Source organism: Oryctolagus cuniculus, chromosome X, assembly GCF_051225735.1.
Source record: "Oryctolagus cuniculus isolate XC-2025 breed Fujian yellow rabbit chromosome X, ASM5122573v1, whole genome shotgun sequence".
NCBI classification, from domain to species: Eukaryota; Metazoa; Chordata; class Mammalia; order Lagomorpha; family Leporidae; genus Oryctolagus; species Oryctolagus cuniculus.
Genome location: NC_142888.1, coordinates 32621517 through 32728394, shown reverse-complemented (window position 1 = coordinate 32728394; position 106878 = coordinate 32621517). Strand labels below are relative to the sequence as shown.

The window sequence follows — 106878 nt, the reverse complement described above, 5'->3', positions numbered from 1 at the left end:
CTGAGAAAGGAGTGAATAGTGTGCAACTGTTAGTGCCAGGCTGGACTAGCAGCTGACGTCCCGGAAGCAGCGTACGTGTGAGAAGCGAGCATGACCCAGACCCAGTAGATGGCTGAGACCCAAGGCACAGGAATCGTGTTGTGTGTGTGTGTAGGATGGTTCATGAAAGGCTGAAGGCTGGGAAACCGAGAACGAGCGGCCGTGATAGGGAGAGTGTAAGAGGTAGTCTTGTGTGACCCTGAGACTAGTGGTAACTGGATGGACAGTTCCTGCTACAGTCTGCCTCAGGATCTGGTAAGACTGAGTGACTGAAAGGGTGTGAGAGAGGACATGAACCACTGGGCAGGGACTAGAAGCACTATCTGGAAGTCAGTGACTGGGGAGGGAAATTTGAGAACTGAGCAGCGTTGGAGAATGTGTGTGTGAGTGAAACATTTCCTAGAACTAAATCAGGAAGTTTGAGAAAATGAGAGTGAATGAGACGCTGAGCACCCATGTGATGAGGCTATGTGAGAGCCAGATGAGGCTGGAATTGTGCACATGTATATGAGGGGACTTCAGAAAGTTTAGGCCGGCGCCGCGGCTCACTAGGCTAATCCTCCACCTGCGGCGCCGGCACACCGGGTTCTAGTCCTGGTCGGGGCGCCGGATTCTGTCCCGGTTGCCCCTCTTCCAGGCCAGCCCTCTGCTGTGGCCAGGGAGTGCAGTGGAGGATGGCCCAGGTGCTTGGACCCTGCACCCCATGGGAGACCAGGAGGAAGCATCTGGCTCCTGGCTTCAGATCAGCGCAACGCGCTGGCTGTGGCAACTATTTGGGGGGTAAACCAATGGAAGGAAGACCTTTCTCTCTGTCTCTCTCACTAACTCCACCTGTCAAAAAAAAAAGTTTTATAGAGGGGTGGGCATTTGGCACAGTGGTTAGAGCACTGCTTGTGGCACCTAGGTTTCAGTCCTGGCTCTGCATACGATTCCAGCTTCCTGCTAACACATGCCCTGGGAGGCAGCATGTGCTTGGGTCCTGCCACCCTCGAAACAGACCTCAATGGAGTTCTTAGCCCCTGGCTTTGGCCTGGTCCAGCTCCAGCTGTTGGCGGGCATTTGGCAAGTAAACTCGCAGATGGAAGCTCTCGGGCTCACTCACTCTTGCTCCTCCCTCCCTCGACCTCAGTCTCTTAAATACATAAAAATAAAATTAGAAAATGTTTGAAATCCACACACACGAGTATGAGATAGAGTGTGAGAGTGTGAGGAAAAAGATGGTGTGCACAACTTGACTGTGTGAGTCTTACCAAGAGCCTGGTGATAATTTTGAACTTGGGATTGCATCCAACAGGAGCAGACTGAGGGAGAATGCTGGTGAGACCAGGTGGTTGACTGCGCCAGCATCAGAGAACATGATGGTGTGCGTGTGTGTAAGACGGTGCAGGAGACCTTAATATCCGAGTCCCTAAGTCAGCACCAGCTGTGTTCAGAGCCGACCGAGAAGAACTGGGAGACGACGTGAGGAAGATGGAGTCTGATATACCATGTGGTGGTTTCCACAGGTGAAACTCATGGGAGACTAGGAGTCAACCCCAGGGGCTGTGAGGTGTGAAAAAAACGGCTTGAGTGAGAAGGGTTGGTAGAGAAGATGTCCGTGTGTGTGTGTGTGTGTGTGTGTGTGTGAGAGAGAGAGAGAGAGAGAGAGAAGAGAAACTTCATGAGAAATGAGCGGGGACTGTACATCAGTGACTGTTGGCACAGGTGAGGTCATGGTCATGGCTGTGACATGTTATGAGCTGGTATCACTCCGTGAGAGGAACTGGTGAGAAAATACTGGCGGGGCTGGCCAAATGAGACAGGCTGTAAGACAGGATTGCACCTTTGAAACTGCTCGGGGAGACGGCAGTGGGCCCGGGGCTCAGTGACAGAAAATGACTCTGAGGAGTGAGCGACCGACCGACCGAATATCTGAGAGGCTGGGTGATTGAGTGCGGGTGTGAGGCTGTTCCTAAAAAGACTCCAGTAGAGGCTACAAATCCACTGCGTGTGTGTGTAGAGCTAAAAAGAGAACTTGAAGCAAAAGAAGACCAGGTGGGACAGTGTGTAAGAGACCACGGATAGAGTGTCACAGACCTGGGACAAAAACCCTCTTCTGTTTGTCCTCTTCCTCCACAGGCCCCTCCTGCCCAGTCCCCTGGGCTAGCTCCTCCCAGTTCTCCAAGGCTTGAAACACTGGAGTTCCCCAGAACTTGAAGTACTTCTTATTCCCCGGGTCTTGCCCAAATTTTTACCTCCAACTCCAGACCTTTCTTAGCACTTACCAGCATCTCTATCCTTAACCTCTATCTCTCCTATCCCTTCTCACTCAAGCCACCTTTTCACACCCCATTTTATTTATTTCACATATTGTTCCATTCTGCACATGTTTTCTTGAGCTCCTACTATTTGCTAGTCCCCATCTAATACCCTGAAGACGTAGCAGTTAATAAACCAAGCACAAATCCCTGTTTTTATGGAGCTGGTATTTAATGAGACCGACAAGAAAATACATCACATCAGCCAGTGACTTGGTAACAGGAATCAGACTCTCCCACTCTTTGGTTAAATAAGGGATCCCATAGTTATTTTATTGCCCAGCCACTCAGTCCTCTTCCATAGGGGATCCCATGAATATACAGTTGAGGAACGGAGGAAATACTGCCTCTAACATTATTATGACCAGGGCAACAAGCGATTATATAAGGCAGCCAGCCAGCATTGCAGGTTTCCTGGGCAGTTTTGTTTTCACAGGCTAACATGGCACTCACACCTGAAGTCTTAGACTCTTAACAAGACCCTGTTGTTCAAAGCACACTCTGAAAGACAGGCTTAGATGACGAGAGAACAGAGTACAGCTGCAATGAATACGAATGTTAACACACACCTTATCACCTGTAAAACAAGAGCAGGATTCTTGAGGGATTTGCTTTACTGCTTGACCAGTTTCTTTTATCTTGTTTTAATTTGTATTCCTTTCTCTGTGAATATCAAAGAAATGAGGCATTGCCTCCCTAACTTTCTTAGGCTCTTTTTGTTGTTGTTGTTGTTAATTAAAAAGATTTCTGTTTTTAAAGCCATCTCTGGAATTTTACTCATAAGGGCTTATTTAAAAAAAAAAAAAGCAACAGCAGCTAGCAGATGTGTGAATCTCAGCTTTACCTGCATGGAAGATGGGCTGAAGAGGAACTAATTATTGACAGTAAAATAAGGGGCATGGAAAATTATTTGCTGTAGTGAGACTCACAGAAAAATAGAGGTCAGTATTAAGACTAGTGGTTCTCAAAGTGTGGTCCTGGACAGTAGTGTCAATCTCACCTAGGAGCTTGTTAGAAATACACATTTAAAAAAATGTATTTATTTGAAAGGCAGAGTTACGGAGAGTGAGCGAGAGTAAGACATCTCCCATCTGCTGGTGCACTCCCAAAATGGCCACAATGGGTGGGGCTAGGGGAACCAAGAGCCCCATCTGCATCTCCCATATGGGTGCCAGGGCCCTAAGGACTGGGCCATCCTCTGCTGCCCTCCCAGGCACATTAGCAGGAAACTGGATCGGAAGCAGGGCAGCTGGTGGCACTCTGATATGGGATGCTGGCCTCAGGCAGCGGCTATGGGACACTGTGCCACAATACCAGCACCACAAATAGAGTCTGGATCCCTGCTCCACACCTACTGAATGGAAAATAGGTGGGGCTCAGCAGGCTGCATTTTTCAACTAGCCCTTTGGATGATCGTGATGTAAAGTAAGGTTTGAGAGTCACTGGGCTGGAGAGTGACAGGGATGCTACCGGGGCAGCGGGGAAGGCCTCTTGAGGGAGGTGACATTTTATTATCTGTCTCCTCTTTTAAGTGTAGAAGTCACTCAGGAGCCAGAAATTTTGCCCTGTTCTTTCTTCCATCTAATGCCTAGAAGTGCATGTGGCATCCAGTAGGTATTCAATAAATGTTGAACACATGAATTTAATAAACACAGAGCACCTACTGTACACTAGGCATTGTCCCAAGGACTTAAAAAAATCTTCATGCAGGTGCAGTCCCTGTGCGCATTTTATAGGGGAGGCAGCAGGTTCAGGGGAGGGGGTGTGAGCTGCCTGAGGGTACTCAGCTGGAGCCTCCTAACCACTCCTGCCTCAAGCCCCGAAAGTTTCCCCAGCTATACCTCCTGGACCCCAAGGGCAGTAGATATCCCCCAGGCTCCCCCATTCTAAACCCTTCCCCACCAACCTACCACTTCCCCTTCTCACTTCCCCTGTGCCGACCGCAGGGAACCTCACTTGTGCGGAAGGCAAAGCAATCACCTCGGGGCCACCTCCCCATGAAGAGAGGCACGACCAGTGGGCACCCTCCTTTCAGCCCCGGTCAGCACTCCCTAGGGGTGGACCTAGTGTGGTGCTAGGGGTTGTGCATTTTACAGGTAAGGAAACAGACTTAGGTTTGAGTGCCCAAGGTCACGGGGTTCATCCTGCTCCAAACTCGTGCTCTGGCTCCCCTCTGAGAATTTGTCCAGGGAGCCCTGATTGGACCCTATAAGGTTTCTAGGCAGAGCAAGAGGTGCTGGGGATATGGTGACAAACAAAACAGGACCAAGGGTGAGGCAGGAAGTGGGGTGGGAAAAGAAGAGGAGGAAGCAGAGGAGGTCAACGCGGCAGAGGCTCCCTTCCTCCACTTCACCCTCCCAGTTCCTCCTGCCGCAGATTCCTCTTTGCCGCCTGACTCCAGGGTGCATACAGCCAGACCTCCACTCTGCCAAGGGCGCAGGCGTGTGCTGCTCAACATGCCCGCCCAGGCGCAGCCCCCTCTACCGCTGCTGCTGCTGCCGCTGCTGCTCACCCTGCCAGCCACCGGTGAGTGGATGAGGGCCCAGCTGTCCCCCCGGGGTGCCCAGGCCCACCACGTCCCTGACTGTGTCACCTGCCCTGTTGACAGGTGCGGATCCTGTAGTCTGCTTCACCGAGTATGACGAACCCAGCGGCAAGTGCAAGGGCCTCCTAGGGGGAGGTGTCAGTGTGGAACACTGCTGTCTCAATGCTGCCTATGCCTTCCAGGAGCCTGGCAGTGGGCTCTGCCATGCATGCAGGTTCGGGGGAGCCTGGGGGCAGGGGTGGGCAAAAGGGTTGGCTGGGGGTGACCCAGAACTGGGTTCTTTCGGATTTTGAAGGCTGGGCCCGGCAGCCTGATCATGACCATAACTCAGGATTTCTCAACCTTGGCACTAATGACATTTTCGACTAGAAAATTCTTTGTTTGCGGAGATGAGGTTTCGGGGTGGGGGCGGGGGGCAGGAGACTGCTGATCAGTAGTACATTGTGAGATGTTTTGTAACATCCCTGGTCGGTCTTCTGCTAGATGCCAGTAGCAATTCCCCTCACCAGTTGTGACAACCGAAAATGGCCCCAGACGTTGCCAGGTGTCCCCTGGGTGGGAGGCAGGGAGCAAAATCTCCCCTGGTTTAGAATCACTGCCATAGCTCACATATATTGAGCATTTCCTGCATGCTGGAAGCCCGGTGGGGGTTGGGGAATGAGGTACAACCTGAATATTTCTGAAGGCAGCTGTGCTCTCCCAGTTGGGTTGGCAGGTTATATTTATTGAGTGGTTATTGTAAATGAACACATTATAGGGGTGAAAGAATTTGGAGAATTCTGAGAGCGGCTCTGGTCCCTAATTAGGATGCCACTTCATGTTCATTGAGCACCTCCTGCATTCTAGATGGCTTGCAGGGGCGAGGAGGCAGCTTCTGGATTCCTGAGGGTAACTCTACTCTCCTAATCATCATTTCCTGCTTACCTGTGTTGAGCCCTTCCTGTATTCTAGATAAATTTTCTATGCTTATTGAATATTCCAGATAGACTGTGGGGGCAGTCATGTCAGCAGCGGTCCCCATCAGTTTAATAGCATGAACACCATAGCCAGTGCTATGGAGTATGTTGGGGACAGGTCAAGGGTACTTCTGAGGGGACCTCTGAGCTCGCTGGCAGGATGCCTTGTAGTAAGCACTCCCCGTCTACCCATGCACAGTGGTGAGCTGGTTGGTCTCTGACAGAACTTCCAGGTCCTGGTCTTTATATTTGCTTACTGTGTGCCTGGCATTGTCCTGATGGGACTTCCAAGGTTAACTCCAGGCCCCGGATCATGAAGGTAAGTGGTATTTATCAGGCACTTAATGTATGCCCACCTCTTGCCATTCAGTCCCCCAACATCGCTAAGAAGGAGGTACTCGTTGATCCACCCCGTACACATTCACCTGGCACCCCCTGCTAGGCCTACCCATACTCTGGCATCCGAAACGCCATCCTTATCAGCTCCCAACAGGGTGGGACATGTGTGCTCCTCCCCCACAGGTCCCCACTATGGTCACCATGGTCTGCGTGGGCCCCCTGCTCAGTGACATGCTCTGAGGGCTCCCAGCTGCGGCACCGGCGCTGCGTGGGCCAGGGTGGGCCATGCTCTGAGAAGGCAGCTCCGGGCACCCTCCAGTGGCAGCTACAGGCCTGTGAAGACCAGCCGTGCTGTCCTGGTGAGGAGGATCAGCAAGGCGGGAGGCCACCTGAATAGTCAGTGCAGAGGCTCTGAGGGGAGGCCTGGGCCTGAAGCCTGTAGGAACTAAAGAGCAGGCCGGCATGGCGGGAGGTGAGGCCAGAGAGACAAGAGGGGCCTGACCTGTGGAGGCCACAGGGAAGACGCCGGCTTCAGTCTGAGAGATTTCAGTTCTGGGCAGGGGAGAAACGTGATCTGACTTGGATAGGAGGCGGGCAGACCCTTGGATGGGGTGAAGCCAAAGGGCCAGCGTGAAGCCACTGCCACAGTCCAGAAGAGCAGTGATGGGCTGGGTGTGGTGGCAGAGCAAGGAGGGGCAGACACGATCAGTGAACGGAGAGCACATGAGGAAGTTCGGAGCCCTGTGGACACTCCTACCTCCAGCCACCCCCCTTCCTCTCTCCCACAGAAATAGGCGGCTGGTCTGACTGGGGGCCCTGGAGGCCTTGCTCTGTCACCTGCTCCAAAGGGACCAAGACCCGTCAGCGAGCATGTGATCGCCCTGCCCCCAAGTGTGGGGGCCGCTGCCCAGGAGAGGCCCAGGAGTCAGAGGCCTGTGACACCAAGCAGGTCTGCCCCAGTGAGTGCCCGCAGCCGCAGGAGCCTATCGGGGGCACCCAGAGTGGATCTGTGGAGGGGCAGCAGGGAACAACTGGGTGACAGGACTCCATAACCACATTGGCAACCTCTCACCCCCTACCCCGCCACAGCACATGGGCTCTGGGCTGCCTGGGGCCCCTGGAGCCCTTGCTCAGGCTCCTGCCACGGTGGACCCCAAGTGCCAAAGGAAACACGGAGCCGCACATGCTCTGCGCCTGAGCCCTCCAAGCAGCCCCCAGGGAAGCCCTGCTCAGGGCCAGCCTATGAAGAGCGGAGCTGCGCTGGCCTGCCACCCTGCCCAGGTACAGAGGGACAAGGTCCCTGCCACTGGAGCTCTTGACAGTGTGCAGATGCTCTGCGCTTCCAGTGGATAGGGTTCTGGGTCTAGGGGCTAAGGGAGGGTTGAAAGGGCCTTTCTCCTCACTCCTTTTCCCTTCCCCCAACAGTGGCTGGGGGTTGGGGACCATGGGGCCCTGTGAGCTCCTGCTCTGTGACCTGCGGCTTGGGCAAGACCCTTGAAAAACGGACCTGTGATCACCCTGTGCCCCAGCATGGGGGCCCCTTCTGCACCGGTGATGCCACTCGGACCCACATCTGCAACACAGCTGTGCCTTGCCCTGGTCAGCACCTCAGGATGCACCATTTCCACGCCTAAGCCCAGTGCCTGGTCCTGGGGTCTTATGCCTGCCTCCAGTGCCTCCAGTCCTGGTCCACCTCTGATCCCCCAGTCCCACATCCGATCGCCCTTGCTCCCTCCCGCAGCCCATACCCCTTCCCCTGAACTCCCCTGCTGGCTCCTTGTTTTGACCTGAGCCCCCCTCCCCACCCTGCAGTGAATGGAGAATGGGAGGCCTGGGGGGAGTGGAGTGAATGCAGCCGCCCCGGCAGGAAGTCCATCAGCTGTGAGGAAGTCCCGGGCCAGCAGAGACGCACTAGGGTCTGCAAGGGCCGCAAGTTTGATGGACAGCGATGTGCTGGGGAGTACCAGGACATCCGGCACTGCTATAACATCCAGCGCTGCCGCTGTGAGTGCCCCAACAGACCACACTGTTGCCCTGCAGGGACAAGGGTTTCCCAGCTCTTGGCTGGGGACCCCATGTTCCTACAGCCTCCAGTTCGGACTCCGTGACCTTCCTCCTCCTCATTGCAGTGAAAGGCTCATGGTTGGAGTGGAGTTCCTGGGGACTGTGCACACCCCCATGTGGGCCCAGCCCCACCCGGACCCGCCAGCGGCTCTGCACAGCCCTGCTCCCCAAGTTCCCGTGAGTGAAGGGGCAGAGTGTACTGAGCAGTGGCATTGAAGACTAGAGAGTTGGGTACCCCCCAGCATGGCTTCCACTGATGGTTCTAAGGTGCCTACCTTGCTGGATGCCATCTCCCAACTGCAGGAAGAAGGGAGAAACTAAATAAGAGAAGATACTGGAGGAGAATTCCTAACCTGTGTGCCCCTCCGTCACTCATGCAGTCCCTCAGCTGTTCTCCCATTCACTCAGTCCTTTGTGTGTCCATTCACTGTGACCTCTCAGTTACCCACGCTTTGCATTTCTCATTCACTTAGTCATTCAGGCCTCCACTCACTCATTCCTACCTCACCCATGCCTCCATTCACTCACTCCACATCTCATGCCCTGAGGCCCTCCAAGGCCCTTTCAGCCATAGTTGTAGACAGAACCGAGATCCTGTGGAGCCCCCAGGAGACTCAGGGAGCACGGTTTTGACAGAAGGTAGATGAGGAATGATTGGTGAATTGAAAGGGAATTCCACCTCAACATGGATCCAGGAAGTTGAGTAGACCTCCCCCTGGAACGTGAGGGTCAGGAAAGGCATCCTGCACATCAAGACTATAAGCAGAATTCTGGACACAGAAGATTGGCAGCCCCACGTGTTTCCTGGTGACGAGAGCGGCCCAGGTATTAGGGTTAAGGTACTCATGCTTTCTTTGTGTCCACAAACATCAAGCTATTAGATTTAGTGCGCTGTTCCAATTCATAGAAGGCCTGCCATCTTGGAAATAATCTCCTAGCTGTGGCGTTGAGAGTGCATCCTCAATGTGAGGTAGAGATGTTGAATGGAGGCACAAAGGATTTGAATGAGTGGGAGACTGATCAATTGAGAGAATCAGGGTAGGAGTGAATGGAGGGCTTGCCTAGTGGGAGAAATAATCCAGGAAACACCCTTTCTATACATGGGACTGAATTTGGCTAAGTAGAGGAGAGAAAGAAAGAGATTGGCTTGGGGCAAGAATTTGGGCCCAACAACAAGGCCTTGAATGTCAGGACAAGGCATTTGGTTTTTTCCCTGGGGTGCGGGGCAGGGGGAGAAGGGAGAGAGAAATGGTTTTGGAGGTAAGAGAAGATAGCTCATGTCACTGAGTGACAAGCACCAGAATTTATTAAGCACGTACTGTGTGCCAGGCACTGCTCTGAGCACTTTACGACAATCAGCTCTTTTGTCCTCAACCTGATGAAGGTGAGGGAAATTGAGGCAGAGGGAAGACCAATTGTGTTGGGCACACAGCAGGTGCTCATTAGAGTTTGTCGAATGCATTTTTGCCTTTCACAAGCTTCTCACCTTCCCCTTTCCTCAACACCCCAGGCCCACCATTTCCCTGGTCGAAGGTCAGGGCGAGAAGAATGTCACCTTCTGGGGTAAACCGTGGCCACAGTGCGAGCAGCTGCAAGGGCAGAAGCTGGTGGTGGAGGAGAAACGACCATGTCTGCACGTGCCTGCCTGCAAAGACCCTGAGGAGAAGCCCTAACACCTCCCCCTCCCACTCTGACCCGTTCACCTCCCAGACCTCAATAAAGCAGTCCTGAGGGCTCTTCTAAAATTCCTTAAAGGAGGAAAAACAATCTGTCCCCTTCCGCAGGAGTGGGGTAGTCGCATCTTCCAGGTTAAAGGGCACAGCATGGGCAGTCACAGTAGCCTATGGGGAAAACTACTTTCCACTGTGCCGCAGCTTGGCGGGAGGGAAAGCGAATGTTCAGCCCCAGCCTCCTTCCTCCGTCCTAACCCCAAAGTCTGGGCTCCCCCAGGGCCACCCCGCACGTTCCTCTGCAGAGCTCTGCGTTATGGGTTTCCCGATTGGCTGCTACTCCTGGAAGGCACTGCTTGATTGGTCGGTGCCATCTCCCCTCCTGCTAAAGCTCCCTAGCTTCCCACCCGCAGAGCCTGTCTGCTGGTCGATTCCACGTCAATCGACGATGAACTGCTGCAGAAGCGTGGCCAAGGCTGACGCCCTGTTGCGCGAGCACCTGCATCCACCCACTCCCGACAGCTCAGCTCCAAGTCCGCAATTAAAGGCGAGAAATAGCTCCTTGAGACTGGGGGGAGGAGGGGGAGGAGGTGAGCGGGGGGGGTGGGGGGTGGGCCGAGGAAGTGCTTGTGATGTGCCTCTGAGGTGGAGCAGGGGCAAAGAGAAGCCAGAGTCAGCATCTGCCTGGAAGAGCTTCCAAGACAAACCCCCACACACGTTCCTCTAGCATTTGCTCATTCAACACTTATTAGCACCTGCTGTATACTAGAGCTGTGTCCGGGCATCTGGGGTGGAGGAGGGCTGGTAGGAGAGGATTATCTCAAGTGAGAGAACAAATTCAGAATAGGTATTTCGCTTGCACATGTATTCGACACTTAACGCCTACTGTATACTAACAATAGTGCTAGACATCACGAGGGATAGGGAAGAAGAAGAATCAGAACGGCACGTGTCTCCACAGTGAAGAACAAGCCCAGATGCCGACACTTTCAGCATTCATTCATTTGCCACTTCCAGAATGCTGGGGCTCTGTGATGAGATGCATCACACTAATTAGCATAATAATTATGGTAATAGCTAATCCTTAGAAAGCGCTTACTGTGTGAACCCATTTAATCCACAACAACCCTGTGAGGGTCAGTATTACTACAATCTTCATTTCACAAGGGAGGCAACAGGCACAGAAAGGTAGCAAGCTGGACATTTTTGAAGCACCATAGGTGCAGAGTTCAGCACTCTGTGCTGTGGGTTAAAGGGACCCCTGTGGGTGGAAAGGTTCCAGTGGGAGATTTGTACGCCCAGAGTCTTGCCCGTGCTTTCACTTGACTCCTCTGGGTTGACTTTCCCTTATGAAAATTGGACCAGTTGGTGGGTTAAAATGAAGCTAAGTGAGTACTTGATCATCTCAGGAGGACTGAACCAAAACAAGGGGTTCTGGTTGCTACTACAGGCTGTGAGAGGTGTGTGTTTATAGGAAAGCACAGGGTCAGCTGTGGCTGTATGATAAGGTACACCTGTGTGTATGTGTGACATGCTTATGGTACATGGGCTGTACAAGAATTTAGGATGTATTGAATGTGTGCGAAGTGTATCATCACGATGTGTGAGTGCACATGCCCATGAAGGTGGCATGGATATGTATGTGAGTTATAAACATGAATACAGTACTGTGAATGTTCATTCAGAGTGTGTGTTTGAGTTTCTACTCACCAAAGCACAAGAAAGGAAATCATTCCTGGAGCCCTTCTGTATGGCCATTCCTGCTGAAGAACATGGAAGCAGTTCAGAAGAGCCTCTGGACTTGAGACATTCCTGGGAGGTCTACATTCCTCCACAAATCAATTTCTGGAAATCTGGAATTTGAGCTGCCTGGAAAAAGGGAGTGACGTTGGAATCACTAGTATTAGGAACCTAGGAACTGGGCCCCTAGGAAGAGGCATAGTCTGAAGACAATCCTAAGGAGCCTGAATCCAGGCCTAGAGGAGCCAGGATGGTCTGTAGACCTGAAGCTGCCCCTGTCCCCCAAAGAAGTCACCACAGGCCCAGCACAATTGTTTGTTTCTGTTACTAAACATTGGGCAAATGCCCAATTTGTAGGGAGTTCTCCCATTTGGGGACTGCAGGAGTTTGGAATGCCAGAAAAGATATCATTGAAAGGGGTAGGGGGAAAGAATGGCTGGCTTGGAGAAGACAGTAGAAGATGGTTTGGGAAGTGTTACACTATGAAACTGTGGGAGCCCAGGGGATCTGAGATTTGAGGACCTCCTGGAAACCATGGCTAAAGAAGGCCCCTGCGAGAGGAAGAGAAAGGGCATTCCTGGCAGAGGTTACCACACATGAAAAGGTACACAAGTTGTCCCTTTACTCCTCTCCTTAACAGTGGGCCAGGTAATCACCCCCTTTTCATAGATGAAGAAACCAAGTCTAGGAGGGAAGTTGCTTTCCCAAGGGTGTAATAGGACTCAGGCACTATGACATTATTACTGCATTGTTTAAACTGGTCAATGACTTAATACAGAATGGACAAATGAATAGTGGGTGATTTACCTGAAAGTCCTTCAGAAAAAGAGACTCGAAATCTGCCTACTTATTGCATATCTTCTATCACTTTACCTGCTCTACCATCATTGCTTACTATAGCCAAGGCCCTAACCAAGGCCCTCGCTAACCACTCTGACACCATCTCCTACCACAAGCTTCCTCCCACCTTGTTCTGGGCTCCAGTGACACCGACTGATCCCTCTTCCTGGCATATTATTCAAAGAAAAACATAGATCATAATATGAACAGGATCCTTTGGAAATTAATCTGAATTCTTGGATGCCCTCACCTGTTAAATAGAAATTATGTTATCCACCCCATAGAATTGTTGGGAGGGTTGGCTGAAACTGTAAACAGCTAAGTGTTGTGTATAGTCAGTAAAAAAAAATGATTATTTGTGGATTTGTGCTTTTATTGTAACCACGATCTTATAGTTTTGGCAGGGTGGCTTTCACATCCCGCCTCTGACAGGACTACCACATTTGCTCATGTGCAACCATTATTTGTCACCTACTGTGTGTCTAAGGATGGGCCTGCCTCTGTTATGTTAAAGTTCTTGGGTGAAGAGAGACAGCATGGGCACTGATGACAGTGTTTATCATGGGCTTTGTATCCACATCAGAGGGATGGGAGTGTATAGACCCAGTCTGTGGTGGGCAGAAGCAGATAGACATGCATCAAGGCTAGAGCCACAGAGAATGTGTGTTGCAGATACAGTTTTTCTCCGTGATCATCTATGGGTATGTATTTTGTCCAGGTGTGCATGCTCAAGTGAGTTTCCCTGGGTCTCTATCAGTGTGTTCCCTGTGTGCATGCATGTAACATGTCCATGTGTGTTACTGTTTTTGTATGTCTGTGTATATATATCTAGATAGGGGTGTATTCTCTGTACACAACCCTCTGAGTTTCCTTACTTTTGTGTGTGTTTATATGTATCTCCACATATGTGTCTCATTTCCTGTGCGCTTCCAACCCCCACCCTACAAGGGTGTAGATACAGCACCCAGGTGTCCACCTCCACTTGTCTGATTCTGTCTGACACCACAGCACCGTTCTCTCTGCCTTGCTGAGGCTGTGTGCACGTGGGAGACGCATCTCCCTATGAGGCACTGCGTGTGACCGCCAACCTTCTCAGTGAGGGGGTTATTCCTCTACTTTTATGTCTCTCAGTGCGTCTCTACCAGCCACCCCCAACCCCTAAAAGCCTTCTGCAGTGAATATCAACACTGGAAACCGAGTTATCTGCGAGGGTCCTGCGTATAGGTGCGAGTAGGTATGAGGACCAGGATGAGGTGGTCTGGTGGGACCTGTCAGACGACCAACTTCGACCCTCTGCACAAGCACCCCGCCCCCACTCCCCAAATTGCGCATCCCCTATTGGAAGCGGGGGAGGGGAAACAAGATGCGGCGTGGCGCGTGCGCACTGCCAGATTCAGCACCGCGGACAGCGCCTTCGCCCCCGCCTGCCGGCGCGCGCCACCACCGCCCCAGCACTCAAGGCGCGCTGACGTCACTGGCTGTTCCTCCGCAAACTCCCCTTCTCGGCCACCTTGGTCGCGTCCGCGCCGCCGCCGGCCAAGCTGGCCTGCACCATACGAGGCGTGAGATAGGGAGGCACGGGCGCGACCATCCGCGCTGCGGCGGCAGCGAGTCAGCGCTGCCTCAGTCTGCGGCGGGCATCAGAGGAGTCGCATCGTGCCTGAGAGCGCGGTTGTGCTCTTGAGCCCCGCGCGGCCCGCCCCCGCGGCTGCTGGCCAGATTGCCCCTAGGACCCCCTGCCCCAAGCCGCAGCCATGAACTACCTGCGGCGCCGCCTGTCGGACAGCAACTTCATGGCCAATCTGCCGAATGGGTACATGACAGACCTGCAGCGCCCGCAGCCGCCCCCGCCGCCGCCCTCTGCTGCCAGCCCCGGAGCCACGCCCGGTTCCGCGACTGCCACTGCCGAGAGGGTCTCCGCAGCCGCCCCGGCGGCCTCACCGGCAGCCCCTAGTCCTGGGTCCTCAGGAGGCGGTGGCTTCTTCTCGTCGCTGTCCAACGCGGTCAAGCAGACCACAGCGGCTGCCGCCGCCACCTTCAGCGAGCAGGTGGGCGGAGGCTCTGGGGGCGCAGGCCGCGGGGGCGCCGCCGCCAGGGTGCTGCTGGTCATCGACGAGCCGCACACCGACTGGTAAGCCACTGCCGCGGACGTCTCCCCAAGGGCCTGGGTCCCCATATCATTCCACGGTGAATGAGCAATTATTGAGCGCCACTTGTGCGTCTGGTACCTGGCCCCCTCGCCCAAATCCCTTTCCTCCCTAAATCATTACTCTGGGTTCTTCCTCTGCTCGCCACCCTTGGCCCTCCAACCTCGATGGATAGAAGGAGCAGTTATCTATTGGGCACCTGCTGTGTACCTCTTCCCCAATCCACCTCCCCCCAATCCTTTGGCTTCAATATATCCTATGAGCTTCAAGAGCCAAATGTACCCTTCCTCCCCCACACAACTCTTGCCCCCAAAGGTCTTACCCTTTAAAGGATCTTTTATCAAGTACCTGCAGTATGCCTCTTCGAAGAGCTCTTCCCCAAGGCATTGGAGTTCAATGAATTTTGCGAGCATTTTTGAAAGCCTGATACGGGTCCTGTTCTCCTCAACCCTTGCCCTCAGGCTTCTCGCTAATGGATCTTGTGAGCACGTATCCAATCTGTGCTATGTGTCCCACGTCAGGCCCCTCCTCAAAGACCTTTCCAAACCATTCAGTGAACATTGATTGAGTGCCCAGGTTTTCACCAAGAGCTTTGCCTTTAATGGATCCCGTTGAGTCTTGATTGAATGCCTTCTGGGTGTCCCCCAACTCCAGGCCCTCTCTCTGAAGGCCTTTTTCTGCAAAGGAACTAAGAAGCATCTAATATAAGCCTCAGGTGTGTCCATCCCCAAACCCCTTCTCAAACAGATCATTTTCCTCCAGTGAGTTCCATGAGCGTTTTTGAGCCTTCTCTGTGTGACTCATCATCAGACTCTCTCCTCAAAGACCTTTTCCTACAGTGGATCTAGAAAGAATGTTTGGAGTACTTCCTATATCTCCCGTTGTCAAACTGCTTCTTCAAAGAGCCTTCCTTTGGTGGATCCATCTAGCATTGATCAACTGCCTGCAATGTGAGCCCCTTCTAAAGGTTCTTTCCTCTTGATATATGACTATTCAGCGAGCACATATGGGATGCCTGCTGTATACTGCATCCTCAAGTCCTTTCCCCAATGCCTTTTCTTGCAGTGAATTCAGTCAGCCATACTGAGCACATTCTGCCTTACTCAACCTTAGGTGTCTCCACAAAAGCCTCTGCCTCCATTTAGTCCCGTGCCCAGATATCTAGCACTTTCTGTGTGCACCATTTCAATCACTATTTCTGAAGGCCTCTCGTTTTAGTCGTTCTTTGAAGTACTTACGGAATACCAGCTCTATGCCTCATTCTGTGCCTTCTCTGCAGAAACCTTTCCTTGCATAGATGGAGAAGCATGCTTACACAGATCAAATTTCTATATTCCTATTCTTCCCCCACGGAATTTGTCCTCCAAGGACTCAGTGACCATTTATCAAGTGGTTGCGTGCCCATAACTAGCCCCTCTCCTTCCCAAAAGGCCTTTTCTTCCAGTGGCTCCCATGAGCATTTAAGGAGTGCCCTGTGTGTACCCACACCTCCTCCCCAGAGTCCTTTTCTTCCAGAGTATCCAATGAGTACATAGGCAGGGCCCATTTTCCTTTACTGCCCCAGCAGAGCCCACCCCGATCATAAGACCTCTCTCCAAGGTCCTTTCATGTGATAAGTCCAGAGCCCAGTTTATAAGGGTTACTCCTTTTCCCACTGTCTTCAGTGGCCCTCGGATTCCCGCTTCCAGGCTGAAGCCCATACTCCAAATAGCCGTTAGTCTATTTAAGCCAGTAAACATTTATTGAGTACATGTGTTATGAGTCATTCTCAGCTTCCTCTGTTAAAGTCTCTGGAATTCCTGCTCTTGCCTTCTCCAGGGGTCTGCTTCAGCCTAAATGTGTTGAGTGCTGGCTGTTCACTGGTTAGAGCACCCCTTTCTCAGGAGCACTTACCAAGGAGCCTTTCTCTCTATCCAGAGTCAGTTACTCATTCTACAGATACAAGTCTACTTCAGAAATCCTCATAAAGTCAAATGTAAAAGTAAGCTTATTTTGGTGGGAAAAAAACCTCTTGAAATCCATGCCTAGTTTTCCTAGAATACACATCTTCCATGAACTTTTTGAAGCCCCTTTATACTCATATTTATTGCAATACTTTCCATGTGGCAGAGTGTGGGAGGCATTTATTAAGCGGTACTATATACAAGGAAGAACACTCATTCAGTTCCCTTTCCTTCTAATCCCAACCACCAGCTGGCTTCTCTATACCTTTTCCTCCATTCAAGCACATAATCATTTAATGAGCATTTATTATATACTACTGAGAACCCCATATTCAATTTCTCTCCTCCTCCTCTTGCATTCTAATTCCCCCTTTGACAATCTCCATCTGGCCTTTCACATTACCCATTCCTGAAAGCTTAGAATGTGTAGTTTCCATTTATTCTGGCTAGGTTTCTCACCCATTTAGCAGCCATCTCCCTGGCTGCCCCTTTCCCCCAATTAATCACAAAAGCATTCGTTGATCTCTTAAGTTCTTCTATTCAAACCATGACATTCCCATCCCTGCAGCAGGCATCTTCACTCTGTACTCTGTCTATCTGCAAAGCATTTATTGAGCACCAACAGCTGCTCACCAAAGTGCTACCTTCCAGGCTAAATTTGTTCCACTGAAGTCAGCAAATGTTAATGAGAACCCTGCTGAATATTGATAACTACCCTCCTTTAGACTCCCGGTTTTCACTATGGCCCTCCTGCCAGAAATTCCTTGCTGCTTTTTCCTTTATTTATTCAAGCATTTATGAGGGTCCTTTAAAAAGTTCTTGGAAAATGGTACTGAAAGACATTTGCCAAAAATGTTGAAATCCATGCATATGCGAGATCTTCAAAAAGCTCATGGGAAATTCATGTTATGAAAAACTTTGGCATGGATTTCAAAATATTTTGCACCAAGATAAAATTATATTTAAATTCTGTTTTCCACGAATCTTTTGAAGTCCCCTTGTATTATCTACTGACAAATCTAATCTCCTTTCCATAATCACAGCTCCAGTGCTTTCCATTTTTGCTAAGCTGCCCAGCAAGCATTTATTGAGCACCTGTTGAATTCAGTGAAAGTTTCTTCCCTTCCCCTTCTGCATCCCAGAAGTTCCCCACCCCCTATCTCCTCCAGTCTTCTCTTGCAGGTATTTACCTAAGTGTCTACTATGTTTGAGAGGAGATATAGACAAAGGGAGAGAGCTGGTGTCCACCAGGCCCAGGGTGGGCAACTTGCAGACACTCAAAACCACACCTGCTTTGGAATTTCAGCCTGGAATAAAATCCCATTAGGTCTGTTGCAGAATGCACACCTAAGCAGAATCGCACCCTTTCCCCACCCAGCTTCTCCACCCTCAGTCCTTCCTGCATCTCACTTCCTCCATGGTTTAAAACTGCAAATTCTGAGTTAAGACCCATCGTCCCCTTTTAGAAGTCATTTCTTCCAGCATTTTCCAACTCATGGCTCATCTACTGGCTTGTCATGAGTGTTTCCCTTTCTTCATGCAGTAGGAGAGATGAAAATAGAAAATAACAGAGCCTGTTGTACATAGTGAGTGGAATTATTTAGTGAGACTGTTGTTCGAATGAGAGTATAGATTATAAATGACATGTACTATGTAATGCATGTGTTATATAATGGTTTTTGCTATGCAATTCCTCTGTATATGTGTGTCTTCATGGAAGGGAGTAAAATAGAATAAGAAGGTAAGACTGCACTGTACATAATAAAGGTAATTATTTACTGGAATGTTCATCCCGGTTATATATGCATACTACTATACATTCTAGATACATATGCATATACCATATAACTAAAATATGTTGTGTTATGTATTATATAAGACCATATCCTTTATTCTATTATATTTGCCTTATAACATAATGTGTCTTATATAATATCCATTACTTATGTGGCATGGGTTATTATGTAAGTATGTATGTAGCAGGTTATATAAACTATTTTTCTTATTGTGACTTCTTTTCTTAGATAGACTTCTCTGGAAGCAGACCCTTCACCCCCAGCTAGCACCTGTATTGGTCTCAGTGGCTTACTTGGTGGGTGATCCATTCCTTCATCTGCAAGCGATCCTGGAGCCTTTGGTCCCCATAGATTTCTCAGACTGTGGCAGCTGCACATGTCCATTCGCCATCAAAGCTAAGCAAGTTGTACCAACAGATGCTCAAACAGATCATTTGAGTGCCAAGCATACTCTTCCCTGCCCCCACTGTGTAACAGCAGCCCTGTCTCCTCCTACTCAGCAGGGTCATGGCCCCCCTGCCAAGACACCAACTACTCTTCACCTGGAATGAGAAACCTGAAGTGCCTACCTAGAGCTAAATAGGATTCCTGCTGTGTCCCCCGTAGCAGTGTTCTCCACCCCTACCCCCACCCCACCCCACCCCTGCCACCCCACAAGAGAACCAGGACCTCTAACCTTGCAGAGCCCTAAGGGAACAGGAGGCACAAATTCCGTAAGTGGATCACTGGGCGTGGTGGTGTCCTGGGCCACCCCTCCTGAAACCTCTGAGCCTCCAAACCTGTGTGTTCTACCTGGCAGGAACATGGCACATACAGTGCTCATTGGATTAGTATTTACTCTTGTTTTGGAGGTTGTGCCAATTCCTCCATGGTGTCACCTCCAAGTTTTGGTCTTAGCGTGACTGCAACAGTGTGCCATTGTTCTGTTAGGCCAACAACTTCCAGGTGGTGTGGTACATAAGGCCATCAGTTGATTCCATGACCACAAGCCCACTTTTGTACCTCCTTTGCTTTCCATTCCTTTACTTTGTTATAGAGTTTCTCCCTTGGTTTGATGAAATTTTATGTGGTACCCCATGTTGGTGAATCAAACATAGTGTAAGCCCTTGGTCAGTGATGCTAGATAAGGTCCTGCCATCAGAAAAGGAAAACTCATGTATGGGTTACTATAGTCAAAGGAGATCACCCTCCTTTCCAGGGGTAGTCAGCTTGCCCCAAAGTGCTTGGTTGGTCTTCTTGAGGGATGGTGACATAACAGGGACTCAACATTTGTCTCCATGGCTGGCAGATTGGATATTTAGTAGCGATGCTGTTGACTCCACATCATAGCTTCTCTGTCTGCTGCTTTTGCCACTTCATTCGTGTGCCCATCTGCTAGCGCCGGGGCGGCTGATTGGAGGCCAGCTGACATCATCTGGCTGACTCATTGCCTCTCCCTGGTTGCTTAGCGCTGCTTCCAGTGCTGGTGGATGCTGTCTGGTGGGAGTTGAGACACAATTCAAAGATCTTCCCTCCTCACATTTGGCCCACTCCCACATGTCCACCCACAGTTCTGTATCGCAGAACTCTTTGGCCTAATTTTCCAGTCTTTTTCCTTTCAGGCTCCTGAATAACCAGCCAAGCCATTCGTCACTGCCCATAAATGAATACAAGAGTAGAAAGGAGACGACTTTTAAAAGTTCATGAGGATGGAATTAAAAGATAAATTTATTTTATTGCAAAATATTTGTGAAGTCTGTGCATATGAGGGGGCTTCAAAAAGTTCACAAAAATGTGTGTCATGAAAAAAAAACTATGCATGGTCTTCTAAAAATTTTTTGCACCAAAATAAACGTATCTTTTAATTCAATTTCCCACAAATTTTGGAAGTCCCCTCATATCCTAATCTTGAGCTGATTCTCTTTCCATACAGGGTAGATGAGCAGGTGCACAGCCTGAAGCTCTGACCACTGGGAGCTCTGCTACTGTCTTTCAAGGCCACTCCAAGTACAGTTCCAGGGCAGCCACTGTCCATTTTTTTACTTCCACCCCTACACCAAGGCAAACCATATATGGACCAAGCTTAGACTACTTTCCTCTTTCATAGCTGGTTTTTAAGGAGTTCCCTTAGCTGAAGGAGAAACAGTAGCATGACAACATTGGAAGACAACTTTGGAAGACACAGACACCTGCTCCTGCAGCTTGCTGGATCCTGTGTGGGCTCAATCCTGATTTGGGGGACCATCTGACTTTATCACTTGATGGATCTAGCAGAGCCTAGCTCATAATGGACCATTCTGGATGCACAGTCACTTGGTGTCACATGACCAAGTATTCTGTCTCCATCAGGATCTAGTACTGAAGCACGATTTGTTTCTCTAAAAGCATCGTATCATTGTCTGCTGAAGATGGCATAGCCTCATTCCAAAACCCCAAGGGCTTCCCACCAGGGCTTCCCATAGGCACCACAATGCATATACCCCCACTGCTGACACCTCCAGTGTCATAACACCTGCTGGATCACGTGGGCTAAGTGGCAGAAATGTTTGCACCACAGCTTGGACTTGCTGTAAGATCTTTTTCTGCCCTACCCCCAACCTTAGAGCTGGTAGGTTTACCTGTCACCTGAAACATGGGTCAGAGTAGTATTTCTGGGTGTGGAATGTGCTTCCTCCAGAACCTGGAGGAAGTCTTCCAAATTGTTGTGCCTTTCTCTTCAGGTGGAAGGTGCAAGGTGCAGTGCTTTGCCCAGTAATTTAGAGGGGCTGTCCTGGCCTGCTCTGTACCACTGGAGTCCTAACAATGTTGCTAATATGGCAGATCCTTGAATCTATGTAGGGTTTGTCTCCCACTCTTTGCACTACATGGGTCTTATCAAGGCATATGCTTAACCATCTCTTGCTTTTCTTGTACTATCAATATGATGTAATCAATATAGTAGACCAGTGTGATGTTCTGTTGGATGTCCAAATAGTCTAGGTTGCTTTAGATTGTATTCTGACACAGGGTGAAAGAAAGATAATGAAGTCCCATGGAAAGACCATCAGCAATGTTGTTATCAGTCCACATGAGGGTGAACTATTTCTAATCCTCTTTTCTCATCATAACAGAAAAGAATGTGTTTGCCAAATCAGTAGCACCTGCTCTACCTGAGGTCTTGCTGCTCTGCTCCATCAATGATAGTGTATCCAATATGGCAGCTACAGTCAAGAGTACTGCTGTATTTGGTTGCACTTGGAGTAGTCTACAGGCATTCTCCAGGATCCATCCAACCTCCTCAATAACCAAACTGGTTAATTCAATGGGCCTAAGATGGGATCCAAACCCTGCATCTTTCAAATAGTTCAGAGTGTTACAGATTCCCATCATTACCCCTGGGGTATATACAGTATTGATTTTGACCTATTGTTTTGGTCAGGACACAGAGGTGTGCTGTTTTCAGAAGCTTCCAGGTGGACCTCCTACTGCAATAGTTCTTGCTTCACAGGCTCTAAGGGACCCACATAGGGGTTCTGACAACTACGAAGTATGCCATATGAACTTGTGAACTAGGAAAGTGGCCACGGAGTGAGTATCTGGACCAGGACTTAGCACTACTGTGGTTCTCAGCATGGCTGGTGCCACCGTCATCAACATACTCCATATTGGTTTAACACATTGGGTATGGGCTCTGAGAACCCCCATAGAGTATAGTCAACTGGTAGACTTTCCACAATTGGCCATGGAAGTTCTGGCATTTCTATTTCACTGAGTGTGGGCCACAGATTTCTCTAAGCTTACAAGAGTCATCTACCCAGCAGTGTTAGGAGCCATCTCCCAAAGTCCTTGCTAGGGTTTGAAGCTCTATCCTGGGCGAGTACTCCAACTTCACAGGCTCCCTCCTTGATCGGTTGTCCTCAGGACCCGGTCCCATGCATACATTATCAGCTCCTGCCAATATGTGTTAGCCAGATTCTTCAGCTTTTTCTGTGTCTCATTCCTCTCCTACCTCCGCAATCTGGGAAGCTCTCCAGTCAGATTGCGCTAGGAAGTGACCCTGGTTTATTGGTCTGCTCTCTGGAAGGAAAGGCGGAGGTGGATTCCGAGGGAGGCAGTCAGTCTTGGAAAGCACTTGCTTTATTCAATGCCTCTTCCCTTCAAGCAGACGAAGGAAGGTCTATATTCTAACTAGGGCATGTAGGCTACATCTGTAGGCCCAGTCGGTTCAGGTGGGTCTGTAAGGTCAAGGTATTTTACCACATCTGCCTAGATATCTCCATCACGAGCCTCAGTGTCCCACTCCTATCCTATTAGGATCCTGAGCATGGCATAGGAGATGTGTGCTGAGCCTGAGAATCCAACTTTCTCTGAAGCTCTGCCACCGTCACAGTTAAATCCTGGCCTCGCCCTCCGTTCTGTCTGCCTGCTGGCTGCAGATTAGGGCTTCCTTACATGCAGGCAGGGAGGTCCTCTGGCTTTCACATTTTGCCAGGATTTGGTGATATTTTCACCCTGAGCATATCATATCTTTTCAGTCTAATCAATAGCATTTAGCAAATAATCCCCCCAATCTGGTTACCATGTCCCTTGTACCTCTCCAGTGCCAGGGACATTTCACCAGCAGGTTCATTCCCTTCCTCAGAAAAAGTCCCTGCTGCTGCAAAGCCCCAGGGACCTGTGCTGTGATTCTCCCCTGCGGGGAATACACTCCACACAGCATCTTTTCCTACTACTGATATCCAGATCATATGGCCCAAGTGACAGCCTGCCTGTCCCCCCACAGCCAGGACATACTGCAGAGTGCCCTGTGTGGGCCACAACACAGCAGAGCCTTTGAGCAGAGCCTCCCATGCCTGATGGAGCCTGGCGGCCGTCTGGTTACTAGGTGACCCCGCTCCACAATTGTATCAGAGTCTTTGTCCTTTGATTTCTCTGGCCCACTGTTTTAGCCTGGGGTCCTGGCAGCGGACTTTGAGAGAAGGATTTGCATGCAGGAGGCCTGCTCGGGAGTGCCTTTGCCCCGTGAGGAGGGGAGAGCAGAACGCAGAGAGAGGCTGGCTTGCCGTGCTGTTATTTCAGAGGTGATTCGAAGAGGAACTCTGGAGCTAGGATGGCCTTTCAGAGGCAGCCTAGGTGGAGCCCAAGGCTGGCCCTGTGGCCTCTTAGAGAGCAGATCTTCTCAGAGTAGGTGTAACCTTGGCCAAGGCAGTGCCCTGTGACAGAAGACAGTTCCCAGCAGGGACAAGGCCATGAGCTGTCAGCAGCTGACACTCAAGGTACAATGGACCTGAAGAGGAGGGCTGAGCAGAACATGTCAGCACCCGCTACACTTATGATCAGAAGGGCTTGAGACACAGTGCGATACACATTCATCAGAAGTTTATAGATCAGAAAGGTGCGTGTCTGAAATTCTCTTTTGATGCTTTTGACGGGCTGTGTGGGGCTGGGGTGTAAAGGAGGAGCGAAAGGCAGGCAGGAAGGAAGTGGAAGTCCCTTGTGTGTGTCATGGAAGACACCAGGGCCCATTTGTGTGGTGGGTGTGTGTCAGAGATCCTGATCGCTTGCCTGTCAGGGACCAGAGACGCTGGGAGTATCTTCTCATCGCCTTCCACCAGAAGGCTGCCTGGGGGTGAGCTGCCTTGTGGGAAAGCTGTCAGGCAGAGACCTGGGTATGAGGGAGGAAGCTGCTGGAAAGCAAGCCCAGCTGGGGACAGGCCCGGGGATGATGACATAGCAGGTCGTGATGTGCCTGTTGCCTACTCCTTCTCCCTGCTCCCCAACTGCATCCCTCCCTGCCCCCACCATTGCTGGCTGCCTCCTCTTTAGAACCACCCCCAGCCTGCAGCCCTCCATCTCTGCCTCCTGTTTGGCATGCAGCTGCCCACCCACGGCTGTTGTGTGCCTCACTGCACACAGCCACCCGTGGCGAAGATGCTCCTCCTTGCAACAGGGCCCGAGAGCAGAGAGAGATGCTGAGAACACATGTGCAGACACAGGCACTGAGATGCACAGAGGCACTGAAATACAGAGCAACAGAGCCCCTCATCCACACGTGTTCCCTGCCGCTCATTGCCGTGTACAAACCTCCTCCACCCAATCTCTGTTTTTAAATGTTTATTTATTTATTTTCATCGACTTGAAAGGTGGAGAGAGAGACACACACAGAGACAGAGAGGGATAAACAGAGATATCTTCTAGCCACTGGTTCACTCTGTTAAATGCCCACAACAGCCAGGGCTGGGCTAGGCCAAAGCTAGGATCTCAGCTCTCCATTCAAGCCTCCCATGTAGGCAGCAGGGGCCCAAGCACTCGAGCCGACATCATCTGCTGCGTTCCCCAGTGCATTAGCAGGAAGCCAGGTTGGAAGTGGAGATGCCTGGACATGAACCAGCCCTCCGACAGGGAATGCGAGTATTCCAAAGGGTGATTTTGACCTGCTGAACCACAACACCCGCCCTTCCATCCAATTTCAAAGCCTTAGAACAGACATAGCACTAATTTTGTGAAGCTTTTCCAAAACATTTACATAGTAACCAGAGGCTAAGAAGGGGAAATGGATAAATAAAATAAATTTTAAAACAAACAAAAAAACAGCACAGAGGATTTTGAATGTTCCCAAACATAAAGAAATAAAGAGCAGGCGCCGCGGCTCACTAGGCTAATCCTCCACCTAGCGGCGCTGGCACACCGGGTTCTAGTCCCGGTCGGGGCGCCGGATTCTGTCCCGGTTGCCCCTCTTCCAGGCCAGCTCTCTGCTGTGGCCCGGGAGGGCAGTGGAGGATGGCCCAGGTGCTTGGGCCCTGCACCCCATGGGAGACCGGGAGAAGCACCTGGCTCCTGCCATCGGATCAGCGCGGTGTGCCGCCTGCAGCACGCCGGCCACGGCGGCCATTGGAGGGTGAACCAAAGGCAAAGGAAGACCTTTCTCTCTGTCTCTCTCTCTCACTGTCCACTCTGCCTGTCAAAAAAAATAAAAATAAAAAATATTTGAGGGGATGGGTATGCTAGTTACCCTGATATAATTGGTCAACAGCATTGCATGTATTTAAATATCACTCTGTACCCCATAAATATTAAGGGGCTGGCATTTAACCTAGCAGTCAAGGCACTGGCTAGGATGCCTGCAATGCACTGATCAGAGTGCCTGTATTTGATTCCCAGCTCCAGCTCCTGACTCCAGCTTCCTGCTAATGCAGATTCTGGGAGACAGTGGTGATGGCTCAAATACTTAGGTTCCTGCCACCCACATAGGAGACCTGGATTGTGGTCCTGATTCCTGGCTCCCCCCTTCTTAATTGTTGCAGACATTTGGGAAATGAAACAGCAGATAGGGGAATGTGTTTCTCTCTCTCTCTCTCTCTCTCTCTCTCTCTCTCTCTCTCCCCCTCTTAAATAACCATATTTGTAAAAAGCCTTCATAACAGCAGTGTGACACTAAGCCCATGTTTTGGACATGCCTTCCCTCGGGGGGTTAAGGAGGTGCTTAGAGTTTGCAGTGCCCTTCTACATGTATACACCTCCGTGATGAGTGTAAAAGGCTTTATTGTTCACAGTGCACGGCTGACCTTTCCAAGATGTATCAACAATGGTGAAGCGCTTTATGGTTTCGGTAGTGGCACTGAAGAGGCACAGGGGTCATGGGACTGGCTTGGGTTTTTGTCCTTCCTCCCTGAGATTCAAGCATTGATGGATGTGCTCTACTTTCCTCTCCAGGGCCAAGTACTTCAAAGGGAAAAAGATTCATGGAGAAATTGACATTAAAGTAGAACAGGTAAGATGGGACAGGGGGACCTGGGGATCAACTGTCCAGACCACAAACTGAGTGCTCATTTTTGTGTGCTATGGGTGAGTCACCGATTTTCTCTCCATCCCAGGCTGAATTCTCTGATCTCAACCTTGTGGCTCATGCCAATGGTGGGTTCTCTGTGGATATGGAAGTCCTTCGGAATGGAGTTAAAGTCATGCGGTGAGTAGAGAAAGAGAACCTTGGTGTTATGGGAGAGAAATAAGGGTCCCTTAGCACTGGGGGAGATTCCCCACCTCCCCCATCCATCCCTCCGTGAGCAAGAACTTAGGGACAGAATGTGGGGCGATAGCTTTGCTTTTGAAGAACAGCCAAGGGTACCAACAGACCACATGCAAACTTTTTAATTATCCATTCAACAAACATTTGTTAAGCATCTACTGCATGCCATGTGCAGCTCTAAGCACTTTACACTCAATAAATATTTATTGAGCACCTACTGTGTGCCAGGAGCTGTTCAACATACTGAGGACCTAACAGTGAACAAAACAGACCAAAATAAAATAGACAAAAAAAAAAAAAAAACCACAAATCTCTGCCCTCATGAAGCTTACATTCTACTGCGGTATGCAGCAATTAAAAAAAAAAAAAAAAAAAAAAAAAAAAAAAAAGGATGGGGCTGGCGCTGTGGTGTAGAAAACTAAACCTCTGCCTGCAGAGCCGACATCCCATATGGGCGCTGGTCCAAATCCCGGCTGCTCCACTACCGATCCAACTCTCTGCTATGGCCTGAAAAAAGCAGTAGAAGATGGCCCATGTGCTTGGGCCCCTGCACTCATGTGGGAGACCCAGAAGAAGCTCCAGGCTCCTGGCTTCAGCCTGGCCCAGCCCCAGCTGTTGCAGCCATCTTTGGGGAATGAACCAGTGGATGGAAGATCTCTCTCTCTCTCTCTCTCTGGATCTCTGCCTTTGAAATAAATGAATAAATCATTTTTAAAAAATAGGAAAATGCAGAAGGTCGAAGAAAAAATAGAAGAGGAAAGCAGATGCAGGGGTCTGCAGTAGTGTGGGAGACATTTGAGGAAAGACCTGGAGGCGATGAAAGCGTGACCCAAGCCAGTGTCTGGAAGGAAATGGTCCAGGCAGAGTGAACAGCCCACGTAGAAGCCCTGAGGCTGGAATTTACTCTGAGCAGTGCACTTTGAGGCTAGCTGGTGGGCTGAAACCTTGTGACAAAGGAACGGTCAGAGCTGAGTCGGTAAGCTGTGAATTGACCTGAGTGAGCAGGGGAGTGGGTAGGAAAAGCTTAAAAGGGGTCACCAGATGGATAAAGGATAGAAAGGGTGCTCCAGGCAGAAGGAACAGCTTATGTATGTGTGCAGAAGGAAGATAAGCACTTTGCAATTTCTAAGACCTTAGAGATTTAGCAACTCGATCTTTGTTCCAAATGTGGTAGGCAGCTTCTAGGGAGACCCTCAACACTCCTACCCCTGCCACCGCAGGTCTCTGAAGCCGGACTTTGTGCTGATCCGCCAGCACGCCTTCAGCATGGCACGCAATGGAGACTACCGCAGTTTGGTCATCGGGCTGCAGTATGCAGGAATCCCCAGCGTTAACTCTTTGCATTCTGTCTACAACTTCTGTGACAAGCCCTGGGTGGTAAGTGACAGGAAGGAGGCTGCTGACTCATGCGTGCACGAGGGAGCATCACATCACTCTGATTTGGGGGAAGTGAGCACGTGTGGAAGCTTAGAGATTCCCTCCAAGGGGAGGACTCACTAACCCACCTCTCTTGGTTTTCCTAGTTTGCCCAGATGGTTCGACTGCACAAGAAACTGGGGACAGAAGAATTCCCACTAATTGACCAGACCTTCTACCCCAATCACAAAGAGATGGTAAGTCTAGGGGAAATAATAGAGTGAGCAGGAGGGAGGAGTTGTAACCAGTGCAGTAATGTTACCAATGAGTGTGTATCAGTGGTATATCAGGCAGGACAGCTGGTGTGGACGTGTGGAGATCTGAAGTTGCTTTGTGGTAAAAGTCAATGAACACCATGAATTTATTTATGGTTAGAAGTGTGAATTAGATCATGGATCCCAATATTTATTAAATCCTGGTGTTCGTATTGTCTGTTCTCACCAATATTAAAAATACATTTCTGGTTTTTCAGATTTATTTACTTATTTGATGGGGCTAGCACTATGGCATAGCAGATTAAGCTGCAGCTTGTAGTGCGAGCATCCCATATGGGTGCTGGTTCGAGTCCCAGCCTGCTCTGCTTCTGGTTGAGCTCCCTGCCAATGCACCTGAGAAAGCAGCAGAGGATGGTTGAAGTCCTTGGGCCCCTGCCACCCATGTGGGAGACCTGAAGGAAGCTCCTGGCTCCTAGCTTTGGTCTGGGCTAGCCCTCTGCCTCTCCCTCTCCCTCTCCCTCTCTGTAACTCTGCCTTAGGTAGAACAAAACAGAGAGAGAGAGAGAGAGAGAGATCTTCCATCTGTTGGTTCGCTCCCCAAATGGCAACAACAATCTGGTCTGGATCAGCCAAAGCCAGAACCCAGGGACTCCATCCTGGTCTCCCACAAGGGTGGCAGGGGCCCAAGGACTTAGGCTGTCTTCCTCTGCCTTCCCAGGCACATTAGCATGGTGCTGGATTGGAAGCAGAGTAGCCAGGACTCAGACCAGCATTCCCATGTGGCTGAGTATGGGGTGCCAGCATTGCAAGCAGCAGATTAGTCTGCTGCGCCACAATGCCAGCCCCCCAAAATCAATTTCTAATGTAAGTTAACAGAATTAAAGTAATGAATCAGACTGATTATATATAGAAATTAATTGTTACTAACATTATCAAATATTCCTTATTTTACCCATATTTCAAATTAGGATTACGCATAAAAATAATCAGTAGGCCGGCACCGCGGCTCACTAGGCTAATCCTCCACCTGCGGCGCTGGCACCCTGGGTTCTAGTCCCAGTCGGGGCGCTGGATTCTGTCCCAGTTGCTCCTCTTCCAGTCCAGCTCTCTGCTGTGGCCCAGGAAGGCAGTGGAGGATGGCCCAGGTGCTTGGGCCCTGCACCCGCATGGAGACCAGGAGGAAGCACCTGGCTCCTGGCTTCGGATCGGCGCAGCGCGCCAGCTGTAGCGGCCATTTGGGGGGTGAACCAATGGAAAAGGAAGACCTTTCTCTCTGTCTCTCTCTCTCTCTCACTAACTCTGCCTGTCAAAAAAAAATAATCAGTAGCAATGTTAAAAATTAAGTTGTTTACAAATAGAAATTGAATTGTTTCTTACTATTATCATATAGTCATAAATATTACAAATAATCATAAATACTACAAATTATTGTTACTGATGTAGATTGAGAACCAATGTTGTTAATTAAACTATAGTTCTTAAGATAAACTGAATAATCGGCCGGCGCCGCGGCTCACTAGGCTAATCCTCCGCCTTGCGGCGCCAGCACACCGGGTACTAGTCCCGGTCGGGGCGCTGGATTCTGTCCCGGTTGCCCCTCTTCCAGGCCAGCCCTCTGCTGTGGCCAGGGAGTGCAGTGGAGGATGGCCCAGGTGCTTGGGCCCTGCACCCCATGGGAGACCAGGATAAGTACCTGGCTCCTGCCATCGGATATGCGCGGTGCGCCGGTCTCAGTGCGCCAGCCACGGCAGCCATTGAAGGGTGAACCAATGGCAAAGGAAGACCTTTCTCTCTGTCTCTCTCTCTCTCACTGTCCACCCTGCCTGTCAAAAAATAAAAAATTTTAAAAAATTAAAAAAAAAAAAGAGATTTGACTTACAGAAAATGTATTTCCTGAAGCATGCATTGCGGCACAGCGTGTTAAGCCACCACCTTTGATGCCTGCATAAAAAAAAAATTAAAAAAAAAAAAGATAAACTGAATAATCATTAACATTATCATGAAAGATTATAGATCCTATCACAAATTATTAGCAATATTACAAATTATGCTCTAATATAAAGTGCTTGCTTTGTATTGTATTATACTTGATATAATTTAATTATTATTACTAATTATCAAATATAATAACTGGTATTAGAATTCATTATCCATGTTACAAACTCAGTTTATCAATATAAATCATTAGCACTTACATTGTGAATTAAGTTATAATTACTAAAAGAAATTAAACTATCAGTACAAACATATTATCACAGATAGAAATTTTTACCAGGGTTAAATTAAGATTGCTAATATAAAATATGCTTTGAATTATCTTAGACTTCCTAATAGAAATTAATTATTACTAATGTCATTAGCATTCCAACTATTATAACTAATTACTAATAATAAAGTTCTGATTCCTAATAAAAATTATAGGTACTACTGTTATGAAACAGATTCTAGTTTCAAATAGAAATCAAATCATTGTTACTAAGACCATCAAAGTTTATGACTAATTTGCAAATTTTTACCAGTATTGCAGATTGTTTACTTATATAAATCATCACCAGTCATATGACTTAAATTACAATTAAATATCAACATTAAGCCAGCATTACCAACTTGATTAACCATTGATACTATTATTACAAATTCTCAACTGTATAGCAATTATGGTCATTGACATAAGTTAATAATGTTATAAATCAAGTTTAGCTACACATAAAGGTCAAATCGTGAGTTCTAAGGAAACACAATTTGTTTATCGTTATTATTAGTCTACATTCTTTGAGAGATAGTGTAGCAGAATATGATTAAGAACATGAACTCTGTAGCCAGAATTTCTGTGTGGGAATCCTAGTCCTATAACTTATTAGCTAATATAGAAAAAGTTACTTAACACTCTTTACCTGCTTACCCATGTGAAAAAATGTGGGTAACAATAGTTCCTGCCTCATAGAGTTGATGTGGGAATTAAGTTACTTAATAAATTTAAAGTGGTTAGAACAGTGCTTCTGGCATATATTAACTGCTACTGACATGTTGATGAAGTTCTCTTTCTAGTCCTAGTTGGTTGATTGTTTTTATGATGAAAGGATGTTGTACTTTGTATCAAATGCTTTTGCTATATTTGGTGACAAGATCATGAGGCTGTTTTCCTTTATTCTATGAATATAGTGTATTACATTAATTGATTTTCCTTTATTCTATGACTATAGTATATTACATTAGTTGATTTTCGTGTAAGTTGGTCAGTCCCCAAGTTTGTTTATGGTGTGTTTTAGATGTAGAACTTTGCATGCCTATACTAAATTTCAGATGATGATGGTGTAAATCCTTTTTATATGTTGTGGATTCAGTTTGCTAGTATTTTGCTGAGGATTATGGTATCTATATTCATAAAGGGTAGTTTTCTTATGATGTCTTTGTCTCGTTTTGGCTTCACAGAATTAATTGGACAGTGTCCCTCCTCTTCTATTTTTGGGAAGATTAGTGTTAATTCTCTTTAAACATTTGGTAGAAGTCACAGGTGAAGAGAACTGGTTCTGGGCATTTCTTTGTAGAAGTTTTTAAACTTCTGATTCAATATCTTTGCTTGTTGTATGTCTATTCAGATTTTCCATTTCTTCTTGAGTCAGTTTTGGTATTTGTGTCTTTCTAGGAATTTTTCATTTTGTTTTCTGATTTGTTGGGATTCAATTGTTCATAGTACTCTCTCATATAATTCTTTTTATTTCTGTAAAAGCAGTAGCAATATTTTCTATTTCTAATGTTATTAGGGTTTTCTGTCTTTTTGCCTATAAATTTGTCAATTTTGTTATTTTTAAAAGAACCAATATTTTGTTTCATTGATTTCTCTATTGTTTTTCTATTTTCTATTCCATTTATTTCCAGTCCAATGTTTATTAAATTCTTTCTTTCTGCTTACTTTGGACTCCTTTCATTTTTCTAATTTCTTTTTTTTTTTATTTAATTTTTTGACAGGTAGAGTTAGACAGTGAGAGAGAGAGACAGACAGAGAGAAAGGTCTTCCTTTTCCATTGGTTCACTCCCTAAATGGCTGCAATGGCCAGAGCTACACCGATCCGAAGCCAGGAGCCAGGTGCTTCTCCTGGTCTCCCATGCAGGTGCAGGGCCCAAGCACCTGGGCCATCCTCCACTGCCCTCCCGGGCCACAGCAAAGAGCTGGCCTGGAAGAGGAGCAACCGGGAATTTTCTAATTTCTTAAAATGAAAGATTAGGTTATTAATTTGACATCTTTCTTCTTTTTAAATATAGACTCTCCTTGGCTTATTGATGGGGCTATGTCCCAATAAACCCATTGTAAGTTGAAAATATCATAAGTAAAAAAATGCATTTAGTACTTCCTATGTATCAAACACCATGGCTTAGCCTAGCATTGCTAAAACGTGCTCAGAGCACTTACAGTAGCCCACGGTTGGGCAAAATCATCTAATATAAAGCCTATTTTATATTCAAGTGTTGAATATCTCATGCACAGACACACACAGTTGGGCATTTTGTAGACATGATCAGATGTAAAAACACAATGTAATATCCAACAACACAGGCTAGCAATACAGTACACTGTAGAGTACCACTTGTTTACTGTCATGATCACCTGACTGCAGCTCATTGCCACTGCCCAGCATCAAGAGGGAGGATCATACCACATATCACTAGCATTGGAAGAAACCAGAATTCAGAATTTAAAGCACATCTCTACTGAATCTGTATTGCTTTTTTTTTTTTTTTTTTTTTTTTTATTTTTTTGACAGGCAGAGTGGACAGTGAGAGAGAGAGACAGAGAGAGAAAGGTCTTCCTTTTGCCGTTGGTTCACCTTCCAATGGCCGCCGCTGCAGCCGGCACACCGCGCTGATCCGATGGCAGGAGCCAGGATCCAGGTGCTTTTCCTGGTCTCCCATGGGGTGCAGGGCCCAAGCACCTGGGCCATCCTCCACTGCACTCCCTGGCCATAGCAGAGAGCTGGCCTGGAAGAGGGGCAACCGGGACAGAATCCGGCGCCCCGACCGGGACTAGAACCCGGTGTGCCGGCGCCGCAAGGTGGAGGATTAGCCTATTGAGCCACGGCGCCGGCCGTGAATCTGTATTGCTTTTGCACCATTGTAAAGTTGAAAAACTATAGATCAAACAATCAAGTTAGTAACCATCTGTGTAGATGTTTACAATTATGACTTGTCCCCTCTGAGCACCATTTATGGCTGTATCTCTTAAGTTTTAATACATTGTTTTCATCCTCATTCATATCAAAGCTTCTAACTTCTCTTGCCATTTCTTCTTTGACCCATTGATTATTTAGGGATGTGCTATTTACTTCCCTTATAGCTATGATTTCCCCAAATTTCTTTCTGTTATTGATTTCTAATTTCATTCCATTGTGGTAAGAGAATATATTTTGTATTATTTCAGTCCTTTCACATTTAAAAAAAAGCTTTTGTTTATTTATTTGAAAGTCAGAGTTATGGAGAGAAAGCTAGTGCAAGATCTTCCATCCTCTCATTCACTCAGATGGCTGCAATGATCAGGGCTGTGTCAGGCCGAAGCCAGGAGCCAGGAGCTTCATCTGGGTCTCCCGCATGGGTGGCAGGACCCAAACACTTGGGTCATTTTCTGCTGCTTTTTCTCAAGCCATTAGCAAGGAGTTGGATTGGAAGTGTAGCAATCAGGAAAGCAACAGAGGATGGCCCAAATGGTTGGGCCCCAGGCTCCTGGCTTCAGCTTGGCCCAGCTGTGCCATTTTGGCCAACTGAGGAGTGAACCCGTGGATGGAAGATCTCTCTATCATCTCTGTCTGTCTCTCTGTCTGTCTCTGTCTCTTCCTCTCTGTAACTCTGACTTTCAAATAAATAAAATACATCTTTAAAAAGAAATTTTTTGGTGTATATTTAAGATCATCAGCATGGTATTGTATGATGCATATAAATAGTTAAATGGTTCCTATAGTGAAGCAAATTGACATACTCATCTCACATAGTTACCCTTCTTATATTGCAAGAGCAGCTAAAATATGTTCATTTAGCAAAAATCCCAAATACAGTACAATTTTATTAACTATAATCCTCATATTGTGCATTAGAGCCCTAGACCTTTTAATCCTCTATACCTGGTACTTTGTATCCTCTGACCTACATCTCCCATCTCCTCATCCCCGTAACCACTCTATTAGTCTCTATCTCAGTGTGTTTGAGTTTTTTCAGATTTCACACAAAAATTAGTTCATGCAATTATTTTTTCTATGTCTGGCATACTTTCCTTAGCTTAATGGTCTCTAGGTTCATCTATGTTGTGGCAAATGGCAGGATATCCTTTTTTAAAGTTGAATAACATTCCATTATATATGTATGATATATATATGTATATATCACATTTCCCTTATCTGTTCGTTTGCTGATGGACACTTGCTTCTGTATCTTGAATATTGTTTTGTTTTTCAGTCATAATACTAAACATACAAATGTTTATGTACCAGGTTTACAATATTAGAACCTTTTGAACTTCTCTGGATAACTATTTTTACCAGTGAGTTTTATACTTTCTGTCATTTTCACATTCATTAGCATCTCTTTCTTTAGGTTTAAGAACTTTGAATTTTCACATAGGACAGGTCTGATGGTGATTAATTCTCCCAGCTATTGTATTTCTGGGAATATCTTTAGCTCTTCTTCATTTCTAAAGGATAGCTTTGCTGAGAAATTTCTTCCCACTCCCACCTGGTCTGTAAGGTTTCTGCTGAAAAGGCTACTGTTAGATGAATCGGAACATCCTTATGTGTTGTCTCTATTCTTGCTGCTTTCAGAATCTTTCTTTGTGTAATAGTCAAAGCATGATTATAATATATCTTGGTTTAGATCTGAATTCAATTTGACTGATGACCTTTGATATTCCTGTACATGGAATTTTGTATTCTTCTCTAGGTTTGAAAAGTTTTCTGCTATTATCTCTTTGAATGTTTTCTCCCTTTTGAATTCTCAAGTCCCTCTTGAACTCCAATAATTAAAATATGTTGCTCTTTAAATGCTGTAATAAAGTTCCCATATAATTTCTTCATTCCTCTTCACTTTTTAAAAATTTTTCTTCTCTGATCATGTATTTTCAAATAACCTGTCTTCAGGCTCACTGATTCTTTTCTCCATTTGAACTATTCTACCATTAATGCCTTCTATCATGTTTTTAATTTCACTTATTGTACTTTTTAGCCCAAGTATTTTTGCTTGATTTTTATAATTACTTCAATCTCTTTGTTAAGGCCTCTGGTAGAGCACCGCATTATTTCTCTGTGTATTAAAGTTCCCTGAAATTCCTTAAAAACAGCTTGAATTCTCTCTTTCAGAGTTCTCACATATTAGATTGTGATTTGGTTAGTTCCTGGGACCTAATTTTGTCCATTAGGTAAAGTCATGGTTATCTGGAAACACTTTTTTTTTAAATCATACATGTTAGAAGGGTGAGCATTTGGTGTAGCAATTAAGTCATCCCTTGAAATACCCCCATGCCATATCAAACTGCCTGGTTCAAGTCCTGGCTCTTCTGGTTCCAAAACAGCTTCCTGCTAATGCCCAACCTGGGAGGCAACAGATGATGGCTCAAGTACTTGGGTCCCTGTCATGCACATGGGAGATCCAGATGGAGTTCCTGGTTCCTGCCTTCAGCCTGGCTGAGCCCTGGCTGTTACAGGCATTTGAGAAGTGAACCAGGGGATGAAAGGTGCCTCTGTCTCTGTGTCTGTCTCTCTCTGTGTCTCTCTGCCTTTCAAGTAAAATGAAAAATAAATATTTTTAAACATATTGTTTGAGAGGCAGATACAGATGAACAGATGGGTGGAGGCAAGGAAGAAGAAAAAAAGAAAGTGCTCCATATACCGGTTCATCCCCCCAAATGCCTGTAGCAGCCAGGTATGAGCCAGACTGAAGCAGGGAGCCAGGAAGCATACTGGGTCTCCCACATGGGTTGCAGGAAGTTGGAATTGAGAGCAGAGCCAGGATTTGAATGCAAGGTGTCCCAACTGACATCTTAACTGCTGGGCCAAATTCCCACCCCTGCGTGGAAATTCTTGATACTTGCTGGCATACAACGTCACCTGTGCATGGAAGGATTAGCTTTTTATTCCAGTCTTTTTAATCTGGTTTTGTTTGTGCCTGTACTTTCAGAAATTCTAAGCAGGCTGCCTTTTTTTTTTTTTCTGAGCCTATGATCACTTCTGCTATCTCATCCTTAGATGGCACCCTAAGTCCAAGTTTGATGTGACTCTGCTCTTGGTACATTGTCGCTGTTTTCAGTCCTTCTGGGACTCCAGATTTGTCCCAAATCCACAGATGGTGTGTTTTTCAGATTTATGGAGGAGTACCTAAAAAGGATAATCTATCCCTGCAAGCTATTCAGATAGTGTCTTTGTGTGGAGCTGATTACTAGAGGGTCTTTCTCAGCTCCAATCTGGCGGTTTTAAAAAATGCTGCAACATACAGGGGTGAGCAATTATCTTTACAAAGTAATGATTTCCTTCCTTTTGAGAATATATTCAGAAAAGAGGTTGCTGGCTCATATAATAGTTTTATCTTTATTTTCTTTAGGAGCTTCCATTCTATTTTCCATCATGGGCACAGCAATCTACATTCCCACCAACTGCGTACAAGGGTTCCCTTTTTCTCCATACCATTGCCAACATTTTCTGTATCTTCACTTTTTGATGATCATCCTAACAGCCATGAGGTGCTATCGCATAGTTATTTTGATTTGCATTTATCTGATGGTAAATGATGTTGAGCACCTTGTCATATACTTGTTGAACATTTTTATATATTCTTTGGAGAAATGTATTCAGGTCTGTTGCCATTTTCTGGTTTTGAATTGTATGACTTCTTTATAAATTTTGGATATTAACCCCTTATCAAATATGTGGTTTGCAAAAAATATTTTGCCCCAATCCATAGGCTGCCATTTCATTTTGTTGATTATTTCCTTTGTTGCTGTCAAGTCAGTCCTTTTACATTTATGGAGATTTGTTTTCTTACTGAACTATAGATGTCTATTATATCTAGTTAGTTTATAGTGTTGTTCAAGGCTTTTCTTGTTGATCCACTATCTAGAGGTTTTACCCATTTTTAAGTGGAGAATTGAAGTCTCCAACTATTCAATTTTTTATTTCTCCTTCCAGTTCTGCTTGGTTGTGTGTGTGTGTGTGTGTTTAGTGTTTTTTAAGCTTGAAATACATATTTTTATTTTTTCCACAGAAATCTTTTTCTGCATGTTTTGTTTCATGTATTCTGGCACCTTATTTTGAGGTGGATATGTTCATTATTTGTTATATCTTCTTGAGAGCATGACCCTTTTATCACCATAAAATGTCCTTCTTTGTCTTTAGTAACAATTTCTGTTTTAAAATCTATTTTATTTGCTATTAGGATAGCCATTCTAGCTCTCTTTTGGTTAATGTTTACATGGTAAATTTTTTTTATCTGTTTACTTAAATTTATTTGTGTCTTTGAACCTGAAATGTGACTCTTGTAGACATCATGTAGTTTAGTCATGATTTTCATCCATTCGTCATATCTCTGTCTTTTAATTGCAGTGTTTAATTCATTTACATTTAATGTGATTACTAATAAAGTAGAATTTATGCTTACAGTTTTGCTAATTTTTTAATATTACTTAAGTCTTTTTATATTCCTCCCTTAATGCCTTCTTTTGTGTTAAATATTTTCAAGTGTACCATTTTAATTCTCTTGTCTCTGTCCTATCTTTCTTTAATATTCTTAGTGGTCTCCTCTGGAAATTACAATTAACAATTTCATTTATACCACTCTGGCTAGAACTAATACCAAATTAGTTTCAGTACAAAAAAACACACTGCTTCATCTCCAATAGCTTTATTCATGCCCTTCCTTTGTGTTATTATTTTCATACAAATTATGTCTTTGCATATTGCATGACAATGAAATATAATTATTGCTTTGTATAGTTGTCTTTTAAATCAGAGAAGAGGGAGAAAAGTGTAACAAATAAATGATTGCATTTATGCCATATTTTGTATTTACCTATGTTGTTAGCTTTGTTGATGCTCTGTATTTCTTTGTGTAGAACTAGGTTACTGTCTAATGTCATTTTGTTTAAGCCTGAAGACTCCCTTTGGTATTTCTTGTAGGGGAGGTGTGTTAGTGGTGAACTATCTCATTTTTTTAATTTCCTTCAGTTTTGAGAGATAATTTTTCTGGATATAGAATTGCTTGCTGACAGTCTTTTCCTTTCAGCATTTTGAATGTGTTACACCATTGCCCTCTTACTTCTAAGGTTTCCAATGATATGTTACCTATGAATCCTAGTGGGGATCCCTTGTGGGTACTGAGTCTCTTCCGTCTTAGTGCTTTCAAGGTTCTCTGTCTTTATCTTTCATAAGTGTGTGGTATGTCTAGGTGTAAATTTCACTGACTTTATCTTATTTGAATATCAGTTAGTTCCTTGAATGCATGGATTAATGTTTTTCATCAAATTTTTCAAATATTCTTCTCTCTCCCTCCCTCCCTCCTCTCTCTCTCCCCGCCAATATTTTCTTCTGAGACTGCTATTATGTGTGTGTTAATTTACATGATGGTGTCCCACAGACCTCTAATTCTGTATTCATTGTATCTATTTCTCTTTCTGTTCCTCAGCTGACTTGTTTTCACATTCACTGATTCTTTACTCTGACAGCTCAAATCTACTGTTGAATTTCTCTAGTGGATTTTTGAAATTTTTAATTTATCTTCTATTATTATTATTATTATTGGGGGTGGGGGAAAACTGACATTCTAACCACTGGTTCACTCCCCAAATGCCCACAGCAGCCAGGGCTGGGCTAGGCCAAAGCCAGGAACTAAGAATCTGTCTCAGTCTCCTTCCTGGGTGGCAGGGACTCAACACATTCTTAGAGGCATCAAGTGATGACTCAAGTAGTTGATGTGGGAAACCAGCATCCTCAAATGGCCACTGCAGCTGGGCTGGGTCTGATCCAGGCCAAAGTCAGGAGCCAGGAACTTTCTCCAGGTCTCCCACGTGGATGGCAAGAGCCCAAGGATTTGGGCCACTCTCCACTGCCTTCCCAGATGCATTATCAGGAAGCTGGATCAGTAGCAGAGCTGCCAGGCCTGGAACCAGCGCTCTGGAATGGGATGCTGTTGTTGTAGGTGGTGATTTGACCCACCTTGCCGCCACACTGGATCCCCGCTGGTGGTTTTTTTTATTAATATTTTATGTTAGTACATAGTTCTTATATTTTCTTTTACTTCTTTAGATATATTTCCTTTAGCTCTTTGAAAGTAATAAAATTCACTGATTCATAATCTTGGTCTATTAAGTCTAACATCTGCAACATCTGGACTTCCTCAGGCGCAGTGTCTATTTTTTTTCTTAATTTTCTTGTTATTTGAGAGGCAGAGAGGACTCCTATCCCTAGTCTGCAATGGCTGAGGCTGGAACTGGACTGAAACCAGGGGCCACAAACTCAGTGGAGGTTTCCCAGACAGCTGGCAAAAACCCAGTCACTTTTGAGCCATCACCGCTGCCTCCTAGAGTATGCACTAGCAGAATCTGGAGCCAGGAACCAGAGCTGGGTGTTGAACTCGGGCTTTCTGATGTGGGGCACAGACATCCTAACCGGCATCTTTTGAGCTGCTAGGCTAAATGCTCACTCCAGTATGCAGTAATGTCTAGTGACTGCTATTTCTCTCTATGTTTGGGTCATCCATTTTTGTGGTTTTTCATGTCTCACAAATTTGTGTTGAAAACTAGACATAATAATATAAGTAACAACTCTGGAAATCTGATTCTACCCTCTCCCCGAGGTGTGTTTTTGTGGCATTTTTTCTTTTAGTGGCTTTCCTGAACTAGTTCTGTAAAGTGTGCATTCCTTATCGTGTATAGCCACTGAAGCCTCTGCTCCATTAGCTTAGTAGTCAGCTAATGATTGGACAGACATTTTTAAACACTTGGAACCAGTAAGTCCCCCTGCCTTAACTGATGGTCTCTGTGTGAGTGTTAAGGAATGACTTTAATGTTCAAGGCAGGCTATTTGCAACTTGATGTTAGTTAGCTTCCACCTGCGGCTTTTCCACAGCTCTGAAGTCCAACAGTTCTCTTGGAATGGGGCTTTGGAGGAATTCCAACCCTCTTATGCCTGCAGTGGTAGTTGGTGTGCAAATACAAAATTACAATATTTTAGTTTAAAAATCTTAATTGGGGTTGACTTTTAAGGCACAGAGGATTACACGTGCATCCCACATTGGAGTACTGGTTTGAGTCTTGGCTGCACCACTTCCAATCCAGCTCCCTGCTAATGCGTCTGGGAAGGCAGGAGAAGATGGCCCTAGTCCTTGTGCTCCTGCACCCACGTGGGAGACCTGGATGGAGTTTCCTGCTCCTGGCTTTGGCCTGGCCCAGACCCATTTGGGAAGTGAATCAGCTAATGGAAGATTCCCTCGCTCTCGCTCTTGCTCTCTTCTGTCCCCCTCTCTCTGTGGGTCTGTTTTCCAAATCAATAAATCTTTTAAGATCGTAACTGCTGTATGGGTGATTCTAGAGTCAGGTAATAATTCATTCCATAAAATGGAATAAGTATTCCAATGAGCTGAATGCAGGAGGTTAGTTTTATAGACAGGGAAGCAGAAACAAAACCAAAAAGTGAGTTGGTCATTTCAAAGTTACTTTCCTTGTAACACGGGGATAGGGAAACAGACTAATAGAAAAGCAGTGGATGGCATAACATCAGGTTACCTTTTGTTATAAGGAATACAAGAGAGGGAACTTCATTATCGTGGCAGCGGACATGGGCCTGTTTGGGAAATTTGGTTGCTGTCTCCTGATTTCTTAGAAAGTCAGGCAGCATTGGTTTCAGTTTGGTGCCATGGAACTTTACTACGAGTGACTCCATTTTTGATTTTGAGTCTGATCTGTTTGAGCCTGGTATAAGAGTTTAGTCCCAAGACATGATGTCCGTTAACTTTTAGTTAACGCTAACGTACACGTTTTTACCAGCAGTGCTGTGAGTTTTCAGGGCTGTTGCAGGAGGCAGAAGAGAATGGAAACAGGAAAACTTCAGGTCCCATACAGCTTATTTTCCTCACTGAGATTTGGTCACTTCTCTTGAATAAATGATTTCCAAACTGTAAACCTTTGATCAACTTCCAGTGTGCTAAAAAAGTTGATTTAGAGAAATGTTGCCAGTGTTCTCATTGCTCTAATGAAAGAGAGGGTTTTCACAGGCTGTTATCTGGCATTTCTGCTTACACCACCTCCAGGCATATTTTGTTCTTTCCCAGCCATCACCCTGATATTTCAGGGCCAAGATATGGGAGCTGGATGTACTGTGTTCATTGCTACAGGGATGGCTTTGCTTCTAGGCTCTCGCACTCTTGATCTAGGAAATTTCATCTGCATGTCTGTATCAGTTCACATATGAGTATATGCATATATATATATATAGTGTTCACATTACCTCCAGTTTTTAATTTTTTTTTTAGATTTTTACTAACATGTGATGCTTGTATATTTGGGTACAATGTAATATTTCAACACATGTATACCATGTAAACTGACCAAATCAGGCAGTTAACATTTCCATTTGCTTAGCTTGCCTTTATGTTGGGAGCCTACCAGATCCTTTCTCCTAGTTCTTTATACAGAACATAACACATTATTGTAGACTATTGTGACCCCACTGTGCTGTGGAACACTAGAACCTCTTACTTCTTTTTTTTTCTTGTTAATTATTTATTTATTTGAAAGGCAGAGTTACAGAGAGAGAGAGAGAGAGAGAGAGAGAGTAAGATATCTTGCATCTGATGGTTCACTCCCCAAATGACCACAACAGCTGGGGCTAAGCGAGGTTGAAGCTAAGACACAGGAGCTTCATCCTGGTCTCCCACATGGGTGGCAGGCATCCACAGACTTGGGCTATCCTACGTTGCCTTCCCAGGCACATTAGTAGGGAGCTGCTTCAGAAATGGAGTATCCGGAATTCGAACCACTGCCCATATGGGATGCTGGCAGCATCGCAGCAGCAGCTTAACCTACTATGCAACAACACTGGCCCTAGAACTTGTTACCTTTATGTTTTGGTAACAGTTATCTAACTTCCCTCTATCCATCTTACCCCAACCCTTCCCAGCCTCTAGTAATCACTGTTCTGAGTCCAAAACTACTTTTTTTTAAAAAAAGATTTATTTATTTATTGGAAGGCAGAGTTACAGAGAGACAGAGGCAGAGAAAGAGAGGTCTTCCATTTGCTGGTTCACTCCCCAAATGGTCGCAATGGCCAGAGTTGAGCTGATCCGAAACCAGGAGCCAGGAGCTTCTTCCTGGTCTCCCATGTGGGTGCAGGGGCCCAAGGACTTGGGCCATCCTCCACTGCCCTCCCAGGCCATAGCAGAGAGCTGGATCAGAAGTGGAGCAGTTGGGTCTTGAAGCTATGCCCGTATGGGATGCCGGTATTGTAGGTGGCAGCTTTACCACAGCGCTGGCCCCCCAAATCTACTTTTTAAAACTTTCACATATGAGAGAAAACCTGCAGCATTTGTCTTTCTGCATCCAGCTTATTTTGTTTAACAATGATCTTCCGGCACATCCATTTTGATGCAAATGTAAGGATTTCATTCTTTTTTATAACAATAATTTTCCATTGTGTATATATGACACATTTTCATTATGCATCCATCCATTATTGTTTACCTAGGTTGATTTCATATAATTGCTATTGTGAATAGTGCTACAACAAACACGTGAGTGCAAGTAACTCTTTCATATGCTGATTTCATTTCCTTTGGGTATATACCCAGAAGTGGGATAGCTGGGTCATAGCGTAGATCTGTTTTTAGTTTTTTGAGGAACCTCCATACTGTTCTCCATAATTGCTGTGTTCATTTGCATTCCCACCAACAGTGTATAAGAGTTCCTTTATTTCCACACCCTTACCAGCATTTGTTTTTTTGTTGTTTTTTTTTTTTTAAATCTTTTTGATAACAGCCATTTCAACTGGAGTAAGATGAGATCTCATTGTAGTTTTGACTGACATTTCCCATATGGTTAGTGGTAGTAAACATTTGTTCATGTGTTTGTTGGCCATTTGTATTTTTTCTTTGGAGGAAATGTCTAATCAGCCCATTTCTTAGCTGAATTGTTTGGAGTTTTTTGGTTGTCGGATTTCCTGAGTGCCTTATGCATTCTTTTTCAGATGAATAATTTGCAAATATATTCTCGCATTCTGTCTGTTATCTCTTCACAGTGTTGATCATTCTTTTTGCTGTGCAGAAACTTCTTAGTTTGATAAAAATCCTGTTCATATAGTTTTGCTTTTGCTGTCTGTACTTTTAGGATTTCACCCAAAAACTCATTGCCTATACCAAGGTCCTAAAGTGTGTCCCCTATGTTTTCTTCTAGTAGTTTCATAGTTTCAGGATTTACATATAGGTCTTTGATCCATTTTCCGTCAATTTTTTGTATAGAGTGAAAGGTAAAGATTTAGTTTCAATGTTCTGCATATAAATATCCAGTTTTCCCAGAACTGTTTCTTAAGAGATTAGTCCCCATTTTGTTACTTTAATTAAAATACCAGAAGGGGCTTCTTTGGGAATGAAAAGGTTTATTTCAGCTCACAGTTGGAGATTGCAAGATGGGGTGGCCCCATGATCTGGTGTCTAATGGAAGCTGGTCATGGTGAGTGCTGAGGCATGATCACGTGATGGAACAAGGGAGAGAGAGAGAGAGAGAGAGAGAGAGAGAGAGAGAGAGAACACCATCCTATTGAGAGTGTGCCCTCCTTGACCCAAAGACCTCCCACAGGCCCTACCTCTGAGATGCCATCGTTAGATGAAGTCTCCATCCTTAAGAAACCAGCCACTCACAGTAAGACATCAGAGTTTAAGCATGTGCATGAGTTTCAAGGAGGTGAGCCTTGCTGTAACCATAACAGAGATAGTCATTTCTCTAGTGTATGCTTTTGGTGATTTGGTCTCCTCAAGAATCAGTTTGTTCCAAATGTATGGATTCATTTCTAGGATTTCCATTCTGTTCTCTTCTTCTATATACCTGTTCTTATCATGCCAGTACTGTGCTGTTTTGGCTACAGTAACTCTGTAGTATGTCTTGAGATCAGAACACTGTGGTACCTCCAGTTTTGTCCTTTTTGTTCAAAATTACTTTGACTATTCATTCTCGTGTGCTTCCACGTGAATTTTAAGATTTTGTTGTAGTTCTGTGAGGACTATCATTGGTATTTTGATGGGAATTATGCTGATTCTGTAAATAGCTTTGAGTAGAATGGCCATTTTAATAATATGAATTCTTCCGATCTGTGGACCTGGGAGTTCTTTCCATTCTATGTGTCTTCTTCATTTTCTTTCGTTATGGTGTTGTAGTTTTCACGGTAGTAGTCTTTCACATCCTTGGTTAAGTTTATTTCAAGATATTTTATTTTTTGTAGTTACTGTGAATGGAATTGCACTTATCATTTTTGTCAGTTTTATTATTGGTATATAAAAATGCTACTTATTTTTCTATACTGATTTTGTACCTGCAACTTTACTGTTTTGCTAGTAATAAAAGTCTTTTGATGAGTCCTCAAGTTTTTTATACATAGAATCATGTCATCTGAAAATATAAATTGACTTCCTCCCTTCATGTTTGTAATGCCTTTTACTTCTTTCTCTTGCATAATGACTCTGGCTAAATCCTCCAGTATTTATGTTGAATAACAGTGATGAAAATGAACATCCTTATCTGGATTCAGATCTTAGAGCCAATTCTTTCAACCTTTTACCTTTCCCCATTCAGTGTGATGTTGACTGTGGGCTTGTCATATGTAGCCTTTATTTTGTGGAGGTATATTTCTTACCTAGTTAGTTCAGGGATTTTTATTATGAATGTGTGTTGAATTTTATCAGATATGTTTCTGCATATATTAAGATGTTTACATGATTTCTTTTCTTCATTCTGTTGATATGATGTATTACATTTATTGATCTGTGTATATTGAACCATCCTTGGGATAAATCGTACTTGGTCACGGTGAATGATCTTTTTGACATGTTATTGGATTTGATTTGCTTATCTTTTGTCAAGAATTTTTGTGTCTATGTTCATCAGGGATATTAATATATAGTTTTCTCTTTTTTTGCTGTATTCTTTTCTTGTTTTAGAGCCAAGGTGATACTGGCCTTGTAGGATGAGTTTAAAAGGATTCCTTCCTTTTAACTTTTTTGGAATACTTTGAGAATAATTCGTGTTAATTCTTAAAAGTTTGGCAGAGGGCTGGCATTGTAGCACAGGTTAAGCTGTGCCTTGAGACACAGGCATCCCATATCAGAGTACTGGTTTGAGTTCCAGCTGCTCCATTTTTCATCCAGATCCCTGCTTATGGGCCTGGGAAGGCAGCTGGTAATTACCTAAGTGCCTGGGCCCCTGCCACTCATATGGGATACCATGATGGAGATCCAGGCTCATGGCTTCAGCCTGACCCAGCCCCCAACCATTATGATCATGTAGGGAGTGAACCAGTGGGTGGAATAAGATCTTCCTCTGTCTTTCACTCTGACCCTCAAATAAATGAGTAAATGAATAAGTTTGATAGAGAGGGTGGACATTTGCTGCAGTGGTTAAGTCACTACTTGGAATGCCTGCCTCCTATATCAGAGTGCCTTGTTTGAGTCATGACCACTCCACTTCTGATTCAGCTTCCTGCTGATGTGCATCCTGGGAAATGGTAGGTGATGGCTTAAGTGCTTGGGACCCTGCATGCAAGTGGAAGGTCTTGATAGAATTTTGGACTCCTGGCTTCAGCCAGGCCTCGCCCCAGCTCCTGTGGGCATTTAGGGAGTGAACCAGTGGATGGAAGATCTATCTCTCTGCCTCTCTCTCTCTCTCTCTCTCTCTCTCTAACTCTGCCTTTCATGTACATACATACATGCATACATACATTTTTTAAAGTTCGGTAGAATTCAGCAGTGAAGCCATCCAGTCCTGGGCTTTTCTGTTTTGGTAGGTTTGGATTACTGATTCAATCTCATTACTCATTATTGGTTCATTCGGGTTTTCTGTGTCTTCATGGTTCAGTTTTGGTAAGATATGTGTCCAGAAGTTTGTCTTTTTCTTCTGGATTTTCCAATTTGTTGTTGTACAGTTTTTCATAATAATCCCCGAGGATCCATTGTAGTTCTGTGGTATCAGTAGTAATATCTTTTTTTTTTAATCTCTGATTTGATTTATTTGGGTCATCACTTTTTTTTTGTTAGTCTCATTGAAGGTTTATAGACTTTGTCTTTTGTAAAAAACTGACTCTTCATTTGATATTTGCATTATTTATTTAGTTTCTATTCTTACTGTTATTTCTATTAACTCTGGATATGGTTTATTCTTGTTTTTTCAAGTCCTTGATATACATCATTAGGTTGTTTATTTGCTTTTTTTGATGTAGATATTTATTGTTATAAACTTTGCTCTTAATACTGCTTTGGCTGTATACCAAAAGTTTTGGTATGTTACATTTCCATTTTCACTTGTTTCAAGGAATTTTAAAATTCCCCTTTTAATTTCTTGAATGACTCATGATTTATTCAGAAGCATGTTGTTCAATCACTCTGTATTTGTATAATTTCTAAAGTTTTTCTTGTTTGTTTCTAGTTTTATTCCATTATGATCAGGAAAGGTACTTGATATGATTTTAATTTTTTTTAATTTGATGAGGCTTATTTTGTGGCATAATGTATGATCTATCTTAAAGAATGTTCCATATGATAATGAAGAGATGTATTCTTTAGCTATTGGATGGAATGTTCTATTAGGTTCATTTGGTCTATAGTATAGTTTAACCCTTATGTCTCTTCGTTAATTTTTATCTGAATGATCTGTCCATTGATAGCAGTGGGGAATTGAAATCTCCCCAATGTTATTGTATTGGAGCTTATCTCTCCCTTTAAATCTAATGGTTTGTTTTATAAAATTAGGTGCTTCATCACTGAGAGCATATACATTTTTTAAAGATTTATTTTATTTATTTGAAAGACAGAGCTACAGGGAGAGGTAGAGACAGAGAGAGAGGTCTTCCATCTGCTGGTTCACTCCCAAGGAACTGGGCTGATCTGAAACCAGGAGCCAGGCACTTCTTCTGGATCTCTCCATGCAGGTGCAGGGGCCTAAGGACTTGGGCCATCTTCCACTGCTTTCCCAGGCCATAGCAGAGAGCTGGGTTGGAAATGGGAGCAGCCAGGACTTGAACTGGTGCCCATATGGGATGCTGATACTGCAGGCGGTGGCTTTACCCACTATGCCACAGCGCCGGCCCTGTCTCTTTTTCAAGATACTATCTCTGCTGAATTTCTCATGCATATTGTGCAGTGTTCTCCTGATTTTGTCCAAGTCTCATCCTTATAAGCATTCTTTTGAATTTCTTATCAGGCATTTCAGCCTGTCACGAATGCATTATTTTGTTCCTTCAGGAGCATCACATTTCCTTGCTTTCTTATGCTTTCTATGTTATTTGCACATATGACCCACCAGTTCTCTCTATCACTCATACAGAGCGGCTTTTGTGGTGAAAAGCTTTTTCCTGAAGGTGTGCCTTCAAGTGTCAGTTTGGTAGCTTAGTTTGGCAATAGTTCTAGTTGGATGTCCTAGTGTATTTTTCCTATATTTTCTTCCCCTATAACCAATAGGAGTGCCAGTGGGAGCCTGAGGTTATCCTCTAAATCCCAGCGGGGTCCATGAGTCTCCATGACAGCCCACAGTGAGACAAGGGTCACAGGGGAATGGCTATCAGTTCACAGGGGCTGGATTGCTGGGAGCGCCAGCCCTGAGACCTGAAGGGGCCTCTTGACTCCCTGCAGTGCCAGCTCCAGGTTTCTCTTTGAAAAGCACAGTGAGAGAGAGAGAGAGAGAGAGAGAGAGAGATCTTCCCTCTGCTGCAGCAGCCAGGGCTGGTCCTGGCCAAAGCCAGGAGCCAGGAGCTTCCTCTGGGTCTCCCACATGGGTGCAGGGGTCCAAGGACTTGGGCCATCTGCTGCTTTCCCAGATGAATTAGCAGGGATCCGGATTAGAAGTGGAGCAGATGGGACTTGAATTGGAGCCCATATGGGATGCCAGTGTCAAAGGCAGCAGCTTAACCCACTGTGCCACACCACCAGTCCCTGCATGTTTTCTTATTATTGCTATACAAAACCCAGGGCTCCTCAGCTCTTATAAGGTGAATAGCTGTTCAAATTGGTATCTCTGTTGAGAAGATGATCACTGGAGCATCTTACTCAGTTATTTTCTTGATCTCCTTCCTCCATGTCACAGGACTCATTCTAACCTTCCTCCATTCTTCACTTCCATTGCTTTTCTCTAGTCCCCAGCATCGTTAATGCATTCACTCATTTTCACTCATGTATCCAACTCTGCAGCACACAGAAAGTATTTTGTTTTTGGAATTGCAACACCCATACCTCTGTGAAAAGCAAATCCTTTGTTTTCTCTTTTTTATGTCTTTAGACTGAGGGTATGCAAAGTACTGGATTCTAAAATTACTGAGTTAGTTCGTTTTACTTCTCATCATAATTATGTAATTTATTTTACTTCAAATATAGCTTATTTTTCTTTTATTAAATTTGTGTTTTTCCCCTATGCATGTTGACTTAAGGCATTTAGCTTGGGTACAAATATTAAAATATAAAAAAGCATACACCAATAAAATTAAACACCTAAATTAAATAGATAATTTCCTAGGGAAACACAGTATGCCAAAATTGACCCCCTTAGAGCTTAACAGAGCAATTTCCATAAAAGAAATAGAAAATATTACTAAGGAAGTACCCCGTAAATTGCACTGGGACCAGATGATTTTACAGGGGACTTTCTGCTGAACTATTTGAGACCAGTTATTCCCAGTGCCACATAAATTGCTCCAAAGAATAGAAAATTATGAGAAATTTCCACCGTCTTTTTTTCTTTTTTTAATAACTTGTTCTCTTATGATTGTTGTTATCATTTATTTGAAGGGCAGAAAGAGAGCTGGGAACGCAATCCAGGTCTCCTATGTGGGTGGCAGGGATCCAAGTACTTGATCCATCACCTGTTGCCTCCCAGAACTTGAACTCAGGCACTGTCATACGAGATGTGGGAATCCCAAGCACTGTAACAAGTTCCCACTCCCTCCATGTTGTTTTTCTAAAGCAATTTTAACATTGATAATACAAAAAGAAAAGCATAGACTAGTTTCACTTGTGCATATCAGTGCAGAAATTCTAGATAAAATATTAGCAAACAAATTCAAAACCACATTAAGAAAATAATATACTGGGGCTGGCGCTGTGTTGTAGTGGGTAAAGCTGCCACCTGCAGTGCTGGCACCCTATATGTGCGCCAGTTCGAGCCCCAGCTGCTCCACTTCCAATCCAGCTTTCTGCTATGGCTTGGGAAAGCAGTGGAAGATGGCCCAAGTCCTTAGGCCCCTGCACCTGCGTGGGAGACCTGGAAGAAGCTCCTGGTTCCTGGCTTCAGATTGGCCCAGTTCCGGCATTTGTGGCCATTTGGGGAGTGAACCAGCAGTTGGAAGACCTCTCTCTCTGTGTCTCTGCCTCTGCCTCTCTGTAACTATTTCTCTCAAATAAATAACTAAATCTTTAAAAAAAGAAAAATATGCTGTAGCATGTTTGGGGAAGTTTCTGAGAATGCAAGAATGGCTCATTCTAAGTAATCATTAATGAAATACAATGTTATTAATATATCTGATGAGAAAATTGTAAAATTATTTCCATAGATTTTAAAAACCTTTGACAAAATTCAACACTCATCTAGATAAAAGCATTCAGAAACAGAAATGGATGCCTCCTTGACATGACAAAATCTGTATCCCTGAACCCTAAAATTATCATCTTGATGGGACACCACTGGTGGCATTTCCACTACAGTCATGAACAAGGCAAAGTGCCCAGTATCTCCATTTCTTTTTTCGTGTTGTACTGAAAGCATTGAACCGATTTTATTAGACTTGGAAAAACAATTATATGTGTGATGATGGACTGATGTGGTTTAAAAATATCTCTATAGATTACATGATAATATATCTGGAAATTCTCCAAAATTAATAATAATAAAGCTAATTCAGAAAATAAAGTAAGCTCAGTAACATTGTAGAATATACAGTTAATATACAGAGATCAGTAATTTTCAAATATATAAATAATCAGGTAGCTATATAATGGAAGAGTGAACACTATTTACTTTTTTATTTTTTAAGGTTTATTATTTGAAAAGTAGAGTTACAGAGAGAGAGGGAGAGACAGAGAGAGAGGTCTTCCATACTCTGGTTCACCCCTCAAATGGCCAAAACAACCAGAACTGGGCCGATCTGAAGCCAGGAGCCAGGAGCTTTATCCAGATCTACTACGTGGGTCACAGGGGCCCAAGCACTTGGGCCATCTTCTGCTGGTTTTCTTAAGCCATTAGCAGGAAGCCAGATCAGAAATGGAGCAGCTGGGACTTGAACCTATGCCCATATGTGGTGTTGGCATCACAAGTGGGGACTTTACCCACTACACCACGACACCAGTTCCAGTCCTGGAGATTTGAAAAGGTGGCACCCGTATCTGATGGATGCCATCATGGTGGGAGCATGTGTGAGAGGGAGAGATCACATGGTAAGACAGGACACCAGAGGGATTCAGGGGCCAAGTTCACTCCTTTTTAAAAGCAAAATATTTATTTATTTGATATTTACACAGAAGAGAAGAGAAAGAACTAGAGCTCCCATCCACTGGTTCATTGTCCAAATGCCCTCAACAGCCAAGGCCCAGCCAAAGCCAGGAGAGGGGAACTCGAGATCTCCTATGTAGGTGGCAGGGGCCCAAGTACTTGAGCCATCACCTGCTGCCTCCCAGGACCTGCATTAGCAGGAAGCTGGAATCAGGAGTTGGAGCTGGGACTTGAACCCATGTACTCTGCTATGGACAAACTCTCACCCCAAGGGGCACTCTTTTATAACAACCTGCTCTCCCAGGCTCCTGCAAGAACTATCTAATCTCCTTCCAAAAGATCACACCCCCAGGGTCGTAGCTACCTTCCACTAGGCCTCACCTCAGAAAAATTTAACCACCTGAACATGTTAACCTTTGAGGAACACACTCAAGCCCTATCCAAACTATAGTAAGTTCTTCTTCTTCCTTATGGGTAACCCATTCCCACCCACTGATCTAGACTACCATTTCTGTCATATATTAAATGCCATATGTACATGGGGCAAGTTCTGAATTCTGTTCTATTCCATTGGTCACTTTTTCTACACCTGTGCCAACGTCACACTGTCTTAATAATTACATTCATGCATTGATTTCTGCTATCTGGTAGGTTACTCACAGCTCCTGGCTGTTCTGTAGCTGTGTAAAAGCTATTTTTTTAATCAAGGGCTGAAAGAACAGGTGTTCCGAGACTGGCAAGAAGGCAGAGTGAATGGTGGGTAATGGAGATAAGGCAGCAGAGGCACTGGACTCCCCACTGGCCAGCCTGCCACCTCCTTTGTCCTTTTGTCCCCCACCCTGCTGTGCAGCATGGAGGGACAAAAACTAGCCTTGGATAAGCAGAAGTCTTTCCATCCTTTTTTTTTTTTTAACATTTATTTATTTCTTTGAAAGTCAGAGTTACACAGAGAGAGGAGAGGCGGAGAGAGAGAGAGCTGCACCGATCTGAAGCCAGGAGCCAAGAGCTTCTTCTGGGTCTCCCACACAGGTGCAGGGGCCCAAGGATTTGGGCCATCTTCTACTGCTTTCCCAGGCCATAGCGGAGACCTTATCGGAAGTAGAACAGCCGGGTTTTGAACTGGCGCCCATATGGGATGCAGGCACTTCAGGCCAGGGCTTTAACCCACTGTGCCACAGTGCCGGCCCCAAGCAGAAGTCTTTCCATCCTATATTTGAAGTTGTGATGGCAAAATTGCTTAGCCTCCATCTTGTGGGAAAAACATATTGGGACTCAGGCCCATGCAGCTTGTGGGCTACCAGCAATCCTCTGAGGACTGCTTAGCACAAAAGTGTCTGAAAAGTCTCCTGGTGGTCTGTTCACATCAGCCTGGCCCGGCAGATCTAGGGAGGGGGCTGCAGGGGGCAATACAGAGTTCCCCTCCCTTGCCACCTGCATTCAAGTGACTTATGGGGCAGCAGGTATTTATGGAGGGCTCATGGCACGACATGTGAAGCTCAGCCTCAAGGCTCCTGCACCCCCACTGCCTTGGACTGAAGAAAGAAAGGGTGCTTTGAGGGGAGAATCATCAGCGACATGGATGTGTGAAGAGAGAGGGGAGGCGTGAGCGAGGAGTGGAGGAAGCGTCAGGGAAGAGGTGTCACTAGGGTGAGGACTTTCTTGTGGGGGGGGGGCTAATTTTACTATGATCTAACAAGTTTACAAAAGGGTACAGCTCATTGAATTTTCACAAAGGACACACACTCCTGTCACCTGCAACAGATTGAGAACAAGAGACTGATCAGGACTCCAATATATTTAAAAGTTGACGGTTTTCAGGAGGCTTGAGGTGGCGGCGAGCCAGGTGGATGGGCAAAGGGAGGTGTGCAAGTCTGAGGAAGGTGGGGAGTGACCAGTTGCCTGGGGCCGAGCTGAAGTCTGGATCCAACACAGGAGGCTGTCGCACATGAAGATTCAATAGCAGCCATCAGGCCACCTGGGAAGGCAGCCAGGTTCATGCCTTCATGTTCTTGCCAATGCTCCGAGAAGCATGGGTCGTTTTGTAGACCCTGTGCAAGATTGGCATTGAGGTGAGTGGCTCTGTGGGAGGCAGGCATGGGGTGGATGAGGCGTGTCACTCCTTCAGGCAGTGGGGCCAGGGCCCAGGGACACTGAGCACGGAGCAAAATGAGAGAGGCAACAGCGTGGAGTTGGCGGGGGTGGGGCAGGGAGCCTGAGTAAGAGCAGGGAGTGGGAGGACAGAGCTTGGGGAAGGGGTAGGGACAGGAAGTAGGGAACAAGGAAAGAGAGCAGGGACTAGGAAGAGGAGATAGGGCACAGCAAAGGGGAGCAGGGAGCAGAGGGGGCAGGGGTGAGTTGGAGTCTGGGGACCGCTTGGGCCCGGTGCTGTCCTTTCCTGTTCCAATTCAGGAAGCCTTATCTGTGCTCCTTCCAAGAATATACCCCTGCATCTCGTGAAGTGGAGCGCCCCATCCTTCAAAGAGCCTGCAAGGGAGCCTTCAGGGCCATTAAAATGCAAACAGCTATCTTTTGGCTGGGACATGCTGTAATCTCTAAGTGGCTGGTTGAGGACAGAATATGCTGTGGTGGGCTGAAATCAGGAGCACAGTGTCCTGCGCTGGGGGAGGGGAGGAGGTGTGGTGGGACTCAGATGAGAGGAGGCCCCGGGGCTGCAGACACTGTGCCAGGGATGCTGCACACGGAGGCCTGAGGCTGAGCAGCTCACACAGGGTGGGGACAGCTTGGATGCCTGCTGTGAGGAATTGCCAAAGGGGAGCCTCCCCGGGTGCATGTCAGCACACTTGCACTTGGTGAGTGTATGGACACCTAAGGGCGTTGCTCCTTACTCTCAGGTACTGCTAATGAACCAGATATCCGGGACCCTACTAGGAACCTCGAGGAGAGTCTTGGAGGGGCGAAAGGAAGAGGGACACGGGCTGAGGAGCATTGGTGAGGCGATGGGCTGGGGTCTTGGTATGACTTCAGTAGCTTTTGGGTCTCAGTGCTCTGCCAGAGCAGAGTTGGGTACAGTGTGGATATCCCTGCCCATATGAATGAGGCTCTTCCATTATGCTCTTTCAAGAGCTCATACCTCTGGCCTTCTCTGGAGCAGGACTGTGGGAGTTGGGGGATTTATCTGGACCTCTACCAGCTTCTTAGACTTTCAACCAGTCTTCTCAAAATGCTCGTTTCACTGCCCCCCCCAACTGACGGCCAGAGAGAACTTTGTACCCTAATCCATTCCTTTCTCAGAGGGCTCTACAGAGTAACTGTGGATGATCCTCAGATTTCACCATTACTGGCATAGGAGGTGTCCAGAGCTGGATGGTGAGACATGTCAGTCACTATTAATAAAAACAAAGGGCTACTGTTATGCAAATCAACCTTTCCACCTGTCATTAGCTGGAAGAGAAGGATGATTCATCATATGGGGTAATCGCTAGGGAGCTGTTCTAGCTAGCAGGGGGATTTTCCAACTGTAAATATCTAAGGATGCAGAAATGTGTCAGTGGAGTTCAATCAGTAGAGAATGCATGGATATATGGTTTCTATGAATGGAAAGATTTCTGAACAGGCTTTAAGTGAGGTATACGGATATCAAGGGTACGTATTTCTGATTGGCAAGATTTGACAAGGGGGCTCGTCAGTGTCATTCCTAATGGACAGTGGGTGCGTGCCCATATACCATCTTTTTTTAAGATTTATTTTTTAAAAAGGGTTATTTATTTATTTGAAAGTCAGAGTTACAGAGAGAAAAGGAGAGGCAGAGAGAGAGAGAGAGAGAGGTCTTCCATCTGCTGGTTCACTCCCCAATTGGCTGCAACAGCCAGAGCTGCACCTATCCGAAGCCAGGAGCCAGGATCTTCCTCCAGGTCTCCCACGTGGGTGCAGGGGCCCGAGGACTTGGGCCATCTTCCACTGCTTTCTCAGGTCATAGAAGAGAGCTGGATCGGAAGTGGAGCAGCCAGGACTCGAACCAGCACCCATATGGGATGCCAGCACTGCAGGCAGTGGCTTTACCTGCTATGCCACAGCGCCAGCCCCCCATGTGCCATCTTGATGTACGAATGGGAGGTTTTCAACAAGAATTCTATCATGGAAAACTTTATGATTAGAGAGATTTGTCAACTGGGGGTATATCAATGGATGGGGAGTTATGAAGAGAGATTTTGTTGCTGGGCTCCATCAGCAGGCAATAGATTGCTGCTGTGTGTTTGTGAATGGAGAAATTTGTCGCTGGGAGTGATGCATGGGGAGATAGTGCTGGAATATTTATGAATAAGATGTTTCTTAGCGAGGCAGTTCTGAAAAAGAGGATTTGTCACAGTGGGGAGAGAGGACCTATCAAAGGAAGGACTTGCCAAGGGCTTGGGATGTGGCATGTGTAGTCGTGGCAACAGTACAGATTTCCAAAGACAAGGATTAGTCCCCAGTGAGGACTTCATGGTGGGGAATATTATCATGGGGTGGGGGTTCCCTCAGAAGCCTTTGTCAGTGGAGAGATTGACATACTCTAAAGCAGTGTACACACTTCACACTACCAAGAAAAATATCACAAGTGAGCTTATTAAGTATTTGTAACAGCCCTGTAGAGCAGCTCAGCCCTGGCAGAGATGATCATGTTCATCTTAAACTAACGTTTCTAAGGGCTGCCTAGGAAGCTCACGCTCCATATTGGAATGCCTGGTTCCAGTCTTGGCTCCTCTTTTTCCAATCCAGCTTCCTGCTAATGCATACCCTCTGAAGGCAATGTAAGATGGCCCAAGAACCTGGGTTCCTGGTCCTTGCAGGAGACCAGAATGGAGTTCCTGGCTCCTGACTTTGGCCTGGCCCAGCCCCAGCTCTTGCGGCCATTTGGGGAATGAACGAGTGGATGGAAGATCTCTCTTTCTCTCTCTTTCTCTTTCTGTGTCTCTCAAATAATGTGAAAATAGATGATTTTTTCAATTAAAATACATTTTGTAGAAAAATGAGGTTTCCAGGCTGCATCAAATTATTGCTCATAAGATACAATATTTATAATATTGTTTTATGCTTAATATAAAATATTATTTGAAATATTGTAGATAACTATGAGTGGTAAGAGTATCACTACTAAAGTTATAAATTACAATTATTTTGCCATAACTACTACTTGGAAGTTTCCATGTACAACCTTATTTAATGTGTACATTGTCCTTATGCATTAGGCATATTTTAAAAATATATATTATTTATTCATTTATTTGAGAGACACAGAGAGCTCCCATCTACTGGTTCACTGAGCAATATTTCTAACAGGTACTGAATTCCTAGACAGGCAGTGTGGTGTGCCGGCTAAGAGCATGAGCTCTGGAGCCAGGCCATCTGCATTCAAATCCTGGCCCTGCCATGTCCTAGCTGTGTATCCTGGGGAAGTCATAGTACCTTTCTGCAGCTCGGTTCCTGCACGGGAATAAAAAGCACACTCACTTATGGGGCCGTTGCTTGGCCTGGTCATGAAAACACCAGTTGAGTTGCCTGCATCCCATATCTGACTGCCTGAGTTCGAGTCTCAGTACTGGCTCATGATTCCAGCTTCCTGCTAATGCAGACCCTGGGAAGCAGTGGTGATGGCTCAAGTGGTTGGGTTTCTGCCACCTGGGTGGCATACCTGGATTGAGTCCTGGCTCCAGATTGCTCAGGAAGTTATTGTTATGAGAGTCTCATGTGTTCTCACCTGAGAAATGCCCATGGGCCAGCCAGCCTAGAAATCCTCCAACCTCAGCAGCCTTCTGAAGGATTCTGCAGGGGGGCTGTGATGCCCACTTTTTTAAAAAGATTTATTTATTTATTTATTTGAAAGTCAGAGTTACACAGAGAGAGAAGAAGAGGCAGAGAGAGAAAGAGAGAGCGGTCTTCCATCCAATGGCCCATTCCCTAATTGGCCGCAATGGCTGGAGCTGTGCCGATCCGAAGCCAGGAGCCAGGAGCTTCCTCCGGGTCTCCCATGTGGGTTCAGGGGCGCAAGGACTTGGGCCATCTTCCACTGCTTTCCCAGGCCATAGCAGAGACCTTGATCGGAAGTGGAGCAGCCAGGACTAGAACCAGCGCCCATATGGGATGCTGGCACTTCAGGCCAGGGTGTTAACCCACTGAGCCACAGCGCTGACCCCCAGATGCCCACTTTTTAGGAAGAAAGACTGAAGCTCAACTGAGAGAAGGGCCAGTCCCCAGGCTACTCACTGAGCTGCACACCTCATGCAGCTGTGACCCCCACATGCTTGCTCTCAGCTGTCACTGACTCTCTCCCAGAGGTTCACACACAGATCCACTGAACGCTGGGGTTAGGGGATGCTCAGTTTACTCCCTCTAATGGATTTTCTAGAAGAATGATAAGCAGACACAGTGATCCCAGGGCTAGAGAACCTGCCAGGAGCTCATGCCAAGGCCCTAGGGGAAGTAGCCTTGTGCACGCCGTGGTGGATTCTATGTACCCTGACAAACTGGTCGGCCCCATCCGTGCTGCACTGGCTGCTGTTGGTTCAGGGACCTCCCGAAGGGTGCACATGCTGGCCAGGGAATGGTCTGCATGCTGAATTCCCTGCCACCTCCCAGTTCAGCTTCCTCCCAGGGCTCAGATGAGCTGAGGGCTCAGCAAATGGGCCCTGAAGGCAGGAAAGAGCTTAAGAGTGCAGGGAGTGGGTACTGGGGTTGGGGGAACTGTCAGGAGCTTCCAGAGGCTCACAAGCAGCTGAGGGCCTAGTGACAGAGTCACCAGAGCCAAAGCAGGGCCTGGCCCTTCCCCTACACTTGCACAAATCAGCAAAGACCGCCATTTGCTCTTTTTGGTGGACAGGGTCCAGACCATCCTAGATATGAGCAAGGTGCCAGTGGCAACATAGAACCTGCTGCCACAGTGGGCCTGGCCTGTTCAAGCAGTCACTGCTGCATGCTCCTCTCCCATCTGGATCTGGGACATATCTTGGGCCCTGGGAGAATCTCTCAGGCGTGCAAAGGGCTTTGAGACAGGACCATAGAGGCTCTAGAGCCCATGCTGGGTGACCTAGAATGCTCCAGAGGACACCTGGATTCATACTGGTAGTAGTCTGATGGGGAAGAATTGTGGTCCTTTTCTTCAGCAAAGATTGGGACCTTTTATAAGCAGATTTGGGTCAACAGCACACTTGAGTGTTCCACTGAATGTCTGCATTCATCTGAAACTCTGATCCCCACCTGTGTCTGGACTTTGGAGTATCCCAAGCAGGTGTCAGGGGCTGGAAAGGGGCCAGAGGGCCCCAGGCCCAACTTTAAGCATAGGGAGGCCCAGGAGTGCTGGGAGGATCTCTCTCAGGTCTTGTGAAGGAAGACAAGCCAGAAAGCTGAGGGTTTGGTGCAGAGATCTCAGTTTGGGTGCGGCACCAGCTGGGTAAGGGGAACCTGCTGCTTAGGCCTCATGATGAACCCTAGCGGAATTTCAGTGCTGTCCACGTTCCCTTTAAGACTGGTCAGAGGAGTGAGGGGAGCAGGGAGAGGGGAGAGGGGACAAGCGGAGAGCTTGGGGGTTTTGAGATCACACCTTCTCTCCATCTCACCTGTCCTGTGTCCCCACACAAGCCCTCCTAAGGAGTCATCCACAGGCCAGAGCCAGGGCTCGAATCCCTGGCTGGGTGACTTTGGGGATTTAGGGATCCTCTGAAGGTTTCCCCTTTGGCTCGAGTCATTTCCAGTACAAAACTCAAGGGTGAGGACAGGAACGCTCATAGTTGGGCAGATCCCCAGTGCTAATACCAAGCCTGAGAGTTAAAAGCACCACATCACATTTTAGGTGAAAGATTAAAAAAAAAAAAAACAAACCAGCACCTAGTATCCATCACTGCCCTCGGCACAGATCCCAGAGTGCTCCCACCAGGTCATCAGCAACACGGGAACAGTGTCTGCAGGGTGGTAGTTCTTTATTTCATTGTGTGGGACAAAGAAAGATGGGGGTAGGAGGGAGGCAAACATGGTGTAGGCTTCGGCTTCCAACAGGAGCAGCCTTCAGTCTTTCCGGGGCCGCAGGGACTGCCAGGCGCACAGCCCAGGCTCCTGTGGCAGGCAGGCGAGATGGCGGCTCTGGAAGCCCTTGTCAGAGCCTAGGAGGAGCTGGTCTGTCCACAAGCAATGAGTGTCACTCTCCAGATGGCAGGGGATGGATGCACAGGCAAACACCTACAGGAGAGGTGGGAGGACACAGCTGGGAGGGCTGCCCTCCTCCACCTACCTCCCCTACCAAGACGCTTTCCCTCCTCAACTTGCAACACGAAGCGGTTAGGGGGACTTGGTGTCGCCCCACCTGGGTTCAGACCCAAGAACAGCCCCTCTCTCGCTGGGAAATAGTAAACCAGAGAAAGGACCCGCATCCTGGAATGGTGGTTGGGGAATGGTCGCTGGAGGTCAGTCTGGCAGGTCTCCTGGGGGATTGTGCTACGGGACATCTGGAAGTCGTGGGGTCGTGGGGTAATGGAGTGTGGGGAAGTAGAGTGTAGCAGTAGCTAGTGGGCCTCTGAGGCAGTCCCTGGGGTCAGATGGCATCAGGGCCATCAGGGAACAATCTGGGGGCTGCCAGAAGTTCATGTAATGCTCGCTGACGTCTGCAACAGTCAGAGCTACACTGAAACAATCAGACTTGCTGAGCAAGAGTCAGTGGGTTTGGGCACCAGCACTTTAGTCTCCTGGAGAACATTCTAGGGAAGGAAAAACTGAAAAATAAAGAAAAGCAAAAGAAAAAACTAGGCCAAGGGGGTCAGAAACAGTGGGACTACAGGATAGGCACAAGGGGGAGTTAGAGGGACAGGTCTGAGGGACACGCAGTCCCAGTGTCAGACACAGCACCAGAATTGCTAAGGGAGCAATCATAGGGCTCGGGGACTAGCCAGAGAGATCCGGGACAGCCCTTGTGTGTGGGGAGCACGCCCTGGAACAAGCAGCAGCCAGAGGGATTAAGAAGCAAGCCCAGAGCTTGAGGAAAGAGCCCCAGGAGTGGAGGGCAGAACCCAGGCACTCACTGTGCACATGTCACAGCCGGCAGCGTAGGTCTTGGTGAAGCCGGAACGTTGAGAGAAGCTCAGACTGTTCCAGGGAACCACGAAACTGCAAGTCGTGATGTGCAAGAGCCCGTTCCGCAGTTGTCCTAGGTGAAGGAGAAATCAACAGGCAGGATGGTTTTCTTTCTTTCTTTTTTTTTTTTTTTTTTTTTTGATTGATTGTCTGGGCGGGAGAGGGGGATGGGTGGGGAGAGTGCCTGATTGGAGTTCTTAGCCTACAGATCCCCCATTGGGCAAAGTCCCTGCCTTCTGATAGGCTGGGATCGGCAGGTCTCATTTCAACCGGGAGGAGTCCCTTCTGAGCCTCGCCCCGGTGTCTGAGGGACGGGCAGGCGTGGCCCAGGGTGAGGGGAGGGGGCCTCACCAGCGATGAGAAACTCCTCGCTGCGGTTCTGGGATTTGTGGGAGTACCCGCAGACACTTTCCATGGCGGGGGTGTAGACAAACCGGATATCCGTGGCATGCCCCAAGGCGTCAAATCCTTTGAACATCTGTTGACAGATGAGGGGAAGAGTTGTTTACCGACATCATCCTCCCACTCCACCTTCTTCCCTGAAGTCATACAAGTATAGCATCCTGAGATCACCACTGACCTCCTGCCTAACCTGTGGCCAGAGCCTTCTATTTTTTTTAACTTACTTACTTGAGAGGGACACGGAGAGAGAGGGAGGGAGGGAGGAGGGGAGGGAGAGAGAGAGAGAGAGAGGGAGACCTCCCATCCATTGATTAACTCCTCCAATGTCTTGCAGCAGCTGGGGCTGGGCACGGGCCAGGGCCAGGAACCGGAAACTCCATCCAGGTCTCGCACAGGGGTGGCAGGGGCCCAAGTACTTGAGTCATCACTGCTTCCTGCCAGGATCCGCATTGGCAGGAAGCTGGAGTCAGGAGTTGGAGCTGGGAATTGAACCCAGGCACTCTGATGTCTTAACTTACAGACGTCTTAACTGCTAGGCTAAATGTCTGCTCCCAGAGGCCTCTATTTTGACCAGGAAGAAAGTGTTAGGGATGCTGGAGAAGGGGCAGGGGAGTACCTTGGTTGTCTTGATTTCATAACGCTGGTACAAGGTAGTATGATTGACTTCTGGAGCCCCCACAAACTTGGCCCTGATGACTGCAGGAGAGGAGGGGAAAGATGAGTCAGAGGGACTGCAAAAGCCAATAAAAATAAAGTCATCATCCTACTAATCCCAGGCAAGCGCATACATAAATAGGGATTACTGTATTCCAGACGGCACACTAAGCGATTGACACATTTGTGAATTGATTCATCTATATATCGAGTGACTCCTCTTTCCCAGGCACTGCTTGAACCTTTTTCATTTGTTCATTTGCCCATTGACTCAACAAATATTTCAGAGCATCTACTGTGTGCCAAGCACTGTTGTGGGTGTTAAGGACCCAACAGGAAACAAAACACAGACTTCCCTTTCCTTGTGGAGTTCACATTCTAGCCAGGAGGAGACTGACTAAAGACAAAGATGAGCACTGGGAAATGTTGGATGCTACTCGATATAGTGCGGAATTACAAAGCTTGGTGAGGGAGTCACCATGATTCTTTGCTTGGTCAAGCTTCAGTCAAGCTCCTAAACCTTCTCCTAGGCCCATCTGTGCACTTGCTTGCAAAAACCCAGTTTTAGCAAAGAACCCTGCTAGGTCCGTTTATCGCAAGAATCCCCCACCCTCATCTGCTCAGCCTCATTATCTGATGGGGTTCTTCATTCCCCAGCCCCCACCCCCAGGTGATGTCTCATCACCCTGGCCCACCTTCTGCAAATATCCTTTAGCCACAGTCCCCACTCCCCTTACCCCACATGTTTTCTCTTTCCACTGACCCCTGCCCTGTTCCTGGCTACAGATTCCCACTTGCCCATGTGGTATTTGGAGTTGAGCCCAGGCTCTCTTCCTCCCTGCAAAATCCCATTGGCATGGGTCCTCTTCCTGCACCTGTAGGGATGGTCCTGAATAAAGCATGCCTTACGGAGCTTCAACAAGCATCCTTGAATAAGTCTGTCTTTAACAGGGTGTGTAGAGTACTAGAGGGGCAGGAGTTAAAGTTTTAAGCACGATGGTCAGGGAAGGCCAGGGTGACACTTGACACAGCTGCCCATGTGTACACGGAGACAAGGTTACCAAGCAGAGGGTGCAGCCCGCACAAAGGCCCTGAGGAGGGCTTGAGCCTAGGGTATCCCTGAGGGTGTGGAGTCAGGGCAGAGGCAGGTGGAACTGCTCTAGAGGCAGGTGCCATCGAGAGGGAAAGCAAAGCAAGGGATTGCGGGCACAGTGGGTCCTGACTCACCAAGGTCGGAGTTGCAGAAGGCCGTCTGCGGGTGAGGTGGGACACAGGTGCAGGCTCTGCTGGGGGCTACCAGCCACAGCAGCAGCAGCATGCTGGAGGCCAGGGCTGCCAAGGGGGCCATGGTGGATTCTGCATGAGAGTACGGGTGTCAGGCAGCCTTCCCGCCCATGCTGCCCCAGGCTGGTCTGCAAGGGGATGAGGGGGCTGTGTGGGGGCTTGAGGAGTTGGGAATCTTGGGATTTGTAGGAGAAGGGGTGGGATTGCAGAGGTGTTCAGGGGTTTAGAGAGTTGGGAGAGTTGAGGGGTTTGTGGAGTTGGAGTGGCTTAGGGCACTGAGTCAGGTGGGGGATTGTAGGGTCTTGCATTTTGTGAATAAGGAGGGGTCTCAGAAAATCTGGAGGGAAAGGGAGTTGGGGTGGGGGCCAGAGAAGTCTGGGAGTTTCAGAACTGTACATATTAAGTGATGAAGAGGGTGGGGATTTCGGGAGGTTGAGAAATTTGGAAGAAGTTGGGGGTTTAGGGAGTTGTGTGAGTTTGGGAGCTCAAGGTGTTGGGGGGATTGGGTGTCTAAGGCGATGGGGCTACTTTAGGGATTTGAGGACAGACGAAGTGTTGAGGTTTAGGGGGTTGAGGATTAAGGAGTTCAGAGACTGGGCTAGGGGAGTTTAGGGAGCTGTGAAGGGGGGGCTGGGCTGCAGATTGAGGGGGTTAATGAGGGGCTTGGAGGCATTGGAAGGTTGGGAGGCGTTTTGGTATTAGGGGGTCATGGGTTTGGGGGCAATGGGGATGGATGCCAGGGATTCGAGGGGGGTTGCTGTGTCAGGGCCGGCAGCACTTCCAGCCCCCTCCCCGCTTGCCCTTGACCAGTCCAGGGTCCTGGTACCCGCAGGCCAGGCTGAGCAGCAGCAGAGGAATCTGGCACGGACCGGACAGGCCTGCTCGCCAGCGCACAAACTCCAGACCAGCCCCAGCCCTGCCGGCAGCCCAGGCCTCCACCCCAGCCTCACCCGCTTACCTCTAGCGTCTGTCCGGGCACTGGAGCAGCGGCGGTGATGGCGGCAGCACGGCCTGAGCAGTAGAGGATAAATGTCCACGCGAGGGGCGGGGTTGGCGCAGAAACCACAGGCCTCCAGGCTTCCTGGATGCATTACTCATCCGCCCACCGTCAGCGCAGAAGTCTAGGGGCGGGCCGAGGGCTGCCCAAAGGAGAGACACCCTCCTTCCCCTCCCCTCCCCCAGCTCCACGTCGGGCACATTCCTTCCAAGAGAGCTCGGCGGCGGCAGGATCCCCCCCCCCCCATTGAGTCCTCGAAAGTCTCCCACGGCTCTGCAACCGCCCACATCCGCCAAAATCCCCAAGGCTGAAGCCTGAATTTAGTCCATGCCTTCGATCTTCATTGTGCATCTGCTGTGTACCAGCACATGAAAATCCCAGCCTGGTAGAGGGGGGGAAGCAGAAACAGTGTGGACGGATTAGGCCGATGAATGGGGAAAAAGTCAAGGTGAAGACAGGCTGAGGCATAGGAGACATTACATGATTTAACACAAGATTGCAGTTGATAAATGGCCCAACTGAGGCTTGAACCCAGGTAGCCTGGAGCCACAACCTGGGTCTGAACCCTTCTCAAAGAATCACAGGCAAATGGCCAGCATTTATACAGCACCAACTGTGTACCAGGAACTCAGCACAATTGATTTCATTTAAAGCTCACAATTAGCCTCTGAGGTGGACACCAGGACTTGTCCCATTTTACAGATGAGAAAATAGGAGGCCAAGAAGGAGTGGAAAACTTTCCCAGGATCACAAGGCATGGCCAGGGTTTGAACCTTGGCTAATTGGTGCCAGGTGGGGCCCCGTGTTGGCAGGCAGGGAATGGTACCGGTGGATTAGTGAGCATTGGCAGGGGGGTTGGATGGTGGTGAAAGAAGCTAGTGAGTCAGTAGAAAACCCATCCAAACCCATCCCCACCCCATCCTGCCCTACCCCTTCCCCACCAGCCGGCCCACGCTCCTGTTAGCGGGGGGGGGGGGGGGGGCGGGGGGAGATGAGGCAATCACTGCCCACCAGTTTCCTGATGATGCTGGCATCTTCCGTGGGGTCCTGAAGAGGGTTCCGAGGGCTGATTAACCTCCTTGGTTAATTCAGGGAGGACAGAGCAATAAAAATCCTGACGATAGGGATAACGGCAGCCTCTTATTGAGCACTACTGTGTACTGAGTGCATTGGTTTTTTGTGTAAATTATCTCATTCCCTCTCCATTACTCCCTTGCTACTTAAACTTGATTAACTCAGAGAGGTTCGCTCAATAACAAGAGCACGGTAAAATTACAAAAGGAGTGGTGCTTCCTGCACATCAAACATGGGTGTAAAGTCACTCTGCTCGTGCCCTGTCCCTGATGAGCTCCTGGCTCATCAGTGTGCGTGATCAAAGGCCACAATATGGACAATGACAGTACCTAGCAGTCTTTGAGGGTGCAGGCTGACTGCTTGCTAAGCACTTCCCACCAAGTAACTAATCCATCCCTCTCCTTGCAGCATCCCTATGAGTTAGACACAAGCTCATTTTCTCATCATGCACGTGAAGAAACTGAGCCACACAAGGGTCATGTGACTTGCCCAGGAATGCAAGTTCAAAGGGTTCCCTTGGAGGGACCAAAAAAGGGAAGAAGGGAAGTAAACCAAAAGTATGTGGAAGCCGGGTTGTGAAAGTGGGGGAGTGAGAGTGAATGAAACAGGGGGCTGAGTAACTCGCCCGCAGGACAGGGAGGGAAGTGAAGGCAGGGAAAGTCCTCTCTTGGCCCCTGTGCCCCATGCTGACCCCAGCTCTGACGCCAGTGCTTTGAAACCTGAGCCAGCATTATTTTTAATAAGATTTATTTATTTGAAAGTCAGATTTACACAGTGAGAGAGGGACAGGCAGAGAGAGAGAGAGAAAGGTCTTCCATCCGCTGGTTCACTGCCTAGATGGCCACAATGGCTGGATCTGTGCCTGCTTTCCCAGGCCACAGCAGAGAGCTGGATCGGAAGTGGAGCAGGACTCGAACCGGCGCCCATATGGGATGCTGGCATTGCAGGCAGCGGCTTTACCCGCTACACCACAGCGCTGGCCCCCTGAGTCAGCAGTCTTGCCAGGGAAGGGTTGTGTGGATCCAGGTTCTTGTGCAGGTTTGGAATCAGGGGCAGGGGGCGGTGGGGAGAGGGGCTTCACGGAGGAGTGTCGGGTGTGTGACCGTGTGCGACCCGATGGGTATGAGGTCCAGCCGAAGTGTGCAGAGCAGACACCTGAGGATCCTCCCAACATACCACGTGCTGGGGCCTGACTGTGCCCTTTGTACAGATCGGGAAACTGAGGCCCAGAGAGGCAATCAGTAATTGGCCTGGAATGCACAGGGCTTTGCAAAGAAGAGAAGCTGAGATGCTGATCTAGAGTCCTATAGGCCATCCCAGGGTCCAGAGCTCCCAACAGGCACCCGTGTGCAGACACACACAGCACATACAGTGTTGTGTTCAGGCTCAGGTTCAGAAGAACCCAGGACACTTTCTGAAAAGAGAGCCCTAGAGACCTCAGATGGTAGGGGATGGGCATGTGTGCGCAGCTCTCTGGCATCTTGCTGCCTCTGGGCGCTGCCTGGACCCATGGGTGCTATGCTTTGGGGATGTGGCTGAGCACCCTGTACCACTTCACATGTTTTGTGTGCTGCTTCTGGGAGGTGTGTATCGAAGTCTGTGAAGTGGGTCTGGGTTCATGCACAGTTGTGAGTGTGCTGTTCACTCTGTGTGGTGTGGTGCCCAACTGGGACGTCACACGCATGCCTTGGCATCATGTCCCTGGCACACTGCCTGGAGGATCTCTGTCAGTCTCCCTGTCCGGACACTGGGCCTCTCAGCTCCCGCGAATGACGCCAGTCATTTAGGAAATGAGGAAGGCGGCGGGGGAGGAACAGAGGGAGGCGAGACCTGAAGGTCCATCGGTCACCCTGAGTGTGTGGGCTTCCTGTGCCTGTCGGGAACTGGGAGCCGCCACCGCCCCAGCAGCCCCTCCGGGAATGCCATCCCTCTGTCTGCGTGAGGGAGGGCCCTGCGCTTGCATACGTGCTGGCGGGGAGGGGCCTATGGTCATCCAGCTCAGTTCTCTCTACCGCCCCCCACCCGCCCCGGGTGCAGAGAGAATTCAAAGTATCCTTTCCCCCTGAAGCTGTGGGTGTCCACAAGTGCTGTATATTCCAGAGAGTTGCGGGTATCTCCCGTGGTGTGTATGTCTTTCCGTGCCGCACGAGGTGTGCGTCTAACCATGCTCCCAGGAGTGTGCTATGGGTCTCAGTGGTTGTGTGAAAGTGGAGAGGTGCACGTCCCTCTGTTAAGTCGTGTAGATCCTTTCAGTTGCTGGGCATGTGCCTAGGAGTTGCACGTGCACCTGTGAATATTGAGCAGGTGCCCGGTTTTGTTGAGTGTGCCCGCTTGAGTTGTGTGTGCCTCTGTTTCATATGGGTAATCCTTTGTGTGCTGTGTGTCTGGCCGGTGTGTGGGTTTGGGCAAGGGGAGGGAGCCTGTGTGTGTGTGTGTGTGTGTGTGTGTAGGGGGTGCCCCCAAGGGCTGACTATGTAAGGGTGTCAGGAGCATGTAGCCCAGGAGTGCTGGCCACTGTGCCATGCTCTTGAGACCTGGAAGGCTAAGCAACAGTGTGGACTGGGGTGCAATCCCCAGAGCCCAGGGCACTTTCAGCTGGCATTGCTGGTCAGCCCCAACGTGCCTGGGCATCTCTCGGTTCTGTTGTGTAGGTCTGAGTTCTGAGGGTTTGTGTGTGTATCCAAAGGATGTGGGGTAGGGGGAGAGGCTTTCTACAAGTTTAGGCTGAGAGGCCAGTTGCTATATGCTCAACACACACACACACACACACACACAAACCTACCTCCCTATCATCTATTCACTGTATAAACAAACTTAATCTTTTCTGGAAAAGTCCTCCACCCATATCCCATGTCTCTGCTCGGGAAAGCAGAGGCAGGAAGTCTGGGACTTGGGGGAGTAAAGGGAGGGACAGGCAGGCAGGGCTCTGGGTTCGAGTTTGAGCTTGGACCTGCTGAAGCCCGCACACTCAGGGTGACCGATGGACCTTTGGGTCTTGCCCTCCCTCTGCTACTCCCCCCCCCCCCCGCCTTCCTCATTTCCTAAATGACCGCCATCTGTCTACGACTCGACCGCCTCTTCTGCAAAATGGCTCTTAAGGCAGCTCTCGCTGGATGGGATCCCCTCAGCCCCCCATGGCTAGCCCTCCTGCCCTGACCACACCTCCTCTGCCTTTGCTCCCACCAGCTCAGCAGCACAACATACCCGGTGGTTGTGAAGATGGGGCATGCGCACTCCGGCATGGGCAAGGTGAGTTCCCGGCTGTGGAAGTGTGTGCATACGTGCACGTGCATATAGTGCATGGGCCTGGCCCTGCGTGTATGCAGGCAGATGTGGGTATATTCAGCACACACCAGTAACACTGTACGATCGTGTGTCCTGGGTGTCTTCATCTGCTTGGACTTGAATTTTCTTGACATTCAACTGTTTTTGTCTGCCCTTTTTCCTGTGGTGTGTTCAGCCGATGTTGTATCCTGTCATTTTGCCAGTGTGCTCAGCCTTGCACATGCGTGTGTGTGTGTGTAGAGGCTCTTGAGGTCCTGTATGCTTTTCTAGCCCAGCCGACTGTGTCTGTGCATATGTAGAAAGCAGACTATTTGTTAGCCCGAGTGTGTCCAAGCTTCTGTTTGTAGAGTGTGTGTGCAGCTGATAGTGTGTCTGGGTGCCCCTAGGCACGTACTGTATATACACACAGCTTTTTTCACAGATTTATTGAGATCTTATTCACACACCATACTACTTACCCATTTAAAGTGGAAAATGACATTAGTAGTCTCAGAGTCGTAGGCACACAACCTCGGGTCTGCTCAGACATGTGTAAAATGGGAGAGCCACAGTTCTGCTTGCTTCAGTGCCTTGGTGTGCCCGCTTAATTTCTGTGTGCTCACCTCACTTGGGTCATGTGTGCACACACACCCCCCGAGGCCCCCACTCCCCACTGCTTTCCTGCCTGGACCACACCCTGATGTCTGCCTCCATGCTCACAGGTCAAAGTGGACAATCAGCATGACTTCCAGGACATCGCAAGCGTTGTGGCGCTGACCAAGACATATGCCACTGCCGAGCCCTTCATCGACGCCAAATACGATGTGCGTGTCCAGAAAATCGGGCAGAACTACAAGGCCTACATGTGAGTAGAGAAGCCAGGACCTGGACAAGGTCCCCTGCACTGCCCTGTGTGGCCCAGTCCCCCTGAGCCCCCCTCTCTCTCTCCCTTTGTCCCCCCAGGAGAACGTCAGTGTCAGGGAACTGGAAGACCAACACTGGCTCTGCAATGCTTGAGCAGATCGCCATGTCTGACAGGTGGGTGGCCTGAACTCAAGGTGCAGAGAGTGGCAGTGTGGCCGCTTAGGTAAGGCACTAACAGGCTCCTCCCCTGCCCCTTGTCTTCTCTTGACAGGTACAAGCTCTGGGTGGATACATGCTCGGAGATTTTTGGGGGACTGGACATCTGTGCAGTGGAAGCGTTGCATGGCAAGGACGGAAGGGACCACATCATTGAGGTGGGAGCACCCACGGGTCAGCGGGGCATAGAGGAAGGAACAGGTGCCTGCCAGGAACACTCCAAACTGTGAAGCGCCCGTGGTTCGGAGGTCCTCTGTGAATGGCAATGCACTGAATAAACTGTAAAGTGCCTTGCGTTTTGGGATATCCCTGGCAAATGGCAAAACATGTATTGGGATATCCCTGGCAAATGGCAAAACAGTTAGTAAACTCTAAAGTGCTTGGTGGACTTGGGCATCCATGGCGAATGGCAAGCATTTGTTAAACTAGAAAGTGTTTTGTGAATTGAGACATTGTTGCAGATGGCAAAGCACTCGGTAACCTTTAAAGTGTTCTGTGAACCCCGCCAATGGCAGCACGCTTTGTAAAAGGACAGAGCCTAGCCAACGAGGAAGCACTGACTGGGAACCATTTTCTGCGAAGGACCAGACAGGGCATATTTTAGGCTCTGTAGGTCATACATACTCAACTTGGCAAAAGCAGTCATGGATGATAGATCACAAAAATCATTGTGGCTGTGTTCTAGTTAAACTTTCCTCATGGATACAGAATGTAAATTTCAGATCGTTTTCACATATCATTAAATCTTCTGATTTTTTTTCAATTATTAAAAAAAAAATCACCCATTCTAAGTTCATGGGCCATACAAAAAGAGGTGGTGGGCTAGATGAGGCGTGCGCCTGCTCATTTGGTCGGCCCTGCTCGGGAGTGCCTCCCCAGTGCCTTGTAAAGCCAAGCCTTCTCACAGTGCGCCATGAGTGAGTGCGTCTTAGAAACCAAAGCTCGCTTCCTCGCCGTCGCCATGCCTTGTGCCAGCTGAAAGCGTGTTGTTACTATGGCTTCCTGTGCACTTCCTGCCTCTGCCCTCACCGCATCCCTCTCCCATCTCCCCCAGGTGGTGGGCTCCTCCATGCCACTCATTGGGGACCACCAGGATGAAGACAAGCAGCTCATCGTAGAGCTCGTGGTGAACAAGATGGCTCAGGCCTTGCCCCGGCAGCGGCAGCAGCAGCAGCAGCAGCAGCAGCGGGATGCCTCACCTGGCAGGGGCTCCCACAGCCAGGTCAGGCCCCTGGTGCTGAGCTAGTGGTGGGGAGGCCAGCCCTGGGGCATGTGGTTTCCTTGAACCCATCATCCACCGGCTAACAACATCACCTTTATGCACAGGAGGTGGCGATTGCCAATTGCTAAAAAAAATGACACATAACTGCTCCCCTGATTGCCCTGAGTGCCTCCTGACCCCCGACTGAGGAGTGGGAGAGTCACCCATCCCATAACTCCCCACCCCCGCCCAGCATCCCTTCAGCTAGGCCACAAGTGGGCAACACCCAGCATACAGGGAACCTGTGTCCCTCTGATTGGTTGATGCTCTGCTGGCTCGGAACTATTTTTAACCTCTCCTGTTCCACTCCTCTGCCGCAGACTCCCTCCCCAGGGGCCCTGCCCTTGGGTCGCCAGACCTCCCAGCAGCCTGCAGGCCCCCCAGCTCAGCAGCGACCTCCACCACAGGGTGAGTATGGGGCCAGCTTTTTCAGCTCTGACCACTCAGCAGGCCGCCCCACCCCTCCCCTGCACTTGCTTATTCTCACATGTGCACTCTCTCTCTTTCTGTCCTCTAGGTGGCCCTCCACAGCCTGGCCCAGGCCCCCAGCGCCAGGGACCCCCGTTGCAGCAGCGCCCGCCCCCACAGGGCCAGCAGCATCTTTCAGGCCTTGGACCCCCAGCTGGCAGCCCCCTGCCACAGCGCCTACCGAGTCCCACATCGGCGCCCCAGCAGCCTGTATCCCAGGCTGCACCTCTGACCCAGGGTCAAGGTCGCCAATCCCGGCCAGTGGCGGGAGGCCCAGGAGCGCCTCCAGCCGCTCGTCCGCCTGCCTCCCCATCTCCCCAGCGCCAGGCGGGTCCCCCACAGGCTACCCGCCAGACATCCGTCTCTGGTCCAGCTCCACCAAAGGCCTCAGGGGCACCACCGGGTGGGCAGCAGCGCCAGGGCCCTCCCCAGAAACCCCCAGGCCCTGCTGGCCCCACACGCCAGGCCAGCCAGGCAGGTCCTGGGCCCCGCACTGGGCCACCCACCACGCAGCAGCCTCGGCCCAGCGGCCCAGGCCCTGCCGGACGTCCTGCCAAGCCACAGCTGGCCCAGAAACCCAGCCAGGACGTGCCGCCACCCGCCACCGCCGCTGCCGGGGGACCCCCGCACCCCCAGCTCAAGTAAGGGGACCCCTACGGAGGCCTCACCTCGCTGCTCACAGAGCAGGCTCCGACCCCGCCACAGCAGCCCGAGCGCCCGGGCTACAGACCCAGGCCCTATTCGGGGATCCCATGAACTCTCTCCAGCCTGAGCCAAACCCCTCCCCAAAGCGTTCGCCCCTCCCCTCCGTCCCAGTTCCTCTGGCCTCCATCCCAGGGATTTCGTGCCAGGATCCCAGAGAAACCACTTTGGGTTCAGATTTCTCCTGAACAGGGCTGGGAAGAGTCCTCTCCAGCAGGCCCTCTGGGCCTGTCCGGTGGCCCTGCCCACTCACCTTCAGGGCTAGAGCCCAGTCCACCCCCTTCACTCTCCTCCTCCCAGCTGCTCCCCAAACCCCACTCCAGGCCTGATTCCTAAACCCTATTTCATTCCGCTCTTCCCAATAGTCTAGGCTCCTTTCTGGTCCATCCCCCAATAATCCTGCAGTCTCCTCCCAAGTCATCCCAACACAGTCTCTACCTTTGCCCCACCCCCACCTCCACCCCCAGCTGAAATCCTGCCCCTCCCAACTGCTCTCCCTCACACTGACTTGCCCCCTGCCAGCCTGTGCTCCCAGAATCCTCACATCCAGCTCGGAGACCTCCCCCCTACCCCACCCCCACCCCCAGGGCCTTCCCCTTTCCATCAGACCAGCCTAGAATTCGGGAATTCAGCTCAGGCCTCTTCCTGTGAATGCATTTTTTCACCTTGGACCTAAGTCCCCCCAGCCTGTCCCAGAGCCCTGTCCTGACCCAGGACGCCACCCACTTGGGGGTCCTCCCAGCCTTGAGAATCCATCAGGGTCCAGGCCCATGGTGGTGGGTGGGAAGGTCACAGGCACAGCCCCAGGATCAGAGGGGCAGGGCTGGGGCCGGGCCTGGGGTAACATTGTGTTTCTCTCCCTTCCTCCCCTTCCTCTTCCCCCCTTCCTCCCATGCCTCCCACCTTGTCTCTCTCTAGCAAATCCCAGTCTCTGACCAATGCCTTCAACCTTCCAGAGCCAGCCCCGCCCAGGCCCAGCCTTAGCCAGGACGAGGTGAAAGCTGAGACCATCCGCAGCCTGAGGAAGTCTTTCGCCAGCCTCTTCTCCGACTGACACCCCACCCTGAGAACCCCCAAATCCCTGGGCAACCCTTCTCTGGGCCCTGAATCCATTTCTCACTTTTGGAGTCTCCAGATCCCTTGAGAACCCCCTCTGCTGGTTCTCCCAGACCCCACTTCTCATTCTTCAAGATGCTCACATCCCTTGAGAAACCTCATGCCTGGTCCTAAACCTCATTCTCCCATCTGCAAGTTCCAGGTCCTTTTAGAACCCCACTCCTGCTCTCCGCCAGGTTGGTGTTAGAACCTCCAAGTTCCCAAAGGCCTCCTCTGCTGGTCTCCCCCAGAGGGCGTTTCCCTTCCTGGAAGCCCCCAAACACCAGGCCACTCGTTTCTAGCTCAGACACCACTTGAGCCTCCTCTGGAGCCCTGAAATTCCTGGAAAACCCCACTCCTGGTCCCAGATCTCCCCAGCACAAGAAACCCCTACCTTTGAGCCCCTTTCCACGGATCTCCTCGCTCTCTCTCTGGAGATCCACACCTTCGAACACCACCCACCACCAGGATTTCCCTGCGCCCACTCCTCCAAGTCCATTCAGCACTTTGGGAGCTCCTCCCACTTCCAGGACCCTTCGGTTCCCCCAGGGACACCCTCCCCAGATTTCCTGCCTCTGACAGCTGTCTTTAAATATGCAAACTCCACCCATCCTCTCAGAATCCTTTGCACATGGAAGGCCAGCGGTCTCCCACTTCCCCACCTTTGCCGTGACGTCTGTGTCTGTGACTGATGTGGCCTCCTCTCGTGCCGTGCTTGGCATATGTGGTCCTCGTTCATCGTGCCGCCTGTGGTGACGCGTGCAGTGACGCTGTTTGTGTGGTCCGCACCTCCCCCTCCCACCTCCACTCCTTGCCTGGACTCACCCCATCCCTCAGCGGCTCTGAACCCCAAGAGAAGAGTCGGGAAGCTAAATAAACAAGCAAAGGCCCAGCAGAATTCTGTGCTTCTTGGTGAAAAAAGAAGGGAGTCCTTGAATGGCAGGGGACACACACACACACACACACAAAAGGGGACCCCCAAATCCACACGGGGTGCTGGGGACCCCAAAATCCAGTGGAAGGCACATCAGGCACAAATTCCAGAGAGGTTCTGAGTGGAATCCCTGCCACAAATCCCATCCTTTAGGGATGGAGGAGCTCCCCAAATTTACAAGTATCCCCAAAGCCAAGAGCAAAACAAATTACGGAGGGGGCAGGGGGTCTCAGTCTTTGGGGGAATCCCCCAATTCCAGACGAACTGGAAGAGCACATTGGGGACCCCTCATCCCCCAGGGTGGGGGATGGGGGATCCTGAGGCAGTATCAAGGCAGAGAAGGAACATTGATTGGTTGGTGGGTGGGCAGGGCTCCTTGGCGTGGCAGGCTGAGATTGGCCCCCGCTGGCTGAGGGTGGGGCCTAAGGCACAAGGCGGGCTGCACTGAGGAGGCAGGCAGGCAGCTCGTCAGCCTGGGTGCGGTGCAAGGAGGGTTCGGAGGCACTCCGCTCAATCTTGGGGAGTGACCGTTGCAGCAGCTCAATCGTGGCCAGGATCTGGAGGTGGGAGGAGGGGAGCGGTGAGCAAGGATGTCCAAAGTCCCGTGGGTACCCTAATACCTCCAGGCCCCAGCCTGATGGGGAAACACACACACCGCATACACCTGGGAGCCTCCAACATGGTTCACAGTCACACCTAGCTCGATCTCTTCCAAGTCCCTCCTCCTCCTCCGAGTCCCTCCAGGGTGCCCAGTCCTCCCAAGTGGTTCACCTGGGGGAAGAGAGGCCGCTCCTCCCGCTGGAACTTGAGGCAGTCAGACAGCAGACGCCGCATGGCCTTGGGGCAGTTGCTGGAGATTTTACTGAGGTCCGGGGACAGATAGCCACGGCCCACCATAAAGATGATCTGGGCAGGGGCAATAGAAAGGAGGTGACCTGGTGTCCAGGCCAGGAAATTCTGGCATTTGAAGGATGCAAGAGGCTCATTTTGGGGGTTCATGGGGTACTCTGAACACTAGAGCTGAGGATTATGGGTCTCTAAGGACATGACAAGATTCTCTACTTACAGAACAGAGGGAGTTAATTTGGGAGGTGTCAAGGATTTCAGGTGTCTGGGGCCCAGAGAATTATGGATCCACAAGTTTTCAGGGAGCTTATGGCCTGGACAGTACTAGGTCTTGAGAAAACATGGAGTTCTGGCTCTAAGGGACCTTGTATTTCTTTGGAGCGTGGGGCCTAGAAGTCTATGGCTCCATGTGGCCTGTATAAGACTATGTTTAGGATCCAAAGACTTGGTAACTGTAGCCTGGGTTTCTGAGGCCTAGGGAGGTTCTGGGCCTTGAACTTGAAGAACTGTGAGAGTCCAGAGCCCCCAATCCCACCAGATAACCAACACCTGGGTGACTGTCAGTGTCTATTTATTCTGGAAGCACAGACGGAATGTTTCTGGAGAAATGAGATTCTGGGCTAAGGAAACTGGGGGATTTTGAGTATCCAGAGGTCCTGGGGGCTTCTGGGTGTTGTGTGGGGGGGACCCAAGGGATTCAAGGGATTCTGGACTTTGACGATTGTGTCACAGAGGAATGTGGATGTGTAGGAAGGAGAGGAACCTGAGTATGGGAGACCAAGAGGATTTATAAAAATTGTCTGGAGTCCAGAGGATTCTGGGAGTTCCCCTCTTAGAAAATTTGAGCTTCCTGGGGCAAGTATGGCATTTTTGATCTGTGCAAAGGAAGGATCTGGAGTGTGGAAGCCTGAAGGGGTCCCACAGTCCAGGGAACTGTGAGTCCGGCGTGCAGCTCACCTGGTCACGGCTGCCAATGTGGCTGTAAGGCAGTGAGCCGGTCATGAGTTCGTAGAGCACAACCCCGTAGGCATAGACGTCCGACTGGAAGCTGTAGGGGTTCGGGTCCTGCATGCGGATCACCTCAGCCGCCTTCAAGAAGCCAGACCAGACAGGGAGGGGAGTGTGGGAGTCAGCGAATGGCTGGCCCATACTCTTACATGCCACTGGCCACAGCAGGTACAACTCAGAGGCACTCAGATGAGGGAGAACGTGAGTAGTTCGGACATCCATAGCTGATGTAGGGATCCCCGTCCCTGCTAAGACCACATACCACAATCCAGGAGCCCATGTCCCCATGGGCCCCTGACCACTGTGGCCCAACTCACCATCCAAAGCACAGAGCCTGAAGGCTGCTCCAAGGGCTGGGCCCCGCTCCACCGCGTCTTCACGGTGGCCAGGCCAAAGTCACCGATCTTCACTGTGAGCCCCTCATGTAGGAAGATGTCCACCAGAGTCAAGGGCCACTACAGGGACTCCTAATAGCCACATCTCTCACCCATGAGTGCCCCAGACCAGAAACCCCTCAATGTCACACAAACCATGCACAACCTGGATGGGAGAGGGGAGCTCCAAGCGATGCCTTCCACATTGGGCCCCCCTCTGTGACTCAGCCAAGAAGGCCCTCAAATGGGATCTGAACCTGCCCTGCCCTGCTCAGAGAATTTCCACACCTCAGACCCTGACCAGTCTCCAAGAATCACACGTGAACCAGGAGCACTTGACTCCTCACCAACAGCCCTCCCCAAAGCCCCCTCGCAGGCTGCTAGCCATGTTGACATAGGCCCCTCCCTCTTCAACCCCAGAACACACCCGTGGGAACCAGCCCTCTAAGCCCTCACCCAGAAACAGGTAGATACTGTTAGACTTGAGGTCTCGGTGGATGATGTTCTTGGCATGGAGGTAGCTGCGGAGGTAGAGGCAGGTAGTAATTGGCTGGGTGCTCCTATACACCTATCTCTCCCCTCCCCCAAACCCTGAGACTCACTCCATGCCCTGGGCAGTCTGCCGGGCCACGTCGATGAGCTGGACCATGTCAAAGCGCGTGTCGGCCACATGTAGGTGGTGGTAGAGGCTGGAGCCCTCGCACCACTGTGTGATGATGGCAAAGCCCGGTCGGGTCATGAAGCCCATGAATAGCAAGATGTTGACATGCCGTGTCTTCCTGTGGGTGGGGAGGAAAAACAGCGACTGTCAGGTCCTTGCTGAACATCGGGAATGGCACTGTTTGTTGCCCTCTTCTGTCACTCCTTTTCACTTTGTCTTTTAGGGCACTCAGGGTCAGACTGCTGCCAGGTTCCATCAGTGTGTGAGACACGTCTGCTGGGGACTTACGCTCTGAGCTTCCTCATCAGTGTCTCCCCACAAAAGCAGGAGGGAGGGAGCAGCAGCCCCACCCCTCTGCCTACCAGCAGCATCTCCAACTGTTAACACCCTCTACACCTCTGCCATAGACCATTACCTGGGCCTGCTGCCAACCCTCTTCACTGATACACTGACATAACACTGAGATAAATGCAAGGTAAACATACTGGTGATACAGTGATTACAGCCTCTTAATTGCCGTGACAGGCTTCGAGGTAGAGTTTGGAGTCTGGGCCCTTGTTACATCCTCAGTTCAAAACTAGACTTCACCAGTTACTGTACAGCCTTGGGGAAGACATTTAACCTCTTTGGGCCTCATGTCCCTCAACTGTACAACTGTGATCACTAGAGTAGCTACCTTACAAGGATGTCCAGTGGAATAAGCGAATAAGCAATCTATAAGGTGCTTAGCGCAGCGCTGAACATACAGAGTAAGCACTCTGAAAATCTCACTCTCAGGAGTGGGCACTGTGCCACAGAGGGTTAAGCCGATGCTACGGATGCCAGTATTATATATTGGAGTGCCAGTTTGAGTGCCAGCTACTCTGCTCCAACCCAGCTTTCTGCTGATGCACACCCTGGGAGGCAGCAGAGAATGGCTTAAAGTACTTAGGTCCCTGCCACCTACATGGGAGACCTGGAGTGAATTCTGAGCTTCTGGCTTTGGCCTGCCCAATCCTGGCTGTTGCAAACATTTCGGGGAGTAAACCAGTACATGGTGTCTCTCCCCCACCCCATTCCTCCCCTTCCCGACTCTCTGCCTCTCAAGTAGATGAAAATAAATGAATAAACATTTGAAAACAAGAAAAAAAATTAAAATGTCATCTTCCTGTTCTTGCTGCTAGGTACATGGGTCTATGTTGCGGGAACTCGGTCTCTATGAATCATTTCTCCCTACTTTGAGAAAATCTTCATTCCTTACAGAAAGAAGTAATAGCCACAGACACACTGCTAGCAGAAATGCAAATAGCATGGATGCCATTTTGCTCACATCAGAGGATAACACAGCACACAAGGATTCTAAATAGTGGTTAAGACTATGGTTAACACTGAATGAGAGTAAAAATGAACAGCATTCAACTGCCAGCTCACAGAGAGGAACCCAGAACAAGAGTTTTCTACTGTGACATTCATTATGAGGATAAAGACTAAGATCACACAAGTGTGTGACACACACTGAAAGTAAAAGAATGGGAAAAGATACACCATGCTGAGAGAAAGCAAAAAAAAGAATGGAGTAGCCATCCTAATATCAGAAAAAAAGGATATTAATACAAAAACTGTTAAAAGAGACAAAGAAGGGCATGATAAAATGATTAAGGGATCAATTCAAAAGGCAGATATGACTATAATAAATGTATATGCACCCAATGCCAGGGCACCTGGCTATTTAAAACAAATGTTAATGGATTTAAAGGGAGAAACAGGCTCTCATACAATAATAATAGGGGACTTCAACATCCTACCTTCATCAATGGACAGATCAACTAGACAGAAAATCAACAAACAACAGAGCCATTCTATACAATGGACAAAACAGATCTAATTGATATCTACAGAACACTTCATCACACAGTTGCAGAATGCACATTCTTTTCATGAGTTCATGGAACATTCTCTGGGACAGACCATATGCTAGGCCATAAAGCAAGTCTCAACAAATTCAAAAAAACTGAAATCATACCACATATCTTTTCTGACCACAATGGAATGAAGCTGGAAATAAGCAACTTCAGAAACTCCAGAAAATATGCATAGACATGGAGACTGAACAACACCCTCCTGAGTGAACAGGGAGGTCACAGAAGAAATCAAAAGAGAAATAAAACAATTCCAGGAAACGAATGAAGATGACAGTACAACATACCAAAACCTAAGGGATACAGCAAAAGCCATGTTAAGAGGGAAGTTTAAGGCCGGTGCCGCGGCTCACTAGGCTAATCCTCCGCCTTGTGGCGCCGGCACACTGGGTTCTAGTCCCGGTCAGGGCGCCGGATTCTGTCCCGGTTGCCCCTCTTCCAGTCCAGCTCTCTGTTGTGGCCAGGGAGTGCAGTGGAGGATGGCCCAAGTACTTGGGCCCTGCACCCCATGGGAGACCAGGAGAAGCACCTGGCTCCTGCCTTCGGGTCAGCGCAGTGCTCCGACCACAGTGCGCTGGCCGCAGGTGGCCACTAGAGGGTGAACCAACGGCAAAAAAGGAAGACCTTTCTCTCTCTCTCTCTCTCTCTCTCTCTCTCTCACTGTCCACTCTGCCTGTCAAAAAATAAAAAAAAAAATTAAAAAAGAGGGAAGTTTATAGCAATTACTGCCTACATCAAAAAATTAGAAAGGCATCAAATAAATGATCTAACAATGCATCTCAAATACCTAAAAACACAAGAACAAATGAAACCCAAAATTAGGAGGAAGAAATAATTAAAATTAGAGAAGCAATTTTTTAAAATTGAGATCAGAAAAATGATACAAAACATCAATGAAATGAATAACTGGTCTTTCAAAAAATAAATAAAATTGATACAATATGGCCCCAACTAACCAAAAAAGGAGAAGATCCAAATTAATAATAATAATAATCAAAGATGAAAAATGAGATATAATAACAGATACCATAGAAATAAAAATTATCAGGAATTACTACAAAGAGCTATATGCCAACAAATTGGAAAATACAGAAAAAATGGATAGATTTCTGGACACATACAATCTACTGAAATTCAGTCATGAAGGTGCAGAAAACCTAAATAGACCAATAACCAAGAAGGAGATTGAATTAGTAATGAAGACCCTCCTAAGAAGGAAAAGTCCAGGACCAGACGGCTTCGTGCTGAATTCTACCAAACTTTTTTTTTTAAGATTTTTTTTTTATTTTTATTTTTTGACAGGCAGAGTGGACAGTGAGAGAGACAGAGAGAAAGGTCTTCCTTTGCTGTTGGTTCATCCTCCGATGGCCGCCACGGCCGGCGCATTGCAGCCGGCGCACCGCGCTGATCCGATGGCAGGAGCCAGGTACTTATCCTGGTCTCCCATGGGGTGCAGGGCCCAAGTACTTGGGCCATCCTCCACTGCACTCCCTGGCCACAGCAGAGAGCTGGACTGGAAGAGGGGCAACCGGGACAGAATCTGGCGCCCTGACCGGGACTAGAACCCGGTGTGCCGGCGCCGCAAGGTGGAGGATTAGTCTAGTGAGCTGCGGCGCCGGCCAGCTATATAGTTATATATATAGTTATGAAAATTTTAACCAAAGCCATTAGCAAGTAAAAGAAATCAAAGGGAAATAAATTGGAAAGGAGGAAGTCAAATTATCCCTGTTGCAGACGAAATGATCCTATATAGGGAAATCAAAAGACTCCACTAAGAGACTACTGGAACTCATACAAGAGTTTGGTAAGGTTGTAAAATCAACACACAAAAATCAATAGCCTTTGTATACATAGACAATGCCATGGCTAAGAAAGAACTTGTAAGATTAGTCCCATTCACAATAGTGACAAAAAATGTTAAATACCTTGGAATAAATTTAACCAAGGATATGAAATATTTCTACAATGAAAATTACAAAACATTAAAGAAAGAAATAAAAAAAAACACACAAAAAATAGAAGAATCTTCTATGTTTGTGGATTGGAATAATTAATATTATCAAAATGTCCATACTACCAAAAGCAATTTACAGATTGAATGCGATTCCGATCAAAATAACAATGGCATTCTTCTCAAATCTAGGAAAAACAATGCTAAAATGATATGGAAACACAAGAGACCCAGAATAGCTAAAGCAATCTTAAACAATGAAAACAAAGCTGCATATTTCTTTTTTTGTATTTGACAGGTAGAGTTATAGAAGTGAGAGAGAGAGACAGAGAGAAAGGTCTTCCCTCTGTTGGTTCATCCCCCAAATGGCCCCCCAAAGCCAGGAGCCAGGTGCTTCTTCCTGGTCTCCCATGCAGGTGTAGGGCCCAAGCACTTGGGCCATCCTCCACTGCCCTCTCGGGCCACAGCAGAGAGCTGGACTGGAAGAGGAGCTACTGGGACTAGAACCCAGTGCCCATATGTGATGCCGGCACCGCAGGGATTAACCAAGTGAGCCACAGCGCTGGCCCTAAAATACCATATTTCAAGACATACCTCAGGGGAGTTACAATCATGCCTGGTACTGGCATGAAAATAGGCATGTAGACAGATCAACAGAACAGAGTAGAAACCCTCCAAATTAATCCATGCATCTAGAACCAACTAATCTTTGACAAAGGAGCTAAAATCAATCCCTGGACAAAGGACAGTCTCTTCAACAAATGGTGCTTAGAAAATTGGATCTGCACATGCAGAAGTATGAAACAAGACCTTACACCTTATACAAAAATCAACTCAAAATGGATCAAGGAGTTAATTCTATGACCTGATACCATCAAATTACTAGAGGAGAACTTTTGGGAAACTCTGTAAGATACTGGCATAGGCAAAGACTTCTTGTAAAGACCCCAGAAGCACAGGCAATAAAAGCAAAAATAGACAAATAGGATTACATCAAGCTAAGAAGCTTCTATTCTGCAAAGGAAACACTCAACAAAGTGAAGAGGCAATCAACAGAATGGAAGAAAATTTTTACAATCTATGGAACTGATTAATATCCAGAATCTATAAAGAGCTCAAGAAACTCAACAACTAAATAAACAATCCAGTTAAGAAATGGGCAAAGGACATGAAGAGGCATTTTTCTAAGGATGAAATTCAAATGGCTAACAGACACGAGAAAATTCTCAGGTCCACTAGTGACCAAGGAAATGCAAATCAAAACCATAATGATGTTTCACTTCACCCCAGTTAGAATGGCTATCATACAAAAATAAAAAAAAATAAGTAAATGCTGGTGAGGATATGGGGGAAAGGGTCCCCTAATTAATTGTTCATGGGAATGTAAACTAGTACAACCGTTATGGAAAACAGTATGGAGATTCCTCAGAAATCTGAAAATAGGTCTACAGTATGTCCCAGCCATCCCACTCCCAGGAATTTACCCAAGTGAAATGAAATCATCATATAAATGAGTTATCTGTACCCCCATATTTATTGCAGCTGAATTCACAATAGTTAAGAAATGGAATCAACCCCTATGCCTATCAGCTGGTGACTGGATAAAGAAATTGTGGTATATATACACTATGGAGTACTAATGAAATCCTGTTTTTTGCAACAAAGTGGTTGCAACTGGAAATCATTATGCTTAGTGAAATAAGCCCATCCCAAAAAGACCAATATAATTTCCTTGATCTGTAGTAATAGAGTACAAAAAATGTTATGTATATTAGCAAAATGGACATTTTGAGATTTTATTATTGTTTAAAGCCCTTGTCTATACTGTTGAGGAACAGTGGTTTTTTCTTCTATTTGTGTGTGGGGGGGTAAGCTTGATTACAAAATAAACTGGAAATATATCCTTAAAAAGAGATTTTAAAAGAAAAAATAAGAAAGGAAGGAAGAATGAGGGTAGGAGTATGGGTGGCAGGGAAGGTAGGATGGGAGGTATCACAATGTTCCTAAATCTGTATATATGAAAATACATGAAATTTGTTCACCTTACATAAATAAAAAATAAAAATAAATCACACAAGTAACAATTAATGATACAGACTCTGTGACATAATTGCACCCACTGGATAGAGTGCAAAAAGCCTGTGTCAACAGCCCCAGAGTGGTAGATGCTGCCAGGTACAACCTCCACGATATATGGGTACATGAGACTATGCTGTGTAGGAACGACAGTGACAAAAAGGGACCACCTGGGTTTCACAGTGTGAATGAAGTACTAGTATTAATTACTGATCAATTATAGCACCTATAATATTACAGAATCATTATGATAATGATGATAATGACTAGTGCTTTTTAAAATTAAGAACAAGAACATGCCACAGTACTATATCATTAATGATGTGGTACAAGCAAGCAAAGGGCAAGGCTGGCCGCAGGCCTGCCTGGCACAGTGGTTAACTAATGTTAGACTCCTCATGCAAGGGTCCATAATGCTGTGAACCATGCCCTCAGCCCCCACCCCCTGGAACCAGTTCACAGCAAGCAAATGACAAGACCCCCACTGGGGGATGCATGGCTGCTACTTCCTATCAGTATTCACCCAAACACCCACGCAAGCATCCCAAGAGGGTCTCCAAACTTGCCCCAGGGGGCAAGACAGGGAAAAGACTTTCAACCACCATTGGAACACAACACAAACACAGGTCCCATCCAGGCAGGGCCCCAAGCACAGCTTTTGCCCCAAAAGGTGCCCAGCTGTGCCTGCCATGCCCCCCAAAAAACCTCTCCCTCCCCCCACCCCCCACCCCGATGCAACCTCACCTGAGCACCTGCATCTCATTCTTGAAGGCCTGGGCCTGCTCGGCTGTGGGCTGGGCCACCTTGAGCACCTTCACGGCCACGTCGCCATGCCACCGTCCACGAAACACGGTGCCAAATGAGCCAGTCCCGATCCTCTTCAGCAGCTGCACCTCACTGGGGGGTACCTCCCAGTAATAGCCTGAGTCCCGGTACCCCAGGTTCTTCTGTGGGTCAGGCAGGTGGCATCTGAAGGGCCTGGGGCCTGCCATGTCCCACATCCCACTTCCCACATCCCACATCCCTCAGCCTGTGGTGCCCTCCAAAGGTTCCTCCTTGAACGTACCACTTTCTTCTTGTCATCGGCCGTGGACTTCCGCTCTCGTTGCTCTGATGGTGACTTGGAATGTGGGGACTTCCTCCCCGAGGACATGCTGGCCGGGCTGGGGCTTCCCCGGGGGGCTCCATCACCACCACCTCTACCACCAGCAGCTGCAGTGGTGGAGAGCATGAGTGGAGGCAGGTGGGAGTGGCAGGGGTGGGGGAGGGGCAGGGTATGGGTTTCACGGGGCTCACCATCAGTGCCGAAACTCTGGGCAGTGAGCTGGAAGAAGAGAGACAGGGGTCAAAGCGAGGATGTGGAGGCCAGGAGGAATGGTTCTCCCCTCTGCCCAGCATGCCCCTGGGCACCCACCTGCATGAGGCTGGAGTCCGTGGGGGCTGCGGTGCTGACCATGTGGACATTGGGAGTGGACGTGGAGCGGATGCGCTGAAGGGGGGCGTTGGCCGGGGCAGGGAAGGGGAACCGCTCCGGGTCATGGTGCTGGGTGCAGGAGCTGATGGGGGAAAGTCTGTGAAATCACTGTGGAATGAATCCGAGAACCAAGAGATCTCCCTCCACCAGCAGGCACCAGCTCCCGGGGTTGCCCCACAATTCATTTGCTCAAGAGACATTTATTGAGTGCCTGCAGTGTGCCAGACACCGCCCCAGGAGGTAAAAGTAAAACTGTAAACACCACCAATGAAAGCTCTTGCTCTCCTGGGGCTGACATTCCAGTAGGGGCAGAGAGAAATACAAAACAAAGAAATGCATAATATGCCACCCAGTGACAGGTGCAAGGAAGAAAAAAAACAAAGCAAAAAAAAAAAAAAAGGAGACAGAAAGAGGCCCTGGGGGGTGGGAAGGGTAGGGAAAGACTTCTCTCAGCTAGGGACCTAGCAAAGACAAGTTGCCGAAGGGGGAGGAGGGAAGAGGGTGACACTGTATAAATATGTATTAGACAGGTTCTAGTAGACAAATATTAGACATGGTCTACTCAAATAGATTATGGATTACAGAACATGCATCATCTATAATGGAGTGGCAATGTTTAAAACTATACATAATGTAATGGTACATGTTATACATGTTACACATATGATATGTTACACACATTATCACATTATAAAAATATTTCTTCATGCTCATTTTCCTAAAATAAAATTCAAAGGTAATGCATCTACACACACCCAAAATTACAAATAATACAATACCCTATCCTTACTTTTTTATATAAAAATATATGGTGCTCTCCATTATATAAAAATATGATGTAACACAACACAGAATACAGTAACATAAATGTTATATAAATATATACACATTACAAATTATATTAGAGTAACAATATATTTTAATATAGATATATTATTGTATTATAATACTTAACATCAAAGAGATTTGTGTATAAGGGAAGTAGCTTATGATAAAATAATATGTATTTTAAAGTGGGAAGGCTTGAGCATGGTTATAGTGGTAGAACAATTAACAGTGTAGTTAGATGCTTATGAATACGCACAATTAATAATCAAAAGAATAGAATATTTACTCTATGCCAGATTCTGTTCTAATTAATCACTGGGCAAATCTTTAATTCATTTACTCCTCATATTAGGACTCTATTTGGTAGAAACCATCATTACCTCATCTTTCCAAATGGGAAAACTGAGGCCCAAAGAGACTAGTGATTTGCCCAAGGTCATGCAGCCCCACGCCCTCACCTGCAGGTACTGAGTCCCTGCTAGTCAAGTACACCAATGTATAAAGTGCGGCTTGTGGGGGTCCCGGGGCCCCCAGACCTTCTTGTGTAGTAGCCCTTGAGCTCAGGCATCCCTACCTGGGACCCTGGGGGGTGAGTGGCTCATTCAGGGGGCGGCTGGAGGGAGCCTCATGCTGCCTGGAGCTTCCGGACAAATCCTGGATGCTGTGGTAGAACCTTGAGGGCATGCAGGGTATAAAGCAAAGCCGTGTAGGTGAGCTGTGCCTCCGGGCCTTGTGATGGGGCCTCCATCCTTCCCCTCCCCCGCCCCACCCCCCAGCCAGGCTCACTGTCGGCGGCTGGTACTCATGTCCACACACACTGTGGGAACCTTGGAGGAACAATGCTGGTGGAACTTGTAGCCACAGGTTTGGCAGCGGAAACCATGGAACAGAAACTTAAGGCAGAAGTCACAGAATGCCAGGCTGAAGAAGGTCTTGCGCACCTGCCACGGCACAACAGTGAAGCTTGAGGCCCGGTCAAGGGCCCTCCTCACCCCCACCCCGCCTCAGCCTGCCCGACTGGTCCCCCTGCACTCACAAAATTGTGCATGGTCAGCGGGACGTCTTCAAGGACCTCAACAATGAGCTCCTCGCCATCCAGGGGGGCGATGGCCGTGTCCCAGGCAGTGACTGTCTTTCGCCTACAGGTGGCATGGAAGGGAATGACTGGTGGTGGTGGTGGGGGGGGGAGGACAGGAGCCAGGGGGAAGCAGGTTCCCCTCCCCCATCCCAAGGCCTTTTAAGCCTGCCATTCATGCAGTGATTCTGGTATGTTTAATTCTCATCACAGCAACGCTAGGATGGAGTCAAGCATTTTTGCCCCCATTTCACAAAAGGAAGAACAGATGCCAGAGGGAGTCAGTGACCTGCCCAGGGCCACAGGGTAAGGAGTCACAGGATGACGTGAAGGGACCATGCTCCTCACCATGAGACAAGAAGAAAATGAGACTAAACCACTACATCTCAGAAGTGACATCTCAGAAGTGCTAAGCTGCCCGGTGCTGGTTGAATGAAACCAATAAAACACGATGTGTGCACTGAAGAAGAAACCACACAACCTCAGCACGCAGGAACGAGCAGAAGGCCAGAGAGGGCCAAGTCATCAGAAAAGGGGAAACCGAGGAAAGACAGAATTGGGGACTCAATGAAATTTTTAAAGAACGAGACAGGTAAACTCTGGGAGGAGCTGACAGAGCAGAGTGGAGGCGGGGGGGACTTTGGGGCCCAGGGTAGAGTGAGCTATGACCATAAAGGCCACTAAACTAACGGAACGAAAGCAGGGCCATTGGCATTGTTTCACTGCATGAACGGAAGATGCTACAACAGCGCGAAGAAGGAGTGAGACGGCTCTGAGGCAGGGAGCGGAGTGGGTGGGCGCGGGGCTGTCACACTTACCCCTTGATGAGTCGGTACACCACACAGCAGTCCTGATTGAGACCCCGCACTTTGAGGGCCTTGTCTAGAGAGTCGTAGACACTCATGCCATCCCGGACAGTTATCTGTGTGTGTGCGTGCAGAAGCAAGTACCCTCAGCAGTCCACAGGGGTCCCAGGTGACTCAACCCTCTGCAGAGGCCGCCCCCGAACCCCACCCCCCTCCTGATCTCCCACTGAGAACTGGGTTCAACCCTAGCCAGCCTCGCTGCTGTGACTTACCACCGTGCGTTGCTTGTTGGGCAGGTACACTTTCACGGTGCCCACTGCCCGGGACGGCTCGGCCCCGTTGGCAGGGGGACCTCGTGGCGGCTCCATGGAGCCTAAGACTTTGTCAAGACGGGCTGAGGTGGTGCTGGGCAGGTGCCATGAGGCTCCTAGGAGGAGACAAACAAAGGAGGAATTCAGAAGTCTAGTGATGACAGTCGGAGAGCCACGTGGCCGGAGACAAAAACAAAATTCCAACTCCAGGATCCCATTCCACTCTGCATACTCGTTTCCACACAACAGCTGGAGGGAGTCTGTTAACACTGGAACTTCATCCAATCCCGCCTCCGCTCAGACTTTCCTTGGTGCTTATCTCGGCGTGCTGGGGTGCCGAGGGCTCGGGTTCACCGCACGGGGCACGGAGAGGAGGGACAGAGAAGCAGGGAACACTCTGCAAAGAGGCACACTCTGTGCTGGGACTGATGGGGGAGTCAGCCCACATGTACTAGGGGTGCCAGAAGCATAATGGCCATGAACAGGTTGTTCAGGCTTTCTGATGGAGAGTGGTGGTTCCCAGGTACCATGCTGAGGGAGGAAACGAGGCTCATGGTACTGCCCTCAGTTTGGGTAGAAGGCAGGCTGCACCAAGCTGTGCTGGCAAAGGACACCGTGCACATCCCTAAGCACTGGGGTGCAATGTGGATGGTAGCATCACAGACACTGTGTTAGGGAGCTAGGAGAGGTCACCAGGCCCAGATCAGCAGTGCACACAGGAATCACCAGACACTATGCTGATGGGCATTTAATAAGGGCCACTAGGGACTGTCATGGAGACAGAGGTGGATCTCAGGGGCCGGCAGACATCGGGCCAAACACAAGTGATAGTGGTGGGCGCACCACACGTTGTCCTGAGGAAAGGGAAAAAGGGAAGGTAATGGAAGGGAAGGTGACAAAAATAGAGGTGGTGGACGGGAGGGGGCTCCAAAATTCTCCTGATAGCTAATGAGGGGTCACAGACACATGACTCGTATAAACCGAGTGGGCAATTCACGGAAGGAAATTGGGGAGGATTAAGGAGGGGAAATGGGGGACTCCTCTTGATATTCCCTTGGAGGTCAGGCAGTGATCCAGAATAAGAACATTAGGGAATGAGCCGCAACTCCATGCACTCCCTGGAGCTGGTAACAGAAGGTCATCGCACCCCTTAAGAGGCTTAAGACACAACCCTGGAACCAGGTACCCCAGCCCCAGACCCCACTCGGCCTGGTCCCGCCTCCCGAAGGGGTCCAGGTTCTGCGCAGGCGCGCTGGCACTTGCGGCGGGCGAAACCATCACGACTGCCTTGCTCCTGTCTTATCCACCCTACCCCCGCTGTCTACGATGGTCTCGCCCCGGGTCAAACCACTCCTCCGGTTCCGGGCGGGGGGCGCCGAGGCCCAGGCGCAGCCATCCTGGAGCTGAGTTTTTGGTCCGGGCGCCCTGCCCGTGTCTGGCGGTCGCTCCAACAACCGAACCCTGTCGGACCCGCCCTCACCTGTCACGCCGCTACAGCCGCCGCCGCCTCCATCTTGGGCCTGTCTTCTTGGTTCCTCACACAATCCGCCTCTACCACCCCTCGGATTTTCTCCATTGGCTCTGCGGGACTCGGCCCTCCATTTTTATTGGATTAGCGTCACGCCTGTCAAGTCAGAACGACGGAATGTGGGTTGTGTTCCGGATTAGGAGGGGCCGCTTGAAACGTCAGGGTCTGGGGCAAATTCACTCCAACCGACTCGCGCAAGCGCAGCCAGGAGCGGGGAGTGCGTGCCTAGGGCTTTAACCCCAATCTTGCCATGCAGGAATAAACCAGCGCTTTTTTTTTTTTCGGTCATTTGGGGGCAGACTTTAGAGGTTTCAGAAAATGGGTCAGGAAATCCTTAAGCAAAGTTTTTGGGACAATACTCTAAGCACCGTTTTAGGGTTTTCTTGTATCTCAGTTTTACTGTCTTTGAAATGGGCTCGAGTCAAACCAAATGACCTACGACGTCTGGGAGACTGTAGTTATAGTTCCTAGCCTTTGATAATAGTAGGTCTGTGGCGTGGCTGCGGCTGGGGGTTTCAAAGGCTCTTGGGCGACCCGCTGTTTTGGGAAACACGAGTCCTAGGCAGCCAGGGAGGTCTCTAACCCGTTTGCCACCCTTTGAAGCTTAGAGCATTTCCTTTAGAAAACTTGTAAATAGTTTCCCTGTCCCTTTGAGATGTGTGTAAATTTTTTTAACAGCTTGCTAGGCCTCTTGCGGGTTGTACAATCCCGGAATGTTTTTCTTAAGGGCCTGGGAGCCATCTCCTTGAAATGTAAACACTCAGGAAAGTAACATCCCTAAGCTCCTAGTCTTCCTGGGAATTTGGTCTACGTGTCTGGCTCCAAGTCGGTACCCGCTTGTCACAGAGCTTCAGTCTGCTTCTAGATAAAGGGAATAAGCTAAAGCAGCCGGCCACCCTAATGACCAGGTGAATGTGCGAGCAACTGTGCATACCAAATCGTGCTGTGGAATTTCCTTCCTTGAGGACAAGTTCCTGGTTATTTTGAGAACATGGGTGTGATGGGTTGTATCTGCCTTCGAAATCTCTCTAGCGGATTGCTTGCGATGTGCATCGCAGTCCGGCTTAATGTTTATTCAAAAATAAAACGTTCTCGTTCTTTTCTACCTTTCTGGAGAGTTTGCACTGGATAGGCAAAAGCTTTTTTTTTTTTTTCTTTTTTAATTGTTTCCCCCAAAGTCTGAATGTCCTATTGTGTTTGAAATGACTATATCCTCCTGTTTGGAGATTCGTCCCTCGTCCCTCGGCAATGAAATGGAAAGACTGAAGGAAGGTCACTGGGTGTGGGTGTGTGGGGGGCAGGGCGGGGAGGGGTTCAACACGCTTTGATATGTATTTACCGAGTGCCTTCTCTGCCTGTAAGGAAACAGAAGTTCTGCTGAGTGGGCCGTCTTATAACTTTCATTGGCCCTCCCCCATTTTCCTATTTGGATCTTTGAAAACAGTGCGGCACCTTCGTATGAACATACACATACCATGTGATCCAGCAGCCTCACTCCTATTATGCACTCCAGAGAAATGAGAGCATATGTCCAGTGGTGTGCTTGTGTATATTTAACAACCGGCTTTCCAGGAGGAAAGCAAGCTCTATTTTATAGCAGTTGCCAATTGTGTGAACTAACGACTCCTACCATGACTTATTTCAAGCTACCGATATGACACCATTGAACCAGAGAAGGGCAAAATTGGCTCCGGTGAGTCAGCCACAGCATGCTACTGCAATATGAGCAGACAGGAACTTGTATATAAATGTTCACATTAGCTGTTAACAACAACAAACAACAGCAACTGGAAACAGCCTGGGTGTCCAACGACAGAACTGACAAAGAAACACAACAATGGGATAACTAAATATCATTCGGCAATGAAAGGGAACCGACTACAGATTACAGTTTGGCTCAGAACAGTGAGCCAAAGCAAATCTCTTTTCTTTTTTTAAGATTTATTTATTTATTTATTTATTTGAGAGGCAGAATGAGAGAGAGAGAGGTCTTCCATCCATTGGTTCACTCCCTGAATAGCCGCAATGGCTGGAAGCTGGGCCGATCTGCAGCCAGGAGACAGGAGTCTCCTCCAGGCATCCCAAGCGGATGCAGGGGCCCAAGTACTTGAGCCATGTTCTGCTGCTTTCCCAGGCTAATTAGCAGGCAGCTGGATCAGACGAGGAGCAGCTGTGACTGGAAGCAGTGCCCATAAGGGATGCTGGGGCTGCAGGCAGAGGCTTAGCCTCCTATGCCACAGCGCCAGCCCCAAATCTCTTTTCTTTACAAGTCCTTCAGTCTCAAGTATTCAGTTATAGCAACAGAAAACTAAGACTGGCATGATGAAAATTTAGAGGTGATTAGACTGTCCTGTGTGCATTTGTCAGCATTCATGGAATTATAGTCTGAAAATGGGTGTGTACGGTATGTAAAATACACCTCAAAAGTGCATGGCAAAAAAATGACTTCATATATATTATTCTAAACATTTTGATTTCTTACAAATTCTTGTTGGTTAGAGAATTCAAATCTTGGGGTGAATGTTTGACATAGTAGTTAAGCGGCTGCTTAGGACACTCAAATCCCGTATCAGAGTGCCTGGATTCAAGTCCCACCTCTGCTTCCAATTCCAGCTTCCTGCTAATGGACATCCTGGGAAGTAGCAGGTGATGGCTCCAAGGACTTGGGTCCCTGTCTAGTGGGAGACACAGACTGAGTTCTGGGCTCCTGATTTCAGCTTGGCCCGGCCCTGCCTATTGTGGGTATCCATCCAACCAGCAAATGGGAGACCTCTCTCTCCACCCTCATTCAAATAAAATTTAAAATGCTGAAAAATTGAAAAACAAGAAAGAAAAAAATCCTTTTCTGAAATTCAGTCCCTGGTCCCCTAAAGCTCCTGCTAGTGCAGGAGTTCTGGGGACCACTCCTGTTGGGAAAAGAAGAGACACGAAGAAGCCACAGCCAGACCAGGTTTATTCAGATGAAAGCCTGGGAGAGGCTTACTCCCAGGTGAACGCACAGCAGAGAGAGAGAGAGAGCCCCCTCCCTTACAGACTAGCTGTTTACACAGTACCAAGTGTCTGCTGTCATGTAGGTGAGAGGTCAGTATGGATCTAAGGTTTGGACACAAAGCCCCAGTGAGGAGCTCCAAGATGTTTCAATATTATTTAAATTTGTCTTTAAACTTTAATTTCTGGGCAGTGTTTGAAGACAGACTTCTGGCTCCATTACCCAATGTTTACAAAAAGGGCAACATCCCAGCACAAGCTCCTTGCACAGCATGCTGGGTGAGGTGGAAAGGTGGGAGATGTGAAGCCTACCCAAAGGCAATCCTGCTTCCCCCAAGGACTCCTGCATTCACCAAACCCATCTTAACTGGTAGGAGGTCAGGCAAATACCTCATAGTTATGAGAAAGACATGAAGACTTTAAAACTATTTGGATTTTTGTCATCATCATCATCATCATCATCATATTTTAAACCATCAGATCTATGCATTAAAATTAAAGCTGGAACTAGCTGGTTATGGTTTTCTGACATCCTCCTCCTAATTATCCACCTAGAAACTTTTAAAGATTTTAAAGTGGTTGTTGGTTTTTACTATTGTTACTTTCAATTCTGAGAAACGGGCCTGACATTTTTTTTTTTTTAAAACCTCAAGCGTTCACCAACCCCAAGCGTTCACCAACCGCTGTTGTAATGCTACCCATTTTTCAGACGCGGAAAGTGAGGCTGGGGCTGCCCTAACCAGAAGACACAAGAGAGATTGCTTCAGAAACTCAAGTCTGATAAAAAGTGTTTAATAACGATGGGGGTCGGAGCACCTCCTTAAAGGATCTCACATCCGCCCCAGCAGTGCTGCGTGCGGGAAAACCTGCTCTAAAACAGGCCCTCGCACTTCCCAGCGCCTCCCGCTGCGGCCGCCTGGAGAATGCCTTCTCTGCTACCCTCCCTCTGCTACCCAATCCGGGGGAGATGAGCCGGCAGATACTTTTGCCTGCGACTGCAAGTCTGACTCGGTGTCCTCAAAGATTGGCTTCCTCGGCCAACCCAGCCAATTGCAGAATCCGCTTTCTGCTCCAGCCCCTGACAGGCAGCTGGGTTAGCCAATGGCAGCGAAAGGCAGGCTGTGAGCTGCGGACGACATTGATAGGCTTTATCTCAGCAGCAGAACAATTAATGGGCCAATTGAGGGCCAGAGGAGGTAGGCTTATGAGCCTTCCCAGCCAATGGAAGGTGATATGGCTTTGAGGCGCGCAACAAAATGACAATTTAAGATTACTTTTAAATTTCTGGTAATAACAGTGTAACACTGTTTTATCTGTAACCTTAAAAGCAGAGTATGAAACTTTCTGCTTCTGGATTTTCCTTGAAGAGATTTTTAATACAGTCCGGGAGTCAGAAGTGTAGGAAATTAACGAGTGACCCTAACCACCACTTTTAACTTTAATTTTCTTTATGAAAAGGTCTTTCTTAAAATGTACTTTCTTAAAGTGTACTAAGCAGTTAATTTGAATTTGCCATCCATCCTGACGTTCCAAATTGATGAGCAACACACGGTTAAGCAGGCCGGGTTCTATTGCTGTAAATTAAATTTTGAAGGTTCATTATACACAATATATGGTAGCATCCCTATTTCCATGAAATTAAGTAAAAGTGCAGGTTTGTATGTTTTCAATTTCCAAACCGAAGGATGTAATGCGGGGGAAAATGATCAAATCAAATAATAGTCCTATAATTTTATCAGCAAAGATTTACTTAGTGAGGAAAATCTTTGCTAACTATGATGGTTACTTCATAATAAAGTAAAACTCAAGTATGAAAATATTTAATAATCAAGTAAAGGGATCAGTACAAACCTACGAATTCTGAGAAGTGGAGCCTGCTTTAAGATACCATGGACAGTGACAGACGCCTCTAGCCTCTGGGAAGGCTTACAATTCATTACGTCATCAATTATTTTTAAATTGTAGTTAAATTAACTAATTTTAAAAAGCAGAAGTAATTGCCCCAAGGCAGTGATTGAAGAATGTGTACTTTGGTTCTGATCAGAAATTGATTTTGTAAAAATGTTCTCAAGGTCAACACACTTATTTCTCTCTAAAAGAGATTTTTTAAAAATATTTATTTTTATTTATTTGGGAGACAAAAGAGAGACAGAGATATTCCATCCATTGTTGTTCACTCTCCTAATGCCCACAACAATCAGGGCTGGATAGGTAACACTGGATTCTCTCTTCTTTCCCACATTGAAGCCCCAGGGCCAGGAACTCAATCCAGGTTTCCCATGTGGGTAGCAGAGACCCAAGCACTTGAACTATCACCTGGTGTCTCCCAGGGAGCGCATTGGTAGGAAGCTGAAATTTGAAGCGGAACCAGGACCCAAACTCAGGCTCTGTAATGTAGGATGCAGACATCCCAAGAGGCATCTTTAAAACAAAACAAAAAAAAAGATTTGTTTATTTGAAAGGCAGCATGACGGTGGGGGGGGGGGGGGAGATAGAGAGAGAGAGAGAGAGAAAGAAAGAGAGAGAGAGAATCTTTCACCTGCTGGTACACTTCTCAAATGGCCACAACAGCCTGGAGCCTGGAACTCCATCTTGGTCTGCCACATAGGTGGCAGGGACCCAAGCTCCTGGGACATCTTCTGCTGTTTTCCCAGGCACATAAGCAGAAAGCTTGAATCGGAAACAGAGCAGCGAGGAATTGAACCTGCACTCCAATATGGGATGACGGTGTCACAAGTGGCAGCTTAACCACTGTGTGTGTGTGTATATAGTCTTTTCTATATGTAAAATAATTCCTAATAGTTTTTGTGCCACCCGGGTACATGTATACCATCGTGAAGTATGAGGAAATCAATTTTGCAGTTACCCAGAATGCCTTAGCACTTGATCATTTGTCTAGTTAGAAGACATGAGCATCCATTCCCATGCCCTGCATGTAACTGTGTGACCCTGGACAAGTTGTTTCCTTTTGCAGTGTCGCAGTTACCTCATTATTCAAATATTTTTTAAAGTTTTATTTATTTGAAAGGCAGATACACACACACACACACACAGAATCTTCCATCCATTGGTTTACTCCCCAAATAGCCACAATGACTAGGGACTGGGCCAAACCAAAGCCAGGAACCAGGAACTCCATCAAGTATCCCACATGGGTGGCAGGGACCCAGGTACTTGGGCCATCACCTGCTGCCTCCCAGGAACATTAGCAGGAAGCTGGATCAGAAGCAGAGCAGCAGGTACTTGAACCAGCACTCTGATATTTTTATCTGATATATTTATTTGAAAGACAGAGTTACAAAGAGAGGTATAGACGGGGGCGGGGGTCTTCTATTCGCTGGTTCACTCCCCAGATGGCCGCAATGGCCGGAGCTGCGCCAATCCGAAGCCAGAAGCCAGGAGCTTCTTCCAGGTCTCCCACACAGGTGCAGGGGCCCATGCACTTGGACCATCTTCTACTGCTTTCCCAGGCCATAGCAGAGAGCTGGATCAGAAGAGGAGCAGCCAGGACTCGAACCGATGCCCATATGGGATGCCAGCACTGCAGGCAATGGCTTTACTTGCTACGCCACAGCGCCAGTCCCTCTAATATACTTTTTTTTTTAATTTATTTTTTTTGACAGGCAGAGTGGACAGTGAGAGAGAGAGACAGAGAGAAAGGTCTTCCTTTGCCTTTGATTCACCCTCCAATGGCCGCCGCGGCCGGCGCGCTGCGGCCGGCGCACCGCGCTGATCCGATGGCAGAAGCCAGGAGCCAGGTGCTTTTCCTGGTCTCCCATGGGGTGCAGGGCCCAAGCACCTGGGCCATCCTCCACTGCACTCCCTGGCCACAGCAGAGAGCTGGCCTGGAAGAGGGGCAACCGGGACAGAATCCGGCGCCCCGACCGGGACTAGAACCTGGTGTGCCGGCACCGCTAGGCGGAGGATTAGCCTAGTGAGCCGCGGCGCCGGCCACCTCTAATATACTTTTTAAAAGTACTTCCACTCACACCCTGGGTCATTGTGAACAGAGCTGTGGGGGTTGCAGGTGATGAGAGCTCTGCTGTCCTTGGGAAGGAATGAGCTTGTTTCGCTTCTGGCTTTAATTTGCTGAGTGACCTTCAGCAAGTCACTCAGTATCTCTGGGCCCCTGGTGGGAAACTGAGGTCTCCACGGTTTTGTTCAGTGATGCTCGCGGTTCGAGCCCACGCAAATGTAGTGGGCTGGTTCGTGCTCACAGCTGTGGAGCCTATAGAGAGGCTGCTGGGGTAGGCTGGGTAGAGCTGGGCCCTAGCTTAGTCCTGCTGCCTGGCTGGCTCGCATTGGATGCTATCACCTCCCCTCTGAGCCTCAGGGCCGTCAGCCACCGCAGAGGCAGCTCTGTAAGTCAGCTGTGAACAGAGAGCAGGAACTTCACATGTGAGGACGAGGCCCAGAGCAGGTGGTCCTGTGGCACACCAGCCTTCCTCACTCTTCTTCCACGGTACTGATTGAGATGCCCAGGAGGCTGTGTGCAGCTGGCAGGTCCCGTCTGGCCCATGTGAGGCCTGGGGACCAAGACACGGGGGTCGTTCCCACTGTGTGTGTCTGCAGCACCCTTGGCTCCTAACTCACGGGAAAGGCTCATGGCCCAGGGCGAGCTGAGTGGGTGCTATATGGGGGATGCGCTGTGCATAGTTCCAGGGAGTCCTCTGAGCTTTTTCTGGAAGGAACTTGCTGTCTGGGCAGGTGATGAGCTTCTGTCACCAGGGCTGGGTGAGCACCTGGTGGTCATGGCGCTGGGCGATTCCTGCCCAGGTGGGCAGCTGGACTGGGAGCGCCAGAGGCATCTTCTGGGTCTTGGAGCCCAAGGAGCCAGAGAGCAACCCGGAAGGGGTGGGACTGAAGCTGCACGGAGCAGAGCTGGGGGTGTGTAGTGTGTGCATCAGGTAGCTTGGCCACCACTGAAATAAGCAATAAGTACACTCCTGGGATTGGTCAGGCGGGCCTCGAAGCGACCTTCCTCCCGAGAGGGGTGTGACCCTGGCCCTAAAGCTGCACGGTGTCCAGGGACCCATGGAGCACATCCTGAGAGCCCTCCTGTCCCTTCCTGCCCCCACTGGTGGCCCCTGGCTTGCTAGGGTGGAACTGACCATGAGGACGCATCTCAAATGGACTCAGGGCTCCATGGGCTTGGGTACGGCTGGTGCCTGCAGAGCCAGCGGCAGGGGAGGGAGGTATGGAGGCCTCAGGAGGCCGCCTGGCCACAGCTCAGGGTGACACCCAGCTCTGCCACTAGCAGGGCGACACAGGGCCACCCCCTCGCTCTGGAGCCTCAGCTCTGAGCCCCTTGTTGGGGTGCTGAGATTCCCACTGTGAAGGAGGTCACTGGCCAAGCCCCGCCCGGGGGCCTCGCTGCTTTGAAGTCAGAATCTGCAGAGCAGTTTATAGGCGGGCGCATTTCTATCCACGAGATATTAGCTACACACCAGTGTTTAAAGAGGGAAAAAGTGACCTTTCATTTTGTTTTTCTTGAGACTTGAGAGTGAGCAAACTACATACCACTGATTTTTTTTTTTTTTTTGACAGGCAGAGTGGACAGTGAGAGAGAGAGACAGAGAGAGAAAGGTCTTCCTTTGCCTTTGGTTCACCCTCCAATGGCCGCCACGGCTGGCGGGCTGCGGCCGGTGCACTGCGCTGATCCGATGGCAGGAGCCAGGTGCTTCTCCTGGTCTCCCATGGGGTGCAGGGCCCAAGCACTTGGGCCATCCTCCACTGCCCTCCCGGGCCACAGCAGAGAGCTGGCCTGGAAGAGGGGCAACCGGGACAGAATCTGGCGCCCCGACCGGGACTAGAACCCGGTGTGCTGGCGCCGCTAGGCGGAGGATTAGCCTATTGAGCTGCAGCGCCGGCCTGATTTTTTTTTTTTTTTTAAGAACAGACTGCATGGCTGCAGAGCGGTACAGGTGTCTGTTTGTCTTGCTGTGCAGGTGCCCCAGGGCCAGCGGCAGCACTGGCTTCTGTAGGCTGTGCCTGCGGCGAGACCCGGAGCCACCCACCCTCAGGTCAGAGCCGAGGGTGCCTGGCCCATTTCAACTTTCTCCTGAACTGCTTTGATTTGGAGAGAGAGAAAAAAAAGAGCTTTTTGATAGTGTGGTAAACATGAAGATTTTAACTATTTTAGAAAAAGGAGTAACAGATCAGTCTGTGATACTGTATTCTTTTTCTTTAAATAATTACTTCATTCATTTGAAAGAAAGAGTTACAGACAGAGGTAGAGAGATAGAGCCAGAGGGAGAAAGGTCTTCCATCCCCTGGTTCAATTCCCAAATGGCCACAACGGCCGGAGCTGCGCCGATCTGGAGCCAGAAGCCAGGGGTCCAAGGACCTGGCCATCTTCTACTGCTTTCACAGGCCATAGCAGAGAGCTGGATCAGAAATGGGAGCAGCCAGGACTCGAACCCGCACCCATATAGGATGCTGGTGCTGCAGGCTGGGGCTTTAACCCACTGCACCACAGCGCTGGCCTTGATACTGTGTACTTTGGGTGAGAGAAATAAAGGCCTCTGCGAGCCTCAAAAAAAAAAAAAAAAAATCCTTCCATATGGGGCTGGCGCTGCAGCATACTGGGCAGGGCGGCCGCCTGCTGCACCAGCATCCCATATGGGTGCAGGTTCGAGACCCAGCTGTTTGGTTTCCAATCCAGTTCTGTTAATGTGCCTGGGAAAGCAGTAGAAGATGGCCCAAGTGCTTGGACCCCTGCACGCATGAAGGAGACCCAGAGAAAGCTCCTGCATCCTGGCTTCGGATCGGCTCAGCTCTGGCTGTCGCAGCCATCTGGGGAGTGAACTAGCAGACGGAAAATCTTTCTCTCTGTCTCTACCTCTCTCTATATATAACTCTGCTTTCCAAACATATAAATAAATATATTTTTTGAAAAGCACTTCCACATATGACTGTTCTAAGATTCTGTGAGGGGCCGGCATTGTGGCCCAGAGGGTAAAATTGCCGCCTGCAGTGGCAGCATCCCACATGGGCACCAGTTTGAGTCCCGGCTGTTCCACTTCCAATCCAGCTCCCATGTAACAGCCTGGGAAAGCAATAGAAGATGGTACAAGTCCTTGGGCCCCTGTACCCAGGTGGGAGACCCAGAAGAAGCTCCTGGCCTGATCAAGCCCTGGCCTTTGTGGTCATTTGGGGAGTGAAGCAGCAGACAGATCTCTCTCCTCTTTCTCTCTCTTTCTCTGTGTGTGTGTCACTCTGATTTTCAAATAAATAACTAAATCTTTTAAAAATAAGATTCCGTGAACTGTCAGAGCTTAGAAAATGCGCCCCCAGATAAAGGCTCCAGAAGCAGCCTCCTAAGCAGTTTCTCCCTGACCATCTCTTGCCCTCCCGTCTCTTACCCCACATTTCCGCTGGAGGGAAGCCAAAGAAACTAGAATTCCTCTTGTACAAGTTGAGTCATGGAAACCAGAACCTTTTTTCCCCTCAAAGTCAACCATAAAACCTAAAAATAATTAGTCTAACTTTCCCCGGCCTTTCTGTGTAAGCTGGCCATAAAGACATTCACTTGTGTACCTTCTTTGATTGCAGACCCTATGACCCTCATCTCAGAAGGGCTCCTACCCAGGAGGAAGGGACGCAGCACAGAAAGGCCCAGAAGAATCTGGACAGGCATGGCTGCGTGTCTCCTAACTATGAGAGCAGACATTTTCTACATAGCTGTTCATGCTCCATTGAACCTAAGCTTAAAAATGCATAGTTCAACCTGGCTCTTTGGGTCTTTATTTTCAGGGCTTCTGTATCACATAAAACTGTAACCAAATCAATGTGTTACATGTTTCTCTTCTTAGCCTGTCTTTTGTTGATGGGGGGAAAGGGATTCAACCTTTCTGCGCTTATAGAACCAATCTATATAAAACTTTCCTCAGGGCATGATGCATTGTGACTGTGTAATAATTGCTATTCCTATGATCACTACCATCAATATTGGTATTATTTAAGGATCAGAGCAAAGATCTGTGTTCTTTGGCAGAACTTGTTGTAAGATCCAAATTCAAAGACACAGAAGAGGTAAGAGATTCAACATCTCAAGGAATCCAGTGTGAAGGTTAGTTTAATAGAAGGGTCAGCTGCAGTGTCGACAGATGCTTTAGCCATCCGCTGATCTGTAGGTACCTAGCCAAGCAGGTGTGCTGGCCAGTACGCTTTGCTATGGACTGAGTTATGTTTCCTCCCTCCTAACTTTGACTGCACTGGGGGAGGTAATAAAGGTTAAATCAGGTTACAAGGCAGACCTCAAGTCCAATATGAACTGTGCCCTTACAAGAAGAGGAGGACACACCATGGTTGTGTGGGTCCAGAAAAAAGGCTATGTGAGGGCATGATGAGAAGGCAGCCATTTAGAAGCCAATGGGTTAATGTGTGGGCAGCCACAGGCAGTCACCCCTTTTGTTTACACTTAAACATATGGATGGAGACATCCTGGCACAGACAAAAGGCTAAGGAGATTCCAGGAAGAGGCAGGAAGAACTTTATTGGAAACTCTTTGTAACCCCAAAAGTCTTTTGGATATGTAAATCTTTTGTGTGCCTTCTTGTATGCAACTGGTCATGTTTAAATACTACTGGATTTGTTGAATAAACGAGCCTTGATCAGGACTTGTCTTGGCTCCATTCTTTGCATCCTTGTCCCGGCATTCCCACTCTCTGTTTCAGGAAACCCGGTTCTTTGTGCTGCAGGCTGACACATTAATGTGCTCATAAGACCCCAGATAGCTTGCTTGTTAGCTCTCTCTCTCCACTCACCCTAGGGAAGAGGCCATGTGAACACCACAGTGAGATGCTGGCCACCCATGAGGCCATAGAAGAGGCCACAGAATGAAACTTACCTTGCCAAGCACCTGCATCTCAAATGCCTGGCCTGTAGAACTCAGAGAAAGCAAGTATCTTTGGCTTCAGCCATGCAGTTTGTGTTTTTTGCCATGGCAGCCTGAGCAGACTCATTTACCAAGGATGGGATCTGGGAACATGTCCTTCCTGTAAATTACACATCATTTTGGTCTCACATTCATGTTCTCAGTAACTCCATGACCAAATATGATGTTAGTTCTGTGGTTTCAATATGGTTTGTCCCCCAAAGGTTTATGTGCTAGGATGTTGGTCTCTAACATAACAACATTGGGTAGTGAATCATTAAGAGGCAGGGCATAGTGGAAGGTGATTAGCTCATGGGGCACCTACCACAGAAGGGGTCCAACATTATGGAGCTGGTGGGTTAGACCACAGCTTTGGACACTGTCATCTCACATCAGAGTGCCTGGTTCGAGTCCAGGCTCTTCTGCTTATGATCCAGCTCCCTCTGATGCATCTCAGAGGCAGGAGATGATGGCCCAAGTATTTGAGCCCCTGTCCCCATGTGGGAGACCTGGATGGAGTCCTAGGCTCGTGGCTTTGGCCTGACCAGTCCCAGCTGTTACAGGCATTTGGGCATGTTGAACCTGTGCTGTGGATGGATGATCTCTCTCCCTCTCACTCTCTCTTGACTTTCAAATAAATCAATAAATTGTAAAAAGAATGGATTAATGTTGTTTTCGAAGGACTCACAAGAGTAGGTTGTTATAAATCAAAGCTAATGGATCAAACCTGCTCCACTTGGCCTCTTGTGTGCATGGCCATTTCCCTTTCTACTTCTGTGCCATGTGGGCCCCCACCAGCTGCTGGCACCAAGCTGTTGGGCTTTCCAGCCACAAGACTAGTGAGCCAAATAAACCACTTATCTTCATGTATTACCTAGAGTCAGGTTGTTTTTGTTTTTGTAAAGAGCAGCACAAAATGAACTAAGACAGGGAGGGGCATGAAAGGAAAATGTTCAAAATGTCTCTTTTTGAGTGTTTTCTTGGGAAACCACTTAAAAACAGATTCTTTAAAAAAATTAGGGCTGACATTGTGGTGCATCAGGTTAAGCTGCTGCTTGCGACACTAGCATTCTTTGTCTGTCTGTCTCTCTCCCCCATTCCTCCCTCCCTCCCTGTCTCTGGTACTCTATATTTCAAGTAAATAAAGAGTAGGTTTGTCCACACCAGCACCATCAAAAACACATAAGTCATGCATGGTGCTACCACTTTGCAACTGCTATGACATCACTAGACAAGAGGAATTTCCCAGCCCCGTTATGATTTAATGAGACCACCATTGCATATGTGGTTGGTCACTGATGGAACTGTTTTCTGGCTCATGACTGTACGTTATTGAGATTCTCTATCTCTCTTTTTCACTGTCTCATTTTATTTGTGTAAGTTATTTTTCTTAATTTTTAAAAATTTAAATTTTTTTATTCAAATGTCACATAGAAAAAGAGAGGGAGAGATAGAGAGAATATCTTCCACCTACTGATTAAATCCTCAAGTGCCCACAACAGCCAGGACTAGACCAGGCTAAAGCCAGGAGCCATGAACTCATTTTGGGTCTCTCATATGGGTGGCAGGAACCCAAGTACATGAGCCAACACTTGTTGCTTCTCAGGATGTGCATCAGCAGGAAGCTGGAATCAGAAGCGGAGACGGGACTTAGGCCAGCCATTCTGATATGGGATGTGGGTGTCTCAAACAGCACTGTAACTGCTGCACCAAATGTAAGCCCCTATATTAAAAATTTTAATGTTGTTAAGTCTGTAATTGCTAAACCTAGAAGCCTTTAGTGTACCAAGTTTTCCACAGTGCAGGCCCTCTAGTGGCACAATTGAATATTTCAACAGTCATTCATAATGCCCTAAAAATCTCTTTCAAAACAATGTATTTTACTTTGATATCAATTGGTTCTGTTCATATTAATCTTAAAATGTATGTGGTATAAAACCAGAGGATGGCCGGCGCCGCGGCGCAATAATAATAATAATAATAATAATGATGCAATACTGTAACAATTGTGAATAAATAACTTTTTTTTTTTTTGACAGGCAGAGAGGACAGTGAGAGAGAGAGACAGAGAGAAAGGTCTTCCTTTGCCATTGGTTCACCCTCCAATGGCCGCTGCGGCCGGCGCACTGTGCTGATCCGATGGCAGGAGCCAGGTGCTTCTCCTGGTCTCCCATGGGGTGCAGGGCCCAAGCACTTGGGCCATCCTCCACTGCACTCCCTGGCCATAGCAGAGAGCTGGCCTGGAAGAGGGGCAACTGGGACAGAATCCGGCGCCCCGACCGGGACTAGAACCCAGTGTGCCGGTGCCGCAAGGCAGAGGATTAGCCTAGTGAGCCGCGGCGCCGGCCGAGGCTTTCAAATAAATAAAAATACACCTTAAAACAGGAAACAAAAATGGGTAAGATGATGAAAACCATCTTTATCCTCAATATGAGGTCTTAATTCAGACAAAATCCTTATCTTTCTAGAGACTCTTTTTTTCTTATTATAATTAGTAGGCAAAATTTTTTTAGAAAATATTTATTTTATTTAATTGAATGGCAGAGCAACAGTGACAGAGGAAAAGGGAGAGACAAAGACAGGGGTCTTCCATCCACTGGTTCATTCCCCAAATGGCTGCAATGGCCAGGACTGAGCCAGGTTAAAGCGAGGAGGTAGGAACTTCATCTAGGTCTCCTACATGAGTAGCAGGGATCCAAGCATTTGAGCCATCTTCCACTGCTTTCCCAGACACATAAGCAAGAAGCTGAATTGGACATGGAGCAGTTTGAACTTGAACATGCTCTGATATAGGAGGCCAATGTTGCAAGTGGCAGCTTAACCTGCTACACCACAACACCAGCCCCTAATGGGCTGATTTACAAGTTTAATCTGACAGTCTCTGAGCCTTCATAGTAGTACAAATTAAGAGAAATCTAAAGTGAATTGAAGAAGTTTTCCCATTTATAGCTTTATCCAAAAGGCACACGTTTCACAGTAAACACAAACTATGCAGTTTGAGGTATATTCTAGATACACAATAGCAACTGTATATCACATATGTAGGTTGTTTGAAACTATGGATGGAGAAGCTGAAGATGCATCCATCTAACTGGTAGTGGTAATATTTGCCATTTCCTTTGAAACCAGAGTACACAGGCAGTGAGACAGAAAGGTGGTATTGCAGGCTGGCTTCTCTAAGCAGTAGGCTTTGCAGTGGGGCTGAGAGTGCACACTGTGTGTTAGAGAGTGTTTTTCTTGTCAATGCCACGTGGAGGGGAGGAGGAGAGGCAGGATGGGCAGAGGGACCAGTCCAGTGTTTTTGCAGTCCCAAGGTCAACCCTGGGTGATCCTGCAGGAAAGCTCTGGAATGAGATTGGCGCAGTAGAGATTTCCCAAACTGGGCAGCAAAGCCTTGAGAGCCCCTTGATGCTCAATTCATAGATGTGGCCTGCCCAGCTGCTGGGGTACCAAATCCTTGTAAGGGGATCTTGGCGGCACACAAGAGTCTGCACCCGAGATGGGTGTGTGTGTGTGTGTATTAAATGACACCTGAGGACAATGACTCTGAGAATTCCCACACAACAATGGACAGCTAGCATTGGATCAGAAGGTCCTCACTCTGGAAGGCTACTTTGGGCTGTTCATTTATCCTGTCTCTAACCAATACACACTCAGATCTTTGCTAATGTGTACAATGAATATCTTATTTTGTATGTGACAGGAAGTATCATTTATTGGTTAGTGTGATTAAGGAGAGGACGGCTCGGTGGAAGTCCTTGTGAGTGCAAGGCTCACCTCTTGTCCAGGGGACCACAGTTGAGGATGTATTTGATTCCCACAGCCATCTGGGACGAAATGTATCTCAGCCACTGTGTCTTCACATTCATCTGCATTAAACTTGGTAAAGCCCCATTTCTTTGAGATATGAGTTTTCCAGTGATTGGGGAACTTGAACTTGGGCCCTTCGTAGGGCCTCAGTCACAAGCTCCTTGTTCCGCATCTTGGTACGTATAGATATGATGACTTGATCCATGTGAACCCTGGCCACCATGCCCTTGGGACTTTGCAAAGGCACCTCACACACCTGTCTGGAGCCTCGCAGGACAGCAGGAGGTCAGACTTCACAGTTCACACTTGATCTTAGCCAAAAGGCTGAGAAATGATTTCAGAGTTCATTGGAAGTGGCTGTCTCTGAGGTCCCTTAGGCTAATCCACTCAAGCAACAAGCTATGCACACTATGGAGGGAGCTGCTGTTTTCTCCCACAAGGAAAGAAAGCCCAGTTACCTTAACTGACTGCAAAGGAATATATTAAATGCCTTTTCATTTTCAAAATTAGTGCTTGTTATTAGCTTGTGGATGTTAGAAATACCTCCCACCCTGGCCATATGGCCCTGGTCATATGGCTGGCATGAAAAATATGAGCACCTACTGAAATATTCAAAGTCCCTGTGTCACCATGAACTGCATAGTAAGTTCTAGCCAGCTCATCAGGTTTTATCCTATGGATGGCTCCCTAGGCTCAGATGGACATGTGTTTGCATCTCTGTGTTATAGCTTCGGGAAAACCCGGTGTACAAAATCTAGCCAACAAAGGCAGAAGGGACTGGATAACTCAAGAAATAGGACAAATCCAGGATTGCAGAAAGTGTCATTTACTGGGGAGTGGGCAGGGATTTACTGGCAGTCATTAGACAATGGATCTGCAGTAAGTGGGTTTTCGTGTTAAACTGGACACATATAGGCATCCTACACCTAACCTAAATAAACCTTGGAGTTGCTCAAGGAGCAGTAACATTCCAGGCACTAGATAAGGGACATTCCAGGGTTAAACCAGACAACACAAACCCAGCAGGTTATCTTCACTACTTTGTTGACCCTGCCCTAAGGGCTTGAGATGACCATCAGGGTTATCTAACTGGCAAGATGGCAGTTACATCCAAAATGGCTGCAGTCATGTCAAGCTGAATCCCTATAGTCACAGAGAGTGTACCTCATTAAAGTTCTTAGACAGGGACAAGGTGTTTCAATTGACTGTGTCCCTATTTACAGCTCCATTAGACTTTTAAATATTGGACAACCTGTTGACTGTATAGCCATTCCCCACTGATGCCATAAACAAGAGTGTCAATTTGTTAAGTCAACAACAGGAGTCACTGTGCACTTACTCCTCATGTAGGATCTTTGTCCTTAGTGTGCTGTACATTGAGATTTAATGCTATAACTAGTTCTCAAACAGTATTTTTCACTTTATGTTTCTATGTGGGAGCAAACTGTTGAAATCTTTACTTAATGTATGCTAAACTGATCTTCTGTATATAAAGAGAATCGAAAATGAATCTTGATGTGAATGGAAGGGGAGAGGGAGTGGATAAGGGGAGGGTTGCGGGTTGGAGGGACGTTATGGGGGGGAAGCCATTGTAATCCATATTCTGTACTTTGGAAATTTATATTCATTAAATAAAAGTTAAAAAAAATAAAAAAAGATATAATAAAAAATTCACACTTTCCCTCTTACTAGTGAGATAGAGCCCTTTTTTATGTGTTTGTATCCCATCTGAGTTTCTTCAATTACAAGTTGCCTATATTGTCCCTTTTCCTTTGGGTTTCACATTGTTAGATTGATTTGCAATTTTACATTCTGGATAAGAGGATTTTCATTTTCACTCATTCTGTGGCTTATCTCTTTATATGAATTATAGTATAATCTGATGAATAAAACTCACTTAATTTAGCAAAATAAGCTACATTTCTATTTAAGATTTGTGGTGTTAGATTTTTGTTTAATGAGAGGTTCCCTACCACTGTCCAGGCTCAGAACACAATAGCCAAAGTCTGGCGCTTTGGTATGTGGAGGATTTTGAGCTCATAGAAATCCAAAGGGCCTCAAAAGCAAGATTTTTCTAATCTTTTTCCACCCTCTCTTGTCTTGCTTTACTTTTCCCCCTAAAGCAAGCTGTAGAAACTAAAATTTTGGAGCCAGCATAGTGGCCTAGCAGGTAAAACTGCCACCTGCAATGCTGCCATACCACATGGGTGCTGGTTTGTGTCCTGGCTGCTCCACTTCCAATCCAGCTCAATGCTAATGCTCCAGGGAAAGCAGCAGAAGATGGCCCAAGTGCTTGGGCCCCTGCACCCATGTGGGAGACCCAGAAGAACCTCCTGGCACCTGGCTTCGGCCTGGCTTAGCCCTGACCACTGCAGACATTTGGGGGATGACCCAGTGGATGGAAGATTCTCTCTCTCTCTCCCCATCTCTATGTAACTCTGACTTTCAAGTAAATAAATCTTTGAAAAAATTCTCATTATAAAAAAAAAAAACTAGAATTCTTTCTTCCCAATGCAGATGCTAAAACTTAGAATGCCTCTCCCCCAAAGCAAGCCACAAAACCTAGAGAAGTGGGCCTGGCACTGTGGCACAGCAGGTTAATCAGCAACCTGCGGGGCCAGCATCCAGTGATCATCTTCTCACAGACACCAATCTGAGCAGTTATTCACCTTATAAGAGCTGAGGAGGCCTGGGTTTTGTGTAATAAGAAAACATGCAGGGTCTCGCGGTGTGGCATAGCAGCTAAAGCTGCTGCCTGCGTCATCAGCATGCCATAAGGGTGCTGCTTTGAGTCCTGGCTGCTCCACTTCTAATCCAGCTCCCTGCTAATGCACCTGGGAAAGCAGCAGAAGATGGCCCAAGTGTTTGGCCTCCTGTCACCCATGTGGGAGATCCAGAAGAAGCTTCTGCCTTCTGGCTTCAGCCTGTCCCAGCCCTGGCTGTTACAGCCATTTGGGGAATGAACCAGCAGATGGAAGACTCTCTCTCTCTCTCTCTCTCACTCTCTCTCTCTCTCTCTCTCTCTTTCTCTCTCCTCTCCCTTTTTCTGTAACTCTGCTTTTCAAATAAATAAAATGAATCTTAAAGCTAGAGACATTACTCTAGTTTTCCCTACGTTTCTGTATAGCAGCTGGTTAGCAAAACAGCCTCTGACCTACCTTGTCAGATTACTATCTACTGATCGTAAGACCCTCTTTTAGGGGTCCTGCCCCATACTTGGAAGGAAAGCATGTTACACAGAAACACCAAGAAGAAGTCAAGCAGACAAGGCCTTGGTGAATTTCCATACCCAGTCCGTTAGCATTACATCATGCTTTTTGGTCCAATCATGCTGGACAAAATCAAGGTGTCCATTCTTCACCAGACATAAGCATAAAAACGGACAATTGCCGTGGGTCTTTGAGCCTTCC

The 106878-nt window shown here is 47.9% G+C and overlaps 4 protein-coding genes and 1 pseudogene across 5 annotated transcripts; 2 read left to right on the top strand and 3 right to left on the bottom strand.

The window, feature by feature from the left end:
- Window positions 1–4758: 4758 nt before the first annotated feature.
- CFP (complement factor properdin) lies at window positions 4759–9994 on the top strand. Its single transcript, XM_002719885.6, has 9 exons — window positions 4759–4862; window positions 4945–5095; window positions 6360–6535; window positions 6965–7135; window positions 7266–7457; window positions 7602–7775; window positions 7989–8180; window positions 8306–8417; window positions 9751–9994. Exons 1-9 carry the CDS (start codon window positions 4793–4795, stop codon window positions 9911–9913), a joined length of 1401 nt encoding a protein of 466 aa, XP_002719931.4. The 5' UTR covers window positions 4759–4792; the 3' UTR covers window positions 9914–9994.
- Window positions 9995–14016: 4022 nt separating this feature from the next.
- Window positions 14017–72920, top strand: SYN1 (synapsin I). 2 transcript variants are annotated; one of them, XM_070066987.2, is made up of 13 exons: window positions 14017–14621; window positions 26048–26105; window positions 26209–26300; window positions 27581–27737; window positions 27884–27973; window positions 67339–67401; window positions 68139–68281; window positions 68380–68454; window positions 68552–68654; window positions 69551–69718; window positions 70078–70165; window positions 70275–70866; window positions 71846–72920. In XM_070066987.2, exons 1-13 carry the CDS (start codon window positions 14245–14247, stop codon window positions 71979–71981), a joined length of 2142 nt encoding a protein of 713 aa, XP_069923088.1. In that variant the 5' UTR covers window positions 14017–14244; the 3' UTR covers window positions 71982–72920. The 2 variants fall into 2 exon arrangements, with proteins under 2 accessions (XP_069923088.1, XP_069923089.1); XM_070066988.2 differs by having other exon boundaries at window positions 14018–14621; window positions 71884–72920.
- On the bottom strand, window positions 58582–63075 carry TIMP1 (TIMP metallopeptidase inhibitor 1). The gene is made up of 6 exons (NM_001082232.2): window positions 63040–63075; window positions 62025–62153; window positions 60760–60839; window positions 60093–60219; window positions 59690–59814; window positions 58582–58853 (listed from the first exon to the last, which is right to left on the bottom strand). The coding sequence occupies exons 2-6, from the start codon at window positions 62143–62145 to the stop codon at window positions 58683–58685; spliced, it is 624 nt and encodes a 207-aa protein (NP_001075701.2). The 5' UTR covers window positions 62146–62153; window positions 63040–63075; the 3' UTR covers window positions 58582–58682.
- ARAF (A-Raf proto-oncogene, serine/threonine kinase) lies at window positions 72911–87901 on the bottom strand. Its single transcript, XM_008272552.5, has 16 exons — window positions 87745–87901; window positions 86226–86380; window positions 85966–86069; window positions 85109–85211; window positions 84859–85013; window positions 84647–84745; window positions 83185–83326; window positions 83067–83094; window positions 82837–82982; window positions 82515–82717; window positions 75787–75963; window positions 75659–75705; window positions 75128–75246; window positions 74760–74891; window positions 73728–73862; window positions 72911–73513 (listed from the first exon to the last, which is right to left on the bottom strand). Exons 2-16 carry the CDS (start codon window positions 86319–86321, stop codon window positions 73379–73381), a joined length of 1821 nt encoding a protein of 606 aa, XP_008270774.1. The 5' UTR covers window positions 86322–86380; window positions 87745–87901; the 3' UTR covers window positions 72911–73378.
- Window positions 87902–103823: 15922 nt separating this feature from the next.
- LOC127485033 (small nucleolar RNA SNORA70) lies at window positions 103824–103941 on the bottom strand (annotated as a pseudogene).
- Window positions 103942–106878: the final 2937 nt, after the last annotated feature.

Coding starts and splice junctions, on each gene's coding strand:
- ARAF (XM_008272552.5), bottom strand. CDS start 86,321: ATGGAGCCGCCACGAGGTCCCCCTGCCAACGGGGCCGAGCCGTCCCGG. Junction 74,892..75,127: donor CAGGCTCTGTGCTTTGGATG/GTGAGTTGGGCC, acceptor GGCTTCTTGAAG/GCGGCTGAGGTGATCCGCAT. Junction 73,863..74,759: donor ACATTGGCAGCCGTGACCAG/GTGAGCTGCACG, acceptor GCCCCTGCCCAG/ATCATCTTTATGGTGGGCCG.
- CFP (XM_002719885.6), top strand. CDS start 4,793: ATGCCCGCCCAGGCGCAGCCCCCTCTACCGCTGCTGCTGCTGCCGCTG. Junction 7,458..7,601: donor TGGCCTGCCACCCTGCCCAG/GTACAGAGGGAC, acceptor TTCCCCCAACAG/TGGCTGGGGGTTGGGGACCA. Junction 8,418..9,750: donor GCCCTGCTCCCCAAGTTCCC/GTGAGTGAAGGG, acceptor TCAACACCCCAG/GCCCACCATTTCCCTGGTCG.
- SYN1 (XM_070066987.2), top strand. CDS start 14,245: ATGAACTACCTGCGGCGCCGCCTGTCGGACAGCAACTTCATGGCCAAT. Junction 68,455..68,551: donor CAGATCGCCATGTCTGACAG/GTGGGTGGCCTG, acceptor TTCTCTTGACAG/GTACAAGCTCTGGGTGGATA. Junction 70,867..71,845: donor CCCCCGCACCCCCAGCTCAA/GTAAGGGGACCC, acceptor GTCTCTCTCTAG/CAAATCCCAGTCTCTGACCA.
- TIMP1 (NM_001082232.2), bottom strand. CDS start 62,145: ATGGCCCCCTTGGCAGCCCTGGCCTCCAGCATGCTGCTGCTGCTGTGG. Junction 60,840..62,024: donor CTTCTGCAACTCCGACCTTG/GTGAGTCAGGAC, acceptor CCTCTCCTGCAG/TCATCAGGGCCAAGTTTGTG. Junction 58,854..59,689: donor CCGGCTGTGACATGTGCACA/GTGAGTGCCTGG, acceptor CCTCTCCTGTAG/GTGTTTGCCTGTGCATCCAT.